General features: G+C 46.7%; 1 protein-coding gene and 1 long non-coding RNA gene across 2 annotated transcripts; one reads left to right on the top strand and one right to left on the bottom strand.

The window, feature by feature from the left end:
- Positions 1 to 4,684: 4,684 nt before the first annotated feature.
- On the top strand, positions 4,685 to 108,903 carry SLC1A2 (solute carrier family 1 member 2). Its single transcript, XM_083163879.1, has 11 exons — positions 4,685 to 5,358; positions 67,283 to 67,422; positions 70,006 to 70,158; positions 74,408 to 74,658; positions 75,904 to 76,060; positions 77,853 to 77,979; positions 83,344 to 83,577; positions 93,289 to 93,483; positions 93,982 to 94,116; positions 94,900 to 95,128; positions 102,871 to 108,903. Exons 1-11 carry the CDS (start codon positions 5,342 to 5,344, stop codon positions 102,937 to 102,939), a joined length of 1,707 nt encoding a protein of 568 aa, XP_083020005.1. The 5' UTR covers positions 4,685 to 5,341; the 3' UTR covers positions 102,940 to 108,903.
- Positions 39,777 to 50,120, bottom strand: LOC146046021 (uncharacterized). The gene is made up of 3 exons (XR_014465722.1): positions 49,782 to 50,120; positions 44,484 to 44,640; positions 39,777 to 39,985 (listed from the first exon to the last, which is right to left on the bottom strand). It is a non-coding gene; the product is annotated as an uncharacterized LOC146046021 (long non-coding RNA).
- Positions 108,904 to 127,676: the final 18,773 nt, after the last annotated feature.

Below are 127,676 nucleotides of genomic sequence, written 5' to 3' on the forward strand. Positions count from 1 at the left end.
GGATTTTACATAACGTGATTCTTCCTACTGCGGAACGACAAGCACCACCATGCTGTGGGCTGTGACATCACTGAGGAATGAGCCTTGTATCGTGGTCTAAGCTTTCTTCCTCCACTTATTGCCATGCGCCCACACTTGTGTTATCCTCATATTACACTAAAAGAACTTCAACCCAAGGCAATTGTAGTGCACTGCAATACTCCGAGCCCTACACTATCAGCCATCAAGCAAGACAAAGCCATGCACATTGTGGTGGTCAGAGCACGGAGCGGAGGAAGCGGTGACATCACTGCTGCGTGAGTGTGCCTCAGTGATGTCATTAGCTGACAGGTGCACATCAAAAGGCCATTAATGAAGTTTCCCACTAGGTGTCAGTAGAAGTTCATTATTGGGAAGCACAGATGGCAATTACTGTGTTATTGCATATTTAGAGATCTATCACCCCAACATTGCTGTAACGTTCTGCGCATCAACTCGTAGTTTATTAAATTGCATGTTGAGGTCTACAGAACCCTCCTGCGATCTTATCATCCCCATTATTCTCTCCGCAGCACCCTAATCCATCAGATCAGACCAGTAGCTGAATGGCCCATCCTGTGTTCTTTATACAAATCCTCCTGAGATTATTGTAAAACAGAATGTGGAACGCTGTAAATGTCAGATCCTCCTGTTGTGTAGTGCGGCTCTTTGTGGCTTCAAAAAGATCTGTATCATTTAATTATTCCTTCAGCTGAGGCCGACAATTAAGGACTGCAGAAGATCTATGTGTCCAGGGATGATCCAAATGAATGATCAGTTTTTGGGATTAGATTCCTGGGGGGACAAACGGTCCTTTATGGAATCCTACAATATGCGGCCCTGCAGATAATGCCATTATGCATAAAGGCACATTTATTCATGCCCTATACATATTTGCCTACTTTCGAAAACTTGTTTCAGGGAGATTATAGTTGGTGGTAGAATTTTGCACAGCGCCCCATTAAGGGGGTGTGTCATGCTCCACCCAAAGAGCGAGTCTAGTTCCAAATATGGAGAGATTATGAAAAGAGATTGTGAAGAGATTATATGTTAGTTGGGCGCCCACTAAGCTATTTGCTTAGTTTTCCGCGTCCCCTATGTGGGCTAGGTGAAATGAGGGAGATTGCTAGACTAATGAGGGAGAGAGGGAGATTGCTGCTATTTCAGGGAGTCTCCTGCAGAATGCAGGAGGGAAGGTAACTATGATGTAACAGTGTAATGTGGGCTAGGTGACATGAGGGAGATTGCTAGACTAATGAGGCAGACAGGGAGATTGCTGCTATTTCAGGGAGTCTCCTGCAGAATGCAGGAGGGGAGGTAACTATGATGTAACAGTGTAATGTGGGCTAGGCAAATGAGGGAGATTGCTAGACTAATGAGGGAGATTGCTGCTATTTCAGGGAGTCTCCTGCAGAATGCAGGAGGGTAGGCAGCTATGGCCCAATACAGACATGGCTGTCCACATTCCAATTTGTGGAACTAAGTGGATTAACAGGGGATCCCAAGCGACAATGGAGGGGGTGGGGCTAAAATACAGAAATTTGGGGGTTAGTGATATCACAATCTGCCCCCACCCCCTGTACTGCCAGCCAGTATCTATGACAAGTAGAGACGTGTGAAGGGGTCCTGGATGGTACATGTGATGCCCAAATGACATGGCATCTGTACCAGTGACGTAAAGAGGCCTTGGGGGCCCCTGGCAAACTCTCGGGTGGGCCCCCTATATGATTTCTATAAACCTGTACATATACATTGGTATTATCCTATCCAGTAGTTTCTGTATCATGCATATTAGAGTACGTTTGGCATTAAACGGTTACCCAGCTGCCAGTCGTTATCAGTGGCAGCTGCAGCGCAGACCTCGCTTAGCGCAGGGGGCCGGGTAAAACATATAAAGTAACATGCCATCAGTGTTACATGTTACTGGAACGGCGGTTGTGACACACGCGGCCAATCCCCTGGGACACTAGTTTGTTTTCTTATAAGCCACAACTCCAATTGGACTGTTGTATGAGTCATAGGGTCAACTTAATGAAGGTCAACACCTGAAATAGGTCGACATGGCTAAGGTCGTAAGGTCAACATAAGCATTAGATCAACAATAGGAAGGTCGACAGTCAAAAGGTCAACATGAGTTTTTCACGCTTATTAACACCGGTCATATTGTCTACAACAGGTCATTAGGTCGATACAAACATTAGGTCGACAGTCAAAAGGTCGACATGGGGTTTTTCACTGTTTTTTTGAGCTGACGTGCCGACAGGCGGTATTTCATGCCCTATCATCCACCAGGGCGTGGTGGGAGAATAAAATAGAGTGCCGAGCACAGCGAGGGGATGCGGTGCACTTTAAACTCTGTCCATGTTGACTTTGTCGACATTTCGGTAAAAAAAACCAGTGAAAAACTCTCATGTCAACCTTTTGACTGTCGACATAATGCTTGTGTCGACCTAATGACCCTGTCTACCTAACACATACCGACCTAGACCCATGTCGACCTTGTCCCATGTCAACCTAGACCCATGTCGACCTAGTGGTGTCGACCCAATGCTTGTTGTCCTAGTTGTTGTAGACAATATGATCCACACCCCTAAATGTACCGCGTCCACTCGCTGCACTCGCCATACGTCGTAGTGGATGGTAGGGTATGAAATAACGCATGTCGGCACATGTCGGCTCAAAGAAAACCTGAAAAACTCATGTCAACCTTTCGACAAAACCTTAATTATAAGTAATAGCTGCACTACATCCAGCATCTACCTATTACTTTTGGGCTCAGTGTAAAAGGGGTAAATTTACTACGATGGGAGTTCTATTGAAGATTATCATTTAGATTATACTTCTTTATTTAGCACCTTCTAGAAGATAATAGAATCTGATTGGTTGCTACAGGCAACATCCCATCTTCAGTAGAATTCCCATCTGAGTAGATTTACCCATAAGACGGGTGGCACACCAAGTAACCTCAGAGGGTGCTTCACGTATCGGTATACCCATAGAAGTTCAGAGTTCAGTTGGGAGTTCCCCCTGTAGTCCGGAGAATAAACTGCTACAGTTTTGCTCTTTGTCCACGCTAAAGCTGTTACAGGGCATGCTGGGATGTGTAGTTCAACAACAGCTGGAGAGTGAAAGGTTCCCAATACCTGGCCTAGATATGCAAGTAACATTTCCAATTGTATAGATGGTGTGTGTGATCCAATCAGCATAATCGTGAGATTCTCCACCAGATTAACTGTGTGTGTGTGTGTGGTGTTTTTTTTATTTTTTTACGTGTATTATTATCCATATAAGATTCTGGTGAATGTCGATTATATTTATGGTGGATTCTGCGGGGTAAAATTACTAAAAAGGAAAAGAGGTGATGTTTCCCTTAGAAACCAATCATATTCATGTTCTAGGATGCAATAGAGAAATTATGTTTCGCTACAGCAGTGGTGTCAAAACTCATGCCCCTCCAGCTGTTGTAGAACTACACATCCCAGCATGCCCTGTCACAGATTTTATATAATGGATTGCTAAAACTGTGGCAGGGCATGCTGGGATGTATAGTTCCACAACAGCTGAAGGGCCATGAGTTTGACACCACTGCTCTAAAGAGAATATTTAGTAAAATGTACCCCTGCCTATCAAACTTATCTATAAGGACCTGAATAATACATTTGCACATTTAAGTCTAGGTCATTAAACTAATAACTGGACGCATATATTTACTAAGCAGTGGTTTACCAAAACCCTAGATTCTCGCAGAATTTTACTGCCTGATTTAAAAGGGCGATGATATTTAATGCAAAACTAGCGTGATATTTGCATTGGTAGTTGTGTACTAGCACGGCGCCCATCGCATCGCAGACCATATCGCATGCGATGGTATGCGATGCGACGCGATATCGGCCGATGTTGTACAATGCCATACAATGCGATGCGATGATAAATTGTATAAGCACCCTAATGGGTGGTTACAATGGTTAAATGCACCCCCACGCCACTCCCAAGTATAAATGTGAACCCGAAGCGTGGCGAGCGCAGCGAGCCCGCGAGGGGCGGCGGTATGCGTCCTACGACCTTTTCATACCCCCACTATCCACGTCAGTGTGGAGTTCAGAATAGAAAGTGTGGCGAGCGCAGCGAGCGGACGCGGATACCTTCACAGGTATCCGCGTCCCCTCACGGGCTTCACAGGTATCCGCGTGCGCTCTCCACGCTTCGGACTCGGTGGCTCGCTGCGCTCGCCACACTTTCTATTCTCAACTCCACGCCGATGTGGATAGTGGGGGTATGAAAAGGTCGTAGGACGCGTACCGCCGCCCCTCGCGGGCTCGCTGCGCTCGCCACGCTTCGGGTTCACAATTATACTTGGGGGGTGTATGGCATGCGATTCGATTAAAAAATCGGGCGACTAATTATCGGGGCGCCGTGCTAGTACACAAGTACCTTTGCATTTACTGCGATTGCCCTTTTAAATCTGGCTAGCAAAAAATTTAGATTTTGAAAATGGACTGCTTAGTAAAATATGCCCCTAATTCTCCTAATAATCCTAACATTTGGCCCAACGTGACTCCTACCCCAATCTGGCACCTCAATAAATTCCGCTCCTTTGTATCCGATAACATCAACCAATCCATCACTTTTCCTTTTACTGGTTTTATTTCTGGAAATGCAAATTGAACGAAATGTTCTATTTTCTCCCTGTACCCCAGGATAAATAATCAGGAATAATGTGAATTTTGTGCGCGTCCCCGGTGCCCGTTAGGGGTAATTACGCGTTAAGATGCCAGAATCCCATCCTGTGACTCCCCAGATCAGAATGAGATGCCTACTGCTGTGTGTGTGTGTGTGTGTGTGTGTGTGTGCTCTCAGGGAAAGCTGAGGATTTAAAGGAGTAGCAACTGCCAGTGATGTCAGACCAGCCTAAAATAGAGAGGGATAGACTGCAAATCCACAGCTAGGAGACTAAAACCTTCCAATCCCGCTGTAGTCAGCAGCAGGTCAACACAGAGCTCCTGGAAGAGGAGAAAGCAAAGGATCAAAGCCAGTGCACCAGGTCCACCTCCCCCTGGCATCAGCTCTCAGTCTCCACCACGGGCAGCACTGCGAGCCCTCAAGTCATTCCAGGTCTGGGTGCCCGAGAGACGTTGAACCCAAAAGGCAGGTGCCTGTTCCTCATCCCCCCCACCCCCCCTTTGCCTCCTTGTTTGTTTCGTCGCTGTAACTCCAGGGATTATCAGACGCATCTTATGTCACCACGACCGGACTTCCCAAAGATCTTCTAAAAGTGACCCAGTCCTAGGGAGCCTCCGGCTGAGAGACCGAACTTTGACCCATTATGACTTCCACGGAAGGGTGAGACATTGTACCTCTTCTTGTTTCGTTCTATCACTGTAATTCCAGTGGAATGTATTGTGTATATATGTGTGTGTGTGTGTGTGTGTCTTTCTCTATTCCCAAATAGTCGTTGCAAATTAGATTGTCATAATGTGAATTAACAGACATTTAACCTACTGTAAGTGGTTTTATTGAGCCGTGGACAGCGGCATAGAGAGCTGGGAAATAGTGGGGACGGCGGGAGTTACACACGGTCCATTAAGGGGCTTTGTTGTGAACAGCTGTTTGGATTCATTATGTGTCTACCAGACAAAAGATCTCCGGGTTTGGGAGCTGAGGTTTTGTGACTGATCCTCTCCTGTCAGGGGAAGATCACTGCCCCAGGGGGGGGGCAGGAGGCAGGGATGATTCTAATACATTTGGTCCTGATGTGGATGGGTCCAGTTGGGCGATACATTCATTTTTTTACTGTCAAAATAATAATCTTGGCATCATTTACTGTTCCTTTCCCAACCGGGAATAGCACCAACACAATGTGTTATAAAAATACCAACACAAAATATCCAGCAATGCAATGATCACACTGACTACAACGATGATACTGATCCTATATATGTGCATATAATATAATGTATTAGCTTGTGCGGTGGTTTTGCACCTATATATCCCTAATTGCAATAACAATCTAATACCAGCGTTTGATTTCTTATTCATTCAACATTCCCGGGAAGAGCAGAGACGTCTCCGGAGGACGGGGCAGATAGTATTTGGATTAATTCAATGATTCAATTACTTTTACCAAGAGCGGTTCCCTGGGGGCATCGCTGGCATCGGGCCACAGACAGTGTGCCTTTTAAACATTGTGGGATGAGAGCGCGCGGCTGCGAACACACAGACTGCGAGTCCAATCGTATTCCGTGCTCGCTCGTTCTCATTGCATTCAAGTCGTATCCACCATTTGGGAAGGGGGCTGGGAGTCTGCGGGGACCCCCCTCTCTTATTTAAATGAACGGAGCCTTTGGCAAGTGTGTGACTTGAGATGAGGTGTAGAACGCAGTGTACTAGGCAGACTCAGAACCGGCTTGTGTCTGGGCACGTAGCAGCCGGCAGAGGGGCGCTGCTAGGTGGGAGCAGAATGGGTCCCCTTGTATAATGCAGGCCAGGAATTGATATGAGAATTTAGTGGGCATCGCTGCCTGGTAGCGGCTCTCTCCCTGGCAGCTCCCACTGGCAGAAGTCATAGATCACATTCAGACATTTACCATTGTGATAGGAGAGGACAGCTTTGGTGATTGGTTTCTTGCTAAACATAATGAGAGATGGAGGTGTTTTGTCAGTTGTCATATTTTTATCCACCGGGGGCGCTCTTCCATTTCCAGTCCATAAAATATATCAAACTCTTAACATTCCAGGTTTTAGGGATATCTATAAAGGAGCACACTTGGTTTAAAACTCAGTCAATTTAATCTAACCATCTGTACCCTAATATGGAGATCCTACAAACCTGGGCTATCAGGGTACCTTAAGGGCGGAGTTTGGGAAATACAGCGACAAGGCAATGGAGGCCATCATAGGCCGGAAGCCTGCAAGCGCATTTCTAGAGAACTGTATGAATGGACCATTGACAGGACGGCCCACAAAGAACGGGACTGTGGGTACACACTGAGTGTTGTGTTAGATATATCGTTCCGTTCGCTGTCGGAACAATATATCTTCCAATTATTCACCTTGTGCGTAACCGGCATAAGGGGTAGATTTCCTAAAACTTCAATTAAAAGTGGTGTTGCCCATAGCAACCACTGAGATTCTACACTAACTAACATTTCTATATTGCATCCTTGAAAATGATAGAATATGGTTGCTTTGAGCAACCACTACTGAAGAGAGACTGTGGAGAAGTTGCCGAAAGTAACCATCGAGGTTCTACACTAGCTATCATTTCTCTACTTCATCCTAGAATATGTTGTTGCTATCAGCAACGCCAACACTTCTGAAGAGAGAAAGTGGAGAATTTGACCATATCAACCACTGAGATTCTACACTAGCTATCATTTCTACATTTCATCCTAGAAAATAATAAAATAATGATATCTGGTTGCTATGAGATACTACACTAGTTATAATTTCTGTATTGCATCCTAGAAAAGGATAGAATCTAGTTGCTATGGGCAACGCCAACACTTGTACAATAACTCATTTTATAGACTGATATTATAGGTAGAAGGTGGTTGCTATGGGAAACTGCTCTAGTGTTCTATCTAGTATGATACATTCCCCTCACCCCCCCCCCCCCTCCTTCCCTGTCACTTTTCCACTAGGTGCACAATGCATATAATTGTGTAATTGAACACAGCATGGAAAAAGGGGATGCGTATTGGTGATATTGAATGAAAGCACTAGGTAGTAATTAAATATGTAGTTGAGGGATAAAAATGTCATCTTTAATGAGGGATATAGGTATAAACATGGTGTGGCTCCACGTTCACGTGAGACATATACGTTTCTGATTACCCTCTTTTAACCATGAATGTCCATGCGTGGGAATTGTGGGTGACAAAACGCATCGGTGTGTAAGGGATTACCCATAAACGTAGACGCACTTATGGGCGGAGACTTGTATTACTTCCAATATGGCGGCTGAAACGCATGAATAAAGATACACGTAAACATGAAAATAGGATTCTGGGTTTAGAATATTACCCAAAATATCTGCATATTCCGCAGGCGGAAGGTGGCTTCACATGCCTACCCCAAACACGTCGAACCGCAGAAGTAACTGTCCCAGCTCCAGTCACAGACTACACGCGACGCGAATGACCAGAGCACAGAAAGGCGTTGCAGAAGCTGAACGCGTGGATTGTAGCGCTGGCACATTGTAGCGTGTGTGCCAAATTCTGCTCATCAGAATGACGTATAACCCTACGTACATGAGATGAGCGTATGCCTGTGTGTTTTTTGGTACTCCGCATACACAAGTACGATTACAATGTGGCGCACCTAGGGGCCAGGGCCATTAATGATAAAGACCAGTATCAAACCCAGCATATGGCTAGAGGCCGTCTTAGTACAAAGATGTTCTACATACAGTAGCTCATCGTGTATGTGTTTCCAATGTAATGGTCTGTTAGGTGAAGTTCTGATGACTGATCCAGTAGTTGTCATCTTATGGCCTCTAGGGTGTGGTCTAATGGCGTGTTGGTGTTTATACCTACTGTACCGCTATACACCACCTCTTTTGTAGCACATTTTCAGGGTCCCATGTCCACCTGCCCATGGTCCCTGGGAACTGACCTTGTAGCAACTGGGTTATCTGATGGCAACATCTTCTACATCCGGTCATTTCCCATGATAACGTGGCATCCCCCGGTCCTGTGTTGCAAAGTACCAAGGTCTGGTATTGTGCTCTTGACTAGAGAATGGTTACCCCGTGTTTTATCTCATACCTGCTTTGATGCCCAAAAGCCTAGCAAAGTTTCCTATGGAACTATTCCCAATCCCCCATGTTCGCTTTCTAGGTACAGAATATACTTACAGTACTTACTCCCCCAGAAGGTCTAGGAGACTCACAAATTTTGGGGATTGACCGTTCAATAGTGAAGTGGGGCCACTATAATGTGATTTGCAGCATTCTTCTGCACTGAGGGCGGGGCTTAGTGATGTGAAGAGCTTGGCCATGCCCCTGAGGTGTCTGCTAGGGTGGATATATGTAAAGTCAGCCAGCAGGGTATTTATTTATTATTTATTTATTAACAGTTTCTTATATAGCGCAGCAGATTCCATTGTGCTTTACAAAAGGAGACAGTGATACAACAAACTGGGTATTTACAGACAGTCAAAAGGTATAAGGGCCCTGCTCGCAAGCTTACAATCTGTAGGGAAATAGGCATGGATACATAAGGATAGATATTCTTTATTGCAGTAATTCCACCAGAATGCAAAGGTTCCGGATGTGCTGTATGATACGGTGGCCCAGCAGTTTGGCCAGGGGTCAGGAGGATGGAAAATGTGAAAAAGAAGAGAGTGGATATGTGTGGCCTGTTCAGTGGGGATGTGATTGGATAGCAGAGGATATGTGTGACCTGTACAGTGGGGATGTGATTGGATAGGAGAGAATATGTGTGGTCTGTACAGTGGGGATGTGATTGGATAGTAGAGGATATGTGTGGTCTGTACAGTGGGGATGTGATTGTAAAGGAGAGGATATGTGTGGCCTGTACAGTGGGGATGTGATTCGATAGGAGAGGATATGTGTGGCCTGTACAGTGGGGATGTGATTGGATAAGAGAGGATATGTGTGGTCTGTACAGTGGGGATGTGATTGGATAGGAGAGGATATGTGTGACCTGTACAGTGGGGATGTGGTTGGATAAGAGTGGATATGTGTGACCTGTACAGTGGGGATGTGATTGGATAAGAGAGGATATGTGTGACCTGTACAGTGGGGATGTGATTGGATAAGAGAGGATATGTGTGACCTGTACAGTGGGGATGTGATTGGAAAGGAGAGGATATGTGTGGACTGTACAGTGGGGATGTGATTGGATAGGAGAGGATATGTGTGACCTGTACAGTGGGGATGTGATTGGATAAGAGTGGATATGTATGGCCTGTTCAGTGGGGATGTGATTGGATAGGAGAGGATATGTGTGACCTGTACAGTGGGGATGTGATTGGATAAGAGAGGATATGTGTTACCTGCACAGTGGGGATGTGATTGGAAAGGAGAGGATATGTGTGACCTGTACAGTGGGGATGTGATTGGATAAGAGAGGATATGTGTGACCTGTACAGTGGGGATGTGATTGGATAAAGGTGGATATGTGTGGACTGTACAGTGCGGATGTGATTAGATAGGAGTGGATATGTGTGGACTGTATAGTGGAGATGTGATTAGATAGGAACGGTATATGAAGGTTAAGTGGCTGGTTCTGGAATTTGATAGGCTGCCTGAAGAGGTGAGTTTTCAGGGAACGCTTATAGGTTTGGAGACTGGAGGAGAGTCTTATTGAGCTTGGGAGGGCATTCCACAGAGTGGGTGAAGCCCGAAGAAAGTCCTGCAGTCAGGAATGGGAGCGAGTAATGAGTGTGGATGAGAGACGTGGATCTTGTGAGGAGCATAGAGGTTCGGTTGGAAGACACTATGAGATGAGAGAAGATTTTTTACGCTTCGCAAACACGCTTCTTCAGATCCTGAAGAAGCGTGTTTGCGAAGCGTACGCAGACCGATGTACCACTGTGTGGGCATCCTCCTGCTCCCCTTCCCCCATTGATGCATTTTGATTTATGTTTAGCTTAAATTAGCAGCGTTACCCACGGACGCCAGTCGACACTGGGTCCGAGCTACCAGAGCGGCGATGTGTGTGGCGCCCACCACCGTCTGTCTACTGGTATCGGAGCGGACAGGGCATCGGTGGTAGCATACTTACCTAACCCCGATCCCCTTCCAGCATCCGGAGGCACGCACGGCCGACTGTCTCCCCGTGAGCGGCTGAGAGTGACACAGCGTCGGAAATACCATCCGCACGCTGCACCCGACCGGCTCAGAGAATCTCAGCGGTCTGTGCGGGTACGCATCACTTGCCCCCACCAAGGGCTGTGGTGCAGTACGCATTGCCCGATACTGTATATCTAACTGCTTATTAACAGCCACTCGCTACATTGTAGCCATACAATCTATTTGCCATACTACCGTGATGTACACACTGAGAGACTCCACAAGGGAGCCAATCTGACTATAACTTGTAAAAGGGTAGGAACAAATAAGGCTGCAGTATACAATCTTTGTGTAACGTTTGCTGCCAAAAAAACTGATATATACAGTGGGGAAGCAGTGTGGAGGGGAACCACAGTGCTAGAGAAATTTAGGAAGGGTTGTCAGTCGCACAGAAATAAAGTTTGTTATTATGCACGGGTGGACCCTCCTTATATAATATTATCAATTAAATATCTATAGATGCGAGGGTGTGCTACCACAGACACGGAGAGGACATGTTTAAGTGGACAGAAAAAGAGTGTCTTTTCTTGGTGAACCACAGTGCTAGGATCAAGTATCCTTTTTAACCACACTGTCCTTGTCATTTTGTGTAATTTTTATGTCAATATTTCGCAACGTTTTATCAAGAAATCAATAAAAGTTAATTTTTACTTAATTTTTCTTTCATGTGCACCACGTAGTGACACTCTTTCCTTCTCTTGAAAAATTGTCTCGCCTTGTGTCCGATGGTAGCACCCCCTACAGAAATCTATCAGTAAAAGAATCCCAATAAAATTGATATACTTCTTGAAAGGGGTCCCCCAAAAACCTTATATTAAATGTAGTATCTCCAATGCGACTGGCACCACCCCTGTTTTTTGTGTGTGGTTTGGTTTATGGCTTTGTGTGTAAGTAATTTTGCATTGAATACGGTAGAACACAGGTAACCAATGAAGTGACTGACAGAGTAGCTGTGCAGATGATGAACGTCTGGCTAGGAAGATTAGCCTCGCAGCTGCATTCATGTTGGACTATAGTGGCATGTAGGGTACAGTAACCCTTCCCAGATTAGCCCATTCCGTGCATTTGTGATGACATAGGCCAGTGATGGCTAACCTTGACACTACAGCTGTTGTAGAACTACACATCCCAGCATGCTCTGCTACAGTTTTGCTATTTGTCCATGCTTAAAATGTAGGGCATGCTGGGATGTGCAGTTCAACAACAGCTGGGGTGTCAAGGTTAGCCATCGCTGACATAGACATAGGGCTTTCTGTGCATGGCAGCTGAAAGAGGCGGTTGTGCATGGCAGCTGACAGTCTGAGCCTTCCTGTCCTGAGTCCTATGCTGCCCACACATATCACCTGCTAGCTATAGGAAAGGACGTTTACATATACCTCCCAAAAGTGGGCGTGGTGCAACAGCACACCCTGTTCTGCCACTCAGGGGTCCCTGAGCTTCTGGGCTTTCCCACTCCCAACCTATCAGCATCTAATTTACATTTTTTTTAAACATGACATCTGATTGGCTGGTACTTTATAACCCTATGGTTGCCAACTCAGGGAGGGTGAGGATGGGGGGCAGCTAGGTCAGAACAGCTGGAGGGGTGCGGTGGTGACTTGGTAAAGTAAATGTATCATCTGACACCTATAATAAAGTCTCTTCCTCCCCGCCCCCTACAGCTACTATTATGGACCAGAGATGTAATAGGCCACATTCTGTATTTCCATCATTCGCAGATTCTAGGAATGAAACACCCAGATTCATACACAAATGGCGGCATTATCAGCGCAGCCTAAAGCCGCCAGCGAGACATAGATGTAACATGGCAACTTAAAGTCCCCAATTACTCAGCTTCTGATGAAAGCACAGAGTCGCTGATGCGGAGAATCACGTGAGGTATATTTCCTACGTTCTTCAGCTGTCAGTCACATTCTTTTTCCACGGTGACAACTAATTGGACGTATGATTATGGATGCAGTGCTGTCATGTTGTAGAAGTGTCTCGCTGAGGACTTCAAGCTGCGCTGGGAAATCGTGATGGAAGTCTCGCTGAGGATCCAAATGTGCACCCAGTACCTTTTTCTTATTAATATTAATATACAAAACAACCCAACAGTCCAAACGGTTCATAAACAGAATTAAAATAGGTGCACAGGAATAATGTACTGAGTCATCAGTCCGAATCACCGCAGACCAGATTATGGTAATGGAATTGATGCACTTTGTATCATATGGAAATGACTTTGATATAACAATCTTCCTGCAACAATGGGACAGGAGCCTGATGCACTCTGTGCTGCTGTGCCATCCACCAATCAGCATGCTGGAAGCCATTCACTGTGTGGAAACAGGCTGGGCTCTGATAGTGTGACCACCACCAGCCCCTGCTCGGAGGCTCTGATGTTACCCTGCTCCTTCTACCGTATAATTCTCAAGGCCCCCATACACTAGATTTGGCCTGATTTCACCCAATCGCAATGGAGAAATTGGATCAAATTGGATATGTTTGACATCCCCCTGGACTCGATGCACGGTCCCATGCGCATAGGGTCGGATGGACCCTACAGATTGAATCTTTTGGATCAGTGGCACATCACTGGCACTTTTTAGCACCCACAATGTGTTGGTTCCGATCAGTAGGTGAAGCACCGCTGGCACACACCTATGTGCCGGGGCGGACAGCGGCAGGGAGCTGGCAGCAGAGGGATCCGGGCAGCGTCCGGGTCCAAGCAGCTGGTAGCGGCGAGATACGGGCAGCGACGGGGTCTGGTCTGGGTAGCAGGTATTTCACCAGCAGAGGGAGGGGAGGTGGGGGTGGATGCGGAGGGGCCTGCTAAATGTGAGAGTCTTGCCCACCCTGCCGGGGGGCCGGGAGGGGGGTCCCGATTTTCGGGACCCTCCCGGCCATTCCGGGAGGGTAGGTAAGTATGCACATCACTCATCTCCTGATATACTCTGTGCTGCTGAGGACCCTGCTCCTCCCACTCTATAACTCTCAGTCTATGGCTTCCTGCTGCCACCCGCCTCCCATCATGTCACTGCCCCTATCACATACAGCCCTGTCCTCACTGACACATCACTCATCTCCTTATATACTCTGTGCTGCTGGGGACTCTGCTCCTCCCACTATATAACTCTCAGTCTGTGGCTTCCTGCTGCCTCCATTCCCCTCCTCACATCATGTCACTGCCCCTGTCACATGCAGCCCTGTCCTCACTGACACATCACTCATCTCCTTATATACTCTGTGCTGCTGGGGACTCTGCTCCTCCCACTATATAACTCTCAGTCTGTGGCTTCTTGCTGCCCCCATTCCCCTCCTCACATCATGTCACTGCCCCTGTCACATACAGCCCTGTCCTCACTGACACATCACTCATCTCCTTATATACTCTGTGCTGCTGGGGACTCTGCTCCTCCCACTATATAACTCTCAGTCTGTGGCTTCTTGCTGCCCCCATTCCCCTCCTCACATCATGTCACTGCCCCTGTCACATGCAGACCTGTCCTCACTGACACATCCCTCATCTCCTGATATACTCTGTGCTGCTGGGGACCCTGTTCCTCCCAGTATATAACTCTCAGTCTATGGCTGTCTGCATGTGCTCACTGTCAGTAGTTTGGGGCCTATATGCACCTGCAGATCACAAGTGGTATTGCTACTGTATATCTCCATTGCTTACAAGATACCAGTTACAAGTCCTCAGTGAGGTACAGCAACTGGAGTGATCAGGGCCAGGGGAGATAGTACATATGGAAGCGCATGTTATGTGCTACGTATCTGGTAGACTTCTAAAGAAATTACATTTCCATGATGATGCCTGGAGGTGGGGAGATCAGTAGAGTCTGTGAAGTTCTGATTCCCACTTCAAAGCTATTCAGGGGGCTTCCCTCCTCCTCACAGCGGGACATGGGGAGGTGACATCTCAAGCTGTGAGCCTAATACACCTTGGGACCTCTAACTCAGAATAATGTCTACATCAAACAAGATGCAAGGCTGGAAATCATTCATTCATTAATATGATGCAAATCCAGTCAGCTCCAAGTGTGATCACAGGGATCAATACAAGCAGAACATGGGCAGGTAACAGGGGCCAAACCTATACCGGCGAGACCCCTCAGCTTCCAGATGGTATCACTACTAGCCCAGTAGTGTAATTAGAAATTGTGCCGCCCCCCGAACAATTTTTTCCCCTCCCCCATATATAATTTATATTTTACTTGCATGCTTGTTGTCAGGGGTTACATGCTTATTACCAGAGGATTCTATGCTCATTGACAGGGGTTTCTTGCTTGTTGCCAAGGGTTTCTGCTCATTGCCAGAGGTTTCTATGGTCGTTTCCAGGGTTTTCTTGCTCATTGCAAAGGGTTACATGCTCATTGCCAGGGGGTTACATGCTCATTGACAGAGCTTTCTATGCTCGTTGCCAGAGGTTTCTATGCTTGTTGTCAGGGGCTTCTTGCTTGTTTCAAGGGGTTTCTATGCTCGTTGCTAGGGGTTTCCTGCTATTTGCCAGGGGTTACATGCTCGTTGCCAGAGCTTTCTATGCTTGTTGCCAGGGGTTTCTTGCTTGTTGCCAGGTGTTTCCTGATCAATTTTTATGGGCGAGATGTACTAAGCCTTGAAAAGTGATAAAATAGAGAGTGATAAACGACCAACTAATCAGCTGCTAACTGCCAGCTGCAGGCTTTGTTTTAAAAATGGCCTTTAGGAGTTCATTGGCTGGTTGTTTACCACTCTCCATTTTATCACTTTTGAAGCTTAGTATATCTGGCCCTATGGCTTTTTAGAATGTTACATAGCACACTGTGATCAATGCACCCAGGTGTGCATCATGCAGGGGTGCACCTATAATAAAGTCATAGGTTTTTGGGGGACAGTATAACTTCAGGAATGATATAACCTGTATTTCTGGCTGTAACAGGATAATGCTGTGGTGTGTATCTGATACAAACCTGGTTGCAGTGACCAATCGTGTGCGTCTTTCTGTTTATTGCGGCTTCTGTAATTGATTAGAGATTGACCATTAACCACTTTATTAGTTAGTAATAATTAGTTGAATTATTAAGGTTCCAGCTCATTATGTTCCCACAGAAAGTTCTGTACTTTTGAACACGTTGTGCTGAAACTTGTAGTTCACCATTTGTAAGCCCAGCTTGGACGTCAGATAGTTCAGCATAGTTGCCGAACCTCCTGTATCCTGCATGGGGCTCCTGCTGCCCAGCATACCACTTCTAATCTCCTGGATTCTTCAGATTCTGCCAGTGATGCCACTATGGAGTTGGACAGTAATTTGCTGTAATCACTGTGACTTCCTGCATCTGCTCCGGAGTCCCTGCTGACAACTCCCATTGGGGTAAATTTACTAAGATGGGAGTTATATTGAAGATGGGATGTTGCCCATAGCAACCAACCCAATTCTATATATTATCAGGTACTTCTGTAGTTTCACAGCGCCGCCGCGCGCACACTCTGGCTCAGAAACTTGGCAGACTACCAGAGGCTCTGATTAACCGTGCGCGTGCCGCTCTAGCTCAGACAGAGTGTGCTTGTGCCGCTCTAGCTGTACTGACAGCTACGTAAACAGCGTGGCGGCCGGGCAGCAGCAGCAGCGAGCTGCCCAGGCGCTGGCAGGTCACTGTGGTACTTGTAGTTCCACAGTGAAATAGGCAGCACCTGGGCACCGCTGACAACAACGGGGGCAAGTGGACACACCCCGGGCAAAACGCTGACGTGCCGGGGCTTGTAAAGTACACACCCCGGCACACCGCTGTGTCCCCCATGTACACGCTAAATTCAATGGCTTGCAGTCTAGATCTAGGCGCTAATGCCCCTGGATTCACACTCCCTCCTCTTCCTGTGAAGAATGTCTCCCACCTGTACCTTCCTTCCTCTAGTGTCAGTGCATGTCCTCGTGTTCTGCTGCTCCTCTTCCTGTGAAGAATATATCCCACCTGTACCTTGTTAAAACCCTTGATATATTTGAAAGTTTCTATCATGTCCCCCCTTTCCCTTCTCTGCTCTAAACTATACATATTAAGATCTTTTAGTCTTTCCTGGTACGTTTTGTGATGTAGGCCATGCACCATTTTAGTTGCCCTTCTTTGTACAGTCAATAATGTATTTATATCCTTCTGGAGATATGGCCTCCAGAACTGAACACAATACTCTAGGGGGGTTATTCTGATTCACTCGGAAAGGCACAATCACTCTCTAATGGACAAAACCATATGCACTGCAGGTGGGGCTGATGTAACATGTGCAGAGAGAGTTAGATTTGGGTGGGGGGTGTACTTCAAACTGATATCTATATTGCAGTGTAAAAATAAAGCAGCCAGTATTTACCCTGCACAGAAACAATAAAACACCCAAATGTAACTCTCTCTCTGCACATGTTACATCAGCCCCACCTGCAGTGCACATGGTTTTGTCCATTAGAGAGTGATTGTGCCTTTCTGAGTGAATCTGAATAACCCCCTAGATGAGGTCGTACCAATGACCAATGACCTATACAGTGGCATTATTACTTTTTTCTTTCTACTGCTGATACCTCTCCCTATGCAACCAAGCATCTGACTTGCCTTCTTCATTCATGCCATAGCCGCTTCGCAATTTTTCCATTGATTTCAGAAGCACTTCTGCCGCCGCTGGACTCCGGAGAGTATTAGAAAATGGGTGCAGCATGCACGGTGTGGGCCCCTGTGCACCATGCACACTGCAACCATTATGGATAGGCCACTGGTAGTACCTATAATTGGGTGTGGATCATATTGTCGACCCCACTTAGGTCGACAGTCATTAGGTCGACACCACTGGGTTGACATTTCAACCGTTCCCCAATAATTTGCAGACAGTACAGTGCTCACAATAAAATAACATTTAATACATCAAAAACTTACTTATATGCTTAGGGATGAATTCACACAAGGACATATTGCATTTGGCATTTATTGTATACTGTGCTCAGTGAGAGAAAAATAAATATCACACTGAATATATAGCTGCAAACAAGAAATTCTGTATTGTGGGCAGTACACTATATACTGTACATACTGGAGATAGACACGCCCTTTAAATAGATTGTGACACGCCTCCCCGATGGTGCACAGCACATCTATAATATATATATATATATATACATACAAGGGGGGTGGGGGGCGGCGGCACTCGCAAATAATGAGACCACACCAAAATAGGTGACCAACGTTTCGAGGCGAGTTGCCTCTTTATCAAGGTGCTCAAAAATATATTTTGAGCACCTCGATAAAGAGGCAACTCGCCTCGAAACGTTGGTCACCTATTTTGGTGTGGTCTCATTATTTGCGAGTGCCGCCGCCCCCCACCCCCCTTGCAAATTTACAGCACTACAGTGGACGGGCACCGCTTCATCAGCTTTGCAAACACCCAAATCAGGATTGCTTGGAGTGCCACCATCCCCCCTTGCATATATATATATATATATATATATATATATATATATATACACACAGAGGAGGGATCCGGCACAGCAGGACTTGGGGTAGCCAAAGGGTGTTGAACGTGCCCAGGTGCCAACGATAGGGACCTTTCAGCCCCTTGTAGATAAGTAGCAAAAGAACGGGCACTCAGGGTCTTGAATAGTGGTAAAAGCAGAGACTGTTTATTCAGTCATAACGTCCGTCTACGTTTCGGGGTCTCCCCCTTCGTCAGGACAGGTAAGTGGTATAACTTACCTGTCCTGACGAAGGGGGAGACCCCGAAACGTAGAGGGACGTTATGACTGAATAAACAGTCTCTGCTTTTACCACTATTCAAGACCCTGAGTGCCCGTTCTTTTGCTACATATATATATATATATATATATATATATATATATATATATATGGCTAACCTCCTCACCCCGGAGGTGAAGTACCGCCAGTGACCACTAAAGGCCAAGCCACAGACCAAATACTCCTTAACAGAAAGTAAAAGCAAAATTATCTGTTTCAAACTTGCTGGATATGGAGAGAGGGAGTTGTGCAAACAGAGACTGGAGGTAGGAGCAGAGGGAATTATCTGTCATTTTGACGGCTTTTTAGTCCTACTATCAGAGTTGCCTACCCTCCTGCATTCTGCAGGAGACTCCCTGAAATAACAGCAATCTCCCTCTCCCCCTCATTAGTCTAGCAATCTCCCTCATGTCACCTAGCCCATATTACACTGTTACATTTTGGGGAAAAAAAGGAATGAGAGATAGATACATTTACATTGAATTATCAGCACTATTTCCCAGCACTTTACAAATTATAGTATCTCTTACTAACTACTTTGGGCCCCATCTACAATTATATATGTCATTTTAAAAGATTCCTCTCAGATGTAGCGGTACACACCCACGCTTCTAGGTGCCATGTTCACAATTTATTTTCACAATCTCTCCATATATGGAACTAGACACGCCCTTTGGGTGGAGCATGACACGCCCCCTCAATGGGGCGCTGTGCAAAATTCTACTACCAACTGTAATCTCCCTGATTCTAGTTTTCAAAAGTAGGCAAGTATGTACTTCAGCAGCAATGTGGGATCAAGCATGAGCTGGCGTGCCCCGCCCACTGCGCTTACCTCCCAGGTGTGAGACCCTGATTACCTGTAATTACTGCTGTATACCAACTGTTACCAATAGACCCAGTATCCCAGGTTAAGGACATCTGTGTGGCCTAACATCCACTTTCACATCTGTGGGTCACCCAAGGGTTCCTCCAATAAGTCAGGTATGTATGTGTATATACAGTATTTACAATCTATAAGGCACACTTTTAGGAGAAACATTTCCTGCGCTCGTGAGAGACCTCGTGGGGGTGCCACCACTTTGATAATTCTTGAAGTATTTTATTGAAAGTTTGTATTTTGTATTACAATTTGGTACTTAGTAGTGTATTGTGGTTAGTTTCCTGATATACACATATATGTATATGTACAGATGCGTCCAGTTACAATGTGCATGGCGCGGGTGATGAGGGCGAGTATATAACTGGTAAACATATCAGATGTACCCATTCTTCCTGAAGCATAATAGGGCATAGGTCGCTAGTAGCCTGGTGCTGTCATGTCAGGCCCCTGGGCCAAATCCAGGGCCACAGAGACCAACATCGTGCCCAGGGACTGTTTATGGGCGTGACCTGATCTGGGGGGGGGGGGGTGTAAAAAAGCAGCCCCGCGTGCTGTAAAGGGGACGCGGGTATCAATGTGTTACTCTTACCTTATGGTCCCCCTCCTCAGTGGTGCCATCTTCCCAGTGATATTTGGGATGATGGTACCTGTGCACTAGAGGGTATGGTACTTTGCTTTCACTGTGCGACACCATCTTCCTGAATAAGTCACTGGGAAGATGGGCCCACAGAGGAGGAGGGGCCTGCTTGCATCACAAGGAATGTATATACTGCAAGCAGAAGGGTGGGTGGCAGCAAACCTTTGCCCCTTCTGGACCCCTCCAACAAACATGGGCCGAGGATATAGAACAGATCAATCTTCTATATCCTGATATCACACGTTGCTATATCCTTTACCTGGTGAGTCTCCCTGCTAGCGCCATGGATATTGCGCACGGTTGGGTGATGACATTGAGGAACATTTATCGCCTTACAGCCAACATAAGCTGACTTGGGACCTTATTCTGATTGACTTGCAAGGCTGCGAAATTCACAGCCTTGCAAGTCCATCAGACGTCGCCCTCCGCCCACAGTGCCGGCCGCCCCCCCTCGCACGTAGTACCCCTGCATGGCGGCGAATGAATGATTTGCATAATCACCCATTCGCAGGCAGGGAGAAATCATACGATGGTCGGCGACCATCTAATTATTTCTCCCGCGCATGCAGTTCAGAGAGACCTACAGTATATAGTCACTCTAAGCTGCGGGCACTCTGTGCATCCGGTGATGTCAGCTACCCGCCCCCTGCTTGCCCGTCATGGCCTCATTAGCCTGAGAACGCCCATGGACCGCTGGGCGTTCCCATATGCTAATGGCTATATTGGACCCACCCCCCGCTGTATGCTAAAGGCGATATGGGACCCGCCCCCCCTACACACCACCCCCCACTCGGCGTGTAGGGTGCATGCACCTGGTGAACCGAAAGTTTGCCGTGGGTGCACACACCCTGTGTCTGCACATGCGCAGGACCGAGACAATCTGAATTGCAAACACATGGAGGACCGAATCAATCTGAATAAAGTGCCCCTTACCCTCACTCAATCACTAGGCAGAATAACCCTTAGTACCATGGACAGCGCACCTGGCTGGTTGAAGACAAATGTACAGATGTACTAAGCCAGAAGCTGATTGGTTGGTACTTTATCTCACTGCAAGCTTCGGTACATCTCCCCCACAGAGAAATGTCTGCTCACCGACATAACACCAGAGTTTGGACTAGATGTGGGTGTGGTGCGTTGGCATCTAGATCAACAGTCACGCGGTCTAGTTAGACGCCTAAAGGTAATCGACTGATGTCTAGAACTACAGGAACGAAAGATATACGTAAGGGTAAGGTCAACTGGAATGTGATCGACAGTTAATAGGTCCACATGAGTTTTTAAATTTTTTTGTTGTCTATGTCGACATATGTCAACATGTACAACGTGTAAGTGTACAGTGTTCCCTCGCCTGGCTCGTTGCACTCGGCAAACTATCATAATCCTACTCTATGCCCACTTGGATGGTAAAGTGTGAACCGAGTCAGTATAAAGCAAAAAAAACATAAAAAGCTTGTGTCAACCTTGTGACTGTCAATCACATTCCCGTCGACCTAATGATTGTGTCTATCTTTAGTTACTGATGATCTAGAAACTGTCGACTATTTTTAGGCATCCATCTAGAATCGGATGCACTGGACCAAGAGTGGACAACCACGTGATTGTCCTGAGCAGATTAACTGATTTCACGGTCAATGCACCATCTTTGTGGAGTTTGTATGTTCTCCCCACATGTGTGTGGATTCCAGATTCTAGCTCTCCTTTCTCTAGTAGATAAATGTTAGTGGTTGCTATGAGCGACACATACACACACTGCGTATTCATGCGGTCATCATTATAACTGTAATCGTTTATTCCACGCTCTCCTATATAATAAAAAGCTAGCACCTCACCTCTAATGGGGGAATTCAAGTGTTTTGCTCACCGGTGGCCACTATCGGACAGAGCAATTGAGGTGCTGTTCGGATTGGGGTTGTTCTGATTGGGCATGCACAGAAGCCAGCGCTGATGTTACTCTTATGTTGTTCCGTCATTATGACGGGCTGGGAACTAGTCACCATTATAGTAAGTCAGAAAAGAGAGACGGCCTGGGAGCCAACAGAGGGCAGCACAGCCCCATCTATGGCGGGAGCTGGGGATGGATTCTAGGTGGTGAATGTGGGATTCCAGCTGCTACTTAGGACAAGCGGAGCTGAGCAGGAGAAGGGACACAATGTGCAGTGAGAGATCTGCATTACAATGTGTACAGTGCAGGTGATACACCGCCGTGCCCAGATCTGTAACTGAGGAGTAGATGTTTTATGCCTGGAGAAGAGATAAACTGGAGATAAAATGAAATGAGATAAAGCACCAGCCAAGGGGGGGGGGGGGGGGGGGGGGGGGTAGGTAAAGTCTTTATCTTTCTACAAACTTTCATACATATGTCTTATGGAGGAACAGCCTGCCGCCAAGGTAGGATTTAGGGGATAGTCAAACACCACTGCTAATTGCCGGATAAAATCCCTGCAGCGTGGAAAAAAAGGCAATTCAATTCAATTAAATAACCTTTTTTCCTGCATCTAAAAATCAGGATATCAGGTGCGTAAACCCACTGATTCCGTGTAAACGGCAGAATCACTGCGGTTGTCTCATGCGCAATCCACCCATTTTCTCACGGATCTTATTTCGCAGTTTATGGAGCACAACGTCAAGCATTCACGTGGGGGGTAATCCCTGATAATTGGATTGCTCCAGTGTGGTAAATATATACTGTCAATTACAGGGTGTGGACGCTGCACCTGGACTAGTTCTGCCGCTGACGCCTTCTCTAGCTGTTATGTAGGGGACCCCCAACATGATCTAGATACATCCACACCACTCATAGTTCTGGGGCCCATACAGGGCCTTATTCTAGTTCACTCTTACAATTCCTTCTTAGCTGGACAAAACCATGTGCACTGCAGGGGGGCAGATGTAACATGTGCAGAGAGATTTAGCTTTGGGTGAGTTATTTTGTTTCTGTGCAGGGAAAATACTGACTGCTTTATTTTTGGTACTTGTTTCCTAGCACGGCGCCAGCGATAAAAATTGTATCCATCAGGACCCCCCAAAATCGCGTCGATCGCATCGCATGCAACCAAATCGCATGCAATGTGATCAACACGATTTTTACATTGGAATCAACCTTTTCATACCCCCACTATCCACGTCGGCGTGGACTTGAATTTATATAGTGTGGCGAGCGCAGGGGACGCGCATTACTTCACAGGTATTACGCGTCCCCTCGCCACGCTTCGGGGGTGCGGGCACCTTCGGTGCCGGTGAGCAGCGGTGGTAGTGGGGGCTGGCATCAGCGTCTCTGGGTGCCGCGGAGATGCCGGTGACAGTGGGGTGGGCGGCGGTGATAATCAGCGTGCTGTCACTGTGCAGCGGCGGCTATTACATCTTTAAAATAATGTTGACTATCCGGCTTCTGATTGGCTGAGATAGAGCACTCTCAGCCAATCAGTGGCTCCTTCCCAGCGGCCGCTGATTGGCTGATAGTGCTCTATCTCAGCCAATCAGAAGCCAGATAGTCATTTGACGTTATTTTAAAGATAATAGTAATAGCCGCTGCTGCCCGCCCGCTGCACCCAAAGACGCTGCTGCCAGCCCACTGCAAAGTGACAGCACGCTGATTATCACCGCCGCCCACCCCACTGTCACCGGCATTCCCGGCGGCACCCAGAGACACTGCTGCCAGCCCGCTGCACAGTGACAACGCGCTGATTATCACCGCCGCCCGCCCCACTGTCACCGGCACTCCCCGCTGGGCACTCATTTCAGAGCCGCTGCAGGATAACTTATGAAAAGTGAGTGTGTGTGTGTATACACATATGTGTGTGTGTGTATGCCATATTTGCGTACCCTCCTGCATTCTGCAGGAGACTCCCTGAAATAGCAGCAATCTCCCTCTCTCCCTCATTAGTCCAGCAATCTCCCTCATGTCACCTAGCCCACATTACAATGTTAAATTTTTTGGAGAAAAGAGGAATGAGAGATAGATACATTTACAATGAATTTCCCAGCACTTTACCAAGTATAGTAGCTCTTACTAACTGCTGTGGGGCTCATCTACAGTTGGATAGAAGTCATTATAAAAGATTTCTCTCAGATGTAGCAGTACACACCCACGCTTCTAGGTGCCACGTTCACAATCGCTTTTAACAATATCTCCATATATGGAACTAGACACGCCCTTTAAGTGGCGCATGACACACCCCCTGAATGGGGCACTGCAACATTCTGCTACAAACTATAATCTCCCTGAAACTAGTTTTCAAAAGTAGGCAAGTATGGTGTATGCGTGTGTGTGTATGCATATGTGTGTGTGTGTGTCACAGAAGATCCGATGGGAATTGTGATTCTTCTACACACTGACAGGATTTGGCAGGTCATAGTGGGTATTAGGAAATATCCCTGGATTCCAGTGTAACTGCATTAATTAATATGTATATTACTGTAGCTCAGCCACAGAAAGCTGCCTCCACAGTCATTAATGCACTAATACTGTATGTGGCTAATTACACGAGAGGCTTATCCCGAAATTAGAATTATACGGATTATTGCCAACATTTAAATTTTTCCTGGAACGCTCGCTTTCAAAAATCTGCGCCTCAGCGAACGGCTGTGGTGTGACATTGGTATGCGCAAAATTGCATCCCCGCCCCCTCGTTGCGCAGTGCCACCATCGTGTCCCTGAACAGCAGTCGGTCACCATGACACAAATGAGCGTATGTGACATCATCAAGCCCAAAGTGACTCTTTTCCACTGGGGTGATGGGAGGGTTCCCGGGCTGCGGGAGTGAGGACAGCTGACTGGAATCCGGGAGTCTCTGACATTTCGGGAGAGTATACTAGGGTGCTATTAGTGCAGGCAGCTGATAGCAGTGAATCTTCCAGTGGCGATGACAGGGTTATACTGGACTGGTATGTAATCCCCCAGTGCCCCCCCCCCTCCTCCTCCTCCAGCAGGTGAGCTGAGCATTGCATGCAGCAAACAGTGATGCATGGCTCAATTAGCCAGCACAGCACACAGCAAACATACAGGAACCACAGGGACTTCATTCAATGGCATCCAAGATAAAGCAAGTGTTATTTATCCCGAAATCCCGAGACAAGCGCTGATTCCAGCCACTGATTATCTAAGATAAATGACTTATCCTTTATAAAACCAGAGGATGCGATGAACCATGCAGCATGTACAGAATAAGTAGGCAGCTGGGAAATGGAATGAAGATGTTGAGTCTTCCCCAGCAGACAGCGCTGGGCACTTTCCGCCCGCTCAGCAAATTTCAGGCGTGCTGAGAGCATCCGTTCTCGTTAGCAAACTGTGGACATTTCCAGAGCTGACACTCACATTCCCCCCTCGGTGGTTACTACAGGGCATCTCGCCCCTTACAGGGGCAGTTATTTCTCTAGGAGGATGAATTTTCCAGAAATATTACATATTGGAAACGCAGCCTCTTAATCTGGAACATTCCATTTAAATGTTCACCCTCTGACGACATTCATTTACTGACTACAGTACTTTCTGACCTCTGGCGACTTTTACTAAAGACATAGGGCGGTATTCAATGAGCCTGATTTGCCATGTTTTTATGGCGAATTTGTGCTGTTTGGCGAATTTTTGACAAAAACGGTGAATCACCCTATTCAATGACCACATGGCGAATACATTTGAAGGTTTTTTTCGCCATGATTCACCGAGTAGCAATCGCTATCTTTTTATGGAGAAGTGGAATGTGAACTTTTAAAATAAAGTGTTTTGTTTTTTACATTTGGTGTCTAAAAATCAGGAATTTTATTCTGAGGAGGGGCATGCTATTTTTATTCATGTGCTGTAAGCACATGAATATATATTTAATTTTAAAAAAAATATTTTTTTTTTTTTTTTTTTTACACAGCAGCCAGCAGGGGGCGCCGGAGCCGAGCCGCTCATTACATATTCATATATTCACTGCACTCGATCGTTACGATCGTGTGTAGTAAATATACGCTCCCCTGCTGGCACCCCCGGGGGGCAGCCTGTGCTGCCTGGCACCCGGGGAGCCCACCTTCCCCCCACAAATGTTCAGGGGCAGGCAGAGAGACTTCCATCTCTCTGCCTGGCACCCTCCTCAGGCTCCCTGCGGCATTCGCCGCAGGAGCTCATATTCGCCTGTCAGGAGCAGCGAGCCCCTGACACGTTGAATACCGGAGCCCGCTGGCTCCGGAACGTGGCGAATGTGCAGCGAATCCTAAAAAGGATTCGCTGCACCTCGCAGGTATTCACATTGAATACCGCCCATAGAGGTTGAGCACAAGTCAGCTATAACTGCTGCGCCTGCATGCAGAGTTGTACGCATCTGCACACGACTAGGCATCCTGCAATTCTAGTAGCTACCAGATTGGCCGATCGCCTGATGGGCCGGTCTTCCAATCTCGGGACCTGGCCGGGCAGCTCCGCCTCCTGGTGCTCTGCTCAGCCCGCATGTTTGGACAAGGTATCCCGTGAGCCACCACCCACCCTGTGGCTCACATCACAACCCCGTGGCATGTGATCTTAACTAGGGCCACTGATCGGCCGATTTACCCATCTCGGTGCCTGGCCGAGCAGCTCCGCCTCCTGGTGCTCTGCTCGGCCCGCATGTTTGGACAAGGTATGTCGTGAGAAACCACCCACCCTGTGGCTCACGTCACAACCCTGTGGCATGTGATCTTAACTAGGGTCACTGATGGGCTGGTCTTCCCATCTCGGTGCCTGGCCGAGCAGTTTCGCCTCCCGAATGTTTGTTTGTTTGGACAAGGTATGCTGCAATGCACCACCCACTCTGTGGCTCACATCACAACCCTGTGGCATGTGATCTTAACTAGGGCTCTTCTATGTAGCGCTATTTTCCATAATTGCCATATACCTCTATAGAGACAGTATATTATCTCCAATTGAGAAGCAACCAGTGGCGGATCCAGGGGGGGATGGGGTGCGGCTGCATTGCTGTCCAAAGTTCAAAGAGGCTCCCCTCATAGCTTCACCGCCAAACTTCGCCGGCTGTGATTCACTGGCAGTTTTTTTTGCTGGGGCTGCCACGCTAAAAACAATCTACCACAGTTCCGTGGGCACCTCAGGAATTATCTCATGTCTTTCTTCCATTTTGAGTTTGTCCGCAATGGCGTTTGCGTTGCGTGCATGGGACTAAGGTCCTCATTCAGAGGTGCAGGAGAACTGCACACGTGCTTATTTGGTGCTGCGCATGTGTGGAAGTTTTACACTAATTTAGAGTGCATGTGCTAAAATCTACAAGTTTACACAAAAAACCCATGTTGACCTTTTAACGAGTTGACAATTCCCGTGTCGACCTTTTGTCTATGTATATTAAAAAATCATCTGCTAGTTTTAACCCTAGGAGGCATAATACTAATATAGGTTAAGAATAATTTTAATTGATCAAAATCCATTAAAATCAAGGGTACTTGTGTATTATCTGGGCGCCCAATGTTGAAATTGTATGCCACTACTGAAAGCATGCGATGTGATTTGACCCCATTTTTAATTGTATACCTACCCTGATGGCTAAATGCCCCCCATTGTTAACGCCACCCCACTATCAACACCAACCCGAAGCGTGGCGAGCGCAGCGATCCCACGAGGGGCGGCGGTGCGCGTCCTCCGACCTTTTTATACCCCCACTATCCACGTCGGCGTGGAGTTGATTTTATAATTTGCGTCCCCTGGCGGGGCTCGCTGCACTCACCACGCTTTGGGCTCGGTGGCTCGCTGCGCTTGCCACACTATATAAAATCAACTCCACGCCGACGTGGATAGTGTGGGTATAAAAAAGGTCGGAGGACGCGTACAGCTGCGCTCGCCACGCTTCGGGTTGGCGTTGATAGTGGGTTGGCGTTAACAATGGGGGGCATTTAGCCATCAGGGTGGGTATACAATTAAAAATGGAGTCTGGGGGGGCCATATGATTGTATGCGATGCGATACAACGCGATTTTAAGGTGCGATGAAAAAAATCGGGCGCCCAGATAATACACAAGTACCAAATCAAGTTTTAGTAAATATTCCCAATAGGTTGGTAAAATCTAAGTAATCGCTGACTGTATCCTGCTCCTTGTGTATACACCATGCGTATCAGAGCGAAAACTTGCCGGACGCTAAATTGTAAGCGATCGTTAATAACTGGTCACCGGGCCACATGTGCTCAGATAGTTGTTGTTTAACCTCATGACCTCGGAGTGGGGCCTTGGGCTTGTAATAATTGGAGCTGGAGTAATAACTCACTGGTTATTGGTTGCAGAGTGATATATGCTGAGGAGATACAAATGTATTTCATGGGCAGATCGATGCGGTAGAATGGCCAATAATTCAGTTGTTCGATGACAGATGCTGCGCTGTGTGTCATTTGTATTTGGCTGTCAATGCTGGGAGCTTAATATAGAGGCCTCTGTGTGACTGTCCAGCATTTGTACTTAGAGGACTTATGTCCAGCGTATGTACGGATTGCTTAGGGTCTAAGGCCCTTATTCTGGATTACTCGCAAAGGCAAATCCCTTCTCAAAACCATGTGCAATGCAGGTGGGGCAGATGTAACTGTGCAGAGAGAATTAGACTTGGGTGGGGTTTAATTCAAAGTGAGATCTATATTGCAGTGTAAATATGAAGCAGTCAGTATTTTCCCTGCACAGAAACAAAACCCACCCAAATCTAATTCTCTCTGCACATGTTACATCTGCCCCCCCCCCCCCCCTCAGTGAACATGGTTTTGTTCATTTCAGAAGGAATTTGCCCTTGCGAGTGAACCAGAATAACAGCCTAATTCCGCCTCCCCACTAAGGAAAACATCTCCCCCTGACTTGTGGGTCCCAACACACATTACCGGTAGCATATATGTAATATATACACAGTAAGGGGTACATTTACTAACGCTTAAAAAAAAAAAAAAAAAAATGAAGTTGCTATAGCAACCAATCAGTTTCTGTCTATCTTTTTCTAGAATGTAAAAGAGAAATGATTGACAGAATCTTTTCATGTTTAGAAAAGACCAGGACCTGGGTGATTCGGCTGCGTCGAGGGGCTTTTTCTCTTAAAATGTGCATCTTACTCGCGCAAACTTTTCTGGATTGCACCGATCAATGTGATGTGTGACTGGGAACTGCGCCGATGAGGAAACCCACCTAGCTCAGCATTTCCACCTACACCTAGGGCCGTGTAGAAGGTTTGGCCCATGTGTTCTGATTTTGTAGATGGGTCCTACATAGGGTTACCACCTCATCCCTTTAATTCCGGACACATATTAATTACACAGATTATGTGGCCATTTAAAACCAGGTGAAATGGAGTCTTGAAGTCAGCCAGCCACAGAACCTGTGTGTGTCCAGAATTAAAGGGATTAGGTGGTAACCCTAGTCCTACATGACAGGGGGCATGGCCACATGTGCAGTAGGCTTGGCAACTCCCCCTAAAGTAAAAAAAAAAAACTATTTTCCTGTCACATGAAAGAGACAGCTGCCTCCATGCATGAGGCTGATGAATACCTCCCAACAGAGGAGGCGCCCATGTGCATGCCCTGATTGGGCCCCCTTCTCTCCAATGGTGCAGTAGAGTCTGGCATTGTGCCGCTTACTGCACATGCACAGATCTCTGGGAACATGGCGTCTGCAGCGTATTTCTGAGGACACCTCTTTTGCTCAGGCGTGAATCATCTGAAAATGGCCATTGCGGCCATTTTCCCAGTGATTTTTTCTGCTGTGGTGTTTATGATTAAATGGATGCAGAGTGTGTGGGCTCCACTGGGCGGAGGACCATTATAGATATGCCAGTGCCTCCCAACTGTCTGGATAATTGTGCCAACTAAGGGATGGCATGACAGTCCCCTCAAATCAGGACGGCTGGGGCGTATTCATTGAAATAGCCTAACATAGCAGATTGGTCTAGTCCCATGGGATAATTATGACCTTCATCTTAGTCAGATGCTTTGTTCTGTTGTACGTAAGGTTATACAATTAGTTCCTGAGTCCCTGTAATCCCCTCATCTGTCATCCCCACTCCAGGAATATTGCATTTACACTCTGACTCTATTATGGTGACTGGTGATTTCCATGGAAACCGTTTTTCTGAAAATACCTCATTGATTGCCGGGCGATTAGCATAATGGGTTCTGTAATATACATTGTGCTGTGACAGCAGTGGCCATTAAGCGGCGACAAGTCACATGACGGGGCTGGGATGTAATCACTATATTATGTCCATCATATTGACATGTAATACAAGCTGCGCATTTGCAATTATATCTTTAGGAGGCCATTCCCCCTATGACAGTGTTATGGGAACATGGAGCCTATTCAGGTAACCGGTGGGTGATTCATCTACTCGGTCTCTATCACCTCCTTCGCCAATCCCATGTGCTGTCCTGGAAATCTAATTACCACTAAAGAAGATTGCGTGCCACCTCTTATCCATTTTGTGCTTTGCAAATGAAAAATAAAGACAGGGCCGTATCTACTGGTTGGCCAGGTTGGCGCAGGTCAAAGGGGATGAGGCCTGGCTCAGCCACCCACCAAGTCTAACTCCTGGAGTGTTCACTGCCCTGCCTCTAGGCTAGTGGTTTTAGAATGTTACAGGACCTCCATGATGTTTTGGCAGAGCGCACAATGTTATGACATCATGACATCCCATGAGCACCTGGGCCCATATATCCACTACTGCCTATCCTGTGGTTAATCACTGCCTTGGTATGCTAACAAAGCGATAAGGAAATGGTATTCTCTATGGCAACGTCTTGAGATGGTTGCCACGGAGCAAGGTCCTGTACACCTTGGCTTGTACTGAGGGCCTTTGTTGCTTTAATGTACATGTACTACGCTTTAAAGAGAGATAAAGTTCCAACCAATCAGCTCCTAACTGCCAGGTTACAGGTTGAGTTTAAAAAATGACAGCTAGGAGCTGACTGGTTAGGTACTATTTCTCTCCGCTTTATCTCTCCCCAAGGCTTAGTTCATCTGCCCATAAGTATGGTATTAGTATGACAAGACATAAGTGGCTGAAATATGTAAGAGATGAGTGAAAACAGATCTAACAGCTTTTACACATTGCAGACGTGTAAGGAGTTTTTGTCGAGACGAGACTAAGGGGGTTATTTTAGTTCACTCTTTCTGACAAAATCCTTCTTAGATGGACAAAACCATGTGCACTGCAGGTGGGGCAGATGTAACATGTTCAGAGAATTAGATTTGGGTGGGGTTTTACTTCAAAGTGAGATCTATATTGCAGTGTAGAAATAAAGCAGTCAGTATTTACCCTGCACAGAAACAAAATAACTCACCCAAATCTAACTCTCTCTGCACATGTTACATCAGCCCCACCTGCAGTGCAGCATGGTTTTGTCCATCTAAATAAGAATTTGCCTCTAAGAGTGAACTAGAATAAGGGCCTAAATCGGGATTGGCTGAAGTTCTGTTATTGCCGTTGGTATGCAGAAAGGTCTCCCCATTACAAACGAGGGCACAAGCTGGCATTATGAATGGGCACCACAGGAAGCAGAAAGGAACCTCTTCTCTCCGGTGACAGGAGATCATTATCAGTTACTATCACATCACCAGTGAGTGCTGGCAAAGGGTGTTTTGAAATTGATACGTGGTCTATTTACTAAACCTTAAGGTGCCCATACACGTAACAATTATTGTATACAATATTGTATACAATATCGCATCTCATCCGATCTCGGTTTTGCGATGACATCAGATGAGATGAGATCTAGTACAAAAAGTATGTGCTGCATATACTTTTTGTACTAGATCTCATCTCATCTGATGTCATCGCAAAACCAAGATCGGATGAGATGCGATATTGTATACTATATTGTATACAATAATTGTAACGTGTATGGGCACCAGAGAGATACAGGAGGTTATTCTGGTTGACACGTTCGCATGCGAATTTGCACGCAAGGCGTAATTTAGCTAATTACACATGCACAACTGCTGCAGAGTGCATGTGCAGGTTTCATAGTCAGTGCACGTTCGCACCCTGGGAGTTTCTCTGGGTGCAGTTTCGCAAGAGGGCAGAAATGGGCTGAAACTGGGGCGTATACAAGGGAGTTGACCACAAGTGCTGGGTGTTGGCTTTGCAACCTTGCATGTACACTCGCAGTGCTCGGGCTGAAAAACCTTCGCAAGAAAAAAGTGACTCTCAGGTCTCGCAGGGCAGCAGCTTTGCGGACCAACGTTCGCAACACCAGCACACACAATAGCTAAAATATATGCACCTGCACACAATACTCACCCATGCACAATACAAGTTTCTCTCATTAACCAATTACGTAACCATCTACTCAATGCAGGCACATGGTAAGCACACTATTGCACTCTAAACATTTCTACCTTTCATGCTTCATATGTTTATTAAAAAAAAAAATCTTCTACAAAATACAATGCCACGCTACCGCTTGATCCCTCTATAGAGTTCTGTTATCTAGTGATTTTGTCTTTACTCTGTGTACGTGTAAGTTCTGGCTTGTATTCTCAGAATCAGCTTTATTATTTTTAAAAGTATTCCTTGTTCCATTCCTATTAAATGCAAAGACGCATGTAATCCACTGTAGCACTCGCTCCCTACTGTACAGTATCTCCATTCACAGCAATGTAGACCGTGTGGAAGTCATATCTATGAGATACAGTAGGGAGGGAGTGCTACAGTGGATTACATGCATTTAATAAGACAGAACCAGGAATTCTTTTAGAGATAATAAAGCTGATTCTGAGAATAAAAGCCAGAACTTAGTACACAGAGTAAAGACAAAATGACGGAAGGGTCTATTGGCTATTAAAGGCATGCAAAAAAATATAACAATGATTTAACCACAGCGCAAAAACACCTTCAGCCCAGGGTGACACCAAAAAAGCTTTCACCATAAGCTTATAGATACAATAGACAGAATGAATATAGGTGCACCCACTGGCGAAAGTGATTGACTTACACAAGAGGATTTAACTGTATTTTATCCTGTTGTACAGCAATTTTATCTCAAAAAGAGAAGACCATGGTACAATATCGTCAAGTACTGGGAATTGATTTATTTCAATCAGTCCACTCACATGGATCCACAATAAATGTGCATATCACAGGGTCTTTTTGGAAGTGTTCCTCCTGAATTAACTTGCTCCTATAAGACTGGCAAGAAACTCAAATAGTGCAATATTGTCGGGTAAAAAACTTAACAATTTTATTGGTGCACTCACATGATAAAAGATTAAAAAAGCATATCACCCATTCCGGGGTATCAGGGTCTGGCAGGTGCGTCACAAGGATGGTACAGGTTTTTTGAATGTCCACAGCACAAGTGTTCCACGTCCGGACCGGTCGGTGATGACAGAAAGCTTAAAGCTTAAATCAATTCCCAGTACTTGACGATATTGTACCATGGTCTTCTCTTTTTGTTTGTCATTTCAGATAAAATTGCTGTACAACAGGATAAAATACAGTTAAATCCTCTTGTGTAAGTCAATCACTTTCGCCAGTGGGTGCACCTATATTCATTCTGTCTATTAAAGGCATGCGCTATACCAGGGCTGGGCAACACCGGCCCTCCAGATGTTAATGAACTACACATCCCAGGATGCTTTGCATTAGTTTTGCTATGTGGCCATGCTGTAACTGATGCAAGGCATGCTGGGATGTGCAGTTCATCAACATCTGGAGGGCCGGTGTTGCCCAGCCCTGCGCTATACAGTACGCAGCAACGATGTATGTGGACACATCTGTATGTGAATAATATTAACCCCTGATCCACTTTTTAAATAGTAAATACAAACAAGACAAATTGCCTTAATCCACACACACAACTACAGTTATGAAAAAAATGTACCAAACATAATAAATAAATATATATATATATATATATACACACATATATATATATATATATATATATATATATATATATATATAAAACATTCCTCAGTACAATATTTTAGGAACAAAAACTAAAATGTTATTCTATGGTGTTGAGTGACACACCATAATGACATCTTTTTAACTTTAGTTGGGGAAGTCAGACATAAAACAAACATTATTCATCTATGTAATAAGGCTTCTTTGGTAATGGTCAGCCAATTAGTAAATTTGCTCCAATAAACCCAATGAAATGAGGAACATCATGTCATTAAATAAATGTTTGAGAATGGTTTGGCTGCGTGCGTATGGTTGCAGTTGCGAATGAATTCCCCCACAGAGGATGTCAGCATGCACGTACGCACACACACAGTGCCTGATCTTGTGAACAGGGCAAGTGCGTATGCACTTTGTGGCTTTCCCATTTAAATAGCGTTGTGAACACTCATGTTCGCATGTGGTATGGGCGTTGCTGCGATTGTTGTTGGGTGCGTGCGAATGTGCATGTAAACGATTCAACCAGAATAAGGTCCACAGTGTAGAGATACAAAGTAACAATCAATCAGCTCATAACTGCCATTTTGTAAACACCTGGTAACATGCCAGTTGGGAGCTGATTGGCAGGACTTTGGGGTTACTGTAGCCCAATTGTGCTGCTCTTGATTCACTTCAATGAACCTTTACATTGCTGACATGTATATCGGGTCATGGGTCCAGCGGCATTTAGCTCTAGCACCCGTGTGTTTCTGTATTGGCGAGTTTCCTGTCCTATTGGAAGCCGGGAATAGGGAAGATGTGGGGGGCAGGTAGTTCTGGGACTAGAGATAATTAGCCTATATAAAAATGAGAAAGGGAAACATTTCCTATTCACACCAGTGCTGCATACTCAATGAGACCGATTCAGACATGATCACTCAGCTGCAAATTCACAGGCCACGTGATTATCGATAGACTGTGTTACCATTCCAGGAGCTTGAGGGTGTGTGATGTCAGAGACTTGTATCCAGCTGACGATTTAGGAGAAGGGCGCAGCACACCTTCTTGCGCGTGGAATAGCTACAAATGGAAGAATGGAGGATGTGCCCATTTATCCGCTAGGACCAATATCCTAAATCCCATCAGCAGAGATGGTGGAATACATTCTCTGTACTGTACACTGCTGGCAATTCAGCGTTACACCGGTGCACTGTAACGGATAAGCGTGCAATCATTGTGCACAAATAGTGACACACCCAGGGGACAGAAGTATCTAGGCCCTAGGGGTGATATTTGAAGTCACCGGACTCTCAGGACACTGGGATGACATCACTGTGCATCAGGCATTGGACCAGATGATGCAAATGATATTGTGGTCCTATCAGCCAATCAGCTCCTGACATTTGTCACGCAGAGGAAAGATGTACTAAGCCTTCAAGAGAAATAAAGTAACAATCTGAATGGATGGTACTTTATCTCTCTACACTTGATTTCTCACCAAAGCTTAGTACATCTGCCCCGTAACCTGTAACACGGTAGTTAGGTGCTGATTGGCTGGAACTATATCTCTCTCTTTACTTTATTTCTCTCTGAAGCTTATTACACCTGCCCATCAGCCTGTAACATGACAGTGAGGTGCTGATTGGATAGTACTATATCTCTCTTTACTTTATCTCTCCCCAAGGCTTAGTATATCTCCCCCTTGGCCCGTAACATGACAGATAGGCACAGATTGGCTGGTACTTTATCTCTCTTTACTGTATCTCTCCCCAAGGCTTAGTACATCTGACCCGCAGTGTAAAACATGACAGTTAGGAGCTGATTGGTTGGTACTCTATTTCCTTCAAGACTTGGCTAGCCAGTGACATCACTACGGGGTACCTGGTCCAACCCCCGGTTGTCACCTGTCACCAAAATACCGGCTTCTGCTCAGTGAAAGGAGCCAAGTGCAGCTCTGTAACATTATGTGCAGCGTCTGGCTGCTGTCACTGTGTAGGGGCCGGCTCTGCAGTCAGAGGACCCCCGGGGGCAGCACGCACATCACGGATGCCCAGATTGCCCATAAACTGCCCAGCCCATGCCAGCTGCCTTAGCGGTATGTGCGCTCCACCCGTACTGCCCGTGCAGTGGGGCTACACAAATAACCAATGTGACAGTGTACAGTAGGTGACATCTATATAAGTGCACGGTCTCCCCCAGGGAATAATTACAGCGGCAGAGAAGCAGCTTCTCCCAACTGATCTGACGCTTGTCCCAATGGTAAAGGGAAAATAGAGGCTAGAAAACAAGTGTTGTCAGAGCAGCTGGGGCTTGTATCTCAGATGACAGAGAGGACGGAGTGGGGACTCGGCAGAGGAGAGGAGACACCAGAAGCCACTCATGGCAATGTGATGGAGCGGACATTAACCACCGCCTTACAGGTCTAGCTGAGACTTGCATCATGAGGGCGATCCGGGTTCCCCATCTCAGGTCAGTAGCTCCAGCAATAGAAGCAGTCATGTACAGGGCTAGAGCAGGACCATTTCCGCACCTTGTGTTGGTCCTGCCCCCTAAACATGTGACATCACAAGTCACAGGCAGCGCCAGCACCAGGATGCACATCAGCTGTACAGGTTTTGGGGTGCATATCTGGAGTATCTAAAAGGGGGGTTGCTCTGCAGTAGTGCTACAGGCAGCAAGGTGCCAAGGGACAATAATGGCGCTGCCCCCAGTGCACTGCCCTTGATCCCTGCACGATGGAGCATTGCAAAGTAGGGCCTGCTAATTATTTTATTTTTATTTATTTAGTAACAGTTCCTTATATAGCGCACACATATTCTGCAGCGCTGTACAGAGAATATTATTACCAGTTATTTATATAGCGCACACATATTCCGCAGCGCTGTACAGAGAATATTATTACCAGATATTATATAGCATACACATATTCCGCAGCGCTGTACAGAGAATATTTTCACCAGTTATTTATATAGCGCACACATATTCCGCAGCGCTGTACAGAGAATATTATTACCAGTTATTTATATAGCGCACACATATTCCGCAGCGCTGTACAGAGAATATTATTACCAGTTATTTATATAGCGCACACATATTCCGCAGCGCTGTACAGAGAATATTTTCACCAGTTATTTATATAGCGCACACATATTCCTCAGCGATGTACAGAGAATATTATTACCAGTTATTTATATAGCGCACACATATTCCGCAGCGCTGTACAGAGAATATTATTACCAGTTATTTATATATCACACTCATATTCTGCAGCACTGTACAGAGATTATTATTACCAGTTATTTATATAGCGCACACATATTCCGCAGCGCTGTACAGAGAATATTATTACCAGTTATTTATATCACACTCATATTCTGCAGCGCTTTACAGAGGATATTATAACCAGTTATTTATATAGCGCATACATATTCCGCAGCGCTGTACAGAGTATAATTGAACATTCAAAGCAGTCCCTGCCCCAGTGGAGCTTACAATCTATATTCCCTACCACATGTACACGCACGCAGATATTCTAGGGTTAATTTTGTTGGAAGCCAATTGACCTACCAGTATATTTTTGGATTGTGGGAGGAAACCCACACAAACACGTACCGAATATACAAACTCCACACAGTTAGGGCCATGGTGGGAATCAAACCTATGACCTCAGAGCTGTGAGGCAGTAATGCTAACCATTACAACATCTGGTGATGCTGGTTGCAGCCGTCCTGGGCCAATATAGAATTGGCCACCCTGTCCCTCTATAAATTAATTATATTTTTTACTTACGTGCTTGTTGCCATGGGTTTCATGCTTGTTGGCAGGGGGTAACATGCTTATTGCCTGGAGGGTAACATGCTAGTTACGGCTCAGAATCCTCACTTCCGGGTAGCGTTGGGCATGCTACGTTCCCCTGGCAGATGCTAGATGCCTAGTAGGACCGTCTCATAGAAGGCAGCGGCCATTTTTGGGAGGCCATTTTTGCAGATTCCATGCCATCCGCATGGAATTTGCAGAGAGCTGGTTCTCCCTTATTGCTTGATCGGGCTTTTCAGCAGAATATAGAAATAGGTGAGGACAGAATGGAGGCAGGAATTATCATGCAAGGTATTAGCTCTGAGCTATGTGTGGTTTTAATATACTGAGAGGCTTATGTACTAAGACTTGTGGAGAGAAATAAAGGGTCTATTGATTGGCGGTAGATAAAGTATCAGCTCCTAACTGTTATGTTACAGACTGTTTCATTAAAACAATACAGTTAGGAGCAGGTTGAGTTGTACTTTATCTCTCTCTACTCTATCTCCACCCAAGGATTAGTACAAAGACCCCAGAGTACTGACAAGTAAGCTCTCTAACTGAATTTTTTTTTTAAACTGCCTGCCATGGCAGTTAGGAGCTGATTGTCTGGTACTGTATCTCTCTCATTACTTTATCACTCCCCTCTGAATCATTTATAACAAGCACTGACAAAATTATTTTATTTATAGGTGATAATGTCACATTTCTGCCTTATGTGTAACTATATAAGGACATAGCTGCCGACCCTCCTGCATTCTGCAGGAGACTCCCTAAAATAGCAGCAATCTCCCTCTCTCCCTGATTAGTCTACCAATCTCCCTCATTTCACCTAGCCCACATTACACTGTTACATTTTTTGGGGAAAAAAGGAATGAGAGACAGATACATTTACATTGAATCATCTGCACCATTTCCCAGCAGTTTACCAAGTATAGTAGCATACCTCCCAACTTTCGAAGTTCTGCAAGCGGGACGATGCTCCTGCGCGCCAGAGGCGCATTGAAATTTGGGGGGGTGGCCTAATTTGGGGGCGTGGCCTATACTCGCGGCTCTTCCGCGAGGCCACGCCCCCATTTTGCCGCTATGGGGGCATGACCCAGAGGCTCTGTGAGCCTCTAGCCATGCCCCCAGCCCCTTAGCCCCCAGCCCCCTTAACAGCTGACAGGGGGGACTCCCAACAGCTCCCCCACACCGCGGGACACTGCCGCCCGCGGGTGGGACTTCGGGACAAGCCCTGACAATCGGGACTGTCCCGATAAAATCGGGACTGTTGGGAGGTATGTAGTAGCTCTTACTAACTGCTGTGGGGCTCATCTACATTTGGATATAAGTAATTTTAAAAGATTTCTCTCAGATGTAGCAGTACACACCCACGATTCTAGGTGCCACGTTCACAATCTATTTTCACAATCTCTCCATATATGGAACTAGACACGCCCTTTGGGAGGCGCATGACACGCCCCCTCAGTGGGGCACTGTGCAAAATTCTATTACCAATTATAATCTCCCTGAAACTAGTTTTCAAAAGTAGGCAAGTATGAATAAGGAGGACAAGCATCGGAAGCTGTGAGCACCTGTGATTAAGCAGTGACTGGACCAGGGGCCACGCTACTAGTAGTTTGGGTGGGCAGTGTTATTTCCACAGTGTCGGACTGGGGCATGAGGGGCCCACCAGTGGAATGCAGGGGTTGGGTCCCATAGTATTGGAGCACCAATGAAGAGGCATGGCCGGCAGACAGAGTAGGTGTGGCCAAACAGCAGAGAGGCGTGGCTAGCCACTAGAGGCCCCATGGAATAAATAACAGATTTTTATTCTTTTAGTACTTGTAAATATTGTGGACACCACTTAACTACTATGCATTCAATTGGTATACAACTAATGTTGCTATGTACTAAGCTGATTTATATTATATTACATTATATTATATGCCCACAGACATTGGTGGATAACTAGTTAATAGCCTATGTACCTGGCAGATCAATTCCTTTTGGAAGTTGCACTCAACCCCTATCCGAACAGTTTATAAGTTATCTGACAGCAGTAAACTGGGTCTGTGAAGGAATATATAATACAGGTGCCATTGCTGGAATGGGTGAGAAGGAAAACCCTTTTTATTGGGGACAAATATAAACATTGGCTAAAAAAGACCCGGTAAAGTACATTTACTATAACAATAGCCCCTGGTGGTTGGAACAGATAGCCCACCTGCAATCAGCCACTGCAGTCTCCGGAACACACTGCTCCTGCACTAGATACTGCAAAGATATCAGGAGTAGACCGTCATAAGTAAGATCTGTAAACATAGAAATATTCAGTGATGTGGTCGGGTTTCTCCCCCATCGTTAATAAGTATGAATATTTTATTAAATCATCTATCCAATCCTAATATCCAGATTACTGTAGTAAGGATGGTTTTCAGTCTCCAGGATACATGATCGATTAAAGCAATATATGTTGATTAAGGCCTTGATACAAAATTCTAATCAATGCCATACTCCTGCTACTACAGAACCTGTACAGAAGATGTACCTCTAATATCAATATAGTGTAACCGTGTTTCCAATGTATATGTGCAGAAAATGATATAATGCATAATGGAAGTATTGTCATATGTCTGCTGGGTTTCAGAAAGAATGTATGGTATATTTTTAAATACCTTATATAAGACCTCTTTGGGGCAATAGGGTGAATATATGGCCTGCAACATGGGGCCTTATTCTAGTTCACTCTTAGAGGCAAATTCCTTCTTAGCTGGACAAAACCATGTGCGCTGCAGGTGGGGCAGATGTAACATGTGCAGAGAGAATTAGATTTGGGTGGGGTTTTTCTTCAAAGTGAGATCTATATTGCAGTGCAAAAATAAAGCAGTCAGTATTTTCCCTGCACAGAAACAAAATAACTCACCCAAATCTAATTCTCTCTGCACATGTTACATCTGGCCCCCCCCTGCAGTGCACATGGTTTTGTCCAGCTAAGAAGGAATTTGCCTCTAAGAGTGAACTAGAATAAGGCCCATGGTTTCCGGAGAGAATATGAGCACCTGGAGCATCCTAGAAACGCACCTGGTGGCTTTGGGCCTTATTCTAGTTCACTATTTCGGTCAAAATCCTTCTTAGATGGACAAAACCATGTGCACTGCAGGTGGGGCAGATGTAACTTGTGCAGAGAGAATTATATTTGGGTGGGGTTTTACTTCAAAGTGAGATCTATATTGCAGTGTAAAAATAAAGCAGCCAGTATTTACCCTGCACAGAAACAAAATAACTCACCCAAATCTAATTCTCTCTGCACATTTTACATCTGCCCCCCTGCAGTGCACATGGTTTTGTCCATCTAAGAAGCATTTTGTCAGAAAGCGTGAACCAGAATAAGTAAAAGATTGCCATTGGGTGCAGATCTAAGTTCAGTGCCTAAGGACACTCCAAGGAGCGTTTTTCTAGACTGTTGGGCTGCATGGCAAATACATGTGGTGCCTCTACCTAGGTCAGCGTTTTCAAACACTTTGACATGGCGCTAATTTGCCTTGAGCTGTACTCAGGTGCCAACAGATCTAGAGATGTACACACCAGTTTACAGCCACCACCAGTAAAACTGTTATTCAGTGGTCTGTTGTTTTCATAAGAAGGCCAATATTATTTGTTTTTGTTACCTGTGGGGCCAGTGTGATGTTCTTTTTTTTCATATGGGGGCCAATGACTTTTTATTTTTTCCTGTGGGTGCCAATGTGTTTTTCCCTGTAGGGGATCTGATGTTGATGACATTTTTTTATTTGTGCCGTGAGTTGAAGATCACTGGCCCAGGTCCTGCAGCCTGTGAGCCAGCACCGCTAGATGCAGCCCTGGTTACACTGGTTTAAAAGCTCTTGAAGTTTCCTTAGGACAGACGCACTCCCGTCACTTCCCCCGCCAGCTAGATTACTGTATATTCTGCTCACAGCAGAATTTAAGTTTAAGAATGGCGGCTTCTGCACAAGACTTCATTATATGCCTATAATAAGTTTAACACACATGCACTTTCCATCTGTCCGATTACGCCTTAGTATTATGAACAGCTTGATCTGTATAAGCAAACATGAGGCCCGGTTATATAGTGGTGCCTGGGGACTCTTACACAGTAGTCCGTCAGTAGCTGTGCAGATCACACACACAGATCTCTGCTGACAAATGTATGTAAGGCCCCCATACATTAGGCCGACTTCTCCGAAGGACAACTCAGACCTAATTTCCCCATAGCTCCCCCGGCAGTTGCCCGGGAGAGCTCACTACGATTTCATACCCTCTAACTGTACCGATTTAGCCGGTACTGTAGTTTTTTAATGGTCTGTACCTGTTAAATCTATTGCCGCTCATACACATCCCGATGCGGGCGTGCGTTCTGTGCTTAACTAGCACGCATCACATAGCATTGCATGCCTTGTGCATGCGTCGTGCATGCAATGCGATGAAAACAAAGTACAAAAAGTATGTGCAGCACATACTTTTTGTACTGTGCGATGAGGTGCCGCGGGAGCGCGCACCTCAAAGCACGCATCGCACAGCCCGCATCGGGACGTGTATGGCCACCTTAACTATCAAATGTACCATTTTTTTGTAGTCAGCTCCTCCGAAGCATTAGCTGAGAGGGGGAGTGGCTGGCCAAGAAGACTACATCTCCCAAGGTACCCTGCAGGGGGACTCAGCAGGCCCGTTTCCCCTTGCTCATACACACGCACACGGCATAGGGCGGAGGTTCTGGGCATGACAGACGCCGGCCATGTGCGCTGCGGTAGCCGGGGGGGGGGGGGGACTGAAGCTGAGCTGGGCTGCTAGGCAAGGTACAAGGTAGGCAGCAGCAGTAGCACAGCACTCAGCATGTGTGGTGGTGGGGCTGGGTTGTTATGCGTTAACTCCACTTTCTAGAGTGGTGGGAGTCATCTTTAAAAAAAAAAAAGGACAGTACACATTCGGAAAGGGTGTGTGACCACTCCCACTTTACAAATGGCCACACACCCTTCCCGGATGTGTACCGATTTCTGTCCTTCAGATATTGGAGAGTATGCGATTTGGCACTTGAGTTATTCATTTATTTATTTATTAACAGTTTCTTATATAGCGTACACAGATTCCGCAGCGCTTTACAGAGAATATTTGACCATTCACATCAGTCCCTGCCCCAGTGGAGATTACAATCTATATTCCCTGCCACATGTACATGCATATACACGTTCTAAGGTTAATTTGTTGGGAGCCAATTAACCTACCAGTATATTTTTGGATTGTGAGAGAAAACCGAAGTACCCAGAGGAAACCCACGCAAGCACGGGAAGAATATACAAACTTCGCACAGTTAGGGCCATGGTGGGAATGGAACCATGACCTCAGCGCTGTGAGGCAGTAATGCTAACCATTACACCTTCTGTGTAACAAAAACAAACCTGAGCAGCATTTGGTCCGGGCTGCGTGAAGCGCCCGGGGGCTTTGGATGGGTCGCGCCTTCGCGGAGTTCACAGTTTCCGGGAAGCGCGGAGCAGACACTGCGGTTAGCGGCGGCAGAATTTGAATTTTTTTTTTCAAAAGATAGTCCTGCCACTGATTGACTGAGAGTGCTCTCTTACTCAGCAACGATGCAGCAAGGCCACTGATTGGTTGAGAGAGCACTCTCAGCCAATCAGTGGCAGGCCTATCTTTTGAATTTATCTTTCAAATTATGCCGCCGCTGTCCACAGTGTCTGCTCAGAGTCTGGACACTGTCTGCAGACCCGCCCCACCCAAAGCCCCCGGGCGCTTAACCTTCAGTGGTCGGCACTATGTATGTCTACCTTATATGTGTCCACCCAACGACCATATACCACCTGTCCAGTACCGCAGGGTGTATGCTGGAACATTCTCCTCCATGGTCTGTGAATGGTGAGGGTATGGAATATAAGTTGAGGGTCTGGTATATATGGCGAAGGTATGGTATATAAGGTGAGGGAATGGTATATAAGGTGAGGGTATGGTATATAAGGTGAGGGTATGGTATATATGGTGAGGGTATGGTATATATGGTGAGGGTATGGTATATAAGGTGAGGGTATGGTATATATGATGAGGGTATGGTATATATGGTGAGGGTATGTTATATATGGTGAGGGTATGTTATATATGGTGAGGGAATGGTATATAAGGTGAGGGAATGGTATATATGGTGAGGGTATGGTATATATGGTGAGGGTATGGTATATATGGTGAGGGTATGGTATATAAGGTGAGGGTATGGTATATAAGGTGAGGGTATGGTATATATGGTGAGGGTATGGTATATATTGTGAGGGAATGGTATATAAGGTGAGGGAATGGTATATATGGTGAGGGTATGGTATATATGGTGAGGGTATGGTATATATGGTGAGGGTATGGTATATAAGGTGAGGGTATGGTATATATGGTGAGGGTATGGTATATATGGTGAGGGTATGTTATATATGGTGAGGGTATGTTATATATGGTGAGGGAATGGTATATAAGGTGAGGGAATGGTATATATGGTGAGGGTATGGTATATATGGTGAGGGTATGGTATATAAGGTGAGGGTATGGTATATAAGGTGAGGGTATGGTATATATGGTGAGGGTATGGTATATATGGTGAGGGTATGGTATATATTGTGAGGGAATGGTATATAAGGTGAGGGAATGGTAGGAGATTTGTGGTGAGGCACTCGTGGCAATTGTAATCCAGAACAAAGCTAGCCAACAGGAGATAGCAGCAACGTTTCAATTTATTACTTCAAATTTTCGTCAGGTTACACAGAAGCAAAGATAAAAACATACCTTTATAGCACACTACACCAGAGGAGTGAGGCTGAGATGCCGGGGGTTTGGGACGACGCCCACAGGACGCCATATGATGACATCACCTGTTCAGCCAGTGCACAGTGACTGGAGAGTAGAGTTACCATAGAAACGGTAAACAAAGACAACTCCTGCACTGAGGGGAAAACACCATAAATTACAAGAGAGTGTGGGAAGGGGGAGCTGGAAAAATATATATAGATGCAGGTAGCGCTATCTGCATACAATCTCAGGATGACTTTCAACAAAAATGCAGGCAGCGCTGTCTGCATGCGATCTCAGACTCACTTCACAAAGGGATGTAAGAAATGTAATAACCGCAAAAATAGATGAGAATAAATGTAACAATATCATAGTGACTCAAAACAGACAATAAAAAATTATAGCGGTATATACAGAAAAGGACAGTACTAATAAAAAGAAAAACAGACGATATAATGTTAGCAGCATCAAGTAAGAAAACATATTAGCAGCATCAAGTAAGAAAACATGTAAGGGCATAGCAGCATTAACGAAAGACAGCAAACGAAATTTGCTCATTAAGGCCTTTCGGCGCAATGGTGTTAAGGCGGTGTATCCACCGCGCTTCGCAGCGCAACAATTGGGTCCCACGGTCCCCACCACGGATATTGGGAGGCACCCAATCAATCATCCTATATCTGAGACTATGTAGAGGATGTTTATGCTCGACAAAATGTCTCGCCACAGGGTGTTCGCTGGCACCAGAAGTCAGTGCCTGGCGAATGGTACTCCTGTGCATAGTCATTCGCTCCTTGAATTTCCTGATGGTTTTGCCTATATAAGACAAACTACAAGGACAAATCAACTGGTAAATAATAAAGGAAGAATTGCAAGTTAGATAATGCCGGATTTTAAAAGCCTGTCCAGTGTGGGGGTGATTAAAGGTATCACCTGTCAAGAGAAATTGGCAAGTAGTGCATGCACATTTAAAACAGCCTTTCTTTTTATTGGCACCCAGCCATGTCGTGATTTGCGGTGCAGGGTCAAAGGAGACATTGGTTTTAACCAAAATGTCCTTTAAACTCCGACCCTTAGAATAACAGGGCATAATGCGATGCTCACCAAACGGTAGAGTCGTATCACTTTTAATCAGGGGCCAATTGCTTTTGACCATGGTGGTTGTATCAGTGGAAACAACATTATACCGGTTGACCCAGGGCATAATTTTAGACATTGTTTTGTCTTTGGGTCTAGGTTGTAATAAAGATTCACGGTTAAGTTGTAGAACTCTATTTTTACATGCCAGCAAGTCTTGGCGATTAAAGCCACGTGCCAAAAATTTATCGATGAGGGCATCGAGCTGGAGATTGCAGTTGGCTTGATCGCTATTAATGCGATAATAGCGCAACATTTGAGAATATGGCAGTGACATAACAAGACTGCGGGGGTGACAACTTGTTGGAGATAGCATGGTGTTGCGATCGGTTGTCTTAGTGTACACACTGGTGGTGATTTTACCTGAAACAAGGGTCACCTTAACGTCAAGAAAATGGACCTCCACATTTGAGGTCTCAAAGGTAAACTTAATTGCATTATTGGTAGTATTGTGTTTGGATATTAAATTATGCAATAAAGCAATATCACCTTGCCAGATGGCAAACAGGTCATCTATATACCTTTTGAATACAATAAAATGATCTGCAACCAAGGAATCAGGTGAGTGAATGGTATATAAGGTGAGGGTATGGTATATAAGGTGAGGGTATGGTATATAAGGTGAGGGTATGGTATATATGGTGAGGGTATGGTATATAAGGTGAGGGTATGGTATATATGGTGAGGGAATGGTATATAAGGTGAGGGAATGGTATATAAGGTGAGGGTATGGCATATATGGTGAGGGTATGGTATATAAGGTGAGGGTATGGTATATAAGGTGAGGGTATGGTATATAGGGGGATGGTATGGTATATAAGGTGAGGGTATGGTATATAAGGTGAGGGAATGGTATATAAGGTGAGGGTATGGTATATAAGGTGAGGGAATGGTATATAAGGTGAGGGTATGGTATATATGGTGAGGGTATGGTATATAAGGTGAGGGAATGGTATATAAGGTGAGGGTATGGTATATATGGTGAGGGTATGGTATATATGGTGAGGGTATGGTATATAAGGTGAGGGTATGGTATATAGGGGGATGGTATGGTATATAAGGTGAGGGTATGGTATATATTGTGAGGGAATGGTATATAAGGTGAGGGAATGGTATATAAGGTGAGGGTATGGTATATAAGGTGAGGGAATGGTATATAAGGTGAGGGTATGGTATATAGGGGGATGGTATGGTATATAAGGTGAGGGTATGGTATATATTGTGAGGGAATGGTATATAAGGTGAGGGAATGGTATATAAGGTGAGGGTATGGTATATATTGTGAGGGAATGGTATATAAGGTGAGGGAATGGTATATAAGGTGAGGGAATGGTATATATGGTGAGGGAATGGTATATATGGTGAGGGTATGGTGTATACGGTGAGGGAATGGTATATAAGGCGAGGGTATGGTATATATGGTGAGGGTATGGTACATAAGGTGAGGGTATGGTACATAAGGTGAGGGTATGGTATATATGGTGAGGGTATGGTATATATGGTGAGGGTATGGTACATAAGGTGAGGGTATGGTATATATGGTGAGGGTATGGTATATATGGTGAGGGTATGGTACATAAGGTGAGGGTATGGTATATATGGCGAGGGTATGGTATATATGGCGAGGGAATGGTATATATGGCGAGGGAATGGTATATATGGTGAGGGAATGGTATATATGGTGAGGGAATGGTATATATGGTGAGGGTATGGTATATATGGGGAGGGTATGGTATATATGGTGAGGGTATGGTATATATGGTGAGGGTATGGTATATAAGGTGAGGGTATGGTACATAAGGTGAGGGTATGGTATATATGGTGAGGGTATGGTACATAAGGTGAGGGTATGGTACATAAGGTGAGGGTATGGTATATAAGGCGAGGGTATGGTATATAAGGCGAGGGTATGGTATATATGGTGAGGGTATGGTATATATGGTGAGGGTATGGTATATATGGTGAGGGTATGGTACATAAGGTGAGGGTATGGTATATATGGTGAGGGTATGGTATATATGGTGAGGGTATGGTATATAAGGTGAGGGAATCTGTCCGATTACGCCTTAGTATTATGAACAGCTTGATCTGTATAAGCAAACATGAGGCCCGGTTATATAGTGGTGCCTGGGGACTCTTACACAGTAGTCCGTCAGTAGCTGTGCAGATCACACACACAGATCTCTGCTGACAAAAGTATGTAAGGCCCCATACATTAGGCCGACTTCTCCGAAGGACAACTCAGACCTAATTTCCCCATAGCTCCCCCGGCAGTTGCCCGGGAGAGCTCACTACGATTTCATACCCTCTAACTGTACCGATTTAGCCGGTACAGTACTGTTTTTTAATGGTCTGTACCTGTTAAATCTATTGCCGCCCATACACGTCCCGATGCGGGCGTGCGTTCTGTGCTTAACTATGGTATGGTATATAAGGTGAGGGAATGGTATATATGGTGAGGGAATGGTATATAAGGTAAGGGCAGGGCTGCCGAGAGGGGGGGGGGGAGCAGGTACAGTTTATCCAGGCCTATCAGGGGGGCCCCGGGTCCGGACACACACACACAGTTTAAAAAAAAAAAGGTTCTTGTGTAGTTTCAAGGCGCCAGCATGGCGCCGTGCTACTTCCAGGTTGTACGCTCGCCAAACTATCTAAAATAAAGTAACTTAACTCCATGCCAACGTGGATAGTTCATACCCCCACTATCCACGTTGGCATGGAGTTGATTTTAGATAGCGTGGCGAGCGTAGCGAGCCACCGAGCCCGCAGCGTGGGCAAGCGAAGCGAGCCCCGCAAGGGGACTCAGAAGTGCCAAAAAAAATTGGTGGCGAGTGCCCCGGGTCTGAGTGCTCTATGTCGGTTTGTTTCTACCCAGTTTGTTTAATCACTGTTGTTTCCAAATGTAAAGCGCAACGGAATATACTGCGCTATATAAGAAATTGTAAATAAATAAATACTAAGTGATTCATCGCACCCTATGGGCGCTCTTCACACGATCATAAGGGGCTCAGCTCCCGTAATCTGTGAACACCTTTATTGAGTTAGGGGAAGTTGCCGGGGGGGGGGGGGGGCAGACTGATAGTGGCATGGGTAAATTGGTTAGTGTGGTGTTGGGGGAGGTATGGGTGCATGAGTACTGGGGGGGGAATGGGCAGGTGCAGTGTTGGTTTGGCTGGGTGCAGGGGTACTGCGGGTTGAGGAGGGGTGGGTGCGGGAGTGCTGTGGGTGCATTAGTACCGCGGGTGGGGGAGTGGTGGCGGGGTTGGTGCAGGTGAGGGAGCGTGTTCCATGGTGCTGTGGGTATGGGAGGGGTGGGTGTGCTGCGGTTGGTGGAGTTGCAGTTGCGGGGGTGCTGTTGCTGGGGGAGGGGTGGTTCTGTGTGTGGGGTGGGTGTAGTGGTGTTGCGGGTGGATGAGGGGCAGTTGCGTGGGTTCCTGCGGGTGGGTGAGGGTCAGGTGCGGGTGATGTAGGTTTGGTTGCGGGTGTGCCGTGGGTGGGTGCAGTGGTACCGTGGGTTGGGGAGGAGCGGGTGTGTGCAGGGGTGGTGTGGATGGGGTGTGGCGCCGCGGGTGAAGGTGTACTGCAGTTGTCATCGGCTGAGATGCGGGGTGGGGGAGAGTCATGTGCGAGTGTGCTGTGGGTGGTGGAGGGGTGCAGGAGGGTGTCCGGGGGTGCTGTGGGAGGTAAGGATGTGGTGTTGTGGCGGGTGGGGTATGGGCTTGTGCAAGGGTAGTGTGGGTGATGGAGGGGCGGATGTGGTGGGTTGTGGTGGTCAGTGTGAGGGGATAATGTAGTAGGGGAGCGGTGGGTGCGGGGATGGCGCACCTGTGTGCGTCTGTAGACATGTGACTGCAAATTACTTGGAAGGTGCAAGGACCCAGTGTGGACTCACCAAAGCAGAGGTGTATTGTGGAGCCATGGCACCCAGAGTAAGCTTTTGTGGTTCCACTCGTATGTTATGTAATGACCCCGCTTTGACTGAGTGGGGGAGGGGAGAGGCCATTTCGGGGGAGGTGGGAACCGGCAGTTACTGCTGCTTGTAATTTCCCCCACTCAGTCTAATGGGGTGGGAATGGATGGGGTGGGGGAGAGGCTACTGTGGCTGCCTCTCGGGGGAAAAAAACAGTGGCTATTGCTGCTTGTAATGGACCAAAATAGTACCTGGTTGGTAATGCCCCAATAGTGCCTCATTCATGTGCCCCCCGTGGGGAGGAGAGGCTGCTGCCGCTCTGGACAGGTGGAGTGAGAGCGAGGAGAGTAGTTGGCGGCTGCTGCTGTTTACTTGGGGGAGCAGGGCGATGCTGCTGCCGCTTTGGTCGGAGGAGAGGCTATTGCAGCTTTGACTGGGGGGAGAGGAGAGAAGCTGGTGGCTGGAGCAGCTGCTCTCTGGGTGGTCGGCGCGGGAGCAGTGCAGCATCATTGTTATGACCGGCGGCCGCGACACTGCAGTGCTCAGCCTGTAAGCGGAAGCAGGTATCCCGCCTCACGCTGCAGGTCATTGGTGCGGCCGCCGCATCCCTACCCAGTAATGGTATGCGGGGCAGGCTGCGGACTGTGGGGCGGGCCATGGGCGTCCGGCATCAGTACCAATGTCGGGCGGGACTCCAAACTTACTTGCTTTGGTTCCAGGGCATGAGGGGGAACAGGAGGTGGGGCTCCGCAGCGTCCATGGCTTTAAGGTTGCAGTGTCCTCCAGGGTGGGGGCACTGGGGGGAGAGGGGAGGAAGATGGGGACTGCTACCGCGGTGATAGGCTATTAGCCCCATTTGTCACTCTGTGACTCCGCCCAGCATTATACACACAGAGTGACAGATCTGAAGAGATATACTACAAAGCATATGGAGAGATTGTTAGAGGTTATTATCACGCTGTTGATATTTTATGCAGTAAACAGATTTGAATGGGGCCCCTTAATTTTTAAAGGCCCCAATACACTATGCGATTTGGTCCCGATTTCACCCGATTCGGATGGATCGAGTCATAAAATCATCCCAAATCGCATGTGCAGATATCTCGTCCGACCCGATGCGCGGTCAAACTTCCGTTGATATATCGTATGTGCAAAAAGCATTCCATTTTCCATCCGATTCTGATAAATCATTGGTGCAGGTTATCTAAGGACTGCGCATCGGATTGGTTGGAAAACGCAAACGATTTCACACTTTTCAAACTATGGGCGAAATTTTATAGGGATCGATTTTTATTTATTTTCGCAAAAACTGCAGTTTTCGGACATTTTCCGAAAATCACATATTTTATAGGGTGCATTTTTTTCAGCTATTTTGCACATTATAAAGGTGCGATTTTTAGTTAAACTAAAAATCGCATCCAGATGTTTTACCATTAAAAAGTATACAAATCGTCTATTTAATGGGATGCGAATTTTAGTAAAGGTTACTAAAACTCGCAAAATAAATAGACGAGGTTCTGACTGGCGAATTTGTCAGAAACATGCACAGATCATTGAGATCTGTGCATGGTTCTGGTGTAAAAAAAGAGTTAAAACCAAAAAGTGAAAAAAAAAAAAACAGCGTGGGTTCCCCCCTCCAGAGCATAACCAGCCCCGGGCTCAAAGAGCCGGTCCCGGTTTCATAAAATCACGGGGCAGAACAAATAGAGTTCCCCTGGATTTTACAAAACCAGCACCAGGCTCAAGGGCCGGTCCTGGTTCCCAAAATACGGGGGACAAAATGAGTAGGGGTCCCCCTGTATTTCAAGAACCAGCACCGGGCCCAACCAGCCAGCAGGGTAATGCCACAGCCAGGGGGAGACTTTTTATACAAGTCCCCCCGGCCAAAGCATTTATCCCTCTGACAGGTCAGCATGGGCAGGGGTCCCCCCCCTCCAGAACTTACCTGCCCATGCTGAAGCCCGGGGCTGTCCTCGATGCCCCTGGGCGGTGGGCATCGAGCTGATACTGGTGTAAAAAATTAGCTGAAAAACTATTATCTTATACCGTGGAACTATGAGTCCCAGCAAGCCTCCCCCGCATGCTGGGACTTGGAGAACCACAAGTCCCAGCATGCGGGCATTAAAGGGCCCGCTGGCACTTGTAGTTCCACAGTAAAAGAAATAGTTAAATAAACACACTGACACCCAGTAAAAACAAAACTTTAATACATACAAAGCCCACACATACTGATACTTACCTATCTTGAGCCCATCGGTAGGTCCCAGGGTCCGGTTCCGGTGCCTTGGTTCCAGGGCTGGTCCGGGGCTCCAGGGCTGAAGAGTCCGGGGTCCTGGATCCGAAGAAATCCATGGGGGACCTGTGGAGGGAAATCCTACTCACCAGGTCCTCTGGCGAACATCCTGACATCTTCTCCGTCTTCTCCATCTTCTCCGTCTCCACCTAAACCAAAATCGCACATTTCTGAAAATGTGCCGATTTTCATGACTGAAAATCGCACATTTTCATGACTGAAAAATCCCTCTATATCGCATTTTATAGCGCTATTTTGCCGCGAATTCGCATCTCATTAAATATGCGAAAATCGGCCCAATAATGCGATTTTAAAAAAATGCAATTTTGAGCGATTTAAACACATGCCCACAAATCGCCCCCTATTAAATTTCACCCCAAATATCTGCCGGAAAGGTCATAATTGAATGAAATTGTGCAAAATCCTTGTAGTGTGTGGGGGCTTTAGATTACAACTATAGAGAAATGTAAAGAAAATAAATGAAAAGTAGAAATGTAGCAATGACAGAATTCAGGGTTATCCATGAGATATTTGGGAGATCTATCTGGATTACCCTGTTGGACACCTTAGAATGGCTTGCACAGGGTAATCCTGCTGACTGAGAGCGGCCTGGCTGGTTCCGTAGAGCAATCTGCTCCGTGTCTGCTGCTGTGACAGTGGCATGGGGGTGCGGGTATGGGCATAGCTGAAATGCAATCCCCATGAAGTGCAGACCACACAGAGCTGAACGCTCTACACCAGGGGCTCTGGAGGAAGGGCACAGGTCACTCACTGCTGGAAGCTTTGGTGAGAAATGGCTGAGAATGGGGCCTCTGTACATCCTGATCTCTCAGCTCGCAGACCCTTATTTATCCTCCTCTGTCCCTGGGTGCAGGAGATTAATGGGGGCCCCTTGGTGACCTCTGCCAGCTCATATATCTCTGGGACATTAAGGCATTCTTCCTGTGACATATGTATATTTGTACTGCGGAAAGGGGAGCATGGAAAGGTTTATGGACCGTCCATTCACAATGCACAAACGAGGGGTTTCGTGGCAGACATTCTTTCGTATGTACCATCCGCATTTTGCAGCTTGCACAGATATTATATGTGCAAGCTGCAAAATGTACCTTCATATTACTCACATAACAGAGAATAAGAGACTTTGTTGGTCAGGATGTGCAGCGTGGATATATGGGGGATCAAAGCACCCGGACACTGTTTCCAAGTTGCTTACTCCAGGCTGCCATACATCTGGGAAAGTCTGTCCCATGCCCCAAGCTGCTGAATTAGATGGATAAGTTAAACAGGATTATTATGTGTATATTTCTCACTCAGTGTGCAATTGGGATACAAAATGTTTTTTTTTTTCCATTTTCAAATGCAGCCTATAACATGGCAGTTATGCTGCTTCACACCACAAAACCTAGTCTAAAGCAGGTTTGCGGCAGTGGCGTAACTATAGTCCCGCAGCCCCTGCGGTGGCGGGGAGGCGCTAGGCAGGTGTGGGCGCCTGGGGGGTCTGCGGGACTATAGTTACCACCTGGTCCCGGCTCCCGACTCCTGCCCTCCCCCTCCTTACCACATTGCCGCCGGCGCCGCTGCCTCTAACCCGACACGCAGATCTGTGTCGGGTGGCGGGCAGTCCCCGGCTCCGGCTGCAGTGCTAATATAATAAGAGACACTCGGAAAATGGCTGCCCCCATAATGCTGTATGGGGGTAGCCATTTTCCGAGTGTCTGTTATTATATTAGCACTGCAGCCGGAGCCGGGGACCGCCCGTCACCCGACACAGATCTGCGTGTCGGGTTAGAGGCAGAAGCGCCGGCGGCAATGGGGACGGGTAAGGAGGGGGTTAATATTTCGGGGGGGCGCCCGAAATGTCCGGCGGGGGGGGCGCAAAAAAAGTAGTTACGCCTCTGGTTTGCGGTGTGAAAGCAGCATGAGACATCCCGGAGATGCGCTGGGCAGTGACCTCTTGGAGGTATAGTGAGAGGGGATCAGGCACCAGAGCCCGCACCTAGACTGCCAGCAGGAGCTCCTGCACTGCAGGCAGGGAGGAGAGCTGCAGGACGCTGGAAGGGTAAGGGTAGGGGGTCTGACTAGTAATTAGCTCATTACATATGCGCATATGTAATATGCGGTCAGCTCATTAAATATGCACTGCGCTGGGGACCAATAGTGCTCACTGCTGCCTGGGTACCGTTTCAGACCCGTTCAGACAGAAAAAAAAACAGGTCTGAAACTGGTAGGACCCTGCTTTTTTACCGTTTTAAAATACCAGTTATTTTAAAATGGTAAATTCACTCTGCACCTTTCAGACTGCACATATTACCATTTTGAAACAGTAAAAAAACGGCGGTACTTGTTTAGTTTCACAGTGGCCGATATATCAGATGCGATATCGGCCAATATATTGGCCAATCCCATGCGATCCGATGCAATCTTTTTACCTGTTCATAACCCCACTATCCTCTACGCATGGAGTTGATTTTATATACTGTAGTGTGGCGAGCGCAGTAATCCGCGTCCCCTCGCGGGTCTCGCTATGCTCGCCACGCCTCGGACTATATAAAATCAACTCCATGCGTAGTGGATAGTGGGGTTATGAACAGGTAAAAAATTGCATCGGATCGCCCGATATATCGGCCGCCGTGAAACTAAACATGTACCAAAAAGGCAATATACCGGTTAATATGTGCGGTCTGAAAGGGGCATTAGGAGCTGATTGGCCAGTACTTCGTCCCTCTACAAAGTTAGATACATCTCGCACTATGACTGTACTGTACCTCCAGTTACTTAAATATACTTTAAATAAAAGCAAAGTCTCCAGCTGTCATACAACTACAACTCCCAGCATGGTCCATCCTTGCTACGGCGTATCCTATATCTTAACTGACGACAGCGCCGTTGATCTCTCCTTACAGTTGTGGGGTATTATTGGGTTAATAAATGATCCTAAATATCCGCTGCATCCGGCGTGACAGCGCAATCTGCTAATGCCGCTGCATATTGTTGGTTATTGGGATTTCTCCATTCATGTGTCCGGGCAGATGGCACATTTCCCGCGCCATACTGTACGCAGGACGGGGAGCAGCTGGGAGAGAGGATAAGAGGCGAACATTAAGTCCTAAATAGGGCACCTCAGGAGACTTCGGAACAATGGACTTCGCTACGGAGGGGCTTATTTCTCAATATTTGCGGCATATCTCCCAAAAACATTTGTGGGGCATTCCCTGCAAATTGTAAGTATCCTCTAAAATGTATCTGCAGGGGACCGCAGCCGAAAAAAATCATTAAAAAACCTGAATAATAACTTAACCCCATAATCCTCTCAACGCTGCCCAAGATTGGCCTGAGGAGTCCTCTGCAGGTGTAAGAGGCGATTGAGGGGGGAGCAGGCTTAGGGATTACCCGCCATTGCCAGGCCACAGAGCTCACATTGAGGAAACATCGCCCTGATCTGCTGTAATGGGAGCAAGTTCCTCAAATTCAAAATTTTGGGTTGTGCAGAATAAAAAAAAATTAACAGAATACAACTTTTTTTCTACCACCTCATATGAAAACCTTAAAGCAAAAGATTAACGTAATTCCAGCAATAGGCGTGGAGTGGGTTAAACATCCAAGGCAGTGTGTAATCCTTGGGAAGCATGTGACTCTGGGATCCAATAAGGATGTAAGGAATGGCAGGGTCAGCTGGGTTATTAGTGGCAGGAAAGGGAGGAGCCTTCCTCTCTTTCCTAAGGATTTTTCCCACCCTCCCTTCCCTTTTTTTTGGCTTACGGTGGGTGGGTGTTAATCGCGTTGGCTGATAGGTAGGAAAGAACGGCAGGTTAAGTGATTTAGCCTTCATTATGTGTTTATGCAATGTATATGGACTGTTTTCGGTGCACTCGCCTCTCATTGACTTAGGCCTTCACTGGATCACCCACTCAGGGACAGCGACCCCACCCAGATGGGTGGGTAGTCAATGCAGTAGGTTGAGTAGATACCGCTTGCTAGGGTAGGCTTTGATTACGTTTGCAGTTAATTAGCTGTTCTTTCTTGGCCACCATTATTTAATTAGTTATTAAAAAATTAATTTAGCTTAAAGTTCATAAATAAGGGCGGGATGTTGTAACATCCGAAGCCCCCCTTCGCCGGGCTTCGCATTATTAATAACGGCATATGCTGTAACATATGCGGTTATTAACGCAAGGGACAGCTGTTGGGATAAGAGCTGTCCCTTGTGATGCAGTGTCGGCACTGGACTTCCGGGTCTGTGACCCGGGAGTTCATCTGCACATGCGCAGAGTGACGGCGCCGGCTGCAAGGCATGCTGGGAGGGATCCGTAACAGATCCCTCAAACAGCGCTGCAGTAAGAAGCCCATAGGCTTCTGCAGGAAATCACCAGCTTTTGCTGGCGATTCCCTCCGCAGCACTGCCACTGCGGAGGCACAGTACAGCATACAGAAATGCGGTAAAAACCCCAATAACGGGGTTTTTACTGCATTTCTGTGATAGAGACTCGCCCCCTAAATCAGCTAACAATTTCTGCCAAAACTAAGTCTCCGAGTCTTTATTTCAGGTTTAGTTATGTAAGTTATGTAAGTTAAGAAATGTGAAATGTTATACATGCTAGAGGAACACATAAGATGCTAGGATGTTTAAGAAAATCTAGTAACATTATTTTAAAGCTGCCTTCTCCTACATGTGATACACGTTTGCGATCTCTTCTGCTCCCAATTAGAGGCTGTAACTACCCGGAGGGTGATGTTCCGTTAGAATAAGTGGAAAGAGCATTTAATGATAATGGAAATACGATTAAGAGTATAATATATCCTCAGATAAATGCTTGTTGTTAACAATTTCGGTTCATTGTGCAGACTACGTCCCCCGCGTTCACTGCTTTTCCCAAGGCGGTTTGGTTTTCACTGCTGCAGACTTTAATCCGGATATGACGTATTTGGTTATTGGCTTGTTTATCAGTTACTTCTGTTGCCGCTTACAGTGTGATGGTGTACATTGTGGCCTGGACAGGTTGGGGGAACCACGTGGAGTATTGCAGATTTGCAATGGGGGGATTGGGGTGTGGCCTGAACAGATTGAGGAGAACTGGGGTGAAGGATTGTCCGGATCCAGATTGTCCCCAAAATGAAGGGGTTGTGAGGTGATGAGGGGAGGGAATGGACAATAGTGTGCTTAGGTGAAGCCTGTCCCCTAAATCTGTATGCTACCTGCTCATTGCCAGGGACTACATGCTCATTTTGTTACATTTGTGTGTGTGTGTATATATATATATATATATATGCTGGAAAGAACAGGCGTCACTCCGGGGTTTCAGTGAAAGTTGTAAAAACTTTTTACTGCATGCCTTCGGCCAACGCCGTTTCGGGATCTCTCCCTTCGTCAGGACCAACACACACAGTACAATGAATTTCAGTGACATTTATAACTTACATTACAGAAGGACCCGCCGTGTTGCAGCTTCCTCCGACCGGACTCCTCCGATGACTACTTCCGGGTGCTCCAGGAAGTGACCTGCCGTGAATACTGGCAGTGGAGGTTGCCCACACTAGGGAAAATACAAAAGTGCATAAAATCATCAGTATAGTGTATCTTACAAACGTACATAATCTGCACGTTTGTAAGATACACTATACTGATGGCCGAAGGCATGCAGTAAAAAGTTTTTTCACTACTTTGACTGAAACCACGGAGTGACGCCTGTTCTTTCCAACGTATATACCATAGGTGAGACTGTCACCCAAGGAGGGCACCCGGGTCATATACTATTGAAAGTGAGGAGTACCAGACAGAACCTGGACACACATATATATATATTATATATTGGGCTACATCTGTCACTCAAAGTGTGTGAGTGTGTCTGTAACGCTGGGTGGAGCCTCTGACTCACATGACTGACTCACATGACAGAGAATCATCCCAGTGAGACACCCCCTGCCTCCCCATGTTGCCCAGGAACCTACTTCACAGCCACCCCCCCCCCCGCGACCCCCCCTCCCGCGATTCGCAGCAACAAAAAAACCCCCGCGATTCGTGGCACACACCCCCCCCGCGACCCCCATCATATTCATTCTCATGTGTCGACATGGACACCAATGATGTGCCATACTTATGTCAACATTTACATGTGTTGACCTTTCTGTGTTGATTTGTTCTTGTGGCGATTCGCGGTACCCACGCACCCCCCCCCTCCAGCGATTCGCGGGCCCCCCCCCGCGACCCCCCCTCCCGCAATTCGCGCCCCCCCCCGCGACCCTCCCTCCCGCGATTTGCGGCGCCCCCCCCACCCCATGACCCCCCCTCCCGCGATTCGCGGCACCCCCCGCGACCCCCCACTCCCATGATTCGCGGCAACCCCTGCCCCCGTGACCCCCCCCCTCCAACAATTCGCGGCAACCCCCCCTCCCGCGATTCACTGCAAACCCCCGCGCCCCCTCCCGTGATATATTCTACCCAGTAGGACCTCTAGCATCTGTCTCCTCCAAGGCGGCAGCCATTTTCGGAGGGACATTTTCAGCAGATTCCATACAGATGGTCAGACCCATTGGAATCTGCAGAGACCATGCACCCCCACTTAGGGTGCAGTGCTATTGTTACGCCACTGCCCAGGGGGGCACCACATGGAGTATTGCAGATCTGCAATGCCAGGATTGGGTTGTGGCCTGATCGGACCCGGGAAACCCATCTCAGTTTTTACCAGCCGGCAGCGGTTACCCATGGCGATAGCTGTGTGTTAGCTGGATCTGGCCAAGTGCGTCCTTATTGTTTGACCCTGTAGTATTGGGAGGTATGGACGCGGAATGTCAAGGAGCTGTATAGAAAACATTGTACTGGGGCCTAGAAAACTCTTATTGTATCTCCAACCACTTGGAAAGCTTCTGCATTAACCTATCTACCAAGGGAACGTCATAGATAGAGCCGTCACTGTATTGTTACTGTAGTCTGTCAGCAGACACAACACGAGCAGGGATGGTGTATAATGAGCGAGGGACTGCGTAACAGCAGAGGCGATGTTCTGCGTGGCACTATCCCCCATACTTGTTAATGGAGCACTGACCCCAAATTACCCTCTGTAGCTATGTAATTCATGATAACTCTCATCCCCCAGACTCTCGTTCTTACCCAGGAGACGCCAGTGAATTAAACCCATTCTTGCAGAATGAGACTTGGCAAGGAGTTGTATCACAGTGGCCGATGCAGCCGGGGACGGATTCTGGGTGATGTAACGGAGTTACAATGTAACCCTGTTTTGAGATGATAGAAGTGGTATCATTTAAGGGACCATGGACGACAATGAGTTCTCAAAATGTGAATAAGAAGTAGAGATGCTACATGAATCAGCCCCCTTTGCCTCATCCTTTCGCGCCCAGGGCCAAATTTTTCAGCAAATTGAAAGCCCCAATATCTGTGCTACTGATGTCCGTCCCCCCCCCCCCCCACACCGCACTGATTTTGTATTTGTCCGCCCACATGGAGGATGACATAGTGACAGGGGGGCCAGTAGTATTAACCCTTTCAGGTCCAAGTATTAACCCTTTCTAGTCAGGCTCAACAGCCCTAGCGCTAGTAGCAGATCCAATCGTGAGCCACTTTAACATAAGAACATTAACAACGTTCTACATTCAGTGTAGACCATTTTTGAATGAAAAAAAATAACAATTCATTTAAACATTTAAACCAGACTGTTTGCCAAAAAAATATTTGGACTGCAAAGGGTTAAGTACTGGCCAATCGGCTGCTAACTGCCACGTTACAGGCTGGGTTTGAAAAATGACAGTTAAGCTGGCGATACATCTACAGATTTATTGTCAGATTCGGCTGATTGTTACGGCGTCTCTTCAGCGATTCTCGCTGCTTTGCGCAGCAGCCACTTTTGCAGTGATTTTTTTCATCGCTGCTGCTGCCAATCAATGTGATTGGTCCCCTACACATCATGTACGAAGAGGACCCTACATGACCCACCACAGTCCGCACAGAGCAGCATGTGCTGAGCTGGAGAGGGAGGCTTCTGGCACTGATAGGTAAGAAGTGTTTGTGTGTGCGGGGAGGGGGGGGGGTGTACAAGGGCCCCCAAGCCCCTCAAAGAGCCCAGGCCCAAAGCTCTCACGTCTACAACAGCAGAGGGTCTTTCATTTCTGAAATCTTTCACCTGCTAACCAGAACCATCTGCACTGGACGAGGAAGCACGACCGTCTTACATGAGAGGAGACGAATGGAAATGTGTTTTCAATTTACAGATGGCCACTTCCAATACTAAGTCATGCCGCTTGCTTTATGTGAGGCCCCTCCGTATTTCAGAAGTTTTATCATGTTTTTTAGAGACGTACTGGGGAGTTTTATAGTGATTTTGCTGGATGACTTACTTGGATGCTCTCCCTCTCCGGAGTTCCACCGTCTGTACGTCTGCCAAGCTGCCTGTGGGAACGCAATCTGTAGGCTAAAACTGAAAAGGGTCTTTTTAAAGTTTCCAAAGTTGTCTTTTATAAGTTATCTCTCTTTCCCTCCAATCAGAGGCCTGGGATGATCCAACCAAGGCCCCTGGGGCCTCAACTAATGGTGGCGGCGATATATGCAGTTAGGATTTGCATGCAAATATAGTACATTTATAGGCATATGTTCAGCCGGACGCATCTCAGGATGGGCATGGCTCAAGGTCTGGCTTGTGCCAGGGGGCGCTGGGTGTACAACTGTGCATGCTAAGTGCCTGATGCTGCAGTGTACGCACATGCGTCTTTTACCAGCCTTGTAACTTCATGCTATAAATAAATAAATGCTAATGACGCCGGGCGGTCACCTGAATAGGAATGCTCAATACGTGTGTCGCCGGGCGGTCACCTGAATAGGAATGCTCAATACGTGTGTCGCCGGGCGGTCACCTGAATAGGAATGCTCAATACGTGTGTCGCCGGGCGGTCACCTGAATAGGAATGCTCAATACGTGTGTCGCCGGGCGGTCACCTGAATAGGAATGCTCAATACGTGTGTCTCTCTGGCACCCCGGACTGTGTGACTTTGTATTGACCATTGCCCACTTGTTTGTATATCGGCATTGTAGAGTGGGAGCAGCACGGATAAGTCTCATTGTATATGGGTCATTAGGTAGAACTCTAAGGTCAACAGAGTGAAGAAGCTGATAGGTAAACGGTAGACAGCATGTAAGGTCAACAGGTACAAAGGCTCAATGGGGTCAAAAGGTCAACATGACATATCAAAGAAAAGGTCAACACAGCTTTTTAAAGGTTTTCAGGTGACATTTTGTACGTTTAACCAAATCTATGCCCATGGTTTTGAAGGTTATGGAAAGTTATGGTAGATTTTCGGGACTAGAAATTAATTGGAATAAATCCTTTATTATGCCTTTGAGAGGTAGTCCTCCAGCTGAGCCAAAAATTTCATTACCGTTATGCTGGACTGATCGGTTTAAATATTTAGGAATTAATATAACAAATAATTACAAAGATTATCTTTCATTGAATCTTCTACCGATTCTTTCATATCTTCAAGACAAAACAAAAACTTGGGGTAAACTGCCTCTAACAGTAACAGGCAGAGTGAATCTAATTAAAATGGTTGTACAACCAAAAATTTTATATGTGGTCCAGCATTCTCCAATGTATATTCCTACTATTTTTTTCCGTAAACTGAATGGCTTGATCTCCTCTTTAATTTGGGCAAACAAACGTCCAAGAATTAGACTTGATAATCTAACTAGAACAAAAGTAGAGGGGGGGCTAGCTTTACCACACTTTAAATTTTATTACTTCGCTTCGCAAATGACACATATTCGACAATGGTTACAGGATGAATCACCTGATCCTTTATCTTTGGCATTTATACAGCATACTGCTTCTGGTAGAACCCCGCTTCAATTACTCTTAAGTAGTGAAACCTCTATTAGAGGATCCCCTATTCTTACACAGGCCCTTAAAATTTGGCGAGACATTCAAGTCTTGTTTAAATATTATGATTATGACCCTGACACTCCTCTCTGGCACTCCCGTCGGTTACCAAAATTAAGGAAAATTTCTGGTGTCAAGATCTGGACTCCTTGCGGAATTGAGACATTAGGTCAATTATATAATTCTGGTATTTTGAAAACATTCCAACAACTACAGGCGGAATTTAATTTATCAAGTACACTTTTTTGTCATTATCTACAACTGAGAAATGCCCTACAAGCTCAATTTGAAGATTCTCCCCCTAATATTGCTACATCGCCTTTGAAAAAGTTTCTTTTAAATTTGAGAGAGAAAAGGAGTATTTCTGTGGCCTATTCCTTCCTAATATCTGAATATCATACAGATACCATGCAGGTTCAACGTCAAAGATGGGAGACAGATCTGGGTATCCTTAATGATATGGAATGGGATGCTGCTAGGGAATTTCCATCCCTTGCCACTTCTTCAATTAGGACTCAACAGATTCAATTATTTATATTATATAAAACATATTTGACTCCAAAGTGCTTGGTCAAATTTGGTGGTAGAGATTCAGCTGAATGTCCGAAATGTAGAGGGGCGGATTGTGGCTTTTGGCACCTTATATGGGTATGCCCTGTAGTTCAGAAATTGTGGAAACAAATTAAGACTGCTTTGATAGTCACAGGAATCCCGTCGGAGTATCTTACCCCCAGGGTATGTTTGTTAGGTGCAGTGGATGCTGAATTACTTTATAGGGATGATACTATGTATGTCATTAACCTGACTGCCCTAGCAAAGGTTTGTATAGCTCGCGCTTGGATGGCACAGTCAGGTCCATTATTTAAAGAATGGAAGATGTTGGTCAATTCTACTTTACAGCATGAAAAATATATATATATGTTAAGGGGCAAATTGTCTAAATATGATAAAGTATGGCATCGATGGATTAACTCAATTTATGCCGATACATTCTGAATGGCTCTAATGTCCAACTGTCTATTTAAATTTGCAGCCACTGATGCCAAATAGTCGTTACAAAACTATATGACTTCACTAGGAAAATATTCTTTCTTGATGATATTTCTCATTTTAAGAAACAGGGTTGGATGGGACAGTATATATTATATTTATTTATGTATTTAATACATTATTATTATTATTATTTTGTGTTGGGTGTATTTATATATATTTTTTTTATTTTTTTTACAGTAATATTGTTCATTGTTATGATAACATTGAATTATCCATAAGATAACTATTCTTGATGTTTTTTGTTTATTATTCCTTTTTGAAATGTAAATGCCTTTCTTTAAAATAATAAAATTACTCTATTGAAAAAAAAAAAAAATTCTAAGCAAAATCAGTGGAAAAGTATAACTGCGCAGCGCACTTCCAGCAGGGTGGCCGTTCCTCTACCGCTCACCACAGGTTACTACTCCTAGTCCACGTGGATAGTAAATCAAGCAAGTGTGTAGACCATATGGGTGTTAACCATTATCACGTCGACATTTTGAGCGCAACGACTTTTTGTACCTGTCAACCTAGTGTATGTCAACCGTAAGGAGTCGACCTATTGGCTGTTGTCCTAGACTTTGTATACTTTGTGTTGGAGGTCTTACAAGCATTGGCCGTTACTGTAGCTGTTCCATGCCACCACCCCCCATGCCACCCTCTGCCAGGCATGCCTACTTACCCTGTCCACATGTCGCTCGGTTGTGAGAAGAGCTGATATTCTTCTTATCTTCACAGAACATCACCTTTTGCTATAAATAGCACAACTGACAGAAGCTATAATTGTCCTCACTGATTTTTCCGTTTCCATGGTAATTGCTAAAATAATCGACAGATGTTCGCCACGTACAAAGTACATTAAGCAAAATACCTCAAACTGTTGTTTATTGGCAAGCGCCTCTCTGCCTTGCTTCCAGCTCATCTGCATCCCTGCTTCCTAGAGCCTCTCCGCCTTGCTTCCGGTACATCTGTGCCCCTGCTTCCTAGCACCTCTCTGCCATGCTTCCGGCTCATCTGTATCTCTGCTTCCTAGCATCTCTCTGCCTTGCTTCTGGCTCATCTGCATCCCTGCTTCTTAGCACCTCTCCACCTTGCTTCCGGCTCATCTGTATACCTGCTTCCTAGCATCTCTCTGCCTTGCTTCTGGCTCATCTGCATCCCTGCTTCTTAGCACCTCTCCACCTTGCTTCCGGCTCATCTGTATACCTGCTTCCTAGCATCTCTCTGCCTTGCTTCTGGCTCATCTGCATCCCTGCTTCCTAGTGCCTCTCTGCCTTGCTTCTGGCTCATCTGCATTCCTGCTTCCTAGCGCCTTTCCGCCTTGCTTCCTGTCTGTATCCCTGCTTCCTAGAGCCTCTCCGCCTTGCTTCCGGCTAATCTGAATCCCTGCTTCCTATCACCTCTCCGTCTTGCTACCGGCACATCTGCATCCCTGCTTCCTAGAGCCTCTCCGCCTTGCTTCCGGCTCATCTGCATCCCTGCTTCCTAGCACCTCTCCACCTTGCTTCCTGTCTGTATCCCTGCTTCCTAGAGCCTCTCCGCCTTGCTTCCGGCTAATCTGAATCCCTGCTTCCTAGCACCTCTCCGCCTTGCTTTCGGCTAATCTGAATTCCTGCTTCCTATCACTTCTCCGTCTTGCTACCGGCACATCTGCATCCCTGCTTCCTAGAGCCTCTCTGCCTTGCTTCCGGCTCATCTGCATCCCTGCTTCCTATCACCTCTCCACCTTGCTTCTGGCTCATCAGCATCTCTGCTTCCTGGCGCCTCTCCGCCTTGCTACCGGCACATCTGCATCCCTGCTTCCTAGCACCTCTACACCTTGCTTCCGGCTCATCTGTATACCTGCTTCCTAGCATCTCTTTGCCTTGCTTCTGGCTCATCTGCATCCCTGCTTCCTAGTGCCTCTCTACCTTGCTTCCGGCTCATCTGCATCCCTGCTTCCTAGCATCTCTCCACCTTGCTTCCTGTCCATCTGCATCCCTGCTTCCTAGAGCCTCTCCGCCTTGCTTCCGGCTCATCTGCATCCCTGCTTCCTAGCGCCTCTCCGCCTTTCTCTGGCTTATCTGCATCCCTGCTTCCTAGCGCCTCCCCACCTTGCCTCTGGCTCATCTGCATCTCTGCTTCCTAGCGCCTCTCCGCCTTGCTCCGGCTCATCGGAATCCCAGCTTCCTAGCACCTCTCCGCCTTGCTACCGGCTCATCTGCATCCCTGCTTCCTAGCGCCTCTACGCCTTGCTTCCGGCTCATCTGTATCCCTGCTTCATAGCACCTCTCCATCTTACTTCCGGCTCATCTGTATCCTTGCTTTATAGCACCTCCTCACCTTACTTCCAGCTCATCTGCATTCCTGCTTCTTAGCACCTCTCCACCTTGCTTCCAGCTCATCCGCGTCCCTACTTCCCAAATATAAATCACAGTAGCCCTGCACATATCTGGGTTATCTGCATAAATTCTGTATACAGTGTTTATTCAGAATAAATGCATGTCTGGATTATGGGTAATTCGTGTGTGCTCAGGGATTTCTCATCAGTCCGGCTCATTTCATCTGCGGGAGAGATCTTAGTACATAAAGGGATTCACGCAGATGTTATTGTGCTGACAGTAACTCACAAAATTTTCTTACAAAACATTGTGACTATAGACAGTAAGCATCACGGTTACTGCTATAATTCTGTTATAACACATGATGACAACCAAAGAGCATGCCAGTGCGGTGTCTGGCAGCAATACAGAGAACGCGCCATGAAATCCATATAGGAGCAGACACTCCCGCTTAGGGATCTCATAAGACCAATGAAAATAAATAAACATTAAATAAACCAACAAATAAACTGCAGTACCATGTACAAACACCAGGAGGGGTTGCATATATGTAACATAGTATATTAATAGTGAAATATTGATTGCTGGTCATATTCATATTTTGCAACATTTAATTTTGAAATGCCATGAGAGAATAACCCCCAGCCGTGTTTTCTGTAAATCAGTCAACCAGGGAAGCATCCACGTACTAGGAAAGCCACACCTACTTTCTGGTAAGAAGCCATCCCTTAGCATCTGCCAACCGGGACCCAATAAGAACTAGAGGGAGGTGTGGAAATGTGGCTACATCTCCGAAAATGCAGTTTCAGGAGGTTTGGCTGCTTCCCTTGTGTGCACCACTGCAGTACATTCCATGGCTCTGATGCGGTGGGCAATGCCATGTTCAGATGGGGTTGACCTATAGAAGCCTATGGACTTCTATTGCACCTCCCTGCTGAAAAGGATCCAATCAGATCCATCCAAGCACCTCCACCCACCCCACCGCCCCACCCCCACACACACACACTTTTTCTTTCTGTCCTCCCTGTGCTCCCCTTAGGACACCTGCATTACAGGTGTACTGACCCGGTCAAACTCCCCACCTGCCACGTTCCTGTATTAAAATACCGAAAACATTACCACAGTGACTCTAACGCATCTGCGTCCTGCTTAGTCTTTTTATGCTGCACTCAAACCAGTCCCCTCATATTAGAAACACCCTGATTTCTGTCCAAGCATTATAAGCTAACAAGGAGTGCGGAAGGATGATTAGGCCGCTCACCCCAGATCCCTCCTCCCACTTCATCTGTCTCACTGCAGCGGGTGGCTTCACCAAGACCCCTACAGTACCCCTGCCCCTTGGCCTACTACTTTGGGACCACCATAAAGTATGTGTGCGACACTTGCATATCTGTGTGCGGCTGAGTCTGTATGTGAAGCACAGCAGAGCTTGGCCCAGCATTCTAACGCTTACTCTGCAGATTCACTTTGCACACAGGCAGCAGACAAGTGTCGCATATCAAGTTATCCAGTGCGGTCTTGTGGGGCGGTTTTGTTGCATTTTGTAGCGAGAACAGATATAATAAAGATGCAAAGAAAGGATACAGCTGATATACAGTAAGCTTTATTAATATTATATGATTTTACCTGTGTTTCCCTTTCAGTGATGGGGAATATAGCATCCACGGTTTTGCTTCTTATTATGTATTTCTGAATTATAAATGAATAATAACTATTGGGGTCACCCATAAGTATTTAACTACCAGTAAGCCCGCTTGAAGCAAATGCTAGGCTGCTACCTTATGATTGCCTCTGTGTTTGTGCATGTGTGAGAGAGAAAGAGATGCAGTTTCACTCGCTGCCAACAGATGGCAGTGTTTCAGAGACACACGGACACTAGACATATATACTGTATATATAGATACACGTGAGGGGAAATGAGGCAATAAAGGTGATACTCTACTGCTGCAATTAAAATGTCGACATGCACAAGGTTGACACTGAAAAAGGTCAACACAAAAAAGGTCGACATGTAAAAAGGTTAACCAGAGGTTTTGCCAGTTTAAAGGTGTATTTCAAAAATTATAGTTAAGTACTAATTGGCTGGTACTTTATCTCTCTCCATATTATCACTCTACAAGCTCTGATAAATATGTCCCACATCTGGATCTATGCTGCCAAGTTTGGGGCGTCTCATGCTTCCTTGCATTTAACATTTTGCCTGATTTTTTGTGTTTTGCAGTGCCAACAACACTCCCAAGCAGGTAGAGGTGCGCATGCATGACAGTCAGCTGACCTCAGATGAAACACGTCCCAGATCGCCATGCCTGAGAATGTGCGACAAGCTCCTGGGGAACCTCCTGCTGACTCTCACAGTATTTGGTGAGTCTATGATACGAATTCTAGCTCCCCAACCCTGTGTTGATAGGTTGAGAAAGTGGTCTTGGAGGAGCTCTCTCTTATAGAAGAATCAGTGTGCACACTTGTGTTTTTATAGGGACCGCAATGGGTGCAGACAACGCGCCTTCTATCTTTATTGTACCTTAATAGAAGGATTAATTGCTGTGTCTACAGGTGGACTAGTGATTATGAAATATTTTTTTCTGAGCTGTTTAGCTATATTGTTTTGGCTGGAAATTCTAATTAGCAGAATTAATAGTGGGCAGACAATCAAATCAACATTACGGTATTAGCCACAAGCGACAGATAACAGAGAGCTCTAGCTTGTGCTGAGATCAACACAAGTGTAAATACAATGTGAGTTATTTGAGGTAACCCATCCATGGGCCAGCTTGCTGTTAACCCCTCCAGGTGAAATGAACATTCCGGCTTCCTCGGGTGACGTCTTACATATAGGGGGAAATTTACTAAGATGTGAATTCTACTTCACATGGGATGTTGCTATGGGCAACCAATCAGATCCTGTCTTCTATCTTCTAGAGCAGGGGTGGCCAACCCGCGGCTCTCGAGCCGCATGCGGCTCTTTGCTTAAGGAGCTGAGGCTCCTTCAATCACCCCCCGTCGCAGCGCTAAAGTTCTTCCCGATCACTGTGGTCAGCAGCGATCGGGCAGCCCGCGTCTCCCCACACAGTGAGCGGCTGCATAGCAGGTCCAGCCGCGGAGCAAGCCCCCTCCCCCCTCCTAATATATGATGGACATCCATCATCTTGGCCCCCGCCCCCTTACCCACACCGATGAAAAGACGTCGGCGCATAGGAGATGATGCTGCGGGAGCCAGCGCTGGGGCCGAGGAGACCAGCCGATGGAGGTTCCGTGGCTGAGGGAACAGCAGCCATTGCGTGAGCCAGCTGCTGCTGCAGGGAAGTCCAGCTGCTGCTGAAGCAGAGGAGGCCAGCTACTGCGCGGGAGCCGGCGCCGGGGCATAGAGAAGACCTGACATTGATTATGTAGCCGCAGGTGAGAAGGAGACGTAGTCCAGGAGATCTGGGGGGGGGGGGGGACAACCCTTTTCTAACCCATGCTCTCTCCCTTTGCCTTGCCTTACTTACATTTGCACTCCTCCCCTCACCCCTCTTCCCCCACACCTCTCTCTACCTACCTGCCTTTTACTCCCTCTTTGTGTCATCTCTCTTGCCCCACCTCTTTCGCTCTCACATGGTCCATCCCCACTGCTGCGGAATGTGGAAGCCGGCATCAGGGCACAGGAGACCTGACTGCTAGTACTGGGTGGGTGGGGGAGAATAGCAATGTGAACCCCATTGGCTTCTATAGTGTTAAGCCCCACCCCACACACACTTTTTTGAGGGTGGGGGTGTATAAATGTATGTATGTATGTATGTATGTGGGTGGCGGTTTATAAATGGTATGCATGTATGAGGGTGGCGTGTATAAATGGTATGTATGTATTAGGGTGGCGGTGTATATATATAAATGTATGTATGTATGTATGTATGTATGTATGTATGTCTGAGGGTGGCGGTGTATAAATGTATGTATGTATGTGGGTGGCGGTGTATAAATGGTATGCATGTATGAGGGTGGCGATGTATAAATGTATGTATGTATGTATGAGGGTGGCAGTGTATAAATGTATGTATGTATGAGGGTGGCAGTGTATAAATGGTATGTATGTATTAGGGTGGCATGTATAAATGTATGTATGTATGAGGGTGGCGGTGTATAAATGGTATGTATGTATGTATGAGGGTGGCGGTATATAAATGTATGTATGCAAGTATGAGGGTGACGGTGTATAAATGTATGTATGTATGTATGAGGGTGGCGGTGTATAAATGTATGTATGTAAGTATGAGGGTGACGGTGTATAAATGGTATGTATGTATGTATGTATGAGGGTGGCGGTGTATAAATGTATGTATGTAAGTATGAGGGTGACGGTGTATAAATGGTATGTATGTATGAGGGTGGCGGTGTCTAAATGTATGTATGTATGAGGGTGGCGGTGTATAAATGTATGTATGTAAGTATGAGGGTGACGGTGTATAAATGTATGTATGTATGTATGTATGTATGTATGAGGGTGGCGGTGTATAAATGTATGTATGTAAGTATGAGGGTGACTGTGTATAAATGGTATGTATGAATAAAGGGTGGCGGTGTCTAAATGTATGTATGTATGTATGAGGGTGGCGGTGTATAAATGTATGTATGTATGAGGGTGGCGGTGTATAAATGGTATGTATGTATGAGGGTGGCGGTTTATAAATGGTATGTATGTATGTATGAGGTTGGCAATGTATAAATGTACATATGCGCATGATGTTGGCTCTTCGTCGTCCCAAAGCATATTTTTTGGCTCTTTGTCTATGACTGGTTGGCCACCCCTGTTCTAGAGGGTGCTAAATAAATAAGAAGTAGATTCTGATTGGTTGCCCATAGCAACAGCCCATGTAAAGTAGAATTCACATCTTAGTAAATTTCCCCCATAATGTCAGATGCTGCTCAGTGTATACATTCCTATGAGTCTCTCTGTCTTGTCCGCAGGTGTTATCATGGGAGCAGTCTGCGGGGGACTCCTTCGAATGGCAGCCCCAATCCACCCTGACATTGTCATGGTTATATCCTTTCCGGGAGACATACTCATGAGGATGCTAAAGATGCTGATTCTGCCTTTAATCATCTCCAGTTTAATCACAGGTAAGTAAATTTGGACACAGGGACTGATTCAGACTTGTAAGCGATGCTAATATGTGAGCAATTATCAGCCATCTGCATCACGGTTGACTGTGTATGTGCAGCAATTCAATAGTAGCAGCAGTCAAGCAGAGGATTTATTAGCAGAGGTGATTGAAAGGCAACGACTGTATATTTGCGGTAATGAGGAGTTGTTGCACACCTTTTTGGGACATGTCGCAGCCTGCGCCTGCAGGCAGATTGCCATTTTGCAGCTTCCTTGTAGCACCATACAAATACACAATAATAATAATAGTGATGCAGACAGTACGGCGCTGTGTGTGAGATACAGTACAGTAACCTCATTAATGATGAAGATAGTAGGGCACTGTGTGTAAGTTATAGTACAGTTACCTCATTAGTGAATCAGACAGTTCAGCACTCCGCTGTGTGTAATTTACAGTAACCTCATTATTGATGAAGACAATATGGGGCAGTGTGTAAGTTACAGTACAGTTATCTTATTAGTGAATCAGATAATATGGCGCTGTGTGACAGCTACAGTACAGTAACCTCATTAGTGATGAAGACAGTACAGCGCTGTGTGTAAGTTACAGTACAGTAACCTCATTAGTGACGCAAACAGTTCAGCACTGTGTGTAAGTTACATAGTACAGCAACCTCATTAGTGAGTCAGATAGGACAGCGCTGTGTGTAAGTTACATAGTACAGTAACCTCATTAGTGAGGCAGACAGGACTGGACTGTGTGTAAATTACAGTACAGTTACCTCATTAGTGATGCAGACAGTACAGCGCTGTGTGCAAGTTACCGTACAGTAACCTCCTTAGTGAGGGAGATAGTACGGCACTGTGGGTGTTATAGTACAGTAACCTCATTAGTGAGGCAGACAGGACTGGGCTGTGTGTAAGTTACAGTACAGTAACCTCATTAGTGATGCAGACAGTACAGCGCTGTGTGCAAGTTACAGTACAATAACCTCCTTAGTGAGGGAGATAGTACGGCACTGTGGGTGTTATAGTACAGTAACCTCATTAGTGAGGCTGGTAGTAGGGCGCTGTGTGTAATTTACAGTACAGTAACCTCATTAGTGATGCAGACATTACGGTGCTGTGTGCAATCAAAAACAGAACACGTCAACTGGATGGGAACATCTGTAGTCCTAGTTCTGAGACTCACAATTAAATCCCTCGTGACAGCTGGAATTAAACCACATATTAATTTGGTAATGAAAGAATGCAAGCCGGGAACAGATAGACCCCATACTAAATAACCCTTTACGTGATACGGGATTGGGCTTCTTATTGCTATAACAAGATTTATAAAGATGTAAGCAATAAGGACGATAAACTCTGTAACTGGGCGCTGTGGATCCCTTGTGGCGCTACATAAATAAATGATAATAATAAACTGTTACACAATAGATGGGATTATATCTCCCTGTGCAGAGCATTGCCACCCGTTCATTGCAGAGCATTACTCCATGGCTTCTTGGAACTAGTTTGAGGCACAACATGTAGCATGACTGGTACTGTACCTTAAGGTCACACGTCTCCTCTTACCCACATGGGTCTCCTCCAATCCTTTAGTCCGTACTGTACATTGTGCCTTCAAGCTTACACCAACATGGGAGATAGCTTCATGCTCTGAATTGTTATCCATGCTGGTGCTGTCGATATACAGACCCCCAAATCTTTTAGAGATTTTCAAAAAGTTTTTACAAATAAAATTGTTACTGGCAGGCAAGGGGCATTTTTGGGGCCATAATAAAAAAGGATAAACACAGACATAATTATTTGGTTGTATTTCCTTTACTACAAGAAATGTTTTACAGATGGGCACGCCATGTACTGTTCTCCCAACTGATATTACATACAGATGTACACATACTGGGTGATCTGCTAATATGGACTTATCGTGAGTGAATATGTTGTAACTAATAGCAACTAATAAGCAATGCAGCAACAGTTGCAGTAATGAAAACAATTGTCCGATATCTTTTCTTACCCTGGGTCACCTTTCTCCCTCAGGTCTCACTTTTCTGCAATCATGTTTTTTTTTGTTTGTTTGTTTATATGCTTCCCCGGTGCTCTAGTATTTTCCCCTGGAACATTCCACCCCTCCCCCAGAACTCTGTTCCCCTCCACTAGAGCGCTCTCCCTCTCCCGCAATACCTCTCTTCCCCTCTCCAATGTTCTGATACCCCCCCTTATGCTTTTTTACCCTATACAGGGTTCTGATCCCCTCCCTCAAATTTCTCTGCCCGATACTCACTTCTCTTCCACTGGAAAGCTCTTCCCCTTCCCTCTGAACTTTCTTTCCACATCCAGAGCTTTTTCATGAGAGCTCTATACTCCTCCCCAGAGCTATGTGCCTCTCCCTGGTGCTTACTTCTCTGTCTGGTGCTCTCTCTCATCCTCCTCCAGAGCTCTCTTCATCTCCTCCACAGCTCTCTTCCCCTCTCCAAGGTTCTGATCCCCTCCCCCAAAGCTCTCTTCCCCTCTTCAGGGCTCTATTCCTCTCCTACAAAGCTCTTTTCCCATCTCCAGGGTTCTGATCCCCTCCCACAAAGCTATCTTCCCCTAAACAGGGTTCTGCTCCCTTCCCCCAAAGCTCTCTTCCCCTCTCCAGAGCTCTATTCTGCTCCCACAAAGTTATCTTCCCCTGTCCAGAGCTCTATTCTGCTCCCACAAAGTTCTCTTCCCCTCTCCAGGGCTTTGATCCTCTCCCACAAAGTTCTCTTCCTCTCTCCATGGCTCTGATCCCCTCCCCCAAAGCTCTCTTCCTCTTTCCAGGGCTTTGAACCGCTCCTACAAAGCACTCTTCCCCTATCCAGGGTTCTGATCCCCTCCCACAAAGCTCTCTTTCTCTCTCCAGGATTCTGTTCCCCTCAGCCCAAAGCTTTCTTCCCCTATCCAGGGTTCTTATCCACTAGCCCAAAGCTCTTTTCCCCTCTCCAGGCTCTGTTTCCCTCCCCAAGAACTCACTTCCTCTGCCTGGTACTCACTTATATTCCCCTTCCCTCTGAGCTCTCTTTCCTGAGAGCTCTATTCCCCTCCTCAAAACCCTGTACCCCTCCCCTAGTGCTTACTTCCCCTTTCTATTTCTCTCTCCACCTCTTCCAGAGCTCTCTTTCTCTTCCACAAAGCTCTCTTCCCATCTCCTGGGCTCTATTCCTCTCCCCCTAGAGCTCTCTTTCCCTGCCCTGCTTCCCACTTCCCTTTCCCTGGAACACTGTTCACCTACTCCCTGAAACTCCCCCACCACCAACACCCCCTGAGTTCTATTGCCCTCCCCAGATCTCTGTTCTACTCCTCTATCTCTGTTCTACTCCACTGGTGCTTACTCCCCCTGCCTGGCATTCTGTTCCCCTCCCCTGGTGCTCACTTCTGTTTCCCTGGAACACTCCTCACCTTCCCCTGGAACTCTCTTCCCCTCTACAGAGCTCTCTTCCTCCCCTTAGCTCTGTCTGTCTCCCTCTCACCATATATTCTCTCCCCACCCCCCAGGGCTCTCTCCCTCTATCCAAGTTCTCCATCCCTATTCTGCACTACCCCCCCCCCCCCCCCCCACACACACACACACCGCTTTTGAAACATAACACAGCTCCTTCCAAGATGCCCATTTATCTCCCTGCATGCAATTCTGCTTACTTGCAAGAATTTCTGAACTAGGGGCCTGATTCAGAGTTGATCGCTGTTGTCCGTATTCAAAATCCTAGTGATTATTGAATTACTGCACATGTATTCAGATTGTTGCACGCATGTGTGAGCCCAAATTACAAAAACTTGCAATCCCTTCGCAATTTGACTTACAGGAAGTCTGCATTTGGGGGTGTCAGAAAAAGGAGGGTCTGTGACAACAGCTACGGTTCTGATCAGCCAGTCTCTGTCGCAGATGACCAGTAGGGTCAGACTTACATTTGCACAGGCTGGGAAAATCATGGTATGAATCAGTCCCAAAACCCTACATGGCCAACGATTGGGGGGTGGGGGAGATTGATTCTGTATAATACAGTATGTACATTCCCGCTCATTCCCTTCTATTATTGTCATGTTCATATTACAAGGAAACTTAATTAAGCACTAGCAATGTGAATCCATGTGGCCAGGATAACTTTAAAGCCCAACATTTCCAACAGTAGAACATTTCTTTTTTCTATGGTTCAGAAACAAATTCTATGACAACAGCACTGAGAAGCACAGGATGCTAGAATGGCTTTTCCTAATGGCTTTTATCTTGTCACTTCCCAGGTCTGGCTGGATTGGATGCAAAGTCGAGTGGGCGTCTTGGTACCAGGGCGATGGTGTATTACATGGCCACTACGATCATTGCCGCAGTTCTAGGGGTGATCCTCGTCTTGGCTATACATCCAGGAGACCCAAAGCTGAAGAAGCAACTCGGAAAGGGGCAGGAGAACGACGAGGTCTCCAGCTTAGACGCATTCTTCGATCTTATCCGCAACCTTTTTCCTGAGAACCTGGTGCAAGCATGTTTCCAGCAGGTAAGCCCAGTTTTCTCCCTGCCTTTACCATGTAATTCACATGCGTGACGCTATCTGGCAGTGCACTTGTTGACTCTCATGTGTATCGGATGCAGCTGGCAGCAGACATTGTTATTTGTAGGTTGTGGTGGTCAGTGGCAGTACTAGAAATGTTATTCCCCCTGTCAAATCCCCCCCCCCCCACACACATAATTTTTTTACCTATGTACTTGTTGACAGGGGATTCTTGATCGTTGCCAGGGGATACATGCCAGTTACCAGGGGATTTTTGCATGTTGTCAGGGAGTTACATGCCCGTTGCCAAAAGGATTATATGTTCATTGCCAGGGGTTACAAGTTCTTTGCCAGGGGGTTACATGCTCATTGCCAGGGGGTTACATGCTCATTGCCAGGGGGTTACATGCTCATTGCCAGGGGTTACATGCTCATTCCCAGGGATTTCTTGCTCCTTGCCAGGGGACACTCATTGCCAGAGGTTTCATTCTTAATGCTAGGAGTTTAATGCTCATTGCCAGGGATTTTATACTCATTGCCAGGGGTTACATGCTCATTGCCAAGGGTTACATGCTCAGTGCCAGGGGTTACATGCTCATTGCCAGGGGTTTCATGCTCATTGCCAGGGGTTTCATGCTCATTGCCATGGGTTACATGCTCATTGCCAGGGAGTTCTTGCTTGTTGCAAGGGGTTTCATGCAGGGTTTTTAGTGCTCACATTCAATACGTTGACAGGGTCAAAAGATTGGTAAGTAAAACGTAAACATTGCTTAAATTTGGTTCAAAAAAGGTCAACATGTCCGTGGTCGACATACATTTTATGGGGGGTTTACATGTTTTTCAACTTCTCCTTGATATACCTTTCACGTGGACTATGAATAATATCGCTAGCACTGCTGTAGCGCAGCCAGCCACTTACCCAAAGCATGCCCGCGAGGCTACGTGTTTACACTGATTGTGGTCACATATGTTGAAACACATAAAATGACCCTCAGACCGCTGTCCTGTTAATCTGTTGACCCGTCGACCATTAGTTACTGTAGATCTTTCATGATACTGGTAATGTGTAATAGGGGCCGTGTTAGTACATCCCAGCTATCTGTAATAGAGGCATGAAATCTTATTCTATTAATCTTCATTTGTGCAGCTATCTATTATCAGCCCCAATCGTGGCACCAGAGTTATCTCAGTGGTTACCGCTTGTCCAGCCATTGGTGCCACCGCTCACGCTTGTTGTCTCTCTGCTTCTAGATTCAGACAGTCTCCAAGAAGGTTATTGTGGAAAATCCCATCGAGGAACCTGCCAATGTGACAGACTCGGTCTATTCCCTAATGAACGAGACAGTCGCCACCACTAGAGAGGAGATCATAAAGAAACTGGAGTTTAAAGATGGCATGAACGTCCTTGGTATGTAACCTATCACCCCCATCATCCTCTCTGGGACGGTTATTCCCAAGCATCGCCTGCCAGTCACTCGTAGCAACAGTTCCTCTATAACCTTGTAACACCTGTATTCTGTTTCTCAGATCATCGTACTGGGGCACAGGTGCGTTAATTGTCTAACTAACACAATAGATACAAGTGGTCATAATTGTTCCCGACGATACCTTTAAAACGCGCACTGTTAGGGTACCATGAGGACTGGGTTTGAGAAACGTTGGTGTAGTGTGATGACGATGTATATGGGGATTGTAACACGTTTGCTCCTATGTCCTATGCGCTGCGCAGGAAGAACACTAGATACATAAATAATAATGATTTTTTTTCCATCCAGGGAAGTTTTATAATTACATATTACCACCCTTCCCAAGTATATGATTTATCTTCCCCAACACGGCGTCCCTCTTCGACCTTTGTCACCCCCCACAACGCCGTGTTGGTGCCCCCCCGTAACGTTGGCCGCCGGACCTTAGACTGTGGTGGCATTTTCCTGAATGTGACCACAGTTGAATGGGCACTCCCATGTGCACACATCTGAAGCTGGATAACGCCCACTAGCTTGAGAAATAAAGCCATGGCTGATACATAGTAGTGTACATGTGCACACTATTCACATCGCATTGAAACCGCTAGGAGACTCCATACTTAAGGGGTCTCTCCATGCTTAGGGGGTCATTTTTGTTCACTCGGCAGAGCCAATTTCGTCCCAGTCCAGATGTTTTGGGGTCTGAGCATGTTTAAGTGCATATTTGCGCATGTGCAAACCCTATCAACGAACTGCCTAGTGTGCTGGGCTGTTCGTTGCGGGGAGGAAGGGATGTGGGCGGACGGCAGCGGAGACAGGGAACACCCATGAAAACACTGGGCATTCCCATGGGTATGCGGGTGGGCCGATGCCTATTGGGGCGGGTGGCTGATGTCACATCCCGTCTTCATCGAGGCGCACGCAAATAAAAATTGGTTTTCACTGCCTTTTATTTGCAAAGGCGACCATCGAATGATTTGCTGTGAAACTAAACAAGTACCATTTTTGTTACACTACCCCTCGCATGGTACTGAGGAGAATCATGGGGGGGGGGGGGGGAGGGGGGGGGGGTCATTCAGCGGGGCGGGGTCTCAGGTGTTCAGTAAACTGCGATGTTCGCAGCTTACCGGGCAAACCAGGCCCTTGGTGCGCTGCGAGGGTCTGTTTGATGCAACTGCAGCAATGATGTATGGGGACTCATCTGTACCTACTATATGTCACTTGTAGTTACTGTATACCTCTGCATTCACACATCGCTTACATAACCTGTGGCTCTCCAGTGACTGGCAGGGCATAGTGAGACTTGTAGTTCTCCAACAACTTCATACTCATGTCAGACACGTTTTGGAATATTTTTTCCAAAGAAAAACATATGCTAAGCGGTGTCTCTTCCTATATGACTGAATCCACATACTAAATGTATTTATGATATTCCTAGGCCTGTTTAGCCTCTCGCGGATGTGTAGCCAGAGTCCCCTCTTGTTCACTGGTGACATACAGCATGTTTGAGGCACGAGGCACTATTGAATCTTGGTTTAGCACACAGGGTGTTGCGATGTACCGAGCTCTTGTGGTACATTCCGCCATCTACTGCGCCGCCACTTATCGCATATATCGGTTACATCTCTGTCATTTAAGTACAGGAAGGCAGACATCTTTGTCGAGGCATGAAATAGGTAATGCTGGATTTGATCTTTGACCCCTATCATGACCTTTAACATCACTTGTACGCAGGCATGATTGGATTCTTCATTGCCTTCGGTATCGCTATGGGCAAGATGGGGGAACAGGCCAGGCTGATGGTGGAGTTCTTCAGTATCCTTAATGAGATTGTGATGAAACTTGTGACCATGATCATGTGGTAAGTGGATATAGGAGACATCTTTGCATGTTTGTGTGGTAGGAGGTTTTCGGGGATAGATAAAGCCAATCAGCTACTGTTGTCATGTTACAGGTTTTGTTTGAATAATGTCAGTTAGTAGCTCGTTGGTTTGTATTTACCAAAGGTAAATAATACCAGTGGTGTATTGGGGCAATTCCCAGATCCCCCCTGACGGTCTCTTTTTTTTGGGGGGGGGGGAGGGCGGGGATATTAAACGTGTGTAAAAATCCTGATCCCGATTGAGATTGTGGAATCTGGAATTTTTTTACATGCCTAATTTCCTCAATCCCCTGACGGATCGACATTCTTCACTGACCGCGTATCGGCACATCCCCCGGTCGGTCAGGGGATCGAGGCTGCAGATGTATAGGCACCTTTAGCCTCAGAGGGAAAGTAGAGAGTGATAACCTCCCAACCAGTCAGCCCCCGACTGTCATTTTTCAAACACAGGGCAGATGTATTAAACCCTGGAGAAGAGATAAAGTGAAGATAAAGTGAAAGGAGATAAAGCACCAGCCAATCAACTCCCAGCTGTCATTATAGTTGATTGGCTGGTGCTTTTTCTCCTTTCACTCTCTCTCCACCTTCTCTCTTCTCCAGGTTTAATACATCTTCCCCACAGTCTGTAACATGGCAGTTAGGGGCTGAGTGTCTGCTCCTTTATCTCTTTCTACCTTATTTCTCTCCGAGGCTTAGTACATAGTCCCCTTTAGGTCTTTCCAATTTATCTATCTCCAAGCGTAAAATGAAATATTCCCTGTACAGCACCATTACAATAACGGTCGATACATCTATAGTATGAAATATGATGCTATTTCTGGAAGCTTGACATGATGGGGGTTGTAGTACCCCAAGGTCCAGCCGGACCAGGTCCAATACTGACCAGGCTGTGCTGACCATGATGAATGTGTACTGAGCCATTATCCCGCCGACACCTCCTCAGCATAACGCAATGCCAGGATATTGTGACATTCGGTAGCGCAGACGGCATTACACAATCTGTGTCAGAGCCATTCCCAGCCCAACAATGAGCGTTCTGTCTGCTTCAGATTCTGGGAGACAATGAGGTCTCTAGGGAAATCCTGGACCTGGTACAGGTGGACCGGGTCCATGGTCTCGGAGGAAGCGCTTTCAGGATCTGTCACAACTTTACTGGTCGCTCCTTGAGAAAAGAGCCATTTGGGGAAGAGTTTAGCAGGAACAATACGTTCCCAGTGTGACAAATTGCAGCGCCCTCTCTTCCTCCTGGAAGCCCATCTGGTTCCGTGTTGCTGGCTGGTTTGATGTTTAGGCTGTGGTTTGTACTTTGTGTCACTTGTTCATTTATTGCAGCCGAAATCGCAGACACAGTGAATATACATGGCCTGCCAAACTAGCTTCAGGATAAATGGAAGCAGCTGCACGCTTTGGGAATGCAGAGAGCTGGGCTCTGCTGGGTGCACAGAACGCTGCACCATTACGGCGTCTGTGTCCGCTATTACGCCGATTCCCAGTGGTTCTCAAACTCCGTCCTCAGGACCCCATGTGCTGTGTGTCACCAACTGTCACATTTAAAAATCCATAGGTGACCTGGAAAACTCTGGGCTTCAGTTAAGGGGTCTGTTGATTCTGAAGGGGAACAGACGATGGGTATATAGACAGTGGGTGGTCCAAACATGGGCATCAATATTTATTTAGATGTGTACTCATTGCATAAAGAAATATACCCTGAAATCAGTAAGATGATCGGAAAATCTGCTGCTTCATTTTCTTTTGCTCTCTTATGGTTGAAATGAGTTAGTAACATTTATGTATATGGTGCCAGAAATTACACAGCGCTGTACAGCATACCTCCCAACTTTGGCACTTCAGCAGGCGGGACGCTGCTGCGCGCCGAAATTTTCGGGGGGCGTGGGCTAATTTGGGGGCGTGGCCTACACTCGCGGCTCTTCCACGAGGCCACGCCCCCATTTTGCCGCTATGGGTGCATGACCCAGAGGCTCTGTGAGCCTCTAGCCATGCCCCCAGTCCCCTGGCTGCGGGAATAGACGCTGAGCGCATGCGCACAGCGTTTATTCCCTGCTGCTTAGCAGCTGACAGGGGGGACTCCCAACAGCCCCCCCACACCGCGGGACAGCGGGACAGGCCCTGACAATTGGGACTGTCCCGATAAAATCGGGACTGTTGGGAGGTATGGTACAGAAAATATTTGTCATTCTCATGGTCCCTGCCCTATTGGAGCTTACAGTCTTTGGGGAAAAAGATACTAAAGCTTTTAAAAAAAAATGAATGTGTTATATTATTACCCATATTATCAAATGATATCAGATTCTGTGTATCATTTTCTAGGACGCAATAGAGATTGGTTGTTAAGGATAACTTCCCATATTGAATACCCCAAATTCTCTAACACACTCCAAATTCATGAGAAGCCAGTTAACCTGCTAGTATGTTTTTGGGGTACAGTATTGGAAGATTAGACCCATGGAACCTACACAAACAATGAAGAACATACAGACGCCACACAGATAGAGCCTAGAATTTTACTCCCAACCCCAGTGCTGTGACGCAACAATGCTAACCACTGTGTCACCGTGTTGATAAACAACATGTAGATCATGGCTAAACTCTTTCACCTCTTCCACATGGAATGGATAGAGACATCACTCCAGAAGGAAAAACACACGGAGAACTTCTTTCGAATATGGGAGGCAGGGGCGGATTTAGGGATGAGGGCGCCCCTAGGCACAACAATAATGTTTACTAAGTAGGACAGTTTATAGGGGCAGTATCTGCATGTCCTATCCATTTACACTCTATTTAAGATGGAATATAGTACAGTACAGTGGATATTTTGCAGTTATTGGTACATTTTAGGCTGACAGTACTATCCCAGGCATCCAAGTGCCGCCCCCAAACATGTGCCGCCCCTAGGCCGGTGCCTCACGTGCCTAATGGGAAATTCGGCTCTGATGGGAGGGCTTTATCGACTCCTACATACAGTGGTATGAAACAAGAAATCTTTTGGGAGACGCTCCCATCGATCTCTAAACAGGCCAATAGAGTCTCAGGGACAGTGGGATCCCCGGGACGTGCTCATCCATATATCCGCCACATGGTTGCATAGTAAAGGGATGATGATAAATCATAACGTACTTTATTGTAATTCAATTTATGTCATACTCTTATGCTGTAACACTTACTAACAGTGGTGTAGCTAGGTGCCACGGCGCCCGGAGTAAGGGCATGTTTCGCGCCCCCCCAATTTGCAGTAGGTGAGGCTCCTGCTCCGTGAAAAGTGGGCACGGCCCAACATTATACCACACACCGTAATGCCCATTGCACATTTTAGCAAACTTTGTAATACCAATTACACATAAAGCCACAGCCATAATGCCAATTACACATAAAGCCACAGCCATAATGCCAATTACACATAAAGCCACAGCCATAATGCCAATTACACATAAGGCCACACATGATGCCAATTGCATACTATAGAACACACCGTAATGCCCGTTGCATACTAACACACCGTAATGCCCATCGCACACTATTTAACAAACCGTAATGCCCATTACACATTTAACACATAAGTGCCACTTGCCTACATGCTCGATGCCAGGGGCTTCATGCTCGATGCCAGGGGCTTCATGCTTAATGCCAATGGGGACTGAAATTGCACGTTGCCAAGGGGGACTGAAATTTGTTTGCAGGGAGGGAAGGTGTGAGTAATTGATAGTGCAGAGCAGGGAGGGAGGGTGGGAGTGATAGTGCAGAGCAGGGTGGGTGGGTAAGATTAGTGCACAGCAGGGTGGGTGAGATTAGTGCACAGCAGGGTGGGTGGGTAGTTGGTTGAGATTAGTGCACAGCAAGGTGGGTGGGTGGATGAGATTAGTGCACAGCAGGGTGGGTGGGTGACATTAGTGCACAGCAGGGTGGGTGGGTGACATTAGTGCACAGCAGGGTGGGTGACATTAGTGCACAGCAGGGTGGGTGACAGTGCACAGCAGGGTGGGTGGGAGAGATTAGTGCACCCCCACCCCACCCACAGCTGGCAAAGCAGCAGCGGTGCATTCCACGAACCCCCTCTCCCCTGTCGCCGGGCCTGCCCGCTCCCGGCTCCCCGCTGTGCATGGTGCTGCTATTTAAAAGTTACATCTCCCGTTAGCCAATAGGCACTCGCGGTCCAGCAGCCAATCAACTGGTGGCAGGAGATGTGAGTTTTAAATATACCACGTCTCCTGGACGCGACGCAGCAGGGAGCCGGCGGGGGAGCCGCACTGAGTTGGGCACTTGAGCGGGCGAGATGGCGGTGCCGGCACGGCTCCGGCGCCATGATAGCTACCGGCGCCTGGAGCTGGTGCTCCACCGGCACCGCCCTCGCTACGCCTCTGCTTACTAATATAAATTGTTGATTGTACTGTTATGATGCTCAATCCTAAATAAAAAATGATTTGGAGAAAAAAAACAACAACATGTAGATCACCATATTATGTACACTACAAAGGATACATAGGCCCTTATTCTGGTTCACTTGCAAAGACAAATTCCTTCTCAAATGGATAAAACCATGTGCACTGCAGGTGGGGCAGATGTAACTTGTGCAGAGAGAATTAGATTTGGGTGAGTTCTTTTGTTTCTGTGCAGGCTAAATACTGGCTGCTTTATTTGTACACTGCAATATAGATCTCACTTTGAAGTAAAACCCCACCCAAATCTCTCTGTACAAGTAACATCTGCCCCACCTGCAACGCACATGGTTTTGTCCATTTGAGAAGGAATTTGCCTTTGCGAGTGAACCAGAATAAGGGCCATAGTGTAACAGATTGCTAATAAAAAATTATAAAGGGTTTGACTGTACTATAATTCTGGTTTTAGGGACATCACTGAATGTCGGCACCTGGCTCCTACTGACTTCATAGACTGCATTTTTTTATTAATATTTAGGCTTAGGGCCTGTTTCAGGATTGTTAGCTAAGCAAAAAAGCACTCAAATGGACAAAACCCAGGCTGCGCTGGAGGTGGGGCATATGTAACATATGTGCAGGAGAGTTCGATTTGGGTGGGGGTGGGGGGTGTTCAAATTGAAATATAAATTCTAGTGTAAAACTAAAGCAGCCAGTATTTACCCTGTATAGAAAAACTATAACTAACTCAAATCTAACTCTGCACATGTTACATCTGCCCCACCAGCAGTGCACATGGTTTTGCGCATTTGAGTTTTTTTTAATTTTCCAACAAAGCTGAATCCAGACCATAATGTGGTCTGTAATACTGAGCCAGGGGCGTGTGGTTGTGCATGTTATATGTTTGGTGACGTTATGGCTTTACGTATTACTATATGGAAGTGTTTCGTTCTAGGTATTCCCCTCTAGGTATCGCCTGTCTGATCTGCGGGAAAATCATCGCCATTAAAGATCTGGAGCTTGTTGCTAGGCAGCTGGGAATGTACATGATAACCGTCATTGTTGGCCTCATCATCCACGGGGCCATCTTCCTGCCATCTATATACTTCGCGATCACCCGGAAAAGTCCGTTCCCCTTTCTGGCTGGGATTTTCCAGGCTTGGATCACAGCTCTCGGCACAGCGTCCAGGTATGGCCAGCAACGCTGTAATATGTAAACGCAGCGTTATATCCCAATATTCAGTACCAGCAATAAAGGGGCGGTACCATGACTTTTATTCATTCTGAGTCAATCGGACAGATTTTGGGTCAGAATGCAGCATCAATGCTGACAGATCTCGCTGCTGTCAGTGAGATGAGGATGTGCTGCTGTCAGTGAGGCAGGGATGTGCTGCTGTCAGTGAGGAGGGATGTGCTGCTGTCAGTGAGGAGGGGATGTGCTGCTGTCAGTGAGGAGGGATGTGCTGCTGTCAGTGAGGAGGGGATGTGCTGCTGTCAGTAAGGCAGGGATGTGCTTCTGTCAGTGAGGTGGGGATGTGCTGCTGTCAGTGAGGTGGGGATGTGCTGCTGTCAGTGAGGCATGGATGTGTTGCTGTCAGTGAGGCAGTGATGTGCTGCTGTCAGTGAGGCAGGTATGTGCAGCTGTCAGTCAGGAGGAGATGCACTGCCATCAGTGAGGCAAGAAAGGTGTTGCTGTCAGTGAGGTGGGGGATTGGCTGCTATCAGCAAGGCGGGATGTGCTGCTGTCAGTGAGGCAGGAAATGTGTTGCTGTCAGTGAGGCAGGGAATGTGTTGCTGTCAGTGAGGTGGGGATGTGCTGCTGTCAGTGAGATGGTGATGTGCTGCTGTCAGTGAGGCGGGGATGTGTTGCTGTCAGTGAGGCAGAGATGTGCTGCTGTCAGTGAGGTGGGGGTGTGTTGCTATCAGTGAGGCAGGGATGTGCTGCTGTCAGTGATACAGGGATGGGCTGCTGTCAGTGAGGCAGGGATGTGTTGCTGTCAATGAGGCAGGAATGTGTTGCTGCCAGTGAGGCAGAGGTGTGCTGCTGTCAGTGAGGTGGGTGTGTGTTGCTGTCAGGGAGGCAGGGATGTGCTGCTGTCAGTGAGGTATGGGTGTGTTGCTGTCAGTGAAGCAGGGATGTGCTGCTGTCAGTGAGGCAGGGATGTGCTTCTGTCAGTAAGATGAGGATGTCTTCCTCTCAGTAAACCGGAGATGTGCTGCTGTCAGTGAGGCAGTGATGTGCTGCTGTCAGTGAGGTAGTGATGTGCTGCTGTCAGTGATGCATGGATGTGCTGCTCTCAGTGAGGTGGAAATTTGCTGCTGTCAGTGAGGTGAGGTATGTGCTGCTGTCAGTGAGGCAAGGAATATGCTTCTGTCAGTGAGGCAGGGAATGTGCTGCTGTCAGTGAAGAGGGGATGTGCTGCTGTCAGTGAGGCAGGGAATGCCTTCCTGTCAGTGAGGCAGAGATGTGCTGCTGTCAGTAAGGCAGAGAATGTGCTGCTGTCAGGGAGGCAAAGATGTGCTGCTGTCAGTGAGGTGGGGATGTGCTGCTGTCAGGGAGGTAGGGGATGTGCTGCTGTCAGGGAGGTAGGGGATGTGCTGCTGTCAGGGAGGTGGGGAGTGTGTTCCTGTCAGTGAGGGGGAGATGTGCTGCTGTCAGTGAGGCAGGGAATGTGTTGCTGTCAGTGAGGCAGGGAATGTGTTGCTGTCAGTGAGGAGGGAATGTGCTGCTGTCAGGGAGGCAGAGATGTGCTGCTGTCAGGGAGGTGGGGAGGTTCTGCTGTCAGTGAGGTAGGGGATGTGCTGCTGTCAGTGAGGTGGGGAATGTGTTCCTGTCAGTGAGGTGGAGATGTGCTGCTGTCAGTGAGGCAGGGAATGTGTTGCTGGGAATGTAAAACACTTGAAATAAGGACAGCAGGGTCTGTTCCTAATAATGCCACCAGAGTTACCACATAAACTCCAATAATGTCCAGAATGATAAATCAACCCCACATGGAGGACACCAATTGATGGTGTGGTGAAGGTGGGTAGATGTTAATAGTTACCACAATTGGATCACCAGGAGGAATATTTCCATTCGGAATGCATAGCAGCAATGTCTCTCCAAGATGGGGGAAGGTCCAATGGTAATGGATAAATGGAGTGCGTGGTGTGTAGTCGCTGGACGTGGCTGGTCCAGATCCAAAAAGAAATGAAGTGCTGGGGGCAATGTCTAGGGCTTACTCCTGACGCGTTTCCCTGCAAATTGCACCTGTAGATACTGCAGATGTAGCTTCATCTGCTCTATCTCCTGGCCCCCAGCACTTCATTTATTTTTGGATCCGGACCAGCCACCTCCAGCGACTACACATCACGCACTCCATTTATCCATTACCATTGGACCTTGTTACCTTCACCCATCTTGGAGAGATATGTATAGGTGTTTATAGGGGGAATTAGATTTCCCATGTTTCCTTCTGTCCAGTAAGTATTTTAGGTCCTGCAATGTGCACTTATATATGGGACATAGAGATACTGTACATTAATAATACATACAACCCTTTTATTTTCCATGTGTAGATGACATTGATTTGCTGGTTTATGTCTCCTACACCTTTACTTCAGCTATTTTTGTGGATTTTAGTATCTTTGACCTAATATACAAACACAAACCTCGGTCTGGATCAAGGTCACCCCCAGGGCATAGACGTAACACAGCGATGCCTGATGATAGTAACAGATGCATGAAAGAGAGCAGATGGAAATGCAGGAGACAGTGCATGTACAATAGTAACAGCTACAGGAGATAAAGCACTAACCTCGTACTGGCTGAGGATAGCCCTGTGTGTGCAGTGATAATAACTATATACAGACATTGACACTACATATGGCACAAAACATTAGCCACTTATTTTACTGCAATAGATCTATCTGCTGTAAGAAGTTATGAGATCGTTTGTTGGCAAAAAAAGATGTTGGTGAGGATGAAGGTCTGGGTTGTGGTGCCGGTGATGGTGGTGGAGATGGTGGTGTGGGTGGTGGTGGGGGTGATGGTAGTGTGGGTTGTGGTGTGGATGGTGGTGGTGGTAGTGTTGGTATATTAGTAAGAGGGTGTGGTTACTGTGTTGGTATATTAGTAAGATGGTGTGTTTGAGGTGTTGGTATGGTAGTAGGAGAGTGTGGTTGCTGTGTTGGTATGTTAGAAGGAAGCTGTATTTGTGGTGTTGGTATATTAGTAAGAGGGTGTGGTTGGGGTGTTAGTATATTATTTAGAGGGTGTATTTGGGGTGTTCGTATATTAGTAAGAGGGTGTGGTTTCTGTGTTGGTATAGTAGTAAGATGGTGTAGTTGGGGTGTTTGTATATTAGTAGGAGAGTGTGATTTGGTGTTGGTATATTAGTAAGATGGTGTGGTTGGGGTGTTGGCATATTAGTAAGAGGGTGTAGTTGGGGTGTTGGTATGTTAGTAGGAGAGTGTGATTGGGGTGTTGGTATATTAGTAATATAGTGTAGTTGTGTTGTTGGTATATTCGTAGGAAGATTTGCTTGGAGTGTTGGTATATTAGTAAGATGGTGTGGTTGGGGTGTTGGTATATTAGTAGGAGGGTGTGGTTGGGGTGTTGGTATATTAGTAGGAGGATGAGGTTGGAGTGTTGGTATATTAGTAAGATGGTGCGGTTGGGGTGTTGGTATGTTAGTAGGAGGGTGTGGTTGCTGTGTTGGTATATTAGTAGCAGAGTATGGTTGTTGTGTTGGTATATTAGTAGGAGGGTGTGGTTGCTGTGTTGGTATATTAGTAGGAGGGTGTGGTTGGGGTGTTGGTATATTAGTTGGATGGTGTAGTTGGGGTTTTGGTATATTACTAAGAGGTGTGGTTGCTGTGTGGGTCTATTAGAAGAAGGGTGTAATTGGGGTGTTGGTATATTAATAAGATGGTGTGGTTGGGGTCTTGGTATGTTAGTAGGAGGGTGTAGTTGCTGTGTTGGTATATTAGTAGGAGGGTGTATTTGGGGTGTTGGTATGTTAATAGGAGGGTGTGGTTGCTTTGTTGGTATATTAGTAGGAGGGTGTGGTTGGGGTGTTGGTATATTAGTAAGAGGGTGTGGTTAGGGTGTTGGTATATTAGTATGAGAGCGTGGTTGCTGTGTTGGTATATTAGTAGGAGGGTGTGGTTGGGGTGTTGGTATATTAGTTGAGGGTGTATTTGGGGTGTTGGTATATTAGTAAGATGGTGTGGTTGGGGTGTTGGTATATTAGTAGGAGGGTGTGGTTGGGGTGTTGGTATATTCGTAGGAGGAGGAGGTTGGAGTGTTGGTATATTAGTAAGATGGTGCGGTTGGGGTGTTGGTATGTTAGTAGGAGGGTGTGGTTGCTGTGTTGGTATATTAGTAGCAGAATGTGGTTGTTGTGTTGGTATATTAGTAGGAGAGTGTGGTTGGGGTGTTGGTATATTAGTATGAGAGTGTGGTTGCTGTGTTGGTATATTAGTAGGAGGGTGTGGTTGGGGTGTTGGTATATTAGTTGGAGGGTGTATTTGGGGTGTTGGTATATTAGTAAGATGGTGTGGTTGGGGTGTTGGTATGTTAGTAGGAGGGTGTGGTTTCTGCATTGGTATATTAGTAGAAGGGTGTATTTGGGGTGTTGGTATATAAGTAAGATAGTGTATTTGGGGTGTTGGTATATTAGTAGGAGAGTGTGGTTGGGGTGTTGGTATATTAGTAGGAGAGTGTGGTTGCTGTGTTGGTATATTAGTAGGAGGGTGTGGTTGGGGTGTTGGTATGTTAGTAGGAGGGTGTGTTTGCTTTGTTGGTATATTAGTAGGAGGGTGTGGTTGGGGTGTTGGTATATTAGTAAGAGGGTGTGGTTAGGGGTGTTGGTATGTTAGTAGGAGAGTGTGGTATCTGTGTTGGTATGTAAGTAGGAGGGTGTGGTTGGGGTGTTGATATATTAGTAAGAGGGTGTGGTTAGGGTGTTGGTATATTAGTAAGAGGGTGTGGTTGGGGTGTTGGTATATTAGTAAGAGGGTGTGGTTGGGGTGTTGGTATATTAGTAAGAGGGTGTGGTTGGGGTGTTGGTATATTAGTAAGATGGTGTGGTTGGGGTGTTGGTATGTTAGTAGGAGGGTGTGGTTTCTGCATTGGTATATTAGTAGAAGGGTGTATTTGGGGTGTTGGTATATTAGTAAGATAGTGTATTTGGTGTGTTGGTATATTAGTAGGAGAGTGTGGTTGGGGTGTTGGTATATTAGTAGGAGAGTGTGGTTGCTGTGTTGGTATATTTGTAGGAGGGTGTGGTTGGGGTGTTGGTATGTTAGTAGGAGGGTGTGGTTGCTGTGTTGGTATATTAGTAGGAGGGTGTGGTTGGGGTGTTGGTATATTAGTAAGAGGGTGTGGTTAGGGGCGTTGGTATGTTAGTAGGAGAGTGTGGTATCTGTGTTGGTATGTTAGTAAGAGGGCGTGGTTGGGGTGTTGATATATTAGTAAGAGGGTGTGGTTGGGGTGTTGGTATATTAGTAAGAGGGTGTGGTTGGGGTGTTGGTATATTAGTAAGAGGGTGTGGTTGGGGTGTTGGTATATTAGTAAGAGGGTGTGGTTGGAGTGTTGGTATATTAGTAAGAGGGTGTGGTTGGGGTGTTGGTATATTAGTAAGAGGGTGTGGTTGGGGTGTTGGTATATTAGTAAGAGGGTGTGGTTGGGGTGTTGGTATATTAGTAAGAGGGTGTGGTTGGGGTGTTGGTATATTAGTAAGAGGGTGTGGTTGGGGTGTTGGTATATTAGTAAGATGGTGTGGTTGGGGTGTTGGTATGTTAGTAGGAGGGTGTGGTTTCTGCATTGGTATATTAGTAGAAGGGTGTATTTGGGGTGTTGGTATATTAGTAAGATAGTGTATTTGGTGTGTTGGTATATTAGTAGGAGAGTGTGGTTGGGGTGTTGGTATATTAGTAGGAGAGTGTGGTTGCTGTGTTGGTATATTTGTAGGAGGGTGTGGTTGGGGTGTTGGTATGTTAGTAGGAGGGTGTGGTTGCTGTGTTGGTATATTAGTAGGAGGGTGTGGTTGGGGTGTTGGTATATTAGTAAGAGGGTGTGGTTAGGGGCGTTGGTATGTTAGTAGGAGAGTGTGGTATCTGTGTTGGTATGTTAGTAAGAGGGCGTGGTTGGGGTGTTGATATATTAGTAAGAGGGTGTGGTTGGGGTGTTGGTATATTAGTAAGAGGGTGTGGTTGGGGTGTTGGTATATTAGTAAGAGGGTGTGGTTGGGGTGTTGGTATATTAGTAAGACGACATACATATGTCTAACTTGTATTGACTCTAGATTCAGGCTAGCCATAGGGGTTACACTAAGATCCACCAGTGGTGGGAACCGCACATGTGGTGTCATCGTATGATGTCCTCTACGAGGACTATGAACATCTAGTCCTCTGTAGCAGGATGGAAAGATCCTGGTCTGGGGTAAAGCCCAAACATTTCCTTTCCGGTATCTATTAGTAGGTCCCTATATTTTGTCAGGGAAGTCTTGCTTTTTACTCTGGCACTAAACCTAGCTGTGGAGGTCTTGGGAGAGTCACACGAGGCCACTGCCCTCCCTGCAGTGTGTGACATTTGGGAATAATACACAGCAGCCTATCACTAGGGCTGATCTCTGATCCCTCACCATTCCTTCAGACGTTCCCTACTGAGCCCTTAATCTGCTGACTATTAGTTCAATAATCTGAGACACAGCCCCCAAATGATGTTTTGCAGCTGCCGGGTAGCTAATGTGTTAATTTTATTTGGCAACAGATAGACAGCCCCCCCCCCCCTCTTCCTGGCCCATTGTGTACCGCAAGACCTTCACGCTTTCCCCTTTTTTAACAAATGAAATTTCATGGCTGGTGTTCACAGGTAATTTTCCCAGCCTTTACAGCCTCTACAACATGTTTTCTGTTTTGTTTGGATGATCTAAAACATTAGAACAGTCCGGTTTCAATTTAAAGGATTATTAAGAGTGACTGTTATCTGCGTTTATAAAGTCCATGTTTGCAATATTCGCCCACGTGTGTGGCATTGCCGCTTCCCAGCTTGCACATGCCATGTTTTGGATGGGGAGGTATTTAAAAAATATGATGTGACATCTGCTTCCTATCTGTTGGCTGGTGATTAGTCCCTTTCTATACCTCGTTACACTGGATTCACATGGCCGGTAGCCACAAATACCACTGGGGTGTTGCAAAGCTCACAAAGAACACAGTCCCCAGGGTTATGGTCTATGTAAACACATTGGAGGTTATTTATAAGTAAAGTGATGGAATTGCATTGTGAATCAATTAAACGTGTGTGTATTGTTAGCAGTCCTTGCTATAAATTATAGGCAAATTAATGTGCATATGTATACATTGTGTGAAAGCACTCCAGAGGCAGACTAGCCAACGGGATAACAGGCCACTCCCCTTGCTCTAAGGTCAATAACTTGGTGGCGCATGATCATGGTCAAATATATCAAGGGCTTTAACAAGGTACAGGTGGGAGACATTCTTCACAGGAAGAGGAGCAACAGAACACGAGGACATGCACTGAAACTAGAGGGAGGAAGATTCAGGGGAAATGCGAGGAAGAATTTTTTCACAGAAAGAGTAGTAGATAAGTGGAATAGCCTCCCAACAGAGGTGGTAGACGCAAATACAGTAGTACAATTTAAACATGCTTGGGATAAGCATATTGATATCCTTACAAAAAAATAAGGATCAAATATGGTTTGAGGTAACATGTTTAAAAAAAGGGGCAGACTAGATGGGCCAAGTGGTTCTTATCTGCCGTCAAATTCTATGTTTCTATGAACCATGAGGCTTAATTTGTTTCTCTGGAAACTACGTCAAGATTATCCATCCTGCCAATCAAAGTGAGTGGTACTGACACACCCCTGCCCCTCCTTTATAAATGGACTATGGCCCTTATTCTGAATCGTGCGGTACGGCCCGCGTGCGGCCGTACCGCCGATGTTTTCAGTCTGCACATGCGCAGAGGTCAATCTGCGCATGTGCAGCCCAATTCGCCGCAGACGTAGTTCGTCCGCCGCAAAGGGGGCGTATAGGGGCGTGAGGGGCTTCATACCCTCATTTCCCTATGCATACGCCCCGCGTTTCATGGGCGTTCCCATGCAAACGCGGGGCGTATGCATGCTAATGAGGGTATGACGCCAGTGATGGGGGCGGGAAGCTGACGTCGCCGGATGTCAGCTCTCAGCCCCCATACAAGCTATCACACGGACGATTGTCCGTGTGGTCTCAGCTTGCGGGACCTGGTGGGGCGTGCGGCCCTGCCTTCGATGGTCGCCGACCATCGAATGCAGGGGGCAGCTCCCACCATGGTGGAGGCGTACGCCCCACCATTTTCTTGCGGATCGCCAGCCGTCCGTGTACGGACGGCCGTGGCGATCCGTATCGTGGGCGGGGATTGGTTTGTGCGGCCGGAGCACCGTGTGCGGCTCCGGCCGCACAGATCTGAATAAGGGCCTAAGTTCCTTTCATGTCCTCTCTAACAGTTGGGCAAGTCTACCTGTGCTGGCTGGCCACTCCCCCTCTGATGGCTGGTCACACCCTTAGGTTTGGACTGCTACAACTGCATTCCCTGGTGGTCTCTTCATGCCCCAGTCCAATGCTGAAGCACTCATTTGTTCAGAGACAATCTGAGACTGGCCCACAGGGGTAGAAGTAAAAGCCCCAGGGGGCACCGCTGCCTGAGGGCTCCACCTCCTCTTCTAGTGTCAGGTTTCAGGCAGTGTATTACATACATTGTTACGCTATGGTCATGTACCTGGTAGAGCAGGAACATGTATGTAGTATGTACAGTATGCAGGCTGTGTTCTCTAGAATGGTTGGCCAAGCCTCTGTAGTTACTGGCCACACCCCTAATACTCTCTTTATCCAATGGGCCCTTCATGCCCCAATCTGGCATTGACTAATCCTAGCCCTGACCATAAACCATCCCTCCCTCATTCTAACCCTAACCCACCCCATCCGCAACCAAACTGTAATTGTCCCCACCCCTGCAGGCTAACCCAGTCCTTCCACAGCCTACACCTAACCCACCCCTTCCCCTCCCACTGCCTAACCCTCCACTTAATAGCCTAACCATGACCTCCACACAGCATAACCCTAACCCGCCCCTTCCCCTCCCACTGCCTAATCATCACCTCCAATAGTCAAAAATGACCCTCACACAGCATAACCCTAACCCACCCCTCTTGCAGCCTAATCCTAACCCCCACTCGCAGCCTAACCTCCCTCTCCCACAGCCTAACCCTAACCTCCACCCCACAGACTAACCCTAACCCCCCTCACCCAGCCTAACCCTAACATCCAAACAGCAGCCTCACCTTTACCCCACCCCAACCGTGCAGCCTCACCCTAACCTCCCTCTCCCACAGCCTAACCCTAACCTCCACCCCACAGACTAACCCTACTCCCCCACCTCGCCCAGCCTAACCCTAACATCCACACAACAGCCTCACCTTTACCCCTCCCCAACCGTGCAGCCTCACCCTAACCTCCCTCTCCCTCCCACAGCCTAACCCTAACCTCCACCCCACAGGCTAACCCTACTCCCCCACCTCCTCGCCCAGCCTAACCCTAACATCCAAACAGCAGCCTCACCTTTACCCCTCCCCAACCATGCAGCCTCACCCTGACCTCCCTCTCCCACAGCCTCACCCTTTCCGGAACCACTGTACTTACCTCCGGGATGTGTCAGGATCCTGACTGCCGGGATTCTGACCACATGTTGTCTGCGCTGCACAGGGAGAGACATTGCATTTGGGTGTAATAAAATATATAAATCTTCTATCTTTATCCAGTTACTGCATTGTGTGTAATTATTGTAATCCACCCCTTTTGTCACTGTATTACCACAAGGATGAGATAAATGAAACCTGGCTGTTTCTTGTTGCAGTGCCGGGACACTGCCCGTCACATTCCGCTGTCTGGAGGAAAACCTGGGCATCGACAAAAGGGTAACACGTTTCGTGCTACCTGTGGGGGCCACAATTAACATGGATGGGACGGCTCTGTACGAGGCTGTGGCGGCCATCTTTATTGCCCAGATGAATGGAATTGTGCTGGACGGGGGACAAATAGTAACAGTGAGGTGAGGCAGACACAGGACACTTTCAAAATAAGATTTGTCATTCGTTGTTCTCATTTTCTTCTATGCTTTTCACATACCTTTATATCAACAAGACAGTGGATGAACCATCAGATGAGATGAGATAAGTGAACCATCAGAAACAGGCCGCACACGCGACTAAGAATAGCGCAGAACTTTATACACGCCCATGACACTAAAATGCCACGATCCAGAGAAGGCCTGGACAGATCGCTTGCGTGTAGCCAAGCGTGTTGTTTTATAGGAACTGCGTCTAATTCACAATAAAGCCCCATAGTGGAAACGTTTTATATTCAGCTGTTATAATCCAGTTTTACTGTTTATTTTTACAACGCACAGTATACTTGAGGTACTCCGCCCTTGGTTCTGTATTGTCCTCTCATGCCCTGTTACGGGCAGGATTAGCTCTCAGAGATTATATAACGGTTTAGTAGGGATCATACTTGTTTGACTCTGTTTTTTCCATCCTTCGTTTTTAAGCTTGACGGCCACATTGGCCAGCGTGGGAGCAGCCAGCATCCCGAGTGCAGGCCTGGTCACCATGCTTCTGATCCTGACAGCTGTGGGGCTGCCCACCCAGGACATCAGCCTGCTCGTCGCCGTGGACTGGCTTCTGTAAGTATTATAGAGCTGTGAGAGGGTTGTCATTGGTCGTGCCATCTCCGTTTGTTGTCACTTCCCGATCAGTTTAAATGCCAGGGTTATATTTATTCCAGATTTGCCAAGAAGGTCCTAGTTCAGAGGTAGCCAATTCCAGTCCTCGAGAGCTACCAACAGTTTTTCAGGTCTCCTCACAGAATCACAGGTGAGGTAATTGGCTCCACCTGTGGATCTCTTAAAATGTGAGTAATGAGTGCATTTGCTAGGTGGTACTGAAAACGTGACTTTTTGGTAGCTCTTGAGTTAGCTGCACCTGTCCTAGTTTCTTCACTGGATATAACTGTAAGGATTTTGTTTTTACAAAACCACCCTTAATTGTTTTGGATTCAGAATTTGTAACTTGGGTCTTGGATTGATTCCAAACCACTTAATTTGGGTTTAAAATCTGAATTCCAAACCAGGAAAATATCCAAATCGGGACTCATTTCAGATCTGCAAGATTCAGGTGGGTTTGGATCTCTAAAGAACCGAACCGCACATCTCTGCCTGGAATCGGCAGAAGCCAATAGTGTTCCCCCATAATAGTATTGGGCTAAGTTGGCGACCCCAACAAAATGCATGTCTTCCATGAATAGAAGATATTGGCCAACCAGCCCAAGCTCCACACTAGAAGCAGGTCCGGGTCCACCAAGAATGCCCAGGGCCCATTCACCTGCCTTGCTTTGACAGCCCACAAAATGGCCGCCTCCACTTTATCTGTGTGAACTACACGTGTCTCCTTCCTCTGCTCTTTCCAAGGGACCGTATGAGGACTTCAGTCAATGTGGTGGGCGATTCCTTCGGAGCTGGCATAGTCTACCATTTATCCAAGGCAGAACTGGACAATTTGGATAAGCAGCACGCACAGCAGGAAACGGAAATGACCAAGACTCTGTCCATTTACGACGATATGAAAAACCACAGGGAGAATAACTCCAACCAATGCATTTACGCAGCGCACAATTCTGTGGTAGTCGACGACTGCAAGGTACCTTTGACCTTTATGGATATCGAGACCTGTATATAACTGCATGCTCCTCTCCTGCATCTGCATGCACTGTATATTCAGTTGTATATTTTGTAGTGTCGTTACCAATACTACAGGCCAGGTCACCCCCAATATACTGACCCGGCCTCGGAGGGTTCCTATGACGGTACTAACTTTGAGTTCTATTGGATTGCTGCAGTGTATCATGGAATAGAGACTAGGATGCCCTGCATCCAGGGTTAGTCCTGCTTTGTGTTTGACAAGCCGGTATTAACTTACATCATTTATATAATTGTATATAACTATATAATTGTTGATAGAATTGGTAGCATCAGACAGTATATATCTATATGATCTGTATATATCTATATATATTTATTTATTTTTATTTTAACTGCTGCTATAATTCCTGTATAGCATCTCTTTTGTGTAAATTTCTTTCTTTCTTTTTTTAAAGATAATTTAATGCTCTTTTGAAGGAAAACATATATATATGTTTTTATTTTTAATAACATAATGCAAAAATAAAAAAAGGACAAGTAGGTTATATTCTATATATATTATATATTATATCTTGTCTATAAACATTAGCCATCGCCTGTATTTGTCACACGCACATACAATATGTTGCTATATCTTGGTTGAGTCTTGGAGTTTTATTAGTGATTTCCACCAAGACTATTTTTCAGTATTTTAAAGTGGTTAGTAATCATCACTATATAACTACTATGAGTGACATAGCTCTGTGATGTCTTTGCCTGAGCAGGGCACATTATATACCTCATTAAAGTTCCTGGTCCAGAGATTTGAAGAATTTTTATTGGCTTTGTAACTGGTTGCTTTGTTATAGAGTCACGCATACTAAACGTCCACCTGCCATTTACAAAGCATCACCATTGTGCTCTTGAAAATGGGACTGTTGGTGAATTCTCCCCATGCACCTTCTGGGTGACCTGGACCATGTGACCTGCTGGGTGGTTAGGAAACTGTCACAGTTATTTGTCACTCACTAAGCCGGGATTTTTCAAAATTCAACTCCTAAGGGCGTTCCTTCCAACATGGTATAGGAGTGAGTTGGGAATCCCGTACACGGCTTTCCGCACACTCCCAAAAAGGGTGTGTGGCCACAGCAAAAGAGGGCTTGGCTTTATGGAAATGCCCTTGATTGCAAGCCACGCCTTGGGGGCATACTCAGTGCTCTATGAGCTGCTGGCCATGCACCCAGTCCCTCTATCTCACTGAACAGACAATGTAAGAACTGGTAACCTGTTATATTGTGGGCTAACAATATAATGTTATAAGGTGTTATACAGCATATACCAGAGCGCGACACATTTATATGCACTCTGACGGCTGATGTGCGTCTAGAGCAAAATTACATTGAAAAACATATTGTAATATGGAAATGCGCAATTCCTGTGACATCATTTTTTACGCTTACATCATGGGCACAAAAGAAAACCTTATTTCCAATATGAAAGTGTTGCCATGATGCCCCCAAAATACAAGGCTGCCCATCTGTGAGGGGATACATGTAACTAAGTGATTTTCTTATGTTATAATATTTGCCCGTGTCTCTAGTTTTTACCTCATATACCACTAGGGTACATACAAAAGCTCTTCCATGATACACTGCAGCACGTCAGCTGTCCTTGAAATGTGAAATGTATGCCCAGCACTGAGAGTACCTCTAGAATTATCTTTGTGCCTTTTTTGCTGGTCAGGTGGTCTCTAACCTGTTGAAGGACAGTTTAATGCCACCCTCTCCAACAGCAAAGGGGTTATTGCGTTGCCAACGTCATTTTGTAGAAATATAAGTAAAGTTGAATTGCATTGAGGTGTACCGGACTCCTACGTACAACCGAACCTGCCAATTTATGGGCCAACCAGCATTCACAAGGACATGGCCTAACGAGTCACTAGGAGCCTTGGTGATGTCACTTGGTTCTAGCGAATTGAAAGGCTGGATGTTGGTTTGTTCCGTAAAGCAGCTGCCATCCCTGTATGTAGATACCCGGTACAATATAACCACAGCCAGTAGCCGCTGTATCCTGTCTGGTTCCTACCTGGAAATGATGTATTATATTTGGGGTAGAATGGCTTATGTGCATGATTATATTTTGTATATATTTTTTCTTTTGTATGCTCACCTTGTCATTGTTACTTTGTATGCTTATTATTTATTATTGTATTGCATGTATTGCCCTTCCAGTTCTCTATAGGACGGGAGGGGATGTTTATTTTGAAATGTTGGTGCACTTTGTCATGTTTCCATGTTCCTACTGCTCTCATATACACAGTCTTTCCATCGTGTCGAGTACCAGTCGTGTCTCTAAGTGTTGTGTTCACTGCGGGGACCTTAGCGTGTCAGGTAAGACTTAGCTGTAGCGTGCTTAGTCGTCTCTTAGAACTGCAACATACTAGTCCACAAACGCACATGCAGCAACATCCGGTGCTTGTACAACATCACGCTTTGCGTCCTTGCTACAAACATTCAGTAACTTGTCTACGGATATACTTAATCCTGTGCAAAAATACAGAAGGAGGGAATTAGGTAAATATAATGACCGATGGTTCGTGAGGGACCAAGTTGACCAACATGGAGCAAGAACGAAATTATAGCTTCTCCCGTCTTGGGTCAGAGGTTCTGTTCCAAAGAGTAGTGCTTTGGCTGAGAAGAAGAGGTGACAGAGGTATTGGCTGCTAAGTATTCTTCAGACTATATGTGATCTGTTTACTGAAGGCCTGCGTTCACTAGCCCGAATTGACCACTTTTCACCCGATTCCGACGGATCGGACTGAGAAATTCAGTATAGATGCAGAAGTAATGCACAATGGGGCTAATTCATTATAGATGCAGTAGTAAGGGACAATGGGGCTAATTCAGTATAGATGCAGAAGTAATGCACAACGAGGCTAATTCATTATAGATGCAGTAGTAAGGGGCTAATTCAGTACAGATGCAGAAGTAATGCACAACGGGGCTAATTCAGTATAGATGCAGCGGTAATGCACAACAGGGCTAATTCATTATAGATGCAGAAGTAATGCACAATGGGGCTAACTCAGTATAGATGCAGAAGTAATGCACAGCGGGGCTAACTCACTAAAGATGCAGAAGTAATGCACAACGGGGCTAATTCAGTATAGATGCAGCGGTAATGCACAACGGGGCTAATTCAGTATAGATGAAGAAGTAATGCACAGCAGGGCTAATTCAGTATAGATGCAGAAGTAATGCACAGCGGGGCTAATTCACTATAGATGCAGAAGTAATGCCCAATGGGCTAATTCAGTATAGATGCAGCGATAATGCACAACAGGGCTAATTCAGTATAGATGCTGAAGTAATGCACAAGGGGGATAATTCCGTATAGATGCATAAGTAATGCACAGTGGGGCTAATTCAGTATAGATGCAGAAGTAATGCAGAGGGGCTAATTCACTATAGATGCAGAAGTAATGCATAGCGGGGCTAATTCAGTATAGATGCAGCAGTAATGCACAACGGGGCTAATTCAGTATAGATGCAGAAGTAATGCACAATGGGGATAATTCACTATAGATGCAGAAGTAATGCACAACAGGGCTAATTCAGTATAGATGCAGCGGTAATGCACAACGGGGATAATTCCGTATAGATGCAGAAGTAATGCACAGCGGGGATAATTCAGTATAGATGCAGAAGTAATGCAAAATGGGGCTAATTCAGTATAGATGCAGCAGTAATGCACAACGGGACTAATTCAGTATAGATGCGTAAAAGTGTAAAAATCGAATACAGACAATTTTTGTGCATGTGCAGCACCTAAAGTGCGCGTAGGTGGGGTATCCCGTAAGAATCCGTTCGCACTTTGACTGAGCATGGTGGGTGTCAAGGGGGCAGCAATGTGGCATCAAGGGGGTGCGGTCTGGAGAATGCAGGTGTGTATGGACCATTTTCGGGGCAGCTGCGTGACACATGCAGCTGCCGCAAAAGAGGAAAAGACATCGGTGCAATTGCAAGGCTGCAAAGGCATGTGTCAATCCTCGTCACTGCGATTGCAGCAATTTCTGGGAAGCGATTGCAGTTATATTGTGGTCACAGAGTAGGGTGGGGCTTTAGATGCTGTTCGGTCTTGCTGTGCTGGGCGACCCCCAGCATGCTAAAGACTGCAAAACTGCAACTGATGCTGAATTAGCCCCAATGGCCAGTCTTACAGTGATACATCTTTAGTGATACAGTTTGCATTTCCTTTTGTGCATTTGTATTAACAAGAGAATTACGAAGTTTCCACCCACACTAAAAGGCAACACAAAAGTACTTAGAAAATGTTATGTGTAATGGTAACCCAGCTGTATTGGTTATATAATGTACATGATTTATCACCATCCGGTTAATCCGTGGAAGCAGCTTTTTTTTTTTTTTTTTTTTTAAATACATTAAAATCTACTTTGCTAGACCCAGCTGGCTGCGTCGCCCTCACTTAAGGAGTCCGCTTTGGGCATGTTTGATTCTGCATGTGATTGCTGCCTGCTTGCCTGCTTTCTGTCTGCATGGTGTACATTACTCTTCTTGCATCTTCCAAAGACTGTGATCTTTATGACCTTTGTGAATTGCTAGCTCCTCTCACAGTGTAGGCAGAAAAATGTGCCCCGCAAAAAGTCTCCGAAGTCTCATATTTTAGCAACCAATTAAATTATTGCTCCCTGTTTTTCTCTAGGGCATAAAATGGAGGCAGTTATCTTATTGGTTAGTTTGGTGAACCCCAGTTTGTGCGTTACACAAATTCCTTATGTGTTAAAAGCTGGGGGAAATAGATGCAGAGTAAGTGTGTTACAGCCCAATATTCCCATATTACCATTCTACATGCTCTCTATGCCGTTTCATTTGTTGTAATACACACAAGGAAAATCTGGGTACACCAGTTTCTTGGGTACATTGTGCCTGGGAAAGGGGGGGGGGGGGGTCATAGGCCTGTCAAACTATCCAATGGGAGTCTGCAGTTGGGTTTAGGAGTGGATGCAGCATGCTGATTCCTTTGCGCCGCACTGCGCCTGCTGTATCCAGCGCTGCCGATCCAGGGTACCGTCCAATGCATTTATTACATACATGATCACATGCATGTTTATACGTGCTAAGAAGTTCCCCCGTTTGCATTACATGGTCAGCGTTGCAGTACTCACTGATTGGCAGCCACTAGTACTGATTTTGAGGATTCATTTGACCCTAAATCATTTGGGGCCAGATGTAACAGCGTCCGAGTTGGGCGGCCGTGAGGGATGCCGGCAGAACTTGATTTGTTTTTTAAAGAGGCAATCGTTTACAAGGCATGGTTTTGCCTTGTAAATTACTGCCAAAAACCATTGGAGTTCATCCGGCATCGTGCACAGCTGACAAATTTGGCCAATGATTTGGTTCTGGATAACTAACTCAGGACACCACTGTAAAAGCCTGGGGTGCCACAGCACACAGTTTGGCAACCACTGGTTCACAGTAATCCACAGGTTTGTCCACCATGCCTCAAAGCTGATATATTGTTTATCTTATGCTCCTTGTTTCATCTCCTCAGTTCCCGTTCTTAAGTGAATTATTCATTTGGTGGAAAAGCTTAATGGCTTTTCAGGACTTAGAAACTTCATTAGACTTGTCTAGCTTATAAACTGTTCACTTTAGCAGGTATGTCCAAACTACAGCCCTCCAGCTGTTGTGGAACCACACATCCCAGCATGCCTTGCAATAGTTTTAGCATTCCCTAATAGCAAAACTGTGGCAAGGCATGATGGGAGTTGTAGTTTCAAAACAGCTGGGGGGGCCATAGTTTGGATATGCTTGCTTTACAGCTCACAGCTAATCTTCCCTATGAAGGCAGAAGTTTGTCCGGCCAGAATAATAGTCAGATGTCCTATTGGGCGTCCGATCTCAGCCACATCTCCCGGGCACCTGCCCTGGTTCCCAGCATTCAGCTGGACCACTGTGGATAAGTCCCAAACTCGTAAATTCAAAAAATCGTTCGGTGTTCCAGGTATGGCTTAATATTGTAATGAATTGCTATGGCCAATTTGTTACATAAGGTATTATTGTAGCAATGCACATTTTCCCCTGACGTTAGAGTCCCTCCACTAGTGTCAAGTACAAAAACATTTGCTTCAGTTCCCAAGGCCACAGGATCTAGAATCCCTCTACATGTATTGTACCTGAGGAAGCTTACTGGTTCCTGCACACAATAAGGTAACAACATTCACCTTGGATACGAGGACGGAGGCTATGTACACTTCCACCCCCACAATACTCAAACTCTCCATTGACTATATGCACAATTCTTCAACTACTCAATTTACAAAGGATTAGAAAGCCAACTGCAGAGCGCTTCGCCACACTCATTGCATAAACTAAGGGGCTGCTAATCCTAAATACAAGTTTGAAGTTTATGATTCATCATCATTAATGGTTTTTGCTAAAACTAACATGAACGCGAAACAATTGCAGGTCCATTTTAGCAAAAATTACCCAGACGATCTGATGCTGGGAGTGACCTTCAAAACGATTATCACACAAAATATTTTTGGGTCTGATGCAGAGGTGAATACAATGTCTGTGCAGTTGAGTGATTATTTGCTACCATGCGCACACGTAAGGTCTAGGATACCCAGCTAAAGTGTGCGATACTTACACATTTGCGTACGACATCGCCATGACTTGAGGTTGGCGCCTGCAATCCATGAGCTTTTGAAGGTGGAGACTCAGAGATGACCTAAAGTGTTTGCAAAAGGAGGAGGAGTTATGGGCAATAAGGGTGTGTCAAGCGTGTGTTTCGGTTTGCAGCTGTATTTTCTCGCCCAGCGCCGCAGTCTTGGTGGCCATATTTTCAGAAAGCTACAAGGGAGGCTGTGCGCCAGGCATAGGACACTCGAGGAGTCAATGTTGCGTTCGTGGCGGAGAGATTGAATCTATTGATGTATTATTCATATACAAAACGTGGGCGTGCCAGGGTTTGCGCAGTCTGTCGCATGTCTCGAGGGGACATTTGCATATTTCCGCAATTGCGCCTCAGTGAGAAATTACACAATGATTTGTGTACACCACTGAATCGGACCCAATGTATCAGATTTGATTAAGAAAATGTAGTAAAAATTTACTAGAGATTTGGTTCTTACTTGGCTTGTATTTTAGGTTTAGTTGTCTTTTAATGCTAAAGATCACCTGTCTCCTACAACACCGGTGGCAGCCATTTTATTTACTCAAAATGGATGAGCATTAATTGCCATGAACAAGAGGCATCTCTGAGGAACATTACTAGCAATACTCATGAGGAAATGAGTCAATATTCATTAGTAATGGTCAATATTCTGGAATTATGGCCAACATACTTCCAGAAGTAAGGAATGGCCAAAATCCATGAGGTATGGCTTATATTCCTGAGGAATAGCAAAAATCCATGAGGTACAGTATGGCTTATATTCCTGAGGAATAGCCAATATTCACAAGGAATGGCCAATATTTGATAGTAGTGGCCAATAGTTGCTAGGAATGGTCAATAATAATGAGCAAGGGTCAATATCCGTGAGGTACTAGCTCATGATTATGGTGTTCTCATGAATATAAACCCACAAAATGGCTGCCTCCGCTGTGGATAGGCCACAAGTGCTCTTTGTACACTAGCTTTTAGTTACTTACTGTAGTTCCACAGTCGTACCTCAACTATCTGAGGGGTTGATACTGTTTTCTCTGTAAGCTAGACGATAACCGTGATCATTTTCAGGTAACGCTGGCAAACAACAGCAAATCGGCAGACTTCAACGCTGTCGTGGAAGAGAAGCAGGAAGCGTAGAAGTTCAGGAACACCACCGCCACCGCAGCCTGTTGTCGTGAAGAGTGTTTAGCGTACAGTATGACTACTCATAACCCATTTACCCAGCACAACCCTTAACATTTACAGCACAGAAAACCTTTGGGACATCCATGTTTCGCAATATGCAAAATGGGGGAAACCGGACCAATGACTTGATTTGGTCTAGTGGTGTTGAGAATGTATGAATGAGATGACTACTCATCATAAGGACTCAGGTACAAAAGGTGCAGCATTGGAAGGGTACTGTCTGCGCAACAGTGTTCATTACATTCCGTTCAATTGCTGGTCCCGTGTCAGGATCTACATTCCGTCCGTATCTATGGTATTACATCACTTTTATTACTCCGTAACCAGTACGTGTGCCCAGTGTATATGACTGGGCGGTTGAATTTGCATCATCTATGATCTTATATGTGTTATAGAATCACAATCTACATTCCAGTCTTCTTGCTGTGGGCCTGGCACAGTAAGGGCATTCTGTCAGCAACGGAGAATTATCGAGAATATATTTTTTGCTTTTATAGGTATTTATAGGCTTTTACGCTCTCAGCCATAGTTTGTTACATAGCGCCGATACTTTTTTGTTGTTTGTTTGTTTTTCTAATGAAATTTTTTTTTCTGTTTTTGTGTGTTTTTTGTTAAATTTGCCTATTTTATTTTTTTTTTAATCTGTTTGCGTCTTGTGAAGACGTTTACTTTTCATACTATAAAAATGACCATGTTTTTTATTTTATTTTATTTTTTAGGGTAACGTTAGTATCATTTTCTCCGAATCAAAACAAAGAAATGTTTTGAGTTTACTGACAACGCACAGGGCAGACTACAGATGGTTATTAAAGCACATTTAATTAGATGATTGAAATTATATTTCAGAGTTTATATATTATTGCTATAAACAAGTTAAAATAATGACAATGCACAGTCCTGGAGTTAAATACATCCCCCCTCCCCTTCCCCATTTTCTGTGTGCTTCAGCCTTGACTATATACAATCTGTATAAAATAATAATTGTATACCGTCCAATATACGTGCAATACAAATTTTTTAATGGCAAAGCCAGGGCTGGAACTTCATAATCCTGGCTTTAGAAGGCATTTCTTTTAAATGCATAGTAATAGTACAGTAATGGCTACTAAATGCATTATTGCAGGATAAAGTAATGTTTACACCGAGCAGGTGGTTTCTCCAGGTGTTTTATTAATCATATCTACTATGGCGATCAAAAGCACAATTTTAAGTGGGGTCTCCTTTAAAGATTTTTGAGTATGCAGGACCCCTATAGCACAGACTCAGTGATATGGATTAGGCCTAGTGGTACCCTGGAGACAGTTGCCATGACAACCAAACCTGTGCAGCACAGAAATGTCTCCTGGTGCCTGCAGGGTAATACGGATTAGGCCTAGCGGTACCCTGGAGACAGTTACTATGACAACCAGATCAGCACCTGAGTCCCCATGGCAGCACAGGCATTAGTGATGCTGTATATAGAGATCCGGGGTGATTGTACGGTGTGAAATCACCCGCAACACGTTACACTCCCCACATCTATGTACAAGGTGTTAGAGGCCCTGCTTTTACGGACACTATTATAATTTTACCAGTTTGAGTTTTATTACATACATAGGGCAGAACCAGTGGCTCTCGGGTTGTTGTTAAACTACAAAGCCCAGCATGCTGGGATTTACAGTTCCACAGTAGCGAGCCACGGCTTGCCGACCTGCGGTGTACTGTTCTGCCAAGTTCCTACACTGAACTGTGTAATATATTGTCCAAATAGTCCTAAACAGACTACTAATTAAAGCACAAATTAATAAAGCACAAATTTCTATGTAACCTACAGCACATGCTACAGTAATTATACATAATTATTAATGATATCACTGCCAAGATCTAGATTATAGCGCAGGATTAAATACATTTTTGCTGACAGAATACTTAATGGGGCATTTAGAAGGTTTTCACAATTCACTAAAATCCATAACGCTTCCAGGCGACACCGCCCACGATAACATGACGATGCATTATGAAGCTTGACTGTGTGTTAACAGATACGATACAAGCTGTCAGATAATACCATATATCGTGTCATATAGTTTACAATTTTTCTGACTTTACCTTTTACAATAATGGACCAAATATATTATTAATGGGACCAATGGTTTTCGCCGCTCTATAAACGCCCCGGCACTGTGCCAGGTTAGGGGGGGGGGGGGGGGGGCAGAGGCCGGTAGATACATTCCTTATTGAGTAAAACCTTCTTCGGCGGAATAAGCAGCACGTTTTTGATGATTATAATTCCCCAACATTCCGTTCTATAAAAATCGTAAAATTAATTTTGTAAATATTTTGCCAAAGCTGCCGTTTAATTCGCTAGAACGAGTATATTTTTTCAGTCATACCCAATCTCCCATAAATCTCCTCCTTACGCTTTCCAAACATACTGCGTAGCGTATTATGGTTCTGCTTAAACCGCTTCATAGATATCGATAGCAACAGCATGTTCAGCGCGTGAGAACGTTCAAGCCAAAATATGCGTTACTTATGTTATTTGTTTTTAGATGAAAGTTTATACTTCATTTGAACGGCATATAATAATATTCCAGATCATTTCCCTTTAAGCACGATCTTGTATAGTTTACGCTGGATGTATTAAGTCGGATTGAGTTACAGTAATTGCCTGTGATGCTGCTTGGCAAGGCTCGACCACAGACATATCAGACGCCACTACCTCAAACACCCTGATCATTGAGCCTCATGGTACAGACTTTCCTGTGACAAGTCCCCAGCCACAGACAAATAGCTGTAAGACATTTGAAGGGAACAGTACTTCTTGATTGATTGGAGGGATAATATTAACACCCTTCCAGGGGCGTGACTAGAACTTTCTGGGCCACATAGAAACATTGAGAATGGGCCCCTATTGCGTCGAGAGAGACGCAGATATCGCCGCAGCGGCTGATCGTTTTAATCTGCACAGTAATGACCCCAGTTCACATCATTTCCCACAGTGCCCCAAGTTCACATTGACACACTATTACCAATAATATGACATGACCACTGACTCGCCTTCTTCTCTCTACTTTCTTCCCTGTCCGGTACTACCCCCCCCCCCCCCCGCTCCACTTACCCACCATCACTCCACTCCCATTCTTACTAGGGATGGCCATTGATGGTCACCACTGATGGTACCACTTATGGGTAAAACCATGCATGTACAAGGGAACTATTGTTGGTTTCACCCACCAATGGTCACCCCTGTTTTACAATTTATTCGATTGCTGGCCAATGAGAACCTGGGGGCAGATCTTCATGGGTGCATTGAGGGGTGTAGCTATCCACCATGGAAAAAAATGTTGCTTGTCTATCATTGGTGGTGGAAAATTCCCACCGTTCTCCCACATCTATGGCAAAAGTATTCAACATTGGTCATAGTCTAGACCATTGATGATTTTGGTCAATGGCCATCCCTAATACCCTGTAACTGGCGGCCGGTCTTCATCCTGTGTTTTGAGCTTGTGTGCTGGGCACAGGGGAGATGGGCACCTTAAGCCTCTGGGCCCTTAGAAATGTCACCCCAGCTCTAGTTACGCCCCTGGACTTATCACTGTTCTATAGAATCAACATGATGATGATGATGAGGATGATGACGAAGATGATACATTTGTGTCTACTGAGCAACCTCATTCTCATGCATTGTGGATCCAGATTTTCTTAGCATTTCATTTGTTCTGCTGGGGGAAATGACACTAGTTTGTCCTGTTAATTATTGCTAGATGTAGGCGTGTGGTTTTTTTCATGTCTTATAAATCCAATTTATTTTTTACACTTTGTGCCAGCATGCAGAACAAGTGCCTCTTGCACTTTCATTAGATTAACGGTAGGCATCAACGTGTAGCGTAGGTGAAACGGTGCATTATAGACGTGTTTAAACGATGCGGTAGAAATGTTTCAAATTGTGTCGTTCTTTTATTCTAAGATTAAAAAAAATAAACAGACGAAAGATGTTTGGAAACGGCTCCCATTTCTTATTTTGTACGCTGAGTCCAGACATTGACCCTGTTCTATCACCTCATGTTTTATTGTGTGTATATATATATATTTATATACATATATATATACAGCTAGTGTGTTGTAAATATATCTGAAGGTGTTTCACGGTTCTGTAAGCAGTGATGTTCCATAACTAACGAGTGACAACTCCGGGTTATGACGTACAATGGCCGTATAATGGAATGTTTTTCTCTATTGCTTTTGCTAATTAGTGGCTTAGTGATTTAGATGTTATAAAAAAGTGATTAGACTCTAGGTAGAAGTGTGATGATGTAAGTCGGCATGTAGACAGGTATGGTTAGTAAATGTACAGTAGCACACATGTTGGTCATTTATAATGTTGATATGATTATTGTCGTTAACTTTTTCCCTCCTAGGAGAGTGTCATATTCCACTGGCCTAGAATGGGTTACATGAAATTTTTGGCAGGCTGGTCTTTTTTTGTTTTTTTAAGGTCAGGACCTGTCCCGAATTTCCTGATGTTAATTGTAAGCTGGGGTTGACACATTGAAACTCCATTTGTTGTTAAAATAATGTATACCCTCACAGAATTAATCCCACCTCAAACATATAGACACAACTTTTTGAAAAATGTAATTGAATATTTTTTTTTTTTTAAATGATCCGGTGCTAATTAGCCGCACTCTTCCTCCTCTTACACCCTGGGCTCCTGTGTAAACTGTCCGTATTCCCACATGTGAGGGGGACACAGGTGGTCATACATGTAGCATCCTGCGGATTTTCTGCTGAGTCTGCACTGGGAGGGTAAAGTCACCGGCAGCAGCAGATCTATCAGCGCAGGATTGCTGGGGTGACAAAAAAGCTTTGCTAAAAAAAAATTATAATTTGGGTAAATGTTTTAGATTACAGATAAACAGTAAAACCTGGGCAAGATAATATTGAGTGCTTTAGGTGGCACAGAGGATGCCTATTTCCAGAGCTAAGATGGACAATGTGGGCTTTCAGGTTGCCCATGACCAAAATCTTGTTGGAAAATCCAGTTTGCTCTTGGTACGCTGATGAGTGTAAGCAGCGAGGAACCATGCACTCTCGCAGTCCAGCCAAATACAACGGTCACCTTAGAGATAATTGTACCCATATATTTCTTTATGTAGAGATGCCTCAGTAGTTCCCAGTGATTTCATTGGCTGATTATTGATTAGCACCACCAATAGATTTGTGTAGGCTGGGTATGCAGTAGGTACCATGGGAAATATTGAGATTGGGCCCATCGATCTTAGAGCCGCATAAGAGGCTACTGGCCACTCTCCCCCCATATACAGTCTGGCTCCGATGGGCCTGGGCATCACCAGTCCAGTTATAATCCACCATGACCTCCGTGTTCCCAGATATATAATTATACTAAATCAAATTAAGATTATAAAATGGGGTGTCAAATCCTACAACTCTTGCTGGTCAGTCTAGGCCAAGTCTTCTTCTAAAGGTAATCAAAGTACAACTCATAGGTGGTAATTAATGTGATATTCAGTGGCCAAAATGGAGTTGGAATTGAATTGTATTTGTTTAAAAAAAATGCTTGAAGTATATTAAAGATGTTTTCCTGTGTTTTTTTATTTTTATTAAACTAAAAATGCTTCAGTGTGTGCAATGTAATTGGATAGCTAATACGTATGACCCTCCAGCCCCGCCCCCCCTGTGTTTCCCACGCTGACATATAGGACCTCCCCTTTGTGGTGTGCGCTGTTACCGTGAGTTACCTTCTGCCTTTCAGGTTTATAGAAAGTTGCTCTGATGCTCTCAAACCGTGTTACATCATGTTCTGTAACTTATGTATAAAACTGGAAATTCTTTATACATGACAATATAAATATAATATACTTTGCTAAGTGTTGTACCTCTGTACATATCAATAAATGTTGGTATATAAAGCTATTTGCCACTGTGTTTTTTTTCTTGCTTTGGTCCAACAAATTGAATGTATAAAATTTGTTTCATAATCATATACTGTATAGGGGAGTTTGGTGACCGTTAGGGTTGCCACCAGGTGGCATAGCTGGCACTGTAGCTCTTGACCAGCAGTCCTTATAACCTCCTAAAAGCTAAGGATTCACTTATAACAGCTACTTTTCCCCAGCAAATTAGGTCCACCAGGTACTGGGGTGCCACCCTTAATTTGGACAAGGCTGCTACAGGAGGCTGGGCAAGGCAAATACAGGACTGGAGTTAGGCTGGAACACAGGAGAAAGGACCAGACATACAGGATAAATAAGACACTTTAGCACACTACTGTGTGGGACCACAGCAGCAGCATCACTAGCACCACAGTACTGGAGATGGGACTGGACACTGAACCGAAATGGCTGAGGTGATATCGGTGCAGTCCCTGGTAGAGTCCAAATATAATACAGGCAGACAGAAATACAGGAACGGACCGCGGAGCAGTGCTGGCTATGGGCGTAGAGACAAGCAAGGCTGGTATATGGAAGTGACCGCTAATAGCAGCACAGTACTGTAAAACAAACAGGCAGACAGACAGGCTCCGCTTGCGGAATAGGTGCTAGTAGCGACACAGACGGTACATATGTAACATAGCAGAATAGACACTACTAGTGACACAGAAAGACATACAGCAGGACCAGACTGAGGAGCAGTTCTGGTTACAGACAGACAAATGGGTGCAAACACAGGTACATAAGCAGAAGCTCTAAGCAGAGTCAGAATAGACTGGAACATCTGGGAACAGACACTTGCAGGGCCACAGCAAGCTCATAATAGTTTAAGGTATGCAGGCATGACAGGATTATTCAGTGTTTGTCAGGGTTTCACAAGCTAGTCAGGATCTGTACAGTCAGGTTTGGACTGAGTATAACCAGCATGGAGACTAGAGCAGGCTGGGTTATAAAGGAAACAATACCCAATCAAAACATCTAGAAAGGACAGCTCCCTTAATGAGGAGAGTCATTGCAGGTGGGCAGCCTGACACAAAGGCAGAGTACCAATGGTCTAATTATGTGACAGGTGAGACCGCACATAGAACACATACAGGAGATAGGCTGTAGTTACACAGTCCCACCAGAGGTGGCTTGAACAGTGCCACAATGCACATTGGGCCTGATTCAGATGGTGCGGAATTTGGTCTTGTTTCCTATGGTGGAAAGGCCTTCAGCGAGTACCACACTCGCTGAGGCGTTTGCTGTATTGAGGGAGGAAAGGGTGCGAGCAGGGGGATGGGGCTGGGGCAGAGGAATGGCCAGGATTTTATGGGCATTCCCATAAAATGGTGGGCGTTCCCCTGGGAATGCAGACATGTTGATGTCTGCGTGGGGCAGGTGGCTGGCATCACATGATGTCAGCGACCGCCCCACATTCGGCCATCTCTGTCAGAAATAAAAGTCAGTCTTGACAAACGGGAGAAACAACATTCACAGATGCCTGTTATTGGGGGTTTCACAAGGTAAGATGATGATTGACACTAACAGAAGATCGATGCAAGGAAAAGGTCAACGGGAATGTGGTTGATGATTTTTTTTCCCTTTAACCGACTTGTTCATACTTTGCTATGTCAGTGAACATAGAGGGAGAATAACGGACGCATCGGGCCTGTGCTCACCGTGCGGGGGGACATAAGAACAATGGCCCTTATTCTGGCTGGTGCGGTATAGTCCGCGTGCGGTCGGTCCGCCGATGTTTTGTGTCTGCGCATGTGCAGAGGCGTCTCTGCGCATGTGCGAACGGGACGCACATCCAAATTCCGCATGAAATGTGTACACTACGAACAGGGGGTGGAGAGGGGCGTGAAGGGCTGTTTGGGCTCATTACCATATGTTTACACCCCGCGTTTCATGGGCTTTCCCATGAAAACGCTGGGCGTACGTATGGTAATGCGGCCATGACGCACGTGTAGGGGGCAGACATATGACATTGCCGGATGTCAGCTGCCCGCCCAGATCCCTGCTTTTGCACGGAGAAATGCCCGTGTGGTCTGAGGTTGCGGGAGCTGCCTGACCACTCGGTCCTGCATTCGATGGTCTGCGACCATCGAATGATGGGGGAGGTTCCCTGAGATGGAGGAGGTGTATTCATGAGAAATACACTTGCGGTCCGTTCGGACAGCTTCTTACCGCATTCGGACGGAGTGAGCGATCCATACGAAAGGCGGGGTTTAGGACGCACGGTCCTGGCCGCATATTCGGCTCCGTCCGCACAGAGCAGAATAAGGCCCAATATGCCGGACTAGTAACTATATTGAAATATATTCATTGCCTCAAAAAGGAACTTTGTTGTTCAATTCAAGAGCCTCTATAAACCTGAGCCACTACTAAGCGTCATATATTCAATATATTGCCAGTAGTGTATGTTACGTTGTCAGTCTTGTGTGTCTTTTTCTATTGTTATGAAGTGCACTTCTATATTATGTATTTACAAAAATTAATTATTTTAATAAATGTATATATTATTATCACCATAGTGACTGATTATTGGTCCTGGCAAGACTACGCCTCTTAAAGTGACAGCGACTTCTTTTTGCCGCAGTCACTTGTTATCTTTACTCCTGTTCTTAAAGGTACACATCCTTTTAAATGAAAATTGCGCCGTAAAGTTCACGGACAGCCCATCTTACTGTGGAAGGCTGATCTACTCCCCCAAAGTCCAGGACAACTCCCCAGAATGTATTTCTGATCATCCAGGAACCGTCTCTACTCTGGTCCCCTGTAGTACAGTACACAATACACAGTTGTGTTCGCCAGAAATAAAGATTCAGGTACAGTTAAGCCCTAGAAAGTCCCAGAAACCTGGATTTGGGCCATTGCCTTGCACCATCAGCAAAAGCCATGGGAAAGCGTGCCCGTTCTATAAGAGTTAAAGGCCGGAGAGTGCCAGTAACTCTGGTGATTATTGCACAGTGTTCACATTTCATGTATGTTCTTCCAAAACCACATTCTTCAACTGGAGGGTTTACGGTCCAGCTGGCACCAGGCCTAGGAAGCGAAGGTCTGTTCTTGCAAGAAGGAAGAGCCATTGTTAGTGGCTGCCTCTGTGTTACATCGGGGTACGTCAGAGCTGTGATTCATCCAGCAAATAAAGCCAATGACATCTTGGCATGAGACGCCAAGGGCGATGGCAACACTTTATACAAAATGCCCAAACTTCAACGGATGTCTCTTGCAACCAATCATGCTGATCCTTGCAATGATGCAGCACTATGCCATTCTTAACTGTGATTGGCTGCTTTAGCCAGTTGGCAGCTGGGATAAAAAAAAAAATGCAGCAAAGAATGGGTGACGCATTTGCACACATGATATCTTTATACCACATACATGCACTTAACTTCAGAACTCTCTGTTATTCAGTTACAAAACCCTTTATTAAATAACACATTTCAATATAATGCCATACCCAGGATTCAAACCAATAACTTGTTGCATTTCTGTATCGCACACTACTCATTGAGTGATTTAATTACGTTTAAAAACTGAAATTTCAAACAATATGAAGCTACATGTACTTTGTAAGAAGAAGTATCAGCATTGCAATTGAGCAGATCTATGTAGTGTGCAGCCACAGCCAATCCACTACAACCACACACTACACTGATCTGCTCAGCTGCAATGCTGATAATTTTTTCATGAAGAACAGGATCAGATAGCTCATAATAGAGTGTCTGACTTCAATGCCACAGGTGATGGGTGTGAATCCCAGGTATGTCAGCATCTAGAAATGCAATAAATGTCAGTGTAATTGGATAGCAAAGAGCTCTCATGGTCAATTCAATAATATATAGGTATTAATGAGGGACGTGGTGGGGGACAGAAGATGCCGGGCCTCAGAGAGGAGGGAAGCTACAAGGCAAAGTAATTAATATAGATAAATAGCAAACATCTTTGCAGCAGCTGTACCGTTTGCAGGGGGCAATTTCACGCACTCTTCCAGCCAATTGCAGGTGCCATGGGCCAGTGACAGCCCTGTACATGTATGTGCAGGAGATGCCATGCCAAATTTGGGCTTTTTGTTCCACCGATAAACATGGGACAAATAAGAGATGAGAGATATAAATTATTATTTTTTGTTTTTAAGTGAAAAATTGCTCTAGTGAGTGCACAAAGCATCATTCATGGTTTCCAGCGGTAATCCTGGGATGGTGCAACCGTGCTGTGTACTGCGGCAATGTTCTGCTCTGGGGGAGTCACAGTTATGTACCACGTGTACTGGGTGGGGAGTGGAATTGCTGCAGAACAATCATGTCACTTTTCCTAAGTGCAAATGAGAAACCACCACTCAGGGACACTAACCGCAGGCCTGAGGGGAGATGGGAAATTACCGCCAATCTTCTTTGTGGACACCACACGCAGAGGTCATGGTGCAATAACGATGCAACCTATTCTAGTCAGTCATAGTAACAGCCGGAAACCTCTCTGGTGTTGAAACCAAACCTGTTTACAGTAGGAGGAACTTTGTTCTTTGTGCATTTATTTATTAGAGACGCTCATTACCTCAGTTACAGGAATGAGACAACGGGATTCCCCACAATAGTGAGTGGGGGAGGGGGGGGCACGACACCAAGGAAGTTCCCAGCCCACACACACTTCAGCTTCTGCTGTCACTTTTTGTGTTACCGTTTCCCTCTACTGAGTGAGGTCTGGTAATATGCAGGTGCTGTACTGTACAAGACTCACTGTACAGCGATGGCACTGATCTGGGTCTCTATGCGCAGATGCCGGCATTAATCAGAACTACTTTTTAAAGTGCCGCTCCAGCTTCAGTAAAGTTTGTGTTGTCCATGTATAAATCAACATGTGGATTATGATTGAGGCGCTGGTGCAGCCACGGCTGTGTCTTTTGCCGATATTGCAGTGGCAAAAGCAGGATTTTTAGAAGTGGGTTTCCAAATGTAATCCAAAATCTCCAACTCTGCAGCGCATTGGAGTAAGTACAGGAGTCTGGGGGAGCGGTAACAGCCCTGAATATTGGTCTTTTTATTATACACTGGATCAGGCTTGCCTACCCTAAAGGAATGGCCCGGGAGGGCCCCGGAATTCAGGTCCCCCTCCCGGCCCCCTGGAAAAGAAGGGCAACCCTACCGGAGAGCCGCCCAGCTCCCCAGATCCCCTCTTGGCATGCTGGTCCATGGGTCAAATGACTTGAATCCTGTCATTTTAGCCCCGCCCACCACAGTGCAATGCCTGAAATAACATCATTGCACTGTGAGGGCGTGGCTAAAAGGAAGTGTTTAGTCTGTATGCCCCCAAACAAGTAGCCCCTCCTATGGCTCTGCCCCACCCCTTATTACTCCTGGCAGCCCTGCCCCTGGAGAGGGCAGCCAAAAAGTAGATAAGTATGGAACGGATACTGCATGGAAAACAGTATTCGTATTTAACAGTACAGAAGGTCTATAGTATAGGCTGTTTCAAACATTTAAATAATATAAGTGGTCAGGAAAAGGTTAAACATATAATACATAAATATACAAACATAATAGAACCAATACTGCACTTTGTAAGCTCACAATCTTCCACTTCATGGGAAGGCACCTGTCTCTTCCTCCTGGCAGCTGCTCTCTGGTCCATTGCGATGTTTGAGGGCTCAGATCCACACATACAGTAAATGTGGTAGAAGAAGCTGGTACACTGGGCATGTGCAGCAGCTCTGCTCTGTCCCTTACACTGCAAGATGTGGTGGCAGCTCTACTGATCATATTATATACCAGTGCTATTGTTGTCATTACTTAAGGCACTTGCCAAGAGGAGGGAGTTTCCGGGAAACAACCCCCCCCCCCCCGCGCTTGCCTATGTACAGTATTGGGTCTACGATTGTGTGCAAATACCACTAAGAGCCCTTCTCTGGTGTACAAGCGTGCGTCTGTATGGGCAAGGACTGAGATGCCCACTGTCAGTATCTTTAGATGGTCCAGCATTTTCCTAGGCACCCCTGCATTCCCATGGACACTCCCTGCATTTTCCTAGGCGCGCTTGGGTTCCCCGGACACTCCCAGTGTTTACCTAGGCACCCCTGCATTCTCCTCCACCTGCGTTCTTCTTAGCACTTCCATTAAACGGTCGGTTTTCACCCCCAGACACCTACTTCCTGCCAATCACCTTGAAAAAGTTGCCAGAGATTATTGCAGGACGGCCTGAACTGTATGCATGTGCAGTGCATCGATAATCGGCCGCTGTGCGATTTGCAGCTGCGCATTCCGATCTGAATCAGGCCCATTGGCTGCAGATCTCCTCACCGGTCAGCTTACTGTCCGTATGAATAAGCCCTTTCACCATTTTTGCCAGCAATGGGGATTGGCGCATCTCACAAATAGGCTTACAGATGATGGGGTAGCGATGGCTGTAGTTCCAGAGTCCAATTATACAATAGGATTAGATTCCCATACAAACCCCATTAGTTTCCCCCATAACAGCCAGGAGGGTACATTCACTAATGGGGAACTCGCAGATCTACCAGCTTGGGGTCGATGAAGGGGGAGAACGCTCTTTCCCGAATAAAATGGAAGTTTTTCTAGATTTAATGTGTAAATATAAAGTCGTTTCCTCCACGCGCATCGTATTGTGACAGTAATAGTCACAGTTCCTCCATCACAGAATGACAGCCAGATGGACGCCGCGTACAGAACCCTGAGGGCGCGCTCCTTCTGTATCATCTGTGCCGGAGCCTCAGATTTCATCCCTCATTTACTGATAGATTTTTTTCAATTGTGGGTAAGAAATGCTATTTCCCAGCGCACGGAATGTCCTACAGATGACCTGCGCCACGTGCTCCATCTCCGGTTCTGTACCCTTCAACGGTTCTGGGGCTTATTCCAGGCTGGGGGCAAAGCAAAAGAGCAAGCAACTGTGCACCTAGAACAATGCTGGGGGGGCGGCAAATGTGCGCCGTAGACTGGGGCAGTACAGCACACCAGGGGAAGTAGAGTACGACAAACATGAACCAGTACGAGTAGATCTCCGCTTAGCCTTTCATATTTTCCAGGATATAGGGGGAAATTTACTAAAGGAAATTTGTAAAAAATAGGTGTATTTGTATCCAGAAAAACACTTATTTTTGACATTTACTATCCCGAAAATACGCCAATTCGTAGTCGTATTGATGTGCTATCAATACAAATACGAATTGCCGTATTTTCGGGATAGTAAATGTCAAAAATAAGTGAATTTCTGGATACAAATACACCTATTTTTTACAAATTTCCTTTAGTAAATTTCCCCTTATATGCCGGAAAATATGAAAGGCCAAGCGGAGATCTACTCGTACTGGTTCATGTTTGTCGTACGCGTCCTACGACCTTTTCATACCCCCACTATCCACGTCGGCGTGGAGTTGAGAATAGAATAGTGTAGCGAGCGCAGCGAGCCACCGAGCCCGAAGCGTGGCGAGCGCAGCGAGCCCCGCGAGGGGACGCGGATACCTTCACAGGTAAACGCGTCCCTTCGCGGGCTTCACAGGTATCCGCGTCCCCTCGCGGGGCTCGCTGCGCTCGCCACGCTTCAGGCTCGGTGGCTCGCTGCGCTCGCCACACTATTCTATTCTCAACTCCACGCCGACGTGGATAGTGGGGGTATGAAAAGGTCGTAAGACGCGTACCGCCGCCCCTCGCGGGCTCGCTGCGCTCGCCACGCTTCGGGTTCACGTTGATCGTGGGGTGGCGTTAACAATTGTGGGGGCCATTTCACACTTCAGGGTGCCTATTTGGCCTCTGTGGGCCATTTAATGCATGACACTGTATAACACAACCTGAACAGGCGCGTACAATGCATGACACTGTATAACACAACCTGAGCAGGTGCGTACAATGCATGACACTGTATAACACAACCTGAGCAGGCGCGTACAATGCATGACACTGTATAACACAACCTGAGCAGGCACGTACAATGCATGACACATGACACTGTATAACACAACCTAAGCAGGCGCGTACAATGCATGACACTGTATAACACAACCTGAGCAGGCGCGTACAATGCATGACACTGTATAACACAGCCTGAGCAGGCGCGTACAATGCATGACACTGTATAACACAGCCTGAGCAGGCGCGTACAATGCATGACACTGTATAACACAGCCTGAGCAGGCGCGTACAATGCATGACACTGTATAACACAACCTGAGCAGGCGCGTACAATGCATGACACTGTATAACACAACCTGAGCAGGCGCGTACAATGCATGACACTGTATAACACAACCTGAGCAGGCGCGTACAATGCATGACACTGTATAACACAACCTGAGCAGGCGCGTACAATGCATGACACTGTATAACACAACCTGAGCAGGCGCGTACAATGCATGTCACTGTATAACACAACCTGAGCAGGCGCGTACAATGCATGACACTGTATAACACAACCTGAGCAGGCGCGTACAATGCGTGTCACTGTATAACACAACCTGAGCAGGCGCGTACAATGCGTGACACTGTATAACACAACCTGAGCAGGCGCGTACAATGCGTGACACTGTATAACACAACCTGAGCAGGTGCGTACAATGCGTGACACTGTATAACACAACCTGAGCAGGCGCGTACAATGCGTGACACTGTATAACACAACCTGAGCAGGCGCGTACAATGCATGACACTGTATAACACAACCTGAGCAGGGGCGTACAATGCATGACACTGTATAACACAACCTGAGCAGGCGCGTACAATGCGTGTCACTGTATAACACAACCTGAGCAGGCGCGTACAAAGCGTGACACTGTATAACACAACCTGAGCAGGCGCGTACAATGCGTGACACTGTATAACACAACCTGAGCAGGCGCGTACAATGCATGACACTGTATAACACAACCTGAGCAGGCGCGTACAATGCATGACACTGTATAACACAACCTGAGCAGGCGCGTACAATGCATGACACTGTATAACAACCTGAGCAGGCGCGTACAATGCATGACACTGTATAACACAACCTGAGCAGGCGCGTACAATGCATGACACTGTATAACACAACCTAAGCAGGCGCGTACAATGCATGACACTGTATAACACAACCTGAGCAGGCGCGTACAATGCATGACACTGTATAACACAGCCTGAGCAGGCGCGTACAATGCATGACACTGTATAACACAGCCTGAGCAGGCGCGTACAATGCATGACACTGTATAACACAGCCTGAGCAGGCGCGTACAATGCATGACACTGTATAACACAACCTGAGCAGGCGCGTACAATGCATGACACTGTATAACACAACCTGAGCAGGCGCGTACAATGCATGACACTGTATAACACAACCTGAGCAGGCGCGTACAATGCATGACACTGTATAACACAACCTGAGCAGGCGCGTACAATGCATGTCACTGTATAACACAACCTGAGCAGGCGCGTACAATGCATGTCACTGTATAACACAACCTGAGCAGGCGCGTACAATGCGTGTCACTGTATAACACAACCTGAGCAGGCGCGTACAATGCGTGACACTGTATAACACAACCTGAGCAGGCGCGTACAATGCGTGACACTGTATAACACAACCTGAGCAGGCGCGTACAATGCGTGACACTGTATAACACAACCTGAGCAGGCGCGTACAATGCGTGACACTGTATAACACAACCTGAGCAGGCGCGTACAATGCATGACACTGTATAACACAACCTGAGCAGGGGCGTACAATGCATGACACTGTATAACACAACCTGAGCAGGCGCGTACAATGCGTGTCACTGTATAACACAACCTGAGCAGGCGCGTACAAAGCGTGACACTGTATAACACAACCTGAGCAGGCGCGTACAATGCGTGACACTGTATAACACAACCTGAGCAGGCGCGTACAATGCATGACACTGTATAACACAACCTGAGCAGGCGCGTACAATGCATGACACTGTATAACACAACCTGAGCAGGCGCGTACAATGCATGACACTGTATAACAACCTGAGCAGGCGCGTACAATGCATGACACTGTATAACACAACCTGAGCAGGCGCGTACAATGCATGACACTGTATAACACAACCTGAGCAGGCGCGTACAATGCATGACACTGTATAACACAGCCTGAGCAGGCGCGTACAATGCATGACACTGTATAACACAGCCTGAGCAGGCGCGTACAATGCATGACACTGTATAACACAGCCTGAGCAGGCGCGTACAATGCATGACACTGTATAACACAGCCTGAGCAGGCGCGTACAATGCATGACACTGTATAACACAACCTGAGCAGGCGCGTACAATGCATGTCACTGTATAACACAACCTGAGCAGGCGCGTACAATGCATGTCACTGTATAACACAACCTGAGCAGGCGCGTACAATGCATGTCACTGTATAACACAACCTGAGCAGGCGCGTACAATGCGTGTCACTGTATAACACAACCTGAGCAGGCGCGTACAATGCATGACACTGTATAACACAACCTGAGCAGGCGCGTACAATGCGTGACACTGTATAACACAACCTGAGCAGGCGCGTACAATGCGTGACACTGTATAACACAACCTGAGCAGGCGCGTACAATGCGTGACACTGTATAACACAACCTGAGCAGGCGCGTACAATGCATGACACTGTATAACACAACCTGAGCAGGGGCGTACAATGCATGACACTGTATAACACAACCTGAGCAGGCGCGTACAATGCGTGTCACTGTATAACACAACCTGAGCAGGCGCGTACAAAGCGTGACACTGTATAACACAACCTGAGCAGGCGCGTACAATGCGTGACACTGTATAACACAACCTGAGCAGGCGCGTACAATGCATGACACTGTATAACACAACCTGAGCAGGCGCGTACAATGCATGACACTGTATAACACAACCTGAGCAGGCGCGTACAATGCATGACACTGTATAACAACCTGAGCAGGCGCGTACAATGCATGACACTGTATAACACAACCTGAGCAGGCGCGTACAATGCATGACACTGTATAACACAACCTGAGCAGGCGCGTACAATGCATGACACTGTATAACACAACCTGAGCAGGCGCGTACAATGCATGACACTGTATAACACAGCCTGAGCAGGCGCGTACAATGCATGACACTGTATAACACAGCCTGAGCAGGCGCGTACAATGCATGACACTGTATAACACAGCCTGAGCAGGCGCGTACAATGCATGACACTGTATAACACAACCTGAGCAGGCGCGTACAATGCATGACACTGTATAACACAACCTGAGCAGGCGCGTACAATGCATGACACTGTATAACACAACCTGAGCAGGCGCATACAATGCATGACACTGTATAACACAACCTGAGCAGGCGCGTACAATGCATGACACTGTATAACACAACCTGAGCAGGCGCGTACAATGCATGACACTGTATAACACAACCTGAGCAGGCGCGTACAATGCATGACACTGTATAACACAACCTGAGCAGGCGCGTACAATGCGTGTCACTGTATAACACAACCTGAGCAGGCGCGTACAATGCGTGACACTGTATAACACAACCTGAGCAGGCGCGTACAATGCGTGACACTGTATAACACAACCTGAGCAGGCGCGTACAATGCGTGACACTGTATAACACAACCTGAGCAGGCGCGTACAATGCGTGACACTGTATAACACAACCTGAGCAGGCGCGTACAATGCATGACACTGTATAACACAACCTGAGCAGGGGCGTACAATGCATGACACTGTATAACACAACCTGAGCAGGCGCGTACAATGCGTGTCACTGTATAACACAACCTGAGCAGGCGCGTACAAAGCGTGACACTGTATAACACAACCTGAGCAGGCGCGTACAATGCGTGACACTGTATAACACAACCTGAGCAGGCGCGTACAATGCATGACACTGTATAACACAACCTGAGCAGGCGCGTACAATGCATGACACTGTATAACAACCTGAGCAGGTGCGTACAATGCATGACACTGTATAACACAACCTGAGCAGGCGCGTACAATGCATGACACTGTATAACACAACCTGAGCAGGCGCGTACAATGCATGACACTGTATAACACAACCTGAGCAGGCGCGTACAATGCATGACACTGTATAACACAACCTGAGCAGGCGCGTACAATGCATGACACTGTATAACACAACCTGAGCAGGCGCGTACAATGCATGACACTGTATAACACAACCTGAGCAGGCGCGTACAATGCGTGTCACTGTATAACACAACCTGAGCAGGCGCGTACAATGCATGTCACTGTATAACACAACCTGAGCAGGCGCGTACAATGCGTGACACTGTATAACACAACCTGAGCAGGCGCGTACAATGCATGACACTGTATAACACAACCTGAGCAGGCGCGTACAATGCGTGACACTGTATAACACAACCTGAGCAGGCGCGTACAATGCATGACACTGTATAACACAACCTGAGCAGGCGCGTACAATGCGTGACACTGTATAACACAACCTGAGCAGGCGCGTACAATGCATGACACTGTATAACACAACCTGAGCAGGCGCGTACAATGCGTGACACTGTATAACACAGCCTGAGCAGGCGCGTACAATGCGTGACACTGTATAACACAACCTGAGCAGGCGCGTACAATGCATGACACTGTATAACACAGCCTGAGCAGGCGCGTACAATGCATGACACTGTATAACACAACCTGAGCAGGCGCGTACAATGCATGACACTGTATAACACAACCTGAGCAGGCGCGTACAATGCATGACACTGTATAACACAACCTGAGCAGGCGTGTACAATGCATGACACTGTATAACACAACCTGAGCAGGGGCGTACAATGCATGACACTGTATAACACAACCTGAGCAGGCGTTTACAATGCATGACACTGTATAACACAACCTGAGCAGGCGCGTACAATGCATGACACTGTATAACACAACCTGAGCAGGCGCGTACAATGCATGTCACTGTATAACACAACCTGAGCAGGCGCGTACAATGCATGACACTGTATAACACAACCTGAGCAGGCGCGTACAATGCATGACATTGTATAACACAACCTGAGCAGGCGCGTACAATGCATGACACTGTATAACACAACCTGAGCAGGCGCGTACAATGCATGACACTGTATAACACAACCTGAGCAGGCGCGTACAATGCATGACACTGTATAACACAACCTGAGCAGGGGCGTACAATGCATGACACTGTATAACACAGCCTGAGCAGGCGCGTACAATGCATGACACTGTATGAATAACACAATGCCTACAATAGGCATGTAGTGGGTTAAACATCCCCACCTTCGTCACACTGAAAAGCATGTGACTAGGGGACCCAATAGAAGGGGTGGGTTTGGCTAGGTTAACTTAGAATATAGGGGCAGGAAGGGGAGGAGGATTCCTCTTCTTCCTGCTGAAATTCTGCTGTGCAGACGTGCCCCTGAGAGCTCCTGCTGCTGGCATTAATTTAGCTCAAGAAAGATCAGATTTAGGAAGGTTCAGAATTAGACCGGTTAGTACAGTCACCTGCTATATGTCTCGCTCCCCCGGCGCCCGCCCGCGGGGGTTCCGCCCGGCAGCCTGCCCGTTTTCGGCCGGACGGTGACCGCGATGGCTTCTCTGGCTTCCAAGACCCTATCCCGGCTGCTATCTCCCCGGCGCCCGGACGCCGCTCCCGACCGCAGGCACTGGGTGACGCGGGCCTCGCGCCCGTGGAGCCTGTGCGGCCTGCTCGGCGGGCGGTAGGCGCGGGGCGACGACGCGGCGTGGAGGGAGGGGACCAGACGTGCTGCGCTCATCCGGCCGGGCGCAGGGTAGTGGCACCCCGACTGGTAGTCGTGGGGGGGGGGGGGAAGCAGGGGAGCGAGCAGACAGGGGGAGTCTAGTGCCGCGCCTCCCGCGGTTACCTCCCGCTCAGGACGCACGCGTGGTCAGAGTGCCGCTGGGAGGGACATGGTTGCCAGCGGTGACGGCAGAAGCACAGGGAGGTCAGCCAGCAGGGGGGCCACACGTGGTAGGGGTGGGCGGGCCAATCCACCGCCCAGGCTGCTTGATACAACACCGCAGGTTAGGGGGCGGGGGAGCAGCAGGGAAGGGTCTGCACATGGCAATCAGAGGGCCCTAGGGAGCTCAGGCCATGCGGCCGTTACAGGCCGGGGTCGCGGACGCGGCTCTGGGTCCACAGCCCCAGCTTTTGACCCTTCTATACTATCGGCAGCCCTATCCTCGGTAGCCGGGGCCCTTGCGCCCTTAGCTGACAGCATGCCCACAGGGGGGGGGGGGCACGGGTCGAGGAGAGGGGCCTCCAGTTCTCCCCAGGAACCCATCCCTGGGTGCTCCCAGTTTATGCAAGCCTTTAGGGACATGGGGAACGCAGTCGCAGTCATGGAAGGCAGGGGCTCCTCGGCAGAAGGGGTTTCTACTGCAGATCAAGGCCGCCGGAGGGCCCGAGGCGTGGGGAGGCACCCAGCCGGGCCACTATACCCTTCCCGCACCGAGATCGGGGATTTCGCTGACGAGATGGACGACGGTGACGATGCCGACAACATGGATGACGACGCGGACGATGATGACACCTGGGCCGAGCCGCCAGAGTCGTCAGGTGAGGGGTCCTTTGGGACCGACGGAGATTCTTACGTTGCTTCCTCAGCAGGGTCCCATAGCAGCCACTCCTCTTCCTCTTCCTCATCCTCCGCAGGGGGTTCCGAGGCGGGTAGTGCGATCAGGGCGCGCAAGCGGGCCGCTAAGTACGCCAAGAAGGAAGCGGGGAGGCAGGCGCGAGGTAGGAAGCGCAAGCATAAGGCCAGGTTGTCGCGCAGGGAGAGAAAAAGGCGTAACCAGCCGGGGGTCGTACACTGCGATTACATGGCAGTACTGCGGGGGTTGCGCGAGAGCTGTAGGGTCAAGATTCAAAAGGGTGATTATGTTGATGTGTTCAGTCTGACCGAGGATTCCAAAAAGGCGTTTAAGGCAGCCAAAGAGAAAGGTGGCATCGGGACTGACGCGTACCGGTCATACGACAACTGGTTGGCCGGTTTCTGCGTCTTTGCAGCATGCTATTTAGAGGATCGGCCAGACGAACACATTAATGTAATCCGTTATCTGCACATGGTTCATGAGATGCAGCGCACTTATGGGGGGACCGCATGGCGCACTTATGACGAGCAGTTCAGGAAGAAACAGGATTGCTTATACATTCTGGATATGGGTTGCAAAGACGTAGAAATTTGGATGGGGCTCACGAGGGTTCGCTCGGACGCGGCGGAGGCTTCCGCCGCGCCCGTAGTGCCGGCCGCGGTGTCCATTCCCCCTTTGCGTCCGGGGTTGGACAACCCACAGACACGGCGTTTTCCCCCAGGGAATAAGCCCGTGGCTGTGGGGGCCTCTAAGGGCAAGTGTTATGCCTTCAACAATTCGTCCTGTCAGTTGGGGCAGCGGTGCCGTTTTCGGCACGTATGCATCAACTGCTCAGGCAATCACCCTGCCGTACACTGCTTTCGGGGCACCCGCCCCTCTAGAGGGGCGGGTCCAGCCCCTGCCCCCAGGCCAGGGGGAAATGGAAACCCTCGCTAGGGCGCATACGCCAGTGCGGGTGGAGGCCATGTCTGAGTGGCTTCAGAGATACCCGAATAGGGAGGTGGCAGAGTTCCTTCTTCAAGGTTTTAGTACAGGTTTTTGTTTGCCAATTCGAGGGGAGGTACGGGGGGGTTCATATACAGATGGAGCAGGGCTTGTTATTGCTGGCGGAGCGCCAGGACCGTGTCCCTGGCGATCCGCCAGCAATCTGGCGCTCTGGCTGAATGAGACGCTCGTGCGTCTCCCACGCACGAGCGTCTCAATAGCCGGGCGGCGAGGCGGCGCGGCGGGTGCAGTCCTGCCCGTCTCCAGCTTCAGGGAGACGGGCAGGGCTGCGGGGGGGCTGCGGGGGGGCGGTGTGGACCGGCGGGGACCCGGGGAAGCCGGCGGGGACCCGGGCAAAAGCTCCGTCGGAACGGGACGCGCGTGCACCTCGTGCACGCGCGTCCCCTTCCGACATACAGATGGCGCGGGGCGGGGGATGGCGGGTGGCGAGTCCTCCGCCATCCCCAGCAAAGACAAGCCCTGCGCTATCTGTAGGAACCTGCAATCTGCTCTCTCCCTTCCCGAGGTGTTAAGGGAGAAAGTTGACAAGAAGATTCAATTGGGTCGCATGGCAGGCCCCTTTGAACGTCCCCCATTGGATAACCTGGTTATCTCGCCGGTTGGGGTCGTCCCTAAGAAGGCCCCAGGGAAGTACCGCCTCATACAGCATCTTTCTTACCCAGCGGGGTTCTCCGTCAATGACGCTATTCCTGGCAATGGTTCGGTCGTTTGGACGGGGAGCACTCATGGCTAAGATAGATGTGGAGTCGGCATTCCGGCTACTTCCGTTACATCCCAATGCATTTAGGTTCATGGGCTTTCGCATAGGAGAGGAGTATTTCATCGACAAATGTTTGCCGATGGGGTGCTCGGTATCCTGTGCATTTTTTGAAAGGTTCAGCACTTTCTTGCATTGGTGTGTGGAACAATCATCAGGGGAGAGCGGGCTCGCTCACTACCTCGATGATTTCCTGTGCGTCGGACCTTCAGGTTCCGACCGCTGCGCGAACCTGCTGTCCAAGGTCCAGGCACTCTTCCGACACTTTGGCGTCCCTATTGCGGACGACAAGACTGAAGGCCCGTGCACTTGTCTGTCGTTCCTGGGCATTCAAATTGATACTGTCATTGTTGCTTGCCGCAAGACAAGGTCCTTAAACTCAGCGAGGCAATTCAACTGTGCAGTGGGAGGAGTAAGATTACCTTGCGCCAGGCCCAGTCGGTTCTAGGTTAGCTTAATTTTGCATGTAAGGTCATCCCCATGGGTAGGCTTTTCTGTAGGAAATTAGAGAGGGCCACAGCCGGGGTGAGCAGGCCACACCACCTGGTTCGGCGCGACTTGTCTGTGTGGTCCTCCTTTTTGGAGGATTTCAATGGTGTGCGGATATGGCTCTCCCCGGTTGTGGCCAACACGGAGCTGCAACTGTTCACTGACTCCGCTGGGTCAACTGGCTTTGGCTGTTTCCTGGCCGGACATTGGTGCACCGGGGCGTGGCCCAAGGATTGGGCCACGGCCGGGCTCACTAGAGACCTGTTGTTGCTGGAACTGTTCCCCATTATGGTCGCAATTGAGATCTGGGGGACGAGACTGGCCAACAAGAGTGTGCTCTTCTGGTGCGACAACTTTAGCGCAGTGCATGCGATCAACAACCAGAAGGCCAAGTCTCTCTTGGTTCTGCGGGTTCTTGCACAGCTCTCCTTACAGTGTCTAAGATGTAACATTTCATTCAGGGCCCAACATGTACCAGGTGTCGAGAATGAGATAGCGGATGCGCTTTCCCGCTGCCAGTGGCAGCATTTCAGAGAGTTGGCTCCACAGGCTGATGTTGTGGGGGTACCCTGCCCCTCTTATGTTTGGCAGGTGATCGGGCCGGACTGGAGGGGTTAGCGGTATCCTCATTGGCCCCCGCTACCCTAAGGACCTATCGGCAGGCCTGGACGGAGTGGGATTCTTTCTCTGGAGGGAATGCGCAGCCAGGTAGGCAGGGTCCACAGCATTTGCGGTCCTTCCTTTGGTCACTATACAGAGCAGGAAAATCCAGGGCAGTGGCCGCGCGCTACTTAGCGGGCATATCCTTCTTTACTAGGCTTAGGGGTAAGCCGGATTTCACTAAGGGTTTCCTTATATCTAAGGCCATGAAGGGCTGGTCCCGACTGGCCCCGTCTCCCCCTGACTGCCGTCGGCCTATAGATGCCTCTCTCCTTTCAGCTCTCCTGAAGGAGGTCGGGCACTGCGCTAGCTCTGCGTTTGAGACGCTGCTGTTTAGGTTGGCTTTCTCCATGGCCTTTCACGGCGCGTTTAGGATATCAGAGTTAGTTGCGCCCTCGAAGACCAGGGATGCTGTCTTGCTAGACTCTGACATTCAGCTGGAGGGTGGAGCGCTATGGTTTAGGATTAGGCGGTCCAAGACTGACCAGTCAGCCAGGGGCAGATGGTCCTCCATGTGCCCGGTTGTCCCGGACTTTGAGTGCCCGGTGGCAATGGCGTCCCTTTATATGCAAGTGAGACCGCATGTAGGGCACTCTTGGCTCCTACATTATGATGGTTCGCCCATGACGGTTTATCAGTTCAGATGGATGCTGGGCCGCTGCTTGGTACGTTTGGGGCTGTCTCCGGGCGATTTTGGCACTCACTCATTTCGCATTGGCGCCGCTACCGCGGCTGCCGCGGCTGGCTGGTCAGTAGCTGACATTAAATCCTTAGGAAGGTGGCGCTCAGCGAGCTATAGAAAGTATATTAGGCCCCATCTCCTTCCCTGAGCGCTGCTGCGTCTGTTTGTAGGTCCATATGTCTGATGTGATGGATGGTCATTTGTTTCCCCTACCCTATGTCCACCCTACTCGGGGCTTACCTACGCTCTGCTATTGGGCCAGCGTCCGGAGTTTTGTCGCTTTTTTGCCTGACCTGACGGACTGAATCTGTTGCTACCAATTTGGCTATAGTCTAATTAAGAGTCCCTCAGCAGGTCTAGTCGTTTTTCTCCGGCCGAGTACACCCCTCATTCCTTACCTTCCATTACCTTACCCTACCTCGTTTGTCACTTTCCCATTGTGTCTTGGATGGCTCCAATCGTGATTGGAGCATGTTTTTGGGCACCAATACTTGTGCCTTAGTTTAATGTTTCAAATTTGTTTTTTCTTTTTGGCAGATCCCCCCT

The sequence above is a fragment of the Crinia signifera genome, chromosome 11 (assembly GCF_055691185.1).
Source record: "Crinia signifera chromosome 11, ASM5569118v1, whole genome shotgun sequence".
NCBI lineage: Eukaryota > Metazoa > Chordata > Amphibia > Anura > Myobatrachidae > Crinia > Crinia signifera.

Coding starts and splice junctions, on each gene's coding strand:
- SLC1A2 (XM_083163879.1), top strand. Junction 74,659..75,903: donor TGCAAGCATGTTTCCAGCAG/GTAAGCCCAGTT, acceptor CTCTGCTTCTAG/ATTCAGACAGTCTCCAAGAA. Junction 95,129..102,870: donor TGGTAGTCGACGACTGCAAG/GTACCTTTGACC, acceptor GATCATTTTCAG/GTAACGCTGGCAAACAACAG.